Source organism: Stegastes partitus, unplaced genomic scaffold (assembly GCF_000690725.1).
Source record: "Stegastes partitus isolate 25-593 unplaced genomic scaffold, Stegastes_partitus-1.0.2 Scaffold701, whole genome shotgun sequence".
In the NCBI taxonomy this organism is placed as follows: domain Eukaryota; kingdom Metazoa; phylum Chordata; class Actinopteri; family Pomacentridae; genus Stegastes; species Stegastes partitus.
In genome coordinates, this window is record NW_007578432.1 from 57,705 (window position 1) to 201,883 (window position 144,179).

The 144,179-nt window shown below is 41.2% G+C and overlaps 2 protein-coding genes across 3 annotated transcripts; both read left to right on the forward strand.

The window, feature by feature from the left end:
- Nucleotides 1-4,602: 4,602 nt before the first annotated feature.
- Nucleotides 4,603-42,195, forward strand: galnt13 (polypeptide N-acetylgalactosaminyltransferase 13). 2 transcript variants are annotated; one of them, XM_008290883.1, is made up of 11 exons: nt 4,603-4,744; nt 15,824-15,992; nt 18,844-19,010; nt 22,187-22,394; nt 24,630-24,800; nt 25,532-25,649; nt 26,939-27,119; nt 28,894-29,033; nt 32,393-32,491; nt 33,266-33,400; nt 41,889-42,195. In XM_008290883.1, exons 1-11 carry the CDS (start codon nt 4,603-4,605, stop codon nt 42,027-42,029), a joined length of 1,671 nt encoding a protein of 556 aa, XP_008289105.1. In that variant the 3' UTR covers nt 42,030-42,195. The 2 variants fall into 2 exon arrangements, with proteins under 2 accessions (XP_008289105.1, XP_008289107.1); XM_008290885.1 differs by having other exon boundaries at nt 15,827-15,992.
- A 12,029-nt stretch (nt 42,196-54,224) lies between these two features.
- kcnj3a (potassium inwardly rectifying channel subfamily J member 3a) lies at nt 54,225-75,416 on the forward strand. The gene is made up of 3 exons (XM_008290886.1): nt 54,225-54,902; nt 55,887-56,103; nt 74,821-75,416. Exons 1-3 carry the CDS (start codon nt 54,225-54,227, stop codon nt 75,414-75,416), a joined length of 1,491 nt encoding a protein of 496 aa, XP_008289108.1.
- Nucleotides 75,417-144,179: the final 68,763 nt, after the last annotated feature.

Consider the following 144,179-nt stretch of genomic DNA (forward strand, 5'->3'; position numbering starts at 1 on the left):
TCCGTTTAATTGTAGCCCGCTAATTGCAGCCGTGCGTTCGGTCATGTCGTCCACGTTCAACACGTTGCCCGAGAGCGAGGCTGGAGCCGGTCACTGGTTCTCCACAGCCACGGCTTAGGTGAGCATTTTGTGTTGCGTGCAATGGATAGAGAGAGAGAGAGAGAGAGAGAGGGGAAAAAAATAATAATGTCACGGTGCTGTCACATCACAAAACATGAGATGGATGGTCAGTAGTTTCTGTTACGCACAATCCAAGCTGCCATGTGTTGTGTTTTGCATTAGCTGCTCTCATCCATGCAACAATTAGTAGAATAATCTATAAGAGTGTGTGTCCACATAGGCCTGATGTGCATTCACACGCATGGCAGATGCAAATTTAGATAATCCTTTCTCTATGTTGCGTTGCTCAGCCTTTAAAAGCTTTAGTGGGCTTTCTAGTATCAGATTCTAGTATGTGCCAATATGCCAAACTTGAGTATTCATCGTTTCATATTATCCACTCCTGCCAGCTTGACAGTTTTCCCACACTTGATACCACCACACACAATCTCCTCCAGCACTTAAAAAGTATTGATCTTTACTTTCTGGTCCCCCTCCCCCCAAAAAAATTTCAATTCAAATGACCGAGCACCTTTTAGAGCCAAACACTTCTGAAACCCCTGCGAGTCCCTCAGTGGTCAGCAGCAGATGGCTTTCATTGGCTGCCTCCGAGGGAAATTTATGAATGCGGAGGAGGAAAAACAAGCATGCAAACACTATCTGATCACTTTTCTGTGTTGTGCTTCTTCTCCCGTGTTGCTGTCATGCTTCCATTGTGGAGTGCTGATGTGAGGCGTGTCCAATTATACGACTGTGGGACTGGGTTTGTTCAACAGCCCTTTCATCTGCATACAGTGGAAGCGCTCCCGTCGACTGAATGAGGAATTTAACTCGCAGCACTGCACCAGACGTTTCACCACAAACAAAAGAGGGGATGCTAACAACACAATTAACTGTCACTTGAGAAAGCGGCTAATAAAATAATGCCTGGCGGTTTACACTTGTTAAACAAAAAGTGTGGAGTAAGTGGCCCGGAAAGACTGAAGAGATGTATTTCCAGAGCTGCAGACAGGAAATATTCATTTGTGCAGATGGTTGGACTAATTGAGTCAGACTTCTTCGGACAAGACTTGAGCAAGCTGCTGGTAGTGTGATTGGTGGTATCGTACCCAAACGTGTTTGCCACAGATGCACCAAAGCAGATGGTTAGCGATGCAAACAGACATCATGATGAGGCACAATCATCCTTCATGTGTCTGCAGTGTGAGCCGAGGTGATATGCTACATGCAGACTTTTGCTGACACCATTTTTGCTGATGACGCTCGTTATGTGGAAGTCTTAAGTAAGCATCCATCCGCTCGGGTTTAGAAGTCCGCGAGTGGTGTTTGGATCCGGTCTGTCTGAAATCATCCCACCGCACTGTGATCGGAGTCTTGATGCAGCTGGACAGTGGCTGCCTTGTTTTTGAATGAGATAAGAGTTAGCCCAGGGCAGCGGTGTCAGCCTCTGTGATGGACACTTAGACAGCGAGTGGAGAGGACAATATGTGTGTGTGTGTGCGTGGAGTGCACACTCATTACCATGCTGCAAGTTCAAGATAAGGAAATCTGTCAGATTCACTGCGGGAGATGCTGCAGGCGTTTTCGAGTAGTTTCTAAAAGTACCTAAATTATAGCTACATGCATTTGCAATTAAATGCACCCTCTAAGTACACGAATCAGTCTTTAGTATGTGTCCATATTTGAACATGTGCAGTTGGCTTTAATATCTGTAATGCACCGTAACAGCAGCAGCAGATGATTAATCCCTATTTTCCTACATTGTGTGATATAAAAGCAGTTTGATACGCAATGTTTATTGTCGCCTGTGTTCCTGTTTTGAATGACTGCTTTGTATTTTGTGTGTGTGTTTGATTCAGTGTATTTGATTGGCTGAAAGCATCTCTCCATCATTCCATTTCCATTGTGATTATACTTTCATAAGCTTTTTTTCGGTCAACAAAAACCTGTAATTTCAGTCAAGTAGAAATCCTGTTTGACAGAAAATGATGTTGTTTTTCATCAGAAATGTTGCGAGGCATACATTCCATGCCAATGAGATATTTAACCCCCACAAATTGCCTCTGGTATTAACGCTTCCCAGATGGTCTTAGCAGCACTGCGGATGAAGTGGGAGAAGACTGTAAAAGGGGGAAATGAGCATTCAATCATCCTTTCAGATGGAAGCATGTGAAGGGTTTGTGGTCAGTTTGTTGTGGGCGAGACCTCCGATGGACCGTCCTTCTCATTAACGTCTGATTTAAATAAATAAATAAATTGGGGAAACATGCTTTTGTGTTTGTTTTAGAGCTTAAATGACAGAATGCCAGGGCTGATATATGGGTCAGATTGTTTTATGTACTATATATGTTTATTGGGGGGCTGCAAGGTGGCTCGGTGGTTAGCATCGTTGCCTCGCAGCAAGAAGGTCGCTGGTTTGCGTCCAGATGTGAACACCCAAGATCTTTCTGCGTGGAGTTTGCATGTTCTCCCCGTGCAGCGTGGGTTCTCTCCAGGTTCTCCCGCTTCCTCCCCCATGTCCAAAAACATGTTGAGGTTAATTGGTGATTCTAAATTGTCTGTAGGTGTGAATGTGAGTGTGCTTGGTTGTCTGTCTCTAAGCGTGGCCCTGTGATAGACTGGTGACTTGTCCAGGCGACTCTAGCGAGGATTAAGCGGTGTATAGATAATGGATGGATGGATATATTTATTGGAAGAAATGTGAGTTGGTAATTAATTGCAGATACAGTTGTACGAATATGTGTTTAATGCAGTTATTTATCTCGAGATCACTGACGGTTAAATTTGTCCTGCTCACAACATGTCTTGGATACACCAATCTCATCAAAGATGAAAATGCAACTGTTTAAACTGTGGATCTGTGACATCAGGCCAGTTTAAGATTGGTAATTATCTTCTGTAATTCCACCAATACAAGATTTTTGTCACTAATTCCATTATAGATGTTTAGAAGATTGAAACACTGAATAAACGGGCTGCTACTTTATTTTTCTTAACATACAGGGTTATGGTGGTATGGGTCCCTGTCATCTCTGGTGGACAAACACTGTAGTGGTGACACTAAATGGTCTCAAACCTGGATTAAAAAAATCAGCACTCGAGTTTTTTTCTTTACTAATAATCAAGCATCATCCAGTAAAATTGATGTGGTTGCTTTTTCTGAAAAACAGACTTAATGGATCTCTGTCAGAAATGTGTTTTTGGGCATTTTAACGCCTGCAGCAGACAGGGCAGTGAGATGAGAGGAAATGCGTCAAAGATCACAGGCTGGACTCTTTCCAGCTCATGTGTTGTGGTTTATGCTTCAAAATCCTATAGAGCTTGGGACAGAGTTTTTTAAAAAAAAAAGTATTTATTTGCTTATTTCTTTTCAGTGTTTCTTTCCCAGAATGCAATATGTTGTCACAAATACATGTCAGCTGACTTCGAGATTCTATGAATTCCATGAATTTTAACACCTTTGAATATGCTCACGGGCATTATGCATAAAATCATACGAATTACACAAAGAAGATAAAACAGACACATGTGGTAACTGTTTAGTCTGGTGGTCTGCTTCAGCCATCAGCAGATTGTGTTTGCTGTAAAGTTGCAAAGCAGAATTTCAGCGCTCACCAGACTTGGAATTGGATTTAAGACGTGCAAACATTGTCATCTGTGGCAGATTCTCCATATGATATAGATTCCTCTGTTGGAGTTTCAATTTCAAATGTTCCTTTGTGTCGTACACACCAGACGCTGCCACCTTCATGTCTCACCCACAGACCATTCAGTTTGTGGATTCTTTGTTTTTTTGCTAATAATGCTGCTGATCATTGCTTTGTGTCGGTGTTTTACATACTTTGCTGCCATTTGTAGATCCAGTGGATTTTCTCTGTTATTTTCCCCCTTGGATGATGCAAAAGTCCACCATAGTGGTTGGCATGTACGACGACTCCAAACACAAACGTAGTTCTTCCATTGACATACACAAATGCAGATCCTTTACTTTGTTATGTTCAACACAATTAATCTGTTTTATCTCGTTGTCAGTACATTTTATCTTGCCTATATGTGTCTAATTTTGTGTAATATAACAAAAAAGTACAACAAAGAAATGACAAAATGATGAGTAATCCCTGATTGTGTAGAGAAGTGAAGCCTGAAAAAGTGATGACAAATCACAGCTACAAGAAACACATATTGATCCACTTTGAGTGTCAAAGACTTCCTGACATTGCCGTTGAAAAGTTCATTTGTTTTCGATGATTATATTATAAGTAGTATCTCGATTCTCAGCAGGAAGGCTGTTTTATGTTGTTATTAGATATTCCATCTTCTTATTTTCGTTTTTTTTCTCCCTCCTGAAGGATGATGCCCCCTGGTCACACCCGCCTGGTCTCACCCCTGCTTCCTCGCCCCGTTTCCACAGTTCAAACGCCTCACCCGCAGCAGCCTGAGCGCTCCTGAGCTCTCCCTGCCAACCTCCTCGTTCGGCTGCCTGGCTGACATCCCAGAGAGGTGATGCGGCGGTTCGTCTACTGCAAGGTGGTGTTGACCACGTCTTTGGTGTGGGTGCTGGTGGATGTGTTCCTGCTGCTGTACTTCAGCGAGTGTAACAAATGCGATGATAGAAAGGACCGCTCGCTGCTCCCTGCCCTCCGAGGTGAGTCCACAATAGCGCTACTGCTGCACCTTTCGTTTACAGAACAGATTTGACGAGACCTCGAGTTTCGCAGGCGATGGACGAAGCCACAGGCGGGTTTGATTGATACAAGTCTGGCTTTCACATGTGTTGTCCGTCTGTTGGTACCTGTGCCATGTTTGTCAGGTTTCAGACTTTGCTATTGAAACATTCTGTTGGCTGCTTTAGAAGGATATCAAGGGGACAACACACTGCAGCAGTGAATTTTAAGTCTTCACAGAGGGAGGTAAAATCTTCATTTAAGGGATTTAGCAGTAATTTTAGAGGCGTGATCGAGGAAAGAAAATCAAATCTTGCTGAAGAAAAGCTTTTTATAAATCTTTAATGCGTTTTTTATTTATTTTATTAAACTATAAACACATTTGAGTTTGTGCACTTAAAAGAGAAACTCTGGATTATCTAAAATCAAGCTTCGGGACGAAGTGTGAGGTTTTGTCAATGACACCACGAATGACATTTCTGTACATTCGCCACAGAAAACTACCACATCCTCGACAAGTGTTGGAGTGCTGTCTGTTTTTCTATAGTCAACACCGCTCGCTTGTCTAATTTTCCATGGTAGCAATATCCTTGTGTTTGTGTGCGGCTATAAGTGCAGAGTGATTCTGAGAGAGTTTTTTTTTTTTTCTTTCCCTGCATTGCCACAAAATGAAAAAGTCATTTTGACAGAAATAAATGGAGGCATGAAGTTCACTGTAATGGAAAAAACACACACATCATGTTTGTAGTTTCTGCAAATAGATTTTAATATAGTGTCGAAATGTACCGCGACCCAGAGCACTCAGAGGCCGGCACTCTGGAAGAAGAAAGTAGGATAGACATGTTTTAGCTTTTAGGAATCATGATTCCTTTCATATAATAATCACTGACTTGATCAAAATAAATACACAGAAAAGTCAAATCAATAATTGCTTATTGCCAAGCAGTGAGTCTGGAGTGGGTTTTGCGAACCATCTTCAGAAAAGAGCTTTGAATTTGATAATTCTGTTTTATATGCAAGGCGACAGTTAACTGAGAATTTCCGTTTTTGTTTTGGGTGATGTTGTGGGACTGACCCGTGGTTTAGCATTAGGGAAATTTCACGCTTGAGTATATAAGCTGTAGACTTAAAATAGAGATATATACTTCATTCACCCTCTTGGAGAAGGTATCCAGTAGTTAATGTCAATACAATACAACGCCCCGTCATTTCACCTCAGCATAGCACAATCAGCACAAACCACAAGTTTATACACAAAAATATGTGAAAACTAATGTAAAAAGGCAAGATTTGTATTTAAAGATCTAAAAAAAAGTCTAATTTGCTGTTGTGATACATAGAGTTTACTGGATTCTAAAATAGTGACGCGTTATCTCTGACTTTAATGTCAAACGGAGCCGACAAAGATATGATTATTTACCTTTTTAGGTTTAAAATCATGTCTGCGTGAGCGTGTGTGTGTGTGTCAGTGTGCTCCTGAGATCAATGCAAAACAGTCCGTCTTTAGCAGAGTTCATTTCCTCACATGCCCTCAAGTAAGCAGGTTTCTAAGAGGCTTACTAATCTGCTTTTAAGGTTAGAAAGAGGCAGAGCTGCCAGCTACTCTGGCTGATTACCATACAACCGTCTAATGTTACATCGGAGTTACTGTGCTCATAAGATAGGTTACATCTGAGGATTTGCTAAATATACGAACTGTGTTTTAAGATTATTTTCAGACAGGCTGGTTTCGCTGCAGCTATTTTAGGTTTTAACCTGGTTCAGTGTGTTATTATTATTCAGCCAGCCCTTAAGTGACACGGCTTCACGTGTCCGCAATCAATTTGTTCTTTAATTAGATCCCCGTTAGATTCCACAAAGTGGTCGCTTGTTGTCCCCTGGGCCCGCATAAAAGTACCAACAATGAAATCTCATTGATCAGAAAACAAAAGAAGCCAGATATAAAGATCAGAAAATGGGCAAAATAACTCGACTCATGATGAAACTTGTTATGAATTAATGCGTGAATATGATATTTGCATTACTTTAATGTTAGTAGTAGGTTAAAAGCAGTTAAATGTCACTAAAGTTTGAAATTTGATTACTTACAGGTGTGTTCGTGTTTTTTTTTTGAGAACTGGGGAACAAAAAATGGAAACAAGACGACAGATTTACGACTTAAAAAATATTCTTACCGTCCAAATTTTAAATGGCTGACCTGTTAGTAAACCATTCACCAGCCATGCCTCTGACAACGATTAGTGCCCACGCAATATTTACTCTGATTTTAGCTCTTGTTTGGTCTCCATGAATGCCTGAGAGGAAACAGAAGGTCTCAGCTTCGACCAGATGTACCACATTGTTAAACAGTAACTTTGTCAGCTTTCTCCTGGGTTCCCCTGCCTTCAGGCTGTCCCCAGTGGCTCAGATTTAGAGAGAGAGAATGAAATCAAAACAAGAAGCTAGAATAGGCTGACATGACATGAGTGCTTGTGGTGAGTTTCTCTACCCAGTTGCATCCATCGTGGATGAGGGGTCAGTGATCCTACATGGCCCAGGTGGATAATGACCCTTAAATTCCTGATTAGAGAAGGTACACTTAGTCTGACGTCAGTGCTTTCCAATTTAACCATCATGAACTTTATGGCTAGAGGCTGCTGTGTTTTTTTTTGTTTATGTAAGACTTTATGTTTGCCTGACGTGCTGAGGTAACGTTGTTTGAAGGATGCTGCAGAGGCTCATGTAGTCACAGGTAAACACCTCCATTCGTCTGCCTCTTCACATTCTAGCTGCATATTTGCTGGCCGTAAGCGGAACATATGCATTGATAATCTCCCTAGTACGAGAAAAGCCCCCCAAAGCCGACATAACTCACTCGTGTGTTTTCATTAATGAACCCTTGGCAGTTTGTATACGAGGCTTTCAGTTAAACATTTCCCAGTTCCAGCCTAAGACGACCCTGATGTCGTTACCTGGGTTATTTCCTCAGCCATTAGAAAGTTCTCCGTGGACCCACACAGAAGTTATGATGCAACAGCTTTCACAGGCCGAGTAGCGCTCCTCGTGAGCGAACTAAGCCTCGTGTAAAATCAGCGGAACGTACCTCGTAGCGCTGCCGTTTGTTTTTCTGGCTGAATGAACCATCTGTTTCACCGGACTGGGTCTTGGTGCTGATCCACCCTGATATGGCTGCAGCACAGCGTCTGATGATACGAGTCGTTCATCCAGTGTAACTGTCGGCAGTTTTTCCATTTATGAAGTGAAAAGCGTGGCTGAGCAACTTTGTTATTATGAAACTTACTTCCTCTAAGAGACGACTGGAGTTCTGTAGGTAAAATAAATCTGCCATAATAACCCAATCTGAAAGTAATATGTGATTGTTTAAGTGGAAGCTGACAACATCTAATGGTTTAGCTCATCTGTATTTAAGAATAAAATGCTCCATAAGTTTATAACTTAGTTTAATAGTTGCTGAATTCATGAAGATTCAAACATTTTCTTTATGTTCAACATGATTAAGTAAAGTACCCAGTTTGTGTTTACAGCCTGACAGATGCACCACACTGAAGAAAAAATGGATTGTTGTTTTTATGTGGTATCTGCAGTATTAGTCACACAAAGAGGCTGAGAATCACAAGGCAACGCTGTGTGCCACATGTGATGTTTTGGATATGTAGTGCTGTAAATGACTACCTGTTTCCTGTGTGCTGCGCTCCTTCTCTCTCTTTGTCTCTCATTGCAGTTTAAGTAAAATCCTGAAATTAAACAAATGTACAGAGTTTTCTTCTTCTTTTTTTTTTTTTACCCCTAATATGTTAAACTCTGGGATTTTAGCTTACTTTGCAGTTTTACTCTCCACGAGGCACTGAACCATAACCATTAAAGTACAGTCGTGACTCGATAATCCGACACAACCTTCTTTTATGTCGGATAGCAAGGTCGAGATACAAGGAGGGCTTGATGCTTGAAGGGTCATTTGTTGTTAGTTATTGTTCATAGGTGTTATAATAACTAGTAGGGCTGATCTGAATAACACTATGGTCTGGTCTCTGGATATTCAGGCCCAATTAATGATGAATATCTGAATATTCGGAGCGGTCAGGGATCACTTCCACACCGGGGGAGCACTCCGACGGGGTGGAAGTGGCCAGAACGCACAGGCAGTACTTGGCTGCTGATGCTAGTTTAGGATGGCGGTCACACTTCTGTTTCCACCATCAGTGGCGGCAGGGGAGTGACAGATACGCTCCACCGTTACCATCCATGTTTACTTCCGTAAACACTGAGCACGCTCACTGTGTGTGACGTCGTCATGTCCTCTTCTACGCATGTGGGACACTTTTGGGTCGTATGAAGTTTACGCAGCAGATCACATACAAGTCGCATTTAACTGGAAATGTGAAGGAACTCACAAAAAAAATCTGATTTCACAAAAGCATCGAGCATTAAGTCCTGCAGTCTGAACGTAGCCAATCTGTCGGATTGTTCAGTCAGATAATACGCCGTTATCCTGATTTGTGACATGAAATGTCATGTCGGAGTCGGAATCCAAGGCTGTCTGTATGTTCAGGCTACTTTTAATGGGTTCTGTTGGTTTTTCCTAAAAACCTGTTGGATATCAAGGTTTTCAGATTGTTAGGGGTCAGATTATCGAATCACGACTGTAACTGATGACCAGGAGATAATATTGATAAAAGTGAGCTCAAAATGACACTGACATTCATGACGTCTATTATTTATAGCAGGAATTACAGACAATAATCAGTCTTTAGTTCCAGCGCCTCTGTCCATTTGTAGAACAGATGGCTGCAGTTTAATAGCATTCTGATTTAAATGTGAGACCACATGGTTGAATCATTGTTGTAACGACACAAGGGATTGAGGTGAAGAGATCTCTGCTAAGACACCATCATAATTATCACTGAATTATCTCATTCGTTTTTCTCCACAAACAGAAGAAGCTCAGCACGTTGTGGGCTTTCATACATCTGCAGCATTACATTTAAACACATTTAAGCTAAATCTCGGCTACCATTTGCTTTGAATCTTTGTTCTTTGTGTGAGCAAAGGTGCTCACTTGGTTGTCACATAGGATGACCATATGGGCCAGTTAGAGTGACAGTCCCTTTTAGAGCAGCATAGTAGCACTCTGTGTGGTGGGTGTTCTTGGTCGGCTGTAGATTTGTGTCGAAGAGTAGCCTCTCAGATCTATAATGTAATGCCAGCTGTGTCAGACTTGCAGGCAGGAAGCAGAGCCGAGCGGCAGAGGGAAGAAGAGGAGCTAACGTATGGAGGAATAGATTGAGCCTCCAGCTGTGCACCACTACACAGATCTTTTTCTAAGTAAATGAGAATGGAAATAGCTCGGGGACATCGAAAGCCATGTGATGAAAAACTCAAAAATCTGCATGCAGATTAGAGTTCACCTTGACACCAAGAATCTTGAACTCGCTACGAGTCCAACCGAAGCAGTCGTGAACTGTAACATCGAAATATAGTACAGAGGATTGCACATTTATTGCTCATTTGCCAGAATTATGAGCTTATCTATGGCATAACGGACAGGTAGATAGGTGGCACTTCATTTGTGTTCAGCAATAAAACACATTTGTATGTAGAGGTCTGGTCATCAACAGGGAAATTACACGTTTTGTTGATTTTTGAAGTGGAAAAAAAGTATCCCAGAGCCTTTCCTAAATGTTAATGGCCTGTTCATTTTTTATTGAATGAATTTTTAAAAATGGAAGGAAACAGTAATTGTGGCATCTGCAAACAGTTAGGCACCTTTTGCTTGTGTATTCTCAAAACTTCATTAAATCCTCAGGCCTTCGTTTTCTCTGCAGGTCTTTAAAGGCAGGTTAAGAACTGTCGCTGGGGATCGTCAGCTGATAACAATACAGCGATTCATAAATTCTCTGACTATTCAAATGTTGTCTGCTCCTCTAAGCGGCTGAGACGAAGCTACTCGATGCCTACATAGCAGGGGAAGGCTAAAAAAAAGAAACACTTCCAGTTTGCAGTTTCCACTGTCTGAAATGTCATTAAGAAATGGCAGTTAAGGGGAACTGCAGAAATCAGGACAAGATCTGAAGGAACAAGAAACCCTTCAGATAAAACTGATAGTCTGCTGGTAGGAAAGGGGAAAGCAAAACCTTCCTTATCACGGCTAAGAAACTGCAGGAAGGCTTCACTTACGCAGAAGTGATGAGGAACCGTCCGCTCTCTAATCACAAATATGGTCCACAAGGAAGGACAACTTACCTGCAACTTCATCACAGAAATCAACATTTAAAGTATGCCAGGATACACCAGAGTCATTTTGAAATAAATTATGTTGGCAGTCAGAGTTTAAATTGAGCTCTTGGGCCTCAACCACCAAGAAGGAAAAAAGTAGCATCAGTGTGGAAACGTAATGCTCGGGGCTGTGCGGCAGCCGGTGGCGTAGAAAACAGATACAGGGACAATGAATCCCACCTAACATCAGATTCTGAATATAGCAGAAATCATAGACTGTATAAAAGATGGATGTAGCAACCGGCCCTGAAAAATGAAGCCAACCCGGAAGTGTCAAAAAACTACGTCCGCTAGTTGCTGGCTCCAAAAACCCCTGGCTCCCATCACAGATCACGAAATGCCGCATTCCTACAGCTCAGGATTTTTTGAAATCCAGAGATCAGGTGGCCAGTCGGAAAATAAATCAATACTGAATTTTTTAAAAATCGTCAACATTTTGCGGGGCAAGGGGCGTGGCTGGCTTGATTGACAGTCGGCAGCGACCATACAGATGAAGCGAGCAGAAGGCGGTAAATGTGGGCGGGCAGAGAGGGCCCGCCTCTCAATCCGTCTGACCAATCGCTACTCCTATGGCTCCGCCCCCCTCCGACGATTTTTGTGTCACTGGCTCCAAAAATCCAAGATGTCAACCAGGAAGTAGCAAAACCCTGGCTTCATTTTCTCAGTGTAGAAACCAACGGGTGATGTCACGGTAGCTACGTCCATCTTTTATACAGTCTGTGGCAGAAATGCAGGCTTGCTGCTACAACAGGACGGGGATCCAAAGCATAAGTCAAACTCCACCATGAGCTCCATTAGGAAGTGGCCCTCACAATCCTGACCGAAACATCAGAGAAACTTTTAAGTCCGTGTTAAACAAGGTCTACATACAAGAAAGCGTAAACACACCTCAGATCTTAAAGCAAGTCGACTCATTTGCTGCACAGGTTTCACTTCAAAAATAAACCGCACACGCAATTTGCTCAGGGGTATCCAAACTTTAGTATACAACTGTGTTAGCAGTCGCGTCTCAGAAGGCTCATTACCTGTGAAGGTGAGGGGAACCTTTTCACATAAGTTAGTATAAAGCTGGAGGCAGGGACGCTGAATAAGGCTGATTGACCCAAGGACAGGCAAAGCCTCTATTTCCTTCCCAGATGATCACGATCATCTTTTATAATGACTGCTCTGTGTCAGGAGGAGAATGTGGCAGGCTTGGGGAAGAAAACAGTGTTTTCCAAGGCTCCTCTGATCTGTGTGTTGCTAAGCAAAACCTTATTTCAGTGTTTATATTCTGACACCACTCTTATGTTTCATGGGTGGAAAACTCTAACTCGTAAAGACATAATGAAGCAGCGTACGTGTTCATTTCAGTACAAGCAGCACAGACATTTACTAAACGTCTTTGTTCATTTTTTGACCGCACACTTGCAATCTGTTTTTAGCTCGTTTTGTTTTGATATATTTTAAAATTTCACCGTGATTGGCACCAGCTGTGTCAGAGTGATGAGATCAGTGATGTAACTGAACGACTGTATTGATCACCACATCCTCTGATCTATATTCTACTTACCCCAGCTGCGTCTTTGCACTTTGCACTGCTGCACACACGGTGACCGAAATAGCAAGTGTGCTCAGAGATGCACACACGCAGTCGATGGGAGATTATACTTAAAGCCAAAAATATCAAACACAATCCTGGTGATAGAGGAGAAGTCACGTGATCGCTAAAGTCATTAGTCCTGAGGGGCACGGTAATGCGCAAACTCTCATATTATAATCCATCCAATAGTTGTTCAGATATTTCAGTCTGAAAATAGTTGACTGATCAACACTGCAACCTTTTAGAGTGAATAAAACATTTGAGGTGTGATGAGTTAAAAGGCAACACCAATTAGTTGAAAAATAGCTCCAGTATTGTTTCCGTTTTGACTGAAATGTACTTTGAATTTCCTCTCTGTTGTTGATTTAACTCCAAAAAACTCATCTCTGTGTGTCAACGTTACATATCTAGAAGTTTATTTTCAATAAAAATAATCCCTGTCTACCTTAAAATGGCACTGATGTGTCTTTGCACAGCTGCTTTCTCTAGAATGTAAAGATTAATGAGGTCTGACAGGATTGAAACTCAGGAAGTCTGAATCTGTGTTTTTGATGCTGTCGTTGATACTCGGCAGTTTAAAGATGGAAATGCTCAGCCATGGTATTTACTGCTTATTTCGCTAATGATGTGTCTTCAAGCATATATATATATATATATATAAACACCATATGGATACGTTAACAAGGTAGAAAAACAAAACAGCAGGTTAATTTTTTATCACGTTACAAACCTTATCATCGGAGGAATTGCTGTTGCAATCCTGGGAAACCTTCTGCTTACATTTTTATTTTACACAGCTACTTCATTGCCATTCAACCTGTCCAGGTGTCACAATGTGCAGCTCATTGAGAGCCTCGTTGCTACATTTCTTATTCATATCCATCATGTTTTCCAAAATACCCAACGTTTGATCGCGGTTTTTTTCTTTATTCAAATGAACTGATGTAACATCCAGAGGTCAGGATGGGTGACGACTCACGCGTGAACCGTTCGACCCAGGAGTAACTGAGCGGTTGCCGTCGCCATGGCAACCTTTAATTGCAGGTGGGCACACACAGCTAATTCAGATGAGCCGATCAGACTGCTTCTCTGATCTCCGCCGTGTTTACCAAACCCTCGATTACCATTTCTGTGAAACTCCTGCTACAGACTGTATCTCACAATACCTGCAAGGAGGAACGTGTTACATTTACAAACATTTTTTTAATGTAATTGATTAGTTGTTTAATCCTAGAGTGCTGATCCGGCATTTGACACCTGCCTTTTATATTCTGCGCCATCATTAACTAATGTGACACACACATTGTGCACATCCATATATACAATCACAAGCGTGTCTTTCAGCTCAATCACTGACACTGCAGTCCCTTATGTGTGACAACTAAATGCCAAACCCTAACTTTAACCTAATTCTAGGCTGAAATATGCAGGATTTAATAAAAAACAACAACAAAAAAAACCCTTAAGCTTATGGCAGGCTTCATGAGCACTGAGGACTTTAAAAATGGGAATCTCAATGGCCTTTTTGCACCAAGTTTAGTTTCTTTCAGTTCTTACAAGACTAAAAAAAAGCATGGTTACCCTTATCTGTCACTTAAATGTCACCTCAACTCCCTCTCCATACACGCAGGATTTCAGCTTACATGTATGAGTCTCATTTCAACACCTGTCATTGTTTATATCATATTTTGCCCCGTTTATCCTTTTTTTATTATTCCAACTCCTCATCTCCTCTCAGCATCTCTCCTATATAAAGTTAAGCCAGCAGTGCAGTTTAGCTCCCAGACAAATACAAAGCAATACAGTTGAGCCTCCAGCGTTTCACTGCACTTTGGCTCCCATCCATCCAGCAGTATAGCTCAGCATCGGCTTCGCTGGTGGCAATTTCACGATTTCTTCAGAAACGCAAAGCAGCATTAATGGTTTGCTCGACGTTCTTGTCGTGCGAGACGTTTTCAGGCCCTGCGTTTATCCATACGTTCAGACTGATGGATTGGAAACGCGGCTGAGGATGCGTTTTGATGGACACTTTGCTCAGTCATCCAGCTCAACTGTCGAGCTGCGCCCATCACGATGTAAGCCGTTGTCCAAATGGAGAGTGTCAGCAGCACCATTAAGAAAAGAGCAGGATCAGTTGAGGTTAAACAGCCAGTCGACACCAGCCCGTCTCCACAAAGGGTCGCTGGGAATCCTCTTAACTGGAGGCCATGCAGCTAATGTCCCCCTTTCATTGAAATCACTGCCTCTGTTCTCAGAGATTATTAGAGAGAGAGCGAGAGAGAGAGAGAGAGATATGACATAAACACACACACAGCACCTGCTTGTATCCACACACACATGAAAACAATATACTGCGCATGCTGTATATAATAAATACATATTAATCGTAATGTTCTCGTGATGTTCAAATTACTATTATTGTGTCCTTTCAATTGAATTGAGAGCGCCAGAGAGAACAAAGTCATAAATCCATGGCAGGTTATTTCCCTGGCTCTTTGCAGCAGCTGCAGCAGCAACGCCGGCATGCGGGCGTTGTGCAGGTACTTGAATGTAGCTCAGCAATCTCTAGAAGTCATTTAGCCTTTTTCTCATTTATTAATATATTCTCCTAAATCTCTGAACTCAAAACCTCCTAATAGATTAAATTAAAATTAAATATAGCCACCAGACTGTACAGCGCTTAATACCCAGTCATCCTAAGCCAGTGCGACCAGGAGAGAGCTTAGGCAGAGTGCCCACACTGTCTGCGTTAAAGGTTTTACGCTGTTTCACGCTCACTGATGTTTGAGGGAACATATATTTTTCCCAGCTTTTAATAGCGTGAGACTATCGCACCTTCTGTACGTGCAGTGGCGTTGTATTGCAGATATCCTGTTCATATGTGCTGTGAACATGTTGCTGGTACGTGAACTGCTGTTATAATAAATACAGTAGAGCCTGTGTGGTGCATGCACATTGATCTGGAAAATTGTGCTTTATGCTCGGGCTTTTCAACAGTATAAAAATGACTCTTTACAAAGCGGCGAGAAGTGGAGCACGCATGCTTTGCTGCATCCTCTTCAGCCTGAAGAGACCGCTAACAAAACCCTTTTATGTTGGTCTTTTTTTTTTTTGTATCAATAAATATTTGTATGTACAATAGGATGTCTTGTATTACGCGGTTGCTTTCTGTTCTTAACCGATGTTTCTCCGTGTTGTGTTACAGCAGTGATATCTCGGAGCCACGAGGGTCCGGGCGAGATGGGCAAGGCAGTAAACATCCCCAAGGACGACCAGGAGAAAATGAAGGAGCTCTTTAAGATTAACCAGTTCAATCTGATGGCCAGTGACATGATTGCACTCAACAGGAGTCTGCCAGACGTGAGGTTGGACGGGTGCGTAAAGCTTGGGTGTCTGCCAGATGAATGCTGTGAATCACGCTGCTGTACTGACCTCTTAGCACCTACACAATCAAATATGTACTCGGACAAAGACACGCACCAAACACACACACTCACGTCTGCTCTCCAGCGGACCACCAGAACACAATCCTCAACCTGCGCCGGTGCTACCTGCAAACTTTGAAATGTGTGATGGATGTCAAAGCTATCAGAGGGCCAGGGTCTCTTATATTTTTTTTGCTTCTTTCTTTCTTCATGTTTTTAGGTGTTTTTTTTTCTCCCACTCTTTAATTTGCGCAGACTTCACGCTGCTCTCTTTAGACACCATCCCAGTATTCAGACTAATGTGCTAAATGGCTCGGCAAGGCAGGAGTCTTTCTTTAGTCAAACTGTCTCGCTAGGGTTGCTAAGCTAAGGAAAGTTATTCTGACAATTAAAATTAAAAAGTTAAACCGTCGAGTCCATTACCGATGCTAATAGCTGCACCCAAAATGAAAAGACGTCTAATTAAGTTCACCGTTTCAATGCAGGATCCTTGAGATCCGTCAGCTTGTGTACATTAGGCCTGATGTTGGAATGGGACTGGGGTTTCTTCACTGTCATTCATGATCTCCTTGAGCGCTCTGTGTGGAGCGCGAGCGTTTAAGGGTGCTGATATGCAGAGACGTTTGCCTCGCGTGGAGACAATATCCAAGTGATTCATGTTTAAATATCCCTGTTGAGTTCTCCCCAGCACTTTCATTAAGTGGCTGCCAAAGTGTCTACCTGTCACATGAGAAATGGGCCACATGATTATCTTTTTTTTAATGCAGCTACATTCTTCACTTTTTATGTGCTGTTTTTGCCAAGACAAAGAAAATAACATTTCCACATTTTCTACAATGGAGGGGGGAAAATCTAAAAATCATTTTGACTACATCGTGCAAAAGGAAGACCTGTATCACAGAGAGAAAAAGTGAACATTCAGCTGATTTCAACTCCCAGTTTTTCTGTCCGTTATGACTCCATCATTCTCTCAGTATAAATAATACAGCAGTTTTATTACTGAACACAGCTTAGCCTTGCAAAATTTCACCAGCTGTGCGGTGAAAATTATCCAGAACCGTGCAGAATTGCCAGTCGCTGCCTCTGAAGGGCAATAACATTTTGTCTTGAAGGCAGCCTCCTGGCCTAGTTGTGTCAGTCAGCGCTGTCACATTGAATAGACGGAACTGAACTAGCAATGCTTGTGTGCTCCGGTGGCTTTTTTTTTTTTCACCTCCCGCCCTCCCCTCCGCCGTACGGGCCGCTTTCGCTGTCCACCTACTCTCCTGTAACGTAGCTAATTCTTTATTCAGCAGCGTCTCAAGTTTGCCACATTCTCACCCTTTGACTTTGACTTTGACAGACATCACATTAAACCTGGGGATGTGCTGACATAGCTGTCAACCCTGGTTTTACTTTTTCTACTTTCTACGGCGATATTTGTCAGTAAATCTCCTGTGACAATGTTTTTGCACTGACGGCAGCATTGGATAGCAGCAGGACACTCGGATTCTCTTCTCAGACACTTTTCATACAAAATAATGAGCTGCATGTGGAAACCAACACCGTAGGTTTAGACCAACAAATTTAGACTGAGTGTATGCAGTCATGCTTAGGTTTAAGCACAAGTATGTATGGTTTATATATAGTTTAGCTGCTACCAGTGACATTTCTATTGTCAGTTAATCATCTTTATAAAATGAGTTATTCATTTAGTCAATAAAATATAAAAATGTTTTATGAATAATCATCACGTGGCGTCCACTTACAACAAACATATTCAGTTCAACATTTGAGAAGCTTTAAGCAGTGATGTTTGAGCATTTATTGGGTTAAATTATTCATTTATGGCTTTCCATTCAACATAAATCAACCGTTTGTCACACAGTTGTAATGGGGATGGTCATTGCAAGAATCTGTTATAGTCTGATGTAATTTTACATTCAAGGCATAGCCAGAAGATCCCAGAAGAGTAAACAATAATAGGAATAAAAATGTTGATTTTGCAAAAAAAAGAAAAAAAAAAAAGTTTTTTTTTGCTCAAATATTTGCCACTGAGAAGGAAAAATCACTCTTCAGATAAAATGGAGCTTTGTGTTAGTTCAGACAGACACGGAGTCAGGGCGTCACGAGGCCCTTTCTGTCCAATCATTCATTGCTTAAGTCCAGCCCACCCACTTCGCGTGCTTTATAACTGAGGCAGCGTTCATTCATTCTGCCTGCTTCATGCTCACCATATCGCTGCTGCATCAGCCTCTGCAGATCCACCTCCCTTTTTAAAACAGTTCAATTTGTAAGGTCCTCACCTTCCATGTTAAGCGCTGTATGATGACATATGTTGTAAACAGCGCTATACAAATAAAATGGAATTAAATAACCCCGGTTGTTTCCCATATTGTGGGACTGTAGGATGCAGATGGTTCATTATTGTACATTAGAACTATGTAATCTGGATTTTGTGAAGTGAGGACCATTTAGTTGGTCTCCTTGTTCTTGTGTTCATTCTGTATTTGTTTGAATATTATAAATTTAAGGCTCTGCCGTAGGGGTTTGTGATCTCAGGGACTGTCTGTGTCATGCTTGCTCAGATTGTTCCAGAGTCACCGCCAAACTCAAATGCATGTGATCCCAAATAAGTGGGTAAATCTGACAAAGTGTCCTGTCTGAGCTGCTCATGTGTTCAGAAGTCGTGAATATGCATCACAAGGAGATTTGGCTTTAAATGAATGGGTTACAAGAAAGATTCAGAACCTACAGTTTTGGTGCAACAACTTTCCTCTGTTCAGTTCTGATTTCCTTTTCTTCTCTGTCGCTCTGTCAGCTGTAAGACCAAGGTGTACTCGGATGACCTGCCCAACACCAGCATTGTAATCGTGTTTCACAACGAGGCATGGAGCACCCTCCTGCGGACCGTTCACAGCGTCATCAACCGTTCTCCCAGACACTTGCTAGTGGAGGTCGTGCTGGTCGACGACGCCAGCGAGCGAGGTGAGCGGTTCACGCTGGGGCAGTTCGCAAAATGGACAACATCTGATGTCTGACAAGACTCACAGTTGTAACTCCGTAGTCAAGCATGCAGGATGCACATGAGTAGGAGGACAGGCAACGTGGGGCACTAAAGCTCTGACAGAGATCATCAGCTTGGTGGTTGTATAAAAAACACTGTGGTGCTTTTACTATAAAAACAAGAATCTGTGGAACCAGTGTTTACTATGTAGAACAGCTGATGATAACTAAACTGGGATAGAGGGCTGCAGCTAACGGTAATCATTTAGATTGTGACGCTGATAAATAATGATGATGATAATAATAATAATAATAATAATAATATAATAGAACAGCTATCACAAAACAATTTTAGGCAACGCCAAAGTTGTTTTTGTTTCTGTCTATGCAGCCAATACTTCAGATTCGCACTTCAGGATCAGAATTTCTTCCATTCTCTATTCAAAACAACATCCTCACATTTAAATTCAGAGCTCCTGGCTGAAGCCTGAAACAACAAATGCTCGATGCAGTGTCGAAGGATCAAGAGTTGTAGCATATTGTTTAGAGGTCAGACATTTTCTAATATTCCAAAAAAAGCAGGTTTTCTGATTAGAGCATTTAAAGATGTAAAAAAATATGTTCTGCCTATTTCTGCTTTCTTTTTTAATTGCAGTTGAGATTCCCTATTAATTACTAACCTGTAAAGTTGCTGCCGAATAGATAAAATGAGGTAATTCTTTACAGCAGCATCCTCTTTGCTGCTCTAATGTGTAGGTAGACGCCAGCAGAATATAGAAATAAAAATATGTATATATGTACATAAGTACTACTTCTTTGCACATTGCTCAGATTCCTCTGGATGTGGAAAAGAACAATATTGCACATATCAGTGATGTAAATATATAATAGAAAATGTGTTTCCAGAGTTTCTGTTGACTTGTGCCATCCACAAGTTCTCACCTTGCAGTATGTAATGTACCTGTCAAAAAGATTTAAACATCCGTAATACCAACTAGTATGCCTCAAATTTACTTTTAGACGACGACCCCGAGAAATCCACATCATCAAATAGCCTGCTATAAATTTGTCATGACGGCACACCGTAGCCGTTGAAAGCTCACCAGATCCTCATCGTATTTTACTCTCATTACCCTCTTTGAAGTTCAGTCACACACAAGCACACAATGTGGGAATACCCAGAGGTCAGTACCTTTTGGTATTGGGGGGCATCTACCTTAACTACTGTTGTCAGCAAATGTTCCTTTATATTCTGCTGTTAAATAATAATCCAGGTTAAACACTTTTTCTACTACTTTAGTTGAACAGGCACCATCTGTTATTTCCTGCTGTATATGCTTGAATTTGCAGTTGCACAAAAAGATCAGGCATCTACAGTTGAAACCAGAAGTTTACGTATATATTGCGTTATAAAAAGATGCATAACCTTTTTTTTCTCACTGTCTGACATTAAACAGGCTAAACTTTTCCTGCTTTAGATCAACTAGAATTACCAAAATTATTTCTATTTGCTAAACGTCAGAATAATGAGAGAATTTTTTTATTACTTTCTAAAATCTCCTTAGTGTTTGGTAGCATTGTCGTTAAACTGTATGACTTGGGTCAAACATTTTGGGTTTCCTTCCACAAGCTTCTCACAATAGTTTGATGAATTCTGGCCCATTCCTCCTGATGGAACTGGTGGAACTGAGGCCACATTTACACATAGCCGAGTATTCAAAAAAACGGATCTACGTTTTCAAAAATAACATTGTTCACACCAGATCGTTTTCAAAAAAATCTTCGTTTGCACAAACCGAGCTGCCAAACCTATAGGGGGCAGTGTAACGAGACGCACAAAGCCGTGCTAGCCAATCAGAATCCTGGAAAAAACACAACGGTGACTTGTAGCTTCGTTTACAAGTAATCCAAAAGCCCAAATGCATTGAAATAGCACCGTTTTTGCTACAGGTAAATGGGGCCTGAGTCGGGTTTTTTGGTCGCCTTGCTCCACATGCCATTATAAGCTCCGCACACAAATTTTCTCCAGGATTGAGATCAGGGCTTTGCGATGGCCACTCCACAACATTGACTTTGGTGTCCTGAAGCCTCTTTGTAACTAATCTGGCAGTATGCTGAGGGTCATTGTCCATTTGGAAGACCCAATGGCGCCCAAGCTTTAACTTCCTGGTTGATGTCTTGAGATGTTGCTTCAATTTTTCCACATACTCTCCTTATGTAGTGTTGTGTTGAGTTGTGGCCTTGAATGATGGCCAAAGGTTTTTTTCAGAACATTGTGACGTCACAATGAAGTCGACCTTTTGGATGTAGTATAGTATCATCATTTTTTTCCCTGTAGACTTTAGTGTACATTTTTGTCATCATTAGCATATGAGTTCTTGAACAATGGCCAAAAATAGTTTTTTTTTTGACATCACAGTGATCTTGACCTTTGACTGTGAAAAATGTACTCAGTTAAGTCTCGACTCCAAGAGGATGTTTGTGCCAAATGTAATAAAGTTCCCTGAAGGTGTTCCTGACAACGGGACAGGCAGAAGAATGGAACAACATGATGCCTCCGGGCTCATCTGTCACTGGTGGAAGTGCATAGAAACTGGTTTCATCACCAATTCTATTCCTAATTAACAGAGAAATGATTTATTATTATTATATATTAGAAAAAAATGCCAACTATAGTCACTATAAAAATGGAAACATCACTTTTACATTTGTCCAAACAATGGCCTAACAAAAGATATTTAGCTTAAAACAGAAAATTTCATTTCATAAAGGATTTTTTTTTTTACTTTAAAAAATAGTTGAGGTTGGGATTTTAATCCTGTACACTTTCTGTCAAGTTCAGTGAATCTCTCACAGCAGCAGTCTGGACTCATTCGTATGCAGCGTTGGTTCTGTAAATGAGAAACAAACAAAGTTGCCCGGACGGATCCACACAGCACTATTTCAGCATGTTCTGTTCTGATGTTTGCACTCATGCAGAGGACATGGGGAGGGCGGGTGGAGGATAGATGGGGCAAAAGGGGACAGTGGAATCAGGTAGGACAGTAAATCTGACACCTGCAACCTCCACTGACCAATGAATTAACCCATTAACTGTTAGCTAGGTTGAGGTAATCTGCAGGCTGACCCGTGCCGGATTGTGTTCGGTTTTGTTTTAGAGTTTCTGAAGAAGAAGCTGGAGAACTACGTCCGGACGCTGGAGGTGCCAGTGAGGATCCTGAGAATGGAGCAGCGTTCAGGTCTCATCAGAGCCAGGTTAAGGGGGGCGGCTGCCACTACAGGACAGGTCATCACCTTCCTGGACGCTCACTGCGAGTGTACCGTTGGCTGGCTGGAACCCCTGCTGGCTCGCATTAAAGAGGACAGGTAGGAGCCAAAGCGTACAACAACTGAGCGCTTTGAATTTAATGTTGATATTGATATCGAAGGCGCTGATAGGAAATAACGAGCGGTGCACTACAATGCTGCAAAGCTCCTCAATGTCAGCCAATTTCATCTTCTGCCTAGTGGGTCCTAAAACATGCTTTATTAATATTGCTGTTATCACATTTCACCTGAGTTGCATCATTGGGTCCTTGAGCCAAAGCTCTGTCTGAATTTTGATGGGACAGCAAACTGTCAGTTACGAACACGCTGCTTGAGCCCGATGCTGCTGATAGGAAACGATAATCACTTCTGCTGCATCCTCAAAGGAAAGGCTAGCTTTAGTTACTGGAGCTGTGTTGGGTAAAATCTACAACTGATGCTCGTAGACGTTTAAGTGTCAAGGGACAAACATGTGGAGGCTTGACTGAATCAGTGGATGATAGTGGATGTTCTCTCCAACTTGGTGTAGCTGCACAATTATTAAACAAGTTGTCTTAGTTTACAGTAGGTATGTTATTTACCAGGACATCAGAACAGGCTTTTGTTCGCTTGAGAGATGCACCTCCTCGTAGAAAACAAAGTGTGTCTGCTGTGTGTGAGAGAACGACACGAATGTGGTGGATGGACTGATAATGACCCTCCTGTGATCCATATCTTATCTGAGGTCAGACACATTCATTTTCCCTCAGGAAGAAACTGGTATCATATGACCCAGAATATTATATTATGGAGCCATTTCACTTTTCCTGAACGCTGCTGCACGTGTATCGATGTCTTAAAGTCCGAGCGCAGACTGATGAGATGGCGCGCGGCCGCGTGTTGATGGTCCGGGGAACTTTATTGAATCCAGTGAAGGGCTCTTTAAAATCAGGTTCGTGATACAGTATTAACTTCTTGCCCTGTGCTAATACGTACTGTGCCACGATGTGACAGAAGTGTTTTAAATCAGCCGTGTTAATGCAGTAAAAAGTCTTCACTTCACAGTCAATTTCCATTTTGTTAGTTTTTATGAACAGTGCACTCGAAGTCACTGATTTGAACGTGAGCATTTTGTTCATCATCCCAGTGTTAGCATGTGTATATATGATGCGTTTTCACTGAATGAATGCTGTCCAGTTCTAAAACAAAGGCAAGAAATGTAGCTTTCTACAGCCGTTAGAATCAGTCATGCTTTTTGACCTTTACGTAGTTTACGATAAAGGACAGATACATCAATTTACATTTAAATTTCCAGGTCTGCTGTTATTGCGTTATCATTTTGTCCATGCTGAGGACGTGCATGTATTTTTCTTGCAGACAGTAGTTGTATTATTGTGTCTTTGTTAATGATGGCCGGTGTCGTTATTAAGTTTAACAGGTGCTTTGAAGCTGTTTTGATAACATAACAGCTATTTCTGGAGATTTCTGGAGTTCACAGTAAAAGACTGCCCAGAGGATGCAACTCTGTTTGATCATTTGCGAAATTGTTTGTGGCATTTAATCAACCAAATCTGCTGAATGTAATAGGGGAAGAACACTGGAGGATGCCTTTGTCACAATCAGAAATAAAATAAATGTTGATCAATTGAAAAGTGAACTTTTAACTGATTGCAGCTAATAATGATTAATGGGGGAAAAAACATCTGCTCAACAGTCAATAATGAAATTCATAGTTAGTTGCATTTTGTTTAGACTTGGGTGCAGTTGGTTAGCACTGTTGCCTCGCAGCAAGAAGGTCGCTGGTTCGCGTCCCGGTGGGGGCACCGGGATCTTTCTGTGTGGAGTTTGCATGTTCTCCCCGTGCAGCGTGGATTCTCTCCGGGTTCTCTGTGTGGGAGCTTCCTCCCACACAGTCCAAAAACATGTTGAGGTTAATTGGTGATTCTAAATTGTCTGTAGGTGTGAATGTGAGTGTGCTTGGTTGTCTGTCTCTAAGTGTAGCCCTGTGATAGACTGGTGACCTGTCCAGGGTGTCCCCTGCCTTCACCCTGAGTCAGCTGGGATAGACTCCAGCCCCCCATGACCCTAGTGAGGATTAAGCGGTGTATAGATAATGGATGGATGGATGTTTAGACTTGGCAGTGTGTGCTCTGTGTTTTGGGTTGGTGTGTTCAAAATGCAGTGAAAATGTTAATATACCATCACACTGTTCTACATTATGTTTTTGAATTTGTTGAATCATCATCAGAGCATGAATTTACATAATGCATAACACAAGCCTTGATGAAGTTTATCTCAATCTGTTGTGTCTTCCAGGACGGCAGTGGTGTGTCCTATCATAGATGTCATCAGCGATGAGACGTTCGAGTACATGGCAGGCTCTGATATGACTTACGGCGGATTCAACTGGAAGCTGAATTTCCGATGGTACCCGGTTCCCCAGCGGGAGATGGATCGCCGCAAAGGGGACAGAACACTGCCTGTCAGGTAAAGGATGAGAATATTTCTTCTTCTTCTTCTTCTTCTTCTGAGGATAAATTTAGATTATCTTCAGGGGACTGTGTGTCTGACTTTCCACCTGTGTGATGTCTTTTCATTAAGAATAAAGAGAGACGAGGTCAGATCGCACAAAAAAGATTAAAGATGCTTTTGTAAGTTTAAGCAAATGTTGATTTTTCTGTGCTGGCAGCAGCTACAGAGAAAACAATCATAGTTATGTGTTTTGTTTTGTTTTTTTCTAACAAGAACTTCTCTTATGAAAAGTGCCATTTTTATCTGCAGCTAGAAATAGATCATTTTCCTCTGTGCATCCCACTGATGCGAGCTACTGCCTAAATAGCATCCACAGAGTTGTGATGTTTCTCTTTTTGTAGTTTAAGTATTTGTGTATTTTATAAATAGAAAAATAGAAACTCTGCTTACAGTTGCTCTTTTTTTTTTTGGCTTCACAAATCCAGGAACAATTTGTCGTGTGTATGCAAAGCACTCTCAGTAACAAACAATATCCTTAATTCAGGAGCGACTTCAACATAGAATGAATTAAAAGATGAAAGTAATTACCCCTCCAGGGCTTTGTTTTAAATCATCAAACAAATTGGCCTTTTGTAATATCCTCAATGTTCCCCTGAGTTACAATAAGATGCTAACGTATACAGCATGAAGAGATGTGATATTACAAAAGGTTTTGTGTTTTTTTTGTCGTAATTTGTCTCTCGCAGGACTCCCACCATGGCAGGGGGATTATTCTCCATAGACAAATCATATTTTGAAGAAATTGGAAGCTACGATCCAGGGATGGACATATGGGGAGGAGAGAACCTCGAAATGTCGTTTAGAGTGAGTGGCAGACAGCCGGAGAGATGTTCTAATGATGTTATCGTGTTACCGGACTCGGTTGATGTCAGTGGATACATGCCAGTTTCTTTACGTTTAGCCACACTTAGGTCTTTCTTGCTTTAGATTCAAGTTAGAAATTTAAGAAAAGGATGCCAGAAATCTTGGAAATACCTGTTTTGTGGAATGAGATGTCCCTACAGGGCCTCATCCACAGTGACGCCAACTTCTGACGGCAATGGCACGCCTGAGTCTGGCAGCTTTAATTGCACTGTGATATTCTCTTTAGGATGATATTTGTATAGATTATATAAAGTGATGCTGTTTCTGAATATCAAGGATGCTGACTTCCACCACACAGACTCTGGTCTTCTGTTACTGATGCCCTCAAATCACATTAAGAATCTGAAATATTAGTTTCTGCACGTTTCCTCTTCAAATGAAGTGTTTGATGAATATCTTGGGCACAGTGGGGCTTTGGAATAAATGCTTATATGAACATGCTCACCATGGCTATGCTAATATGCCAATGTTTAGAAAGTCCATGATCTTAATTTAGTATATTAGCATTCCAATATTTGCTCATTAGCACAAAACACAAAGCACTGCTCATGGGAATGCCATTAGTTTGAAAATTTGACCTGAGGATGATGAAAGCTGTGAGATAAGCAGAGCTGCTATAATTCATCCTCAGGGGAGCGTGAATATTTGTACAGAGCTTCATAGCAATCCAACTAATAGTTGATATTTCAGTCTAGACCAAACTGCTTTAAATACAGAGCTACATTTCCATCCCCTTAAGCCATGCTGCTAGCCTTAAAAATGTTAATGCTCGAAGGCAAAATGCACCGTTGGCAAAGTAAAATGTCCTAAGAATGGTCACGGGCTAGTTTCTTTGTGATTGCACATGAATTGCAGAATAAAGAAGACATTAAAAAGCCCATAAAAAGAAACTTCTTGATAGATGAATCAGTTTGAGCCAGTCATGAAATGTTAAATCAGAAAACACATGAATGCTGCTCTAAAGCAGGCGACTGAGCTGAAGGGTCCAATCACTGACAGCTCTACAGTAACGTGGTGGATGCTAAATGGCCTCTTTTCTTTCCTGCGCTCTACCTTGACGCCTTCCGGCTCTGAAATTTAAAAGTAAAAATTAGTGACAAATTGAATCATCTGCCAGATCCCCTGAGCCTCAAATAGAGAAACTGGCATTTACTGTCTGTATTATAAGTTTTCATCCTTTATAGTTGTCTGCTTTTTCCCCCACATGCATTGTTTCTATGTGTCCACAGATCTGGCAGTGCGGCGGCTCCTTGGAAATTGTCACGTGTTCACATGTGGGCCATGTTTTCCGGAAGGCCACCCCATACAGCTTCCCAGGTGGAACGGGCCAAGTTATCAACAAGAACAACAGGCGCCTGGCCGAAGTGTGGATGGACGATTTCAAAGACTTCTTCTACATCATATCACCAGGTATGCGATACTTCCACCGTGTCGCTGCATCTCTCTGCCGCCGATGATGAGATGGCATGAATTTTACATGTGTTAAAAGTTTAAAGGAGTACACGGTTCAGTCGGGATTTTAATGGGTGTTTTATTCCGCGTGCACCATTGTTCAAAAGCAGATATAAATAATCCTCGTTACCAGACCCCACTGTGCTACTTATGCTGTCGCTGATATTACATTTTGCAAATTGGTGTGAAAAAAAACCGGACTTGTCTGCTCTATTTTATCCTTTCATTCTCTAGCTTTTTTTTTTTTCTCCCCCTCATTCGTTTAGGAATTTACATTTCTCTTTTTTCCCTCACGTTGGAATTTAACGCTGCTTTGTCGTCCTCAAAGTGAGATTAATTCATCCCTACTTTCAGACACATTCGTAGCGCGCTCCTGACCTTGGGTTCAGAAATTTGTCAAACGTGGTCGTCTCTCCGGCGGAGCTCAAACGCATACGGACAAACTAGAACAATACGACTGCGCAGATTGAGAGATGAGTACCCCTCCATCTGCCGACTTAGTAATGTGATTACCCTTCAGCAGACAGCAGTTTCCTGGAAATCTCTGGTTAAGTGTTTTAGATGCCAGCCAACCTATAAGGGATCATCCGTAATCTGCCGATCTTACTGCACAAATTGTGACCTTCTCTTCCACTCAGTCAGGCAGGATTCTCCACGGGCAGGTGTGCAGACGGAGCCAGGGCTGTGATGGATGAGTTTTTCTGCGTATTGTGGCCCCGCAATGACTGTCTGTTCCTCCAGGACATTAGGGAGAATGATCTGGGCCGCACTGCTGCCAGACCTCACTTATTGGCACAGAGGACCACAGTATGTTGCTCAGGCTGAATTTGGGAGTGGCACCTAGTGATCCTATTAAAAGTGTATCTCCCTCCTTGTCCCTCCTCTGCGCTGGTGATTTCAAGATCAAAGAGGCTATTCATCATCTGCAACATGTGATGCTCAGGCCGAGAGAGACAGAAAAGAGAAAAGGGGGAAATAGAGCCACAGGGAGAAAAAGTGGCCTTCGGCTCATTGCTTTTATCTGCCAACTTGAAATTTCTATTTCCCAGATTAAAGCGTGAGATGTTATTGGTATTACAGAGGGTGCCGTTTGCATTGTCTCGCCCCTGTTTGATGAATCTATACAATACGGCACCATAGGTCTTCCATGTTGGCTGGTGTTTGAAAATTGTGCTCTATTTTCCCCCCCGTCGCAATCACGCTCTTTCATAATAAATTACCACCCCAGATCTATCTACACGCAAGCTATGAGTCTTCAAGAGGCACTCTAGGGAGAAACCATCTGCCTAATGTGTTTGTAAGTGTCTGTGCCCAGTCACTGTCTAATCCTTCCTCAGTCTTCAGTTTCATCAGGACTGATACATCACGCCGTTTCCATTTGGCTCAAGTAACGAACGTCACGCCGCACAATATTGCACACAATTGTTGCACTCATGCATTTCTGAAGGAGATGCCGTAGCTTCAGCCGTGTGTATCAAGTGGATTACAGAAGTCAAGTGATTTACTGTGTGTTACTTAACAGCAAATCCTGATCATTCACATGGCCCGTACTTTCAAATACCAGCCTTTTTTTAAATAAAGGATCCCCCTGGTGGTAAGTCTTGGTGGTGCAAGACAATAAACGTGCCCTTCTATAAGCAGAACAAGACATTTAAGCGATGAGGTAAATTCCAGCTGATGATGTCCGCCGATACCGTGTGGCTGAACGCCTGTCTCGACATTTCATCTGCAGGCGTGATGCGGGTGGACTACGGAGACGTCTCTTCCCGTAAAGCCCTCCGCGAGGCCTTGAAGTGCAAACCGTTCTCCTGGTATCTAGAGAACATCTACCCAGACTCCCAGATCCCGAGAAGATACTACTCACTTGGTGAAGTATGAGCGCTCTTGTACTCTGATCTTCTATAATGCAGCAGCTCCTCCCGCGTTCAGTCAGATGTGTCCTTGTAGCCTCCGGGCTGCGTTTTCAGAAAGACAATATTGCTGCGAGATAAATCGGAAAGATCTCAGGGTCCAGCAAACGCTTGGCAAAACAAGATAAAAACAAACGGCCCCCAGTTGTTTGCATTGAACATGTATGATAGCCAAACATGGACATGTCCGTGCGGTCGGTATTGATCCATTGCGCGTGTTTACACAATTAGTCTATGCATTCTGTTTGGATGAGATAAGGCTCATGTATACATCCTCCACAGTCTCACAGTCCAGTTTTGTTTTTCTACTCTGAGCAAAAGTTTAAAGACAAGAAAGTTTAAAAAAAATATATCAGAATCCCTCAGACATTGTTGTAAATCATTAGCCAGCTCCCTATGTATTTTATAGATGGAAATATTTACGACTTCTGCAGATCTTTTCAAGGATTTGTTACAGGATGAAGCAAAAGGAGATTATAGGAACTGATCATTTCCTGCCTCGACATATGAATTCACAGCCCGTTGTTTTCAAGATAATAGCGGTTCAAGCTCCTTTTATTAGTCAGTTCCAATTCACTCCGAGTAAAGGTTTTTGTAAGTGACCTGAATTTGCCTCTTGATGCACATGACTCCGTGACGACAGCAGTGCAGCACGGGCTAATGTCAGCGCTGACATGGGCTCCGGCGCCCCGACGATAGACGGAGGCCTTTTCAAAGTAATGTCAGTCGAAGAACTCAGGGCGAAATGAGCTTGTAATCCTTCAACATTCATACAGCTGAGGATGAGAGGATTTTTTTTTTCCATCTGTGCTGCTCTGCTATACTGCAGTAAAAGGAGCTGGTTCACTCTCTCTCTCTCCCCCTTTAGCCACTGCAGCACCTCTCCTCCCATCGTTCTCTAAACCAGACTACTTCTGGCTGATTCTCATCCTCGGTAACACACAGTCAGCCTTTCTTTAACAGCTGGAACCATTAGGTTTTATATCACTTAATTATGAATGCCATTCTATTCCTGCTTGATAGGCATAATAATGGCTTAGGCAACATATACAGTCAGCTCAGCTTTAGCTCTGTGAATGTGCGAGTTCATTAGATTAGCTGACTTGACTGTAAGGCAGTCGGAGCTGTGATAACAGGGTTTCTCAGAACTGTGTAGTCAGGTCAGCTCTATTTCAGCGTTAGAAGTGAAGATAATGAGGAGAAGCTGGACTAACATAACTTAGTGACATCACATCTGTTATATTCTTATGGAGTCAAATAGTGGACATGGAGATAAACATTTTTCATGTCAAAAAAATTTAATGACCAATCACAGTTGAGCCAGTAATGAGAAAACGACTTGACAAATTTGGGCTAAAATTGGCTGGTGGTGGCTGTTGTAGCCGTCAGTTTTGTCTCTCACTCGGGTTGTCTGAGAAGAAAGCATCTTCAAATCTGTGACTTGTGTGTGTGATCTGGCTTTAACATCAGCAGCATGCGCTTCCTAAACAGCAAGCTGTTGTCACTGGGTCAAAAAGGCTCTTTATAGTTTCCAACGGCCCAAGGTAAAGTGTTCAAATGACTTGTTTCATCTGACAAACTCATCAAATCCTAAATATATTCAAGAATAGCATCAAATTCTCATATTTGAGAAGTTACAGCCAAAAAAGGTTTAAATAAAAAACAGGACTTAGCTGAGTGGTTGCTGATTAAAGTTATGAAAAAAACAGACTAGTCCAGTGTTTCTGGACACTGTGTTTCTGCTCCAATCTATGTTTTAAATATTTTAAAAATACATCTGAATGTTATGCTAAAAGATCCCTGGATAAAAAAAAATGTAAACATTGAAGAAGAGGTCAGTCATAAATGTGAATGTACAAGGATCTGTAGACAAGAAGCTTCAGATTTATTAATAACTATTGAGCAGAACCTTACTGGCCTTTGTCTGGCACCGAAAATAACATATTTGCTTTCTCATTCAGTCATGCTGCTTAGTTTGTGTACAAACACCCCAACACATATAGAATTGGGGATGTTGATGCTTAATTTTTAGTCGATTCATTGCCATTAATAATTTAATCAATTTTAAATACTGTAACAGGTAAGGCAGAAATGAGGGACATACATGTCAGTAAAGGTATTGCAGATGTGTTGTAGTGCCTGATTATGCCATTAGGTGGCACCCTTGCTGTCTACTGAGATGGAGTTACAGGTGTGTTTGCTGACCGCCCACAAAGGTCGCATAAAACAAGCGCACCTCCCTGCTGTCTGGCTGTTGCAGTTGTGTTGATGAATTCTGCAATGTAAAGTTTAAAAAAAGAAAAACAGTTTGGCAGCTGTCCGGGTTAGCTGCAGGCACCTGAGGCTCAAGCTAACACGAAAGTAGGTTTTAAATGCTAACACAGGCCGGGAGCTAAGTGTCTGTCAGCGAGAGCAGCTGTAGCTGCCAACGCCGCTAACGTTCAGGAGCAGCAGGACTCTGATTACATGCTTCCAACAACATTAAAACTTAAGTGACGGAATGCATCAGCGACACTCTTCTCCGAGTATAAATACATTTCAGAGGTGGCAGTGAACGCTGACAGATTTCCCCGAGTGATAAAGTTGCTGCGACAGTATTTGTGGACATCTGTTCCCCCTGAGCAGATGTTTCCAGCAGCTGGACTAACGTTAGCAGCGAACAAGCCACTCCATCATGGAGATCAGGTGCGAGGATTGTTCTGATGTAGAAACCATCGTGACTCAAGTTCACTGTGGAAAGAGGAAGAACATCCACTGTGTTTCATTCATTTCAACAATTAAGCAACTAATGATTATTATAAGTAGAAAAATGTGGATCAGTTTCCTCAAATGTCTTGTTTAGTCCAAAGATCTTCACAGAGGAAAGAAACCAGAAAATATTCACACTGAAGAAGCTGAAGTCACAGAGTTTAGACTGATTGTAACAAAAACGACTCAAACTGATAAATCGACTGTTGGAATATTTGACAATTGTGTAATTAGTTGACAACTAATCGATAAGTTGATTCATCGTTGTCCCTCTAAGCGGCTGTATGGGTCTCAGTGCAGACTGATTAAACTCACGAGAACTGTCCAGTAACTGTGTTTCCACTGTGGAACCAACAGAGACGAGAACAACAAAGACTGAAAGGTTGCAACTATTGATTGTTATGGCGGCTGACTGTCAGTTAAGAAAACTGTGTACAATTCGGATCCCGACAACACACTGTTGTACTTGTGCATTCTATGTTGTCCACTACCAACTATGACATGAACACATCTGGAGTCAGTTGTAATTTGAAGTTTAATTTGAACTTCTCACTGTAAACTTTCTGTGTGTAGATCAGAAATGTTGAAACTAACCAGTGTGTGGACAACATGGGAAGAAAGGAGAATGAGAAGGTCGGCTTTTTCAACTGCCACGGCATGGGCGGAAACCAGGTGAGGAAATAATGGTATAAATGTAATGTTTTTCCGATGTAAGGATTCATTGTACATGTAGTATTTTTTGCTCCTTTTTGTGTTATCTACATGCACAACGTGTTGAATCTATCTACACACAATAATACATGACATGACATGATACAAACTGTTAATTTTTTCAGGCAAATTGCTGCATATAATTATTTCCAGTAATATGTAAAATACATTTTTAGAATAAAAATCTCTTAAATTTAAATTAAACCCACAGATTCATGTCTGTATCTTGGGGTTTCATTCATGCCTGACAGCTTAAACCCAGTTTGGATGCGATGTGTGTGTGAATTGCCAACTTTAATTCATCAACTATAATCCAGAGATTTTCAATACAGTTGAAGTTTTGGTTTTCGCCAAGTTTTCTCTTAATTCTAAGGTCCAGTTTTAATTAGGCTCACAGGTTTTTGGCACAGACTTATTGTATTCTGGTCTCATCATTGCATCCTTTATCTTTGCAACTATAGTTTCTTCTACAGCTCACAGGACAGACGTTCAGTGTGATCCTGTAGTTACAGGAAAACACAAACATGGGGAGTAAAATATCTGCCGAAAGCACTAAAACCACCTTCTCCAGCACATAATCAATTGCAATCAGGTTTGCATTACACTGCAAATCACAAAGATGGAGACTGGTAATCAAAATGAAACCCCTATCTGTTCCTTGAATGGAAAAAGATGAATAATGTTGGCATTGGCTGATGTTTTTTTTGAAGGGCTAAATGAGATCTCATTTTCCAGGTGTTCTCGTACACGGCGGATAAAGAAATCAGGACAGATGACCTCTGTCTGGACGTCTCCCGCCTCAACGGGCCTGTCGTCATGCTCAAGTGTCACCACATGAAGGGCAATCAGATGTTTGAGTACGATGCTGAGGTACGATCTAGGTTTCCTGTAACGAGCAGATACTCAAAACACGAGGCTGTTATTGCAGGTGGCCGTTCTTGCCTCCTAATGATTGGTTTCCTGAAGAATGACTGATGAATTGCTGATTGATTGCACCTGTCTGTGTCATGAGACAATCGCATGAGCAATGATGTACTCTGGGCGATTTGGGTGGTAGCGGGGGAAATGGAATACCTCTTTTTGGCCACCAGGTGGAGCTGTATGTTGTTGTTTTTTTTTTTCCAAGCAGCACTGAAGTTGAGTTGGTATTTTCACCCAGCAGCTGTGACTCTCCTCTCATCTTCTTTCATTTTATGTAGTATGTTGGCAAGTGGGAATATGATTTCGAGGTAAGCTGTTCAAGCCATTCCTCCTGAATATTTCCCCGTAGTTCACATCTTGTGCTCCCCATGTTTGTGAGATCCTTAAACCATGTGTGGACCATGAATTGCTGGTTGATGTTAGGGTAGGTCGTTTAAGTCTTGCTGTGAGCTGAAACCATTTTTTTCCCAGAAGAGGGAATTTGTGAACCAAATAGACTCTTTAGAAAAACATTTTCATTTAGTCATCGCTCCCTTACAAAATTCAGCAAACAACTAGTCAGTGTGGGTCAACATTAAGTTACCACATCTGCTGCAAAAATGGACAAATTATTCAAACCAATGACACGTTCAGTCTACCAAAGTAAACATCACCTACTAAGATCAGACACATTTTAGAAATCAAAGCAAAACAGCAATTAATGGTGAGGTGAAAAACTAATAATCTAGTGTTAGTGTTGCCCCTTGAAAGGTTTTATCCAGCAGCAAAGCAAAATCACCAGAATAAAAATGGCTATTCTGGCCTTTAACCAGTCGTGTTAAAAGAGATTTAGTTTACTCACACATTATATACATCAGAGAAATTGCCAGAAATAAAAAGAAAATGTTTCTGTGAAATCAGGTGCTCTTTACCTTTATTGTACACAGATGAGATCATGCTTACTCCCAAAAGCCCATCTGAGCCATGAAAACCCATGTACTGCACTTCTATGTTGTGTAGTTCATTACAGACTTCTCAGCATTTAAGAAACTGCTGGATTCATATAACATACAAATGCATCTGACACAATTTGCCCGTTTGTGTTACTGTAGCACCCAAATGATAACGAAAATGAGACGAATGACAAAGCCAGAAACTGCTCATTAAACACCAGGGTTTCATTTCACCTAATATTCCCGGTTATGCAAGCTGTAATAGTCCTCCAATTTCAATATTCAGTCCAATGAAGAAACAGATGTTGCAGGCAGAAAACAGAGACTTTTTTTTGAATCTCACAGGAGAACTAAAATATTCTCCTCAAGCCTTGTTGCCTCAGAAGTAAAAATACATTATGGATTATACAACTGAAAAAGCATTTTTATATTAACAATTTATGCATTTTTAAACCACTGGGAGATGGTTGGAAAAGACTGCAGTGAATACAATGTTATCTATGAGTGATTGAGATGTCCTATCGCTGACATGTTGATATGACAGAGGGAGGAAGCCCAGAGGCCTTTCCATCAAGCACTGAACAAACCCTAGGAGAAATCATTTCATTACACTTTGTTCTCTGGGTGCATTCTTAAAATGAAAAAAAAGTTGAATAATTCATAAAGGAAGAGATCCGGTCTCTGTTGTAAACAGCGCTGGGGTTTCACCGCTGTCAGTGGCCGACGTTATTTTTAGTCCAGGTGTGACTGACAGGGACTGAATCCTGGGTGACTACAGTACCATTAACATTTCATCTGGTCATCAGTTTCATTTTCACAGGGACGCCTTACTTTTCCATCTTCCTGCTGTATTCGTCTACATCTGTGACCGACAGCCCTCCTCCTTCTTCTTCTCCTTCTTCACCTGCTCTGCAGTTTCAGCCAGAAACAAGCTGCTTAATGTGCTTTTCCTCACCATCAAACAAACAACAATATACCAGTTACAAACATTGTAGTGATTACAATTCCTCCCCACAGAATGTTAAAGTCTGCTCAGTTCTCCGGGTCTTTCGCTGGACTGTTTGCTTTGCTGTACATGTGAAGTTTTGTTTTAGTGTCGTGGAGACTAAATACTCCAGTGAAGCAACTGGAAGCTATCAGCTTCTCTGTAAGACAGCGTTCTCTATTGTTTACTTTTTACCAGCCTTAAGCTAAATGCTAAGTGTTATCTAATTCATGCTTAGTGAACTGGAGTGCAGGAAAATACAGTTAATGAGTATATTGGATAGACAGCGTTTGAGTCATGGATTGTCAGGCATCAAATTCACAATGTGAAATGACATTTTCTTTATACTAATGCTGCTTTCATGTTGTGTTGGATAAAGAAGGGTTTAGTTATCATACCACTGACATGACATGAAGATAGCATAAAGCCAAATATAGGAACATTCTAACCAGATACCTTCACTGTATTTTGTTTTTCTTTTTTATTGTTATTAAAAAAACTGTTTCTTGCATTTAACATTTAATATTTTAAGGAAAAATCTTACATTTCTATTGTACAGACTTTGACACATTATGTTTCAGTTTATTGGTGTTTTTCAGTCAGTTTCATTGATGTGCTCATCGTCTGTTTGAAATGTGGCTCTGGTGTTTTATTTAACATAATATAATGACTAAGTAAAACATATACAGATTAAATTAACTCTGGAAGTTATTTGCAAGCATTAAGTATTTACTGGTTACGCTGCATTGACATGAAATATTATTATTTTCATTTAAAAGTCATCCAGTAAGTCCAGGTTTTGAACACCTTCAATAAATTTCACACTTTTGACGTAGCTGTCAGTAAAAAAACTGCAAAAGTTTGCTGTGAAGAACAGACGTTTCAATTTGAGAATACTTTGATGACTCTGTGACTTACCTTCACAACCATCTGTCCCTTTTCCCTCCCGGCTTGCTGCAGAAGCACACCTTCCTCCACATCATCACCCAATCATGTCTGACCATCGGCCGTCTGGAGGACGGCACCTATGGCCCCACTGTGGAGTACTGTAACAACAGTCCGATACAGTCGTGGAGCCTCCACAACTACACTCGTCTGGAGGTCGCTAGACACCTCTACTTCAGTCCCACGGATTATTTTCTCTAAACTCACCTCTCCTCTTGGGGCTGTGGGGGGCCTGAGGTGAGCAGATTAGCACAAGTTAGGCTTAGTCTAGAGGCTGGTGGTCATTTTAGCAGCTCTGTAGCAATGTAGTTTTTGTATTAGTGCAGTAGATCATTCTGACTAGTTTGGGCTTTCACTGTCATCTGTTTTTATGTTCTTGTTTACGCTGGTGAGAAAAAGGTAAATTTGGAGTTTGTTGTTGATCACCCAGGTGCTAGAATTTGCATGCAAATAGTCGTAGGAAGCATTAAGTAGCTTTTACCGGTGACCTTTTAGAGGGAACACATGAAGACCGGGGCAGAGGCATGTTAAGCAATGACAGATGTCCCATCAAGATGGTTCTGTGTATAAGATGCTATCTGCAAGACCTTTAGCCAGTTTTCATGCTAAATTAGATCTCATTTGACATTTATTTTCCAACATAAATATTTTATCTTGATGTGAAAATCCACTGGCTGTCCCCTGGACTGCCCGCGCTCGCTGAATGATGCCTGAGATGGAGGAGGACGTGTTTATTTTTAGCTGATTATCTACGTGCAGGGCTGATTGAAATGGGCTTGCCATTGTTTACAAGTTCCTTTGAAGTGATCCTTCATTGTGAACCTACCTTTCATGGCCCTGGCCTCTCTGGCCACTCTCTCACTGGCCGAGAGCAGCTGTGCACATTCTCTGCCATGTGCATGTTGTAAAACCAATGTATTCCGTTTTTCGATGCCTTTCAGCACTCAGCCTGCTTATTTACATACTTCTGTAAGGAATGTTTAGCATTTCTCTCCGTTTCAGGGTCGGTATTTTTCCTGCCATTTCCAGTCTTTGTGTCTCTCAGTCATTCTCTCGATAGCCAATTCTGCTCTGCTGAGTTATCTGGAGTTTGCACCTCAGAGTCGTGCACAATTGTATCTCTCAAAACGCTAAAGAGCAATTTCACTGTAGCATGCCACAGTTTTTGTGTCCAAGCAGGCTAAATTGGGTAAGGAGCTCCCAGGACTGCTGGTGTGTGTCAGAGTTGCAGCAGTAAAGTGACCTGCTGTTAGATGGCCTGATTTGCTGTTCACACTCAGAGGTCCTCCTGGCATAGGCAGCCCTGGAGGAGAGCATGTACACAAGAGCAGGGCACCATTAAAGCAAATGAGACTGTTGCTGACTCTGCCTTGAGATAAAAGGTATCTGCTGTTTCTGTATCTCCCACAAAAAGCGGTGCAGCCCTGTAGACCTCCTTCCATGGTTGGCACGAGATCGACTCAAACTGGAACTCTTGTGCCTTTCGGCAAGTCCAGTGTGCTGCCTGGTGACAAGGAGGATACTTTTCCTCAGCCGGGGCTTATGGTTAGAAAGCATCCTCATTTAATTAGCCGGTCTCAGCTGTGCACACACTCAGTAACTTGCTCAGGAGACACTGCTTGATTTGCTGGGAGGCTGAGATGGGAGTTTTCTCTGCCCCAAAGCAGGCATGAAATAATTATGAGCAAAGGACAGGACCTCCACATTTCTAGTAATTTCATTAAATGCAGAACATTTTTTCTACTCTCCGCTGTTATACTTCCCTTCTGTCTTCTCTGCCATGAGAGTAGGTTTGGATCTTTAAAAAAAAAAAAAAAAGTATTTTCTTTAATGGGCTTTTTCGCCCTTATTGACAGAGCAGTGAAGGACAGACAGGAAAGTGGGGAGAAGGATGGGGGAGAGACCTGCAGCAAAAGGCCATGGGCGGGAGTCGAACCCACGACCTCTGTGTTGGGGACTGAAGCTCCTGCAAATGGAGCGCCGTGTTGTCCAGTTGAGCTGCTGGGGCATCCCATCCAAAAGGTTTGGATCTTTTGAATGAAGGAAAAAATACTATTCTCAGTAATTCCTCAACCAGCCTCATGATTTATAGATTAGATGTACCTCCAGCTCAGAGAAGCTCCACGTATGAATATGCCATTAAGAAAGGATAGTCTTCATTCATGGTGCTTGTCATCTGCTACAAAAATATTTTTTCTGTTTGGTTGAAGAGAGCAGTTTAGATTTTCATTATAGTGATGATTCCCTACAGTATAAGGAGACCTCTGCGTCTAAATTGTAGCTTTGTTTAGAAAATGTGTATTTTTTTTAAAAGAAAGCACAGAAAGTACAATGTCTGTAGAGCAGAGGAGCCTTATTGTTCCCTTTTTTTTGTTTTTTTTTGTTTTTTGGCAGGTGTGTAAGGTCGTATGCCACCTGCTCTCTTTGTTCTTTCTCTGTTTGAACAAATGTGCCCTGTCGGGCAGTCTGCAATGTGTACTTCAGGAAAGATGTATGTGTGTGTGAGCGTGCACGTACGCGACTGAGCACTTCTTTGTATCCAGGCAGAGAATGTCAGGCCCTTGTGTTTTATAGCTTGAGATCAAACATGGCCTGAGCGTCTCTGTGAGCTCATTAGTCTGAATATCCTCTGTCAACAGTCAAAGCACAATCTTGTTTTAATGAAGAATTACGCCTCAGCTGCAGGATAAAAATATCATGCCAATGCACATATTTAATGCCATACACCAACTGTGGTTTATAGCGGTTCACGTGTGTTGGGTTTTTTTTATTTGCGCTGTTTGAGAACGACTCCCAGAATAGCTGTAAAGCCGAAGTTACCTCTCTTCTGTTGTTGCAAAGTTTTCTTTCATAAATCCATACATTTTGTTGGAGGCTTACCAGCACCTTCTACATTTTCCCCAATTCCTCTCATGGCAGTGTTTTCCCCAGCAGAGGGTCGTCTTCTCCCTGTAAACCGACTCTACGTCCTTCTGCATGTGATCATTAGGACGAAAAAAGCAACTCGAGAGAGGAACGAAATTGCGGAAGCGTGGTACCTCGTGGGGAATTCACATAAATAGTAAATCAAGCCCATTGAAAGCTGTGGTTGGTGAGGGGTGTTCATCTCTGGTGCCCCTGTGGAAGATAGCCACAGGTTCTGTCCTGTGGTTCTCGAGCTCAGCTAATCACAACAGGTGTGTTTTTCCGGTTCGTTCTGTCGTCTGTCTTCTCTGGTTTAACGTGACAGAGCAGCAGAGGGGGGAAGACGCCGTGGAGGGGAGCAGGAGAGGAATACAATAATTACATTAACAATGAGCGTGTTTTATTCCAGTGTGTCGGTAAGGTGTGACAGGGACGGTGAGCCTGCTCGCACAAAACCAGAACCCTGAAACGGAAGCAACTAAATGAAATCCGGGGCATGATTAGCTTCACTAAAATGAAGAAGGCTTGTTAATTAGTTATTGTTAACTGAGCTGAATGAGACAGATCCTGGAACAAAACTAAACGTAGTTATTAGATGAGGGCATATTTGGCCTATGATGCACCTCTGCTCCTGTTTTCAGAACGTTATGAAGACACAATAGCAAAGTTTTTTTCCTTTTTTTGGAACAGCAACATGTTGTTCATACATTATCTGTTTGCAGCTTGTCCGTTTGTGCTACTGTTATACATCATGATGTAAATGTGCCATTGTGTACATGCAAGCAATATAATAGAACACCTCTTCCGATCAAATGACACGTGTTTTTCTAAATATATTTGATCTGTTAATGAACTGCCCATAAATGCCAGTATTTATAATTATCAATATTTACAGAATTCACAACTGTGAGGACGTCTGTGTTGTGTAACTGTTTAGGATTTAAGTCAAAAGGGCTTTATTGTCATTTCAACCACATGCAGCTGGACAGTACACAGTGCAATGAGACAGTGTTTCCCCAGATCCAGAGCTAAGGTGCTACATGCAACAACAACAATTTACCATTTAGGACTTGGATTTTAGTTTAACTCACTGTCATATTTGTTCTTCTTCTCATGTTTCCTGGTTGCATGTAAACAGGTCAACGATATGGAATATAAATGTGTCTCATTAATCATACAGATGCATGTAAGTGCTGTTAAGTTTAAACTAGTGTAGATCAATAGTATTGATGTGGTTTTTGCTGACAAGCAACACAGCATTATGGCTGCTGCTAATTGTACCTATTACACATCACATTGGTTGCAAAGCCCATTTAAAACAGAATAAATACTTGACGCTGCTGTATTTCTTAGTTATTGATCATGTATTACATGAGCATATAAATGTTTGAAGAGGTCGCTCGTAGCAGCAAACGTAGTTATCATGCAACTGATTATTTGTAGCATCTTTCTGGTCTGCATGAAGGTAATGACATGAACGTTAGCAACTAAGGAAGCATATAGTTCTGCAAAGAGATGGTGGAGACCAAAATCGAGCTATAAGAGAGTACATTGGGGCACACAGGAGTCCAGAATCACGACTCCAAATGTATGAAAAAGCTGCTGTGTAACTGCCTGATGTGTAAATGAGCATCTGTTTATGATTTAGTTTGTTATGTGAACTTTAAAGGTGGTAACATGTCGATGTTTTGTTTATTCCTGTTTGTGTAAAAAAAATTAGTCGTTGGGATCAGGTAAAAAAATAGGCCCGAGTAGAAGTCAAATATGCCTGGGTTGTCTTTTCAACATATCAAAGATCTTCCAGTTCATGTTTGAACAAACGCTTTCCTCTTTGGACCTTTCACAGAAACTCGTCTCACTGCTGACTACCTGGTATTTTCTCCCCAGTTTAACCAAGCACCTCCTGACAAAACGTTATTTTTCATTGGGTTGACTTATTTCAACCACTTCTTCACTTTGTCCATTTGCCATTTCATGCAGGGCGGAGAGCATAGAAGCAGTTTGCAGGCCTAAACATTTGAAGTGACAGAAAGCTGAACAGAGCTGCAGACTGGAGCGGACCTCTCCAGTGGTATTGGCAGCACTGGAACCAAGTTAACATTAAAACAACTCGTTAGATTATCCAAAATGGTCTAAATGTTTAACACCAAGTGTTGCAGTCACACTGAAGCAGAGAGTTTTTTGTAGACTGCTTTTTTTTTTTTTTGCATTTTGATGCCTTTGATGCTCAACAGTCACTCACAGAGAAATCCTTGCTAATGACAAACCTCACCAAGAACAGGAGCCTCAATCCTCACAGCAGCCTCAATATGTGGTCTGTTGTTCAAGGGGCAGCACTTTCCCTTTTCCTTGCCTGGAACATCGACTCTCTTGATGTTCCCATTGTTTCTTTCTTGCTCCGGCTACAGCTAATGAGCGTAACAAGCTGCAGGCTCGGGCTCATTTACTGGGCCGACAGGTGAATTTGTGAAATGTGGGGAATCGATAGCTGAAGTGTGTCTGTGAAGGTTCGTCTGAGTCATCCACGTAAATTCAACTTTTTCCGAACAAGAGATGTGTCAAGACAGAATTGGTGCAGTGAAACAAGGAAGCAGTTCTCCTTTATTTGTGTCTTGTCAGTACATTACATCTGTGTAATTGCATGTTTTTTTTTCCATCCCTCTCTGCTCAGCGGCTCACTCTGCTGCACGTGAACAGCAACCAGTGCTTGGACATGCCGTCCGAGGAGGACAAGATGGTCCCCACCTTGAGAGACTGCAACGGCAGCCGCTCTCAGCAGTGGCTCCTGCGTAACATGACCCTGAGCGTCTGATCCCTCACCTCTCTGCTCCCCCCTCCGACTGTTCTGATCTCCTCATAACCGGTCCTGGCTCTCCGCACCCTCACCAGGTGGCTCTCACCACACACATCATACGCCTCTTTCTGTGACAGCCCGGCCGACAAACACAGAGATCCAGGCAGCGGCGGCTTATCTTCCATTATGGAGCCGTCTCCGCTTACAGCTCACCGCAGGTTGGAGAGAAGCCGCACCTGCCATTTTGACAACAACGACGACAATGACGAGCTGTAGCTTTGGGGGACGTCTCGGCGTCCAAGCCGGGAGAGCGAGGTGTGGGGTCTGCGCACGGAGAACACTGATATCAAAGCAATCACACTGTGTCGGACACCTGCTAGCTGTGCATCTGCTCTGCTGCTCAGACTGCTGCTTAGCTGCTGGACAAACAATTTAACAGAAACTCATCTGTAAGGTTGTGAGACACATTTCTACGACGGCCTCCAGTATTAATGACCTTCCTTGTGCCGTGTTCAGGCAGAGCACCGGTGTGTTTACTGTAGGTACAGCAAGCTGTCAAACATAAAAGGAAGGTTGTGTTGGTGGTAGAGCTCGGCCAGTACTGGATCTGTGACGCTGATGTTGATATTTGAGAGTTAAACTAACTAACTGATGACGATATATCAGCTGATATTTCTTTTTTTTTTTTTATCACTTTGGTCTAAGGAATTATAAACTATTACTGCAGCTATTGTGCATATACTTTTTTAATTTATCAGAACAGGATAATTTCTGGAAGCTGTGTCTCTGCTTTAAGTTATTTCTCATGGTAACGGCTGACTGGCATGTGAGGGGTCACCACTGATAGGAGACGCACTCGTGGTGCTTTATTGAACGGAGAACGCTGTAGCTCTGTATAATCTACAAACACCGATACAAGATCTTGTTTCCATTTCTGTGACGAGCCCACACGCTGTAGCATTAGCGATTTATGTCATTTGGAGGGAGACTCATTGTGCTGTTACGTTTCTATTCAGTTTGGAGAGTTAGCAAGCATGGCTAACGAGCATCCAGAGAGAAAATGGAAGCCGGCCTTCACAGATGCCGACCAATCAAACCGCAGACGATTCTAGCAAACGCTAACGTAGGAACGCTTCTCTTTTCACTGCAGATAAACTTCTTGTCGATTACAGTGTTGACCAAATATATGCACAAATCAAGACAGACGTTAATTATATATATTTAGAATTAACTTAACTGAACAGAAATAACATTCTTACAAAAAAAACTCCTTATATTTGATTATTAAAGAACCAATAGATGTTATACGATTGTGTTTCAGGTTTACGGCCGAAGAATAAACTCGTGCTCTTTTGTGCGCAAACCATTTAGCGGAGACACTTAAATTACCTCAAACATATCTTTGAAATATTAGCGCTGAACTTTCTAATAATACGGACTTAATGTTCCATATCAATGTAACAGGAATTACAGCATTGAAGTCTATTTGTGACGGAGCGCGTGTAGAGAGGAACAGAAAGTGGCGTAGGATTGGAAGTGCAAGTAATCAACGCGCTCTTCTGAATAGACGGGATTCCTTTCTGATGAATGTAAAAGTTTTCCCCGAATGACGACAACTGTAAATGGAAAAATCACACTGTGTTGTCACGGCTGTCTGAGAGGATCATCGCTTAAGACGAACATCAGCGTCCTAAAGATTTCAGATTCCTTCGACTGAGACGATCTTTACGACGGAATAGTTCTGTGTGCCTTTAGAAAGTTGTTTTGTGTTTGTTTCATTGGTTTTTGGACGATTGAATCATTTTTGTTGTTGGAAAAAAAAATTTACAGTGTTTTTCATTTCAGATAAAGAACAGAAGCATATTGATATTTATTACTCATCATATCTCCTGAACACGCGGCCGCCATGCTAACCCTCGTTCAGACATTCGGTAAGTGAATATTCAGTGTGTCGATATTCACCAATCGCTCATTTCACGACGTCGTATCGGGCTGTTGTAAATAATGCTGTTGACTTGTTTCTAGCACCATTGTTGTTGTACATACAGAACCAATTATTTTTCTAAGATGCTGTAAAACTTGAACACACTCAGTGGAAAAAGACATTGAATGATAAAAGATCACGGGGGTATCGCGGTGTTTTTGTTTTTGTTTTTAATTGAGGTAATAAAAACCAGTGCTCACCATGGGGGTTTTTGAAATTTCGGTGTGTTTTGAAAATCAGTCCCACTAAACCAATTCTCAGACTACCTACAGGACCTTAGGCTAGCGGACATGAGGGAGTGAAATCCCGTCGATGCTGCTCCGACGCTGAATCCTCGCCAGGTGCCCGCTCGGCGTTCAGATGAATAATTCAGTGACCTCTTTGATATTACGCACACATGTTTATTGTTTTTCATTATCTTAAAGTGCATGGTGTTAAAATAGGAATGTAATGTTTCAATGTGCTGGTTGCAAAGTGATGTTACCTGTTTGTACGTTTTGCCTTTTTGTAGAAAAAAAAAGAAAAAAATCTAATAAAACCTCTACTGAACATAGAGTTAATTTCACTGTCAAGCAACTGACAACATTGCGCCCAAACAAGTTGATTAATAAGCTTTTAAGACCCCCATTACCAGGCTTCGTTCAATGTGTGGACGTGGTAGATTGCAGCCTCTTCCATTATGACAGGAGACAACAGCAGGATGCCATGAGAATTACATTTGGATGTCGCCTTCCTCTTTTGTCCAGCTTGTGTAAAAGGAGCCAGCTGACAAAAGTCCTCCTGACATGGATCATTATTCTGTGTATATTTAAGCAAAAGAAGACTTGACCTTTTAGGTGGCTCTGCTTTGTTAAAATCTGAAGGCAAAATTACTCTCAGGAAAGAAAAAAAAAAGAGAGAAGGTCCATGGAGAGAGAGAACAGGATGAATGTCACACAGCTTCAATTAATCACGCTTTTAAACATTTAGTATCTGCTTTTTAATCAGTTGATTAATGAGCGATGTTCAAAATATTTGTTTCGTGACCAAACCTCTAAAAAAAAAACCACCCAAATATCCACAATTCAGAATCTGAAGACAAATGACTCGAGCTGCTAAATATCAAACTTGTTGACGAAAGCAATCGTTTGACATTTTGGGATATTTGTTTTTTTTAAAAACAAAATGAGAGGCTCAATACCACTCAGTCTGGTAAATAAGAAGCTATACATTCAGCAGATATTTAGCCTAGCTTAGCATAAAGACTGGGAGATTCTGCGGCGACAGCTCGGCCGGTGTGCCCACCAGCACCTTTTGAAGCTCGCTTATTAACACGTTGTGTCTAGCTCGGTTAATCCATACGAAATCCAGCGTATAGACGCCAATTTGTAGTTACAAGAGTTCATGTGGTGCACTATTTCTTGGCTGGGAGACCCGACAGCCTCACAGAGAGGCCTTGGCTCCCGTTCAAGAACTAGTCCGGCACATAGGCGATGTAAAATCTTGTTTTTATGTAATTAGTGAGCTAGGTGGTTTTAGTTACATATGGACAGAGCCAGGCAAGCTGTTCCGCCTCGTTTCTGGTCATCGTGTTCAACAGACCCAACCAGCTGCTTCCTATGTTTTCATAATCAGACACGACTGGTGTGAAACAATAAGCCTCTCTCCCAACTGTACAGCTACACCTTTAAAAGACTAAACATTCAAACTAGTTATTCGATTTATGGCCCATAATAAATGCAGAAAAGCAGTTTGCATTCAACACGACGCAGGGGAAAGTATTCCCTTAGTGCATATACACTGTACATTTCCATTACCTTCACTGAGCTTCTGTACAAATGTTGGGTAAACCTCTCCATGGTAGCCACTGCAGAGGTATTAAGTGTTGTTGTTGTGGAGCTGACAACACATCAGCGCCTCACCACACTCTCAGCAGGGGCCCTGTGGGGACTGACTGCGGTTTCAGTCAGTCTCACACCTGTAGGAAGCCAAACTCAGGCTGGTTAACTGGCCCTGTGAGGATAAGATAGTGGGTCTGTGGCCACGCCAGGGGGGTCCATTAAGGGGTGAGATGCTTTAAAATACTAGCCCTAATGGAGGCCTTATCGGTGGCTATCTGCAGCTCGCCGAGGCTGGTGACGGTGGAACCTGCTCACCGTGGAGGCGGCACAGTTCTTACCTACTTAAAGCATGAGCTCATTTAAGCACAAGAAATATAAAACTGTGACTATGTCTACAGACCCACAACCATATTACACCTTGTCTAATTCCCTCATTTCACACACTTAAGCCCTTAAGTCTCCTCTATTCCTCAGACTATTTGTTTAAATAATTCTCTTGCGTATTCTGTTGTTTTTTCTCTTTAAAAGTTTAGTGGTTCTTTAGAAACCAGAGGCGTTTGTTTAAGCACTCGAGTTTTCACGGTGTGCTTAAATAGCAGGCATCGTTGGTTTCCTATTTGTCCTTGTTTGTTGTTTCTTTCTTCTTTTCTTCCTCTGGTCTCCCTTCACCCCAACTGGTTGAGGCAGATGGCCCTCTGGCCACTCTGAGCCCGGCTCTGCCGGAGGTTTCCTCCCTTTTAAAGGGAGTTTTTCCTTTCCGCTGTTACCAAATGCTCGCTCAGTGGGAAATTGCTGGGCTTCTCTGACCTCGCTATGTAAAGTGCCCTGAGACGACATACAGCATGATGTCATTTGCCGCCATATAAGTAGACCTGAATTGAAATTTTGTGGCAGTAACACGATAAATCAGTGAGGCTATAGACATTTCTTTATGCTGCTTTAGGTCACAGCAGTGTCTGATTGGTGTTCTTGATTGTGTGCCGCTCTGCCCGTCACTCCCTGCTCTCTATATATTGGCTTCCATCAACTAAGTGAATCCAATAATGGGTAAAGGCAGAGTGGGGGAGAGGGAGAGGGATAATCAACCCTCTGGATGTGCCTTTTCTCCTCACTTGAGACCAAAGGAGAAATCCTGCACTTAATTGTTGAGGGGACCTGAAGTTCCAGAGCGCCTGCATTGAAAAGCAGCTTTAATTAGACATGGTTTGAGGCCAGTATCTCAGAGGGGGTCAGATCCACTGCCACAGGAGGCACACACACCTACGCACAGAGAGAATAATGTGCAGTACCTGTCCGCAAATGTGCAGAGCCAGCCTAGGGATTCAACTGAGACATTTCTGATGTATGCTCGCAATCTCTTGAGTAATTTTTATTGATTTTCAGGGAGGAAGTGCCTCTAACAAGCTTCTCCTATGTGATAATCTCCTTTTAGCGACGAAAGCAGTGATTAGGAGGAGGGGCCCCGCTGCTTTCAGCAGTAATTGTGTAGTAATCAATCATCAATCTCCAGGAGCTGTTCTACAAAGCACTCCTGTTCAGATGCTATTTTTGACCGCAGCAACAACTAATAAGGTCTTGCTTCTGCTTTGGAAAGAAAAAAAAAAAAAGGCAAAAAGCTACACTACAACAAAATTTCCATTTAGGTTTAGTGTACCTATTAAAGCCCGCATCTACAATTATCTTTAATCCCAGAATATGTGACTGTAAGAGGCGACATCCTCATTATCAGAATCTATTTTGTGGTTAAATGTTGCCGCTTCCTTCAGTCACTCATGAGCAGCTGTCAAGCCATTTGATTACCACAAGATATCCGTTTCATGTGTCCCAATAGGAGGCTCCATATTTTGACCCAATTGCTTGACTCCCATGGAATCGCTGGTTTAGAGATGCTGCTCCGCTCCTCCACCACATGGTTTTACGTTACATGCCAAGCATAGAGGAGAATCTGTTAGTGCCTCGCCATTCAGAGAGCACGCTTCGGATCATGTTAAAACCTCCTCCTCCCAGAGAGAAAATCATAGCACACGTCTTTTACCAGAAGAGGGTTGTTTGTTCAAAAATCAATATTGTAGCAGTAAAGGAAGAAAAAAAAAAGATTATAGAGATCTTTTTTTTTGTAAGGAACTTGTAAATTTGTGGGGGGCATAGAAGAGCAAATCAGTCAAAGCCAACATCAAAGCTGAAGCGGTTTTCCCTGCTCTGTCTCTGATTGTAGAGATTATAAAGCAAGATGGAAAATTGGAGAAGATTGTCTGACGTGATTGGCTGATCTTCCCCGAGAATGACCTCAAGTGCTATCCTGGCTGATTTAGAGAGGGGGACGAATGCATCCAATGTCCTACATTGGTCTGATTAGATTAATAAATCAATCCTATCCCCACCCGCCCATCAGGTTGTGTCCAGGCTATTTTTAAGAAATGGGTTACAGAAGATCATGAAAGTATTTCTGATCGCTGCCTAACACGAGCTTCATATTGGCTGTTGCGAGAGGCGGCATCGACGCGCCGGTCGTAGATGGCAACGGGAGATAGTGTTTTGCTGAAGGGAAAAAAAAAAGCAGCCATTTTCTGGTGATAATTATAAAATACCTTTGCTTTGTGCAAGCAAAATGTGCCGCTTTGTAAAATCCTCCCATTATTAGACGAGAACTAATCTGCATATATTCCAATTTAGTGCACAGTGTTACACATCAGCTGCCTTCTGGTGTGTGACAAGAACAAGCCCGGACCTTAACCTCTTTCTTGTATTTAGCTGTCAGTGACAAAGCCTATGTGCTGAACAGAAATAAGAAGCCTTTCTGTGGGGGTTTGGAAGGTTTGAATGATGGTTCAAATAAGGGTTTCTATAGACTCCCTTATGGCTGATCATTTCTAGGAACATGAATAAATAGCATATTGTGCAATTGTCTCTGTGAGTGTTCCTGAAATGAATCCCTGTAGAAATGAAAGCTTCTAAATGTGCGCCACGTGAAAATGCTTTGCTTTGAAAAGAAGAATGAACTGTACATGGCAATAATCCATTTCTCTAACCAGGTCTGTTACACACGGTTTACAGCTGTGTCCCTTAAAGGCCCTGAAAACATATTATCTCAATGAAATTCTTGCTATTAGTCCAGCGGCCAACCATTAATTCTCCGACCGTTTTGTTCTCTGCTGATTATTTATCATTGAGGGATAAATAATGAGACCTGGGAGGGTGGGGACCTGTCACCCTTGAGCATTTTTTTTTTTTTAAATTCAAGGTAGCAAGCAAGGTTGCCGCTGCCAAAGAATAAAATAACTATTATTTCAGTGTTTTCTGCTATGAAGCAATTATGTTTCAGCCAAGAGAAATGTTTTTGGGTCCAATGGATTCGAGAGAAATGGTCTGATTTATTAGTATTTGGTCTACCAGTGCTAACTGGCAATATGGCTGCCATCATTTTCAAGAAAATAATTAACAGAGAATTGTTTTTATTCCTAGATTTATAAAATGGATTGCAATGAAATCAGTAAAAAAGGAGGAATGAAGCATGTTTTCTTCACAGTCGTTCATCTTTGTTCTTCCACTGAAACGATCCCGGCAGCCCTGACGTGCACTGAACGCTGAACAAGGTTGTAGCCACATCAGTGTGAGGTGCAGGGGAGCTCACTTCCTGCAGTAACATCTGATAAGTTTCAGGAAATCGTCTGGTGCTGGGAGGAGCTGTTGGGAAAGGTGTCTCGGCACTGTCCTCTCCTGGGGTCATCCAGATGCTGTTGGAGCCATTCATGGCAGATCTGGTTGCAATGCGTTCCTCCAGACCATGACCTGAAGAAGAGTGCATTCTTCTTGAAAGTCTCCCTTGTTGGAGGTAAGAAAGCCAGCCTTGGTGCACCAGACACACTCTGGGCTACTTCTGACCTGCCTCTGTCAACGATGTAAACTTAGTCTGACTATAACAGGCCAGAGTAAGCGGGGTTGCCCTCGACTTGTGTCACCTACGTTATGCAGCTTAGAGCATGAACGCCAGCTCTCAGGACTCTGAGGGCTGCAGCCTTTCAGAGTCCAAAATATGTTGCCACTGTGACACACCCAGTGAGCCCATGTACTGCTAAGACGATTTCACAATGCTTGTCAACAGTGAAACTGCTTCAATCAATCACTGCACGACTATGAATCGGCGAAACCATCAAGACAGAAGTTGAAGCTGGTGTGTCACCTTGGCAACAGAAAGCAGAAGAACAAAGAGTGAGTGTCGCCTGCAACCACAAGCACTTGATAAGCATCAACTGCATGAAAGTCACTGACGGCACCTTCAATTCAGATTTCAACCTCATTTGCCCGGTGATAATTGAGAGAATTGCTTTTGTTTTTTTTCTTTTGTTGAGAAGATCCTCTTTGTGGGGTTTACCATCGTGCTCAGTGTGGGAACCAGTGCAGGCAACGAAGCTCGCAGTCAAACACTGACAATTACTGTCGCAATCTCTTGGCTGGTGGAGCACCCTGATTATTCTCACACTTGGCAAGGTTGGTTTTTGACGTATACGGAGACACTTCAAGTTCTCATTTTCAGCAAGCCGTGTTTCAAATTGTGCAAGGTGTTCCCATAAACTTGTGTTTATAATTATCTGTAGTCATGTCATACCGATAGTCTCACAGAGCGATGTCATCTCATCATACTCAGAATGTAAACACACAGCCCTGGTCCATGGTTTATTAGTAGAAAAAGCTATTTATCAAAACATTACAGTCCCCTTGATTGTGCCATCTTCGTGGTTACTATGGCAACACCCCATCCCATCATAATTTTAGGGTTAGAAAACATTTTACCAAGGCCAAAAATGATGCTATACTTTTTTAAAACTTAAACCAAATGGTCATTATAGATGCTTACCAGTGTCACCTGTCAAATCTATTTACTGGATACATTGTGGTCATTAGTGTATACAGAGAAAACAAAAACGATGCTGCAAAAAAAAACATTTTCTGAAATTTCTTTCCATTTTTCTAGCTTAATGGTATCCATATTTCTAGTTACCATAGCAACAGTACAGTCAATACTTCTCAAGTCCTTTCTATTAGACCCCAAAACAAGCATCTTGGCTAAAACATCATCGCTTTATGGCAGAAAACACGACGTTTTTTATTTGTAGTCCTTTGTGGCAGCCATCTTGGATCTTGGAAATTTAAAATTGCTCAAGGGTGACAGGTCCACATCCCGCTAGGTCTCATTAGATACACCCTAATGACAAGAAACCAGCTGAGGAAAAACTACATCAGACGTTTTGGGGTCAGGGGGACGTTTGGCCTTTAGCTGCCTAACTATGAGAGTGATGGAAATCCTTCATGAATACCTTATTTTCGGCCTCAGGTACATCAGTATGTCACATGTGAGATTGTTGTTATTCTGGTTTTAGGCGGTGCTAGACTTAAGCCACATACTGCCCAGAATTTAACAACATTTAAATGTGAATCTGAATCAGATCTCATTAAACTGCACACACATTCTAGTGAAGCTGTTTTTGATCGTTACTCCTCACTAAATAGTACCTAATAATGTTTTTTACTTACTTTATTGTATTCGGTCATGAATTTTTAATGGTATTAAGAAATACTGAGATTTGAATCCATTTCAGGGGATTAAAACTCAAGAATTGCAGACTGCCAGCGTGGAAGGATTGTTTCTGTACAAGAAGCAAAACAAGAACCACTGCTTCCTGGAGTTTAAAGCTCCTTCTAGAGTGCAAGCACGACAGACATGTTGACAAAAGTTGTGTAAAAACTTTTGTTTCAGCGAGTTTATGTGGGAAACACAGCAATTAAGAATTTCTAACTCAAGGTGCTGGCTGGTTGGCTGTTGGCCAGTCCACACTAATAGCCTTATTTTTGCTCTGCAAATATGTGAATAGTCTTTTCCTCCTAATGAGGGCCAGAATGCATGGATTGGATGACCCGTGTCCCCCTGCACTCATTATAAAAGCACAGAGTCCTGCAGAAGCTGTAGCTAATGTTCACCTAGCAATTATGATGGAACTGGTGACTGATGGGAAAATCTTTTCCTGTGCGTTCCCCTCAAAAGGCCTGCGTCTCAGAGCCTTGCAGACAACGCTCGGAGGCATCTCAACTTTTTCACTGTGCTGCCACGCAATCATTCATTTGGAAACAGTTATGTCAGGCCTTGGTGCTGTTTTTAGAAGCTACCGTTTGTACAGTAGGGCTTTGCTGGACTCTGACTGGACATGGAATATCATGTGGTGAACCACAGGGAGCTACAGGATGATAGGGGGGGTAGATTTAGCCTGGAACCAGACTGATTTAACAGCATATTGATCCCTGTGAGCTCAGACACTGGATCCAGAAATTGTAAAAAAAGAGAAAAAAGAAGAAGAAGCAATAAACAACTGTAGACATGACAACGTACCTGGCATATAAAAACCAACAAATGCTGCACCACACAAAAAGGGATCCACATTTGTTCAGTTACCTTGTCGGGGACTATTTAACTTTTATTTATCTACAGTTTTTTTTGTGTTTGTTTTGCCCTTTGTGGAGAGAAAACAAATTGATCCACGTTGCTGTTGCATTGATTATACAGTATGTGGACATTTCACATCTGCTTTCATGGTGGAATCTTTACTAATTGATACTAGTGCCTTCAGCAGGGGAGAAGTGATGCCAGAAAGCCAACAAACATCACAAAAACAAACGAAGGAGGGAGGGAGGGAGAGGAAGAGAGGTGGAGATGGATGCACTCTTTGTTAGAGAGGTGCTGCTATGTTGTTCATCCTGCCTCGTGTGTTTGAGAGACGGTGCGTAAGCTTGGGTAACTATGGTGTGGGTGTATTCCTCTGTGGCCATGATCTTGGTAATATGATGAGTGAATTCTGGTTGCAGCTTTTTTTTTTTTTGTCCCCCCCCCCTGGAGATTTAATATAGTTTGCTGCGAGTGTCAGCAGCTTCCCTGCAGAACGTGTTATATACCCTGTTAGGATCTCCAGTGTGTTGCATTCACGGGCTAAAACGGGTGCAGTCACCCGTGAGATGGATGCGGGGTCATCAGCGGCTGTTAGCACAGGTGACCCAGAAGAATAACCAGTAAACAAGGTGCATTTGTAAATGCTGGCTGCAGAGAGGAGGGATTTTCCTTGAACTGCAGATGTACTGAAGGGAAAATTAGGAGAACAATGAGATATATTTGTTCAGCATTATGAAACCAAGGATGCGTCATGGTAGTCCCTTTGCAACAGAGATAAAGGCGTCAAAATCTTGCTTTTACTATTTATACAGCGAGAATTTTTTACCAACATATTAACCACAAACAGCCACCGGCCTGTTTATCCATTGATGGAGTCTAAAAAAATGTTGTTTCATTATTTCAAAGTCATAATGACATCTTGACTGCAGTTTCACATGTTTGATCACTTGGAAAAAAAAAAAAAACTGTCAAATCAGGCGAACCCTCTTCCCTCCTCCTCCAAATTGTCTGTCTTTGTAGTACCACTAGGCAACAGTGAGTGCATCACTGGAAACGTGGAAGTGCGCAGGAGCTGAGCAGGGAAATCGAAGAGAAAGAAGGATCTGAGCAGCAGAAAAAAAAAGAAGAAAAAAAAAAAGGAAAAAGAGAGCATCTGGTGGATCTCTGCCGCTGAACCATGAGAATCCAGTCGATATTTCTCTAAGAGAGGGGAAAGGGTGCCCGAAAAGAGCCTGGCAATCAGCGTCGATGCGCGCAGCCGAAAATGACGACAGTGGGACAGTGATTTTCTTCCTCCAGCTCGTCATTTTTTACTGTCATGTGCTTGGATGCAATTTATCTCCTATGTATACAGATCACAAAGGGAGGACTGGAAACCGACTAATCTCCAACACAGCCGCAAGTGCGCACAGAGAGGGCTCGTCCTGGGAAGCGTTTCCAGCGAATAATTACGCAGAAATATTTGTCTTCTACCGACCGCTGAAGGATTTTGAACTTTCCCATGAAAACTTACTCTGTGAGTACAGTTTTGAACAGGTCGATAATAGCCCCAACCTTCACGGGCGATGAGTAATCCACGACGCAGCAACTGATAAAAACCTAAAAACCTGGACCTGCGACTGGCGCGTTTGGATACCTTATCCTGTGCGTCGCTTCTTCTTCTTCTTTTTTTTTTATTTTTATTTTTTATTTCATATGGCTTCTATTTCTGGGGTTTGTAAACTACTCGTACATTATTGATATTTCATGGCTGTAGAGTGTAGCAACAGTAGTGTGTGGCGAAAGAGGACAGTGCAAGACTAACTGGGGGCGAAGACATCGCACTTTTAACGCCTTATTTCCAAACAGGAGCCACATTGCGCACGGGCACTAACGACTGCAGCAACTACAAGCCAGACTTTTTTTTTTTTATTTTATAAAAAAAACACACACACAGACTCCTTTGTTATTTCTTTCGCTGCTGTCATCGTAGTATGTCTGCACTTCGAAAGAAATTTGGGGACGATTATCAGGTAGTGACCACCTCATCTAGCGGGTCTGGATTCAATCAGCCTCCCCCAGAGAAAAAGAAGAAGAGGCAGCGGTTCGTGGACAAGAACGGGCGATGTAACGTCCAGCATGGCAACCTGGGTGGTGAAACCAGCAGATACCTCTCAGACTTATTCACAACACTAGTAGATTTGAAATGGCGCTGGAATCTATTTATTTTCATCCTCACCTACACGGTCGCTTGGCTCTTCATGGCCTCCATGTGGTGGTTCATCGCGTACATCAGAGGAGACCTCAACAAAGCCCACAATGATAAGTACACTCCATGTGTGGCCAACGTCTACAACTTTCCCTCAGCCTTCCTGTTCTTCATAGAGACCGAGGCCACGATAGGATATGGTTACAGATACATTACAGACAAATGCCCCGAGGGGATCATTCTGTTTCTGTTCCAGTCGATCCTGGGATCGATCGTCGATGCGTTTCTGATCGGCTGCATGTTCATCAAGATGTCTCAGCCCAAGAAACGGGCCGAGACTTTGATGTTCAGTGAGCATGCAGCGATTTCTATGCGAGATGGAAAACTCACTCTCATGTTCAGGGTCGGCAACCTGCGTAACAGCCATATGGTCTCTGCACAGATCCGCTGCAAATTACTGAAAGTAAGTGACGCTACTTCTTGCCAGGGTGCATCTCAGATTTTTATTTTTTCTTCTTCTATCTCCCACTGTTTATCATTGCCCAGTTCATTTATTTTATTTTCTATTCTTTATAAAGGAAACAGACACAGAAAGGCCTACACACTGACATGTAAGCCTAACTGTGAGGCATTTATCAGCTTCATTCTTATTCCCAAAGATTTCTAAACTGTCATGGATGTAGACAGCAGTAGGTAATAGCACAAAGAAGACCATCACTTGTCCTAAGTCATAACACAGCAGGCTCATTTTGGCACGAATCTCTGCACAAATAGCAGAAGAACAGTAATCCACCAAGTTTGCCAAGAGGCCCTCACCACCATAGAATCACTCTGTTGAGATCTTGACGAGAACATTTTGTTCATAAGCTCGTCCCTTTAACTGTTAAATGACAAGCAGGCAGCGTTCTGCATGTGCTGCTGCTCCTTTATAGGAGATAAGCCTCGTCTGAGGGTTTCCCTGCTGTCCACCTCTTGGCCTCAGAAGTCTAATAATCATGAAAAGCAAAATTGGAGATGCACGTCCATCGGTTGTCATGGTAATCGATAGAATACAGAAGCTAAAAACATGTGGTTTCCCAGTAAGTTCAGTCTAAATGTGAACCGCATCCATCTAAGCAAATGAGTCTATTTGTTCATATAAATATCTCCTTGTGTCCAAATTCTATGTTTTGACAAACCAGGTGGGTATAAAGCAGGTAAATAAAGAAATTGATATAATTCAGTTGGTTCAAGAGTCACTGGAACATTAAATCCAAGCTAAAATGAAAGTTCTTGCATCATAAATGCATATTTGGGTTTAATCTATGAAAGCTAGAGTCATCTTTTTCTGATAAACTCCTGATTGGAAGCCACAAAACCCCTCAATAAGCTGTAGGTAAATCCATCTTACCCCGTCCTCCCCCCCCACTAAACACCTCTGTCTGTCTCTTTCTGTATGCATCTTTAGTCTCGCCAGACGCCCGAAGGCGAGTTTCTTCCGCTGGATCAGCTGGAGTTGGACGTAGGTTTCAGCACCGGGGCAGACCAGCTCTTCCTCGTCTCACCACTCACGATCTGCCATGTGATTGACACCAAAAGCCCCTTCTACGACCTCTCCCAGAGGTCCATGCAAACAGAGCAGTTTGAAATCGTGGTGATATTAGAAGGAATAGTAGAGACCACAGGTGAGTAGCAGCAGACGTGCATTTGCGATGGCCTGAGAGCCTGTTTTGCTTCGACGCTGTGGCTCCGGGCTACGTGCTCGCTAGAGGTCCATGTTGTGTTGTCTCCATGACGGTGTTGAGATGTATTTCTGGTATAAATGCTATGAATAACATCGAGCTCTTTCATAGGTGTTAATAGCCGGCCTCCAAATGGACTCAGTATTGACCTCTTGATTGCATTTCATTGATTTTTATTTCACACAAAGCACCTAATAACAGAAATGGTTAGCATTTATAAACCACTGGTGATTTATCATTTTTTGTTGCGGGTATTAAGGGGAATCATTTGATCCTCTGTGTTTTAACCTCTTGCTTTTAAGATAAGTTAGAGTTTCAAGTGACACCTCGAGCACTTAAACTCCAGCAGGTCACTGTAAGGATATACGTTTTCTTTTTTTCCTCATCTGAAACAAATTCCATTCCCTCCGCCTTTGTGCCTGAACAGCACTTACCTCGTGGCGGCTGTTCTCAGACGGCATAATAATTTGCTTTCTAAGGTCCCTTTGGAATTAGGGAATTCCATTTCCACGAGATGAGCAATGCCCCGAGTAAAAAAAAAAAATCCTCCTCTGTGGTCATTTTAAATTCAACCGTTTATTTGACACAGTTGATGTAGTAGTGTGGGGAGAGCTCCTGCAGTGCTACAGACCGAACGCAGGAGCAGTTGTAATGGGTGGTTCAGAGAAAACAGCATATGGAGATGTGACAGGGAGGCTTACAGGCTAACACTGCAGACGGTAATTAGCCAAGACGTTCAATTCCTGATAGATGATCATGATAGTAATTTATTGCGGTTTTATTAAAGTTTAATTGCGGCTGAGATTTACCTCACTTATGACCCCGTGGCTCAAGGCGCGCAGGATTTATGCTGTATCAGTTTGATGAGACTTGACACACTCAAGAAAGGTGGCGTACATTATTAAATGAAGTTAATATACTACGGTGTGCCGCGTCTGAGCTCAGTGTCGGACTTCAAAATGATACTTCACTATAAACCAGGAAAGGTGGTGTCAGAATGGCCTAACTTGTTTTGCTATTGGAGTATGTGTGTGCTGTATGTTGAGCTAATTAACCCGCCTGCTGCTGCTGCTGCTGTGTACAAGTAGACTTAAAGCATGCAAACACCCCCCGTAGCAATGAATTATCTTTGTTATATTAGCAGATATTTATAGTATTACAGTGTCGGAGAAGCATGTGTCATCATATCATCCTTGGCTTTGTGTTGTTTTTTGATTGTTATGCTCACGGTTAGAATCGTCTGCATGGTGGAGCGGTCGTGGTTATGCGAAGCCGGCGGAGAGGCTGATGTAGAAACAATCTATAGTTTAAAAATTGATGTACAGTGAAAGTCTAAATCCTTAGACGCTTTCATTTCTGGCCAATGTAACTCTGTTTCCATGGCAACCTCTCCTTGAGTATTCAGGATTGCAGCACTGCACCTAAACTTAGGTTTTTTTTTTTTTGCTTTTTTTTATTTTTTTTATTCCTATGGTATAGGAATCATAACACAATTTCAGTAATAAATCAGGCAAACATGTGATGCCAAACGTGAAATGAAACCGCCACGTCGACAGCGCCACTCGCTATTAAAGGAGAATCTCTTCTGGAATATGAAAAAGCACACGGAGGCGTTACTGTACCATAAAGCGCTTGCCAGAACAGGTGATACAGCAGCAGAGAAAGAATAAGATGAAATATTTATGAGGCTTGGTGTTTACTAGTGAAGAAGCTGCCCAACTCCCCGGATCTCTCTTTTTTTTTTTTTTTTTGTCTTCCTTTTTTTTGTTATGTGTGGAAAATAACACTGTCTGGAAAACAAGTTACAGTACTCTCTCTCCACTGCAGACTAAAGCTTCACCATCACTGGCTCGCTGGTCTTCCTACTAGATTATGACAGACACAACAGCATACCCTTTTTGACACACTAACCTTTTGTTCCCAGAGATCACACAAATTCTTATTTCTTTTTTTTTTTCTTCTTCTTCTTCTCGTTCTCTTTGCACACGCGAGAAGAAAAGCCGAGCACGAAGAAGCTCGGAATTGTTCTATTTTGCCGTGACCTCTGACAACCTCCACATTGTGTAAAGCAGAATGAGCTAATCCTCATTCCCTCTGAATAGGAGCCCCGAGGTTTTTTATTTTAGCCACTACCTCATTGTGATACACCTTCCAAAATGAGAAACGTAGGTTTACAGAACCATATTTTCTGACTTTGTGGTAGCTCCTAGTGCAGATGTTGTGCTCCGGAGGATAAATTGACTTTACATCATGGTGCAGTTAATGTACATGTAGTCTGAGGAGCAGGGCTGGCTGTGGGGGAGGGAAAAAAAAAAGAGGTGAAAACGTAGTAGTAATGAGTTTTGGATGAGTTAATGGCACTAACAGAACTCGTGTCTGACACGTGTAATCACAATATCAATCAATACCAAACGCATCGCTGCCCAACCAGACGCTCAGCGGTGGCTACAGAGCAAGCGTGCGCGTCAGGTTGTGTGCGCGCGAGAGCTTCATCCTCGTCGCTGATGTGAATCTCAGCCCAGTGATACTGAGCTGAGTTACTCCTGCATTATTTGAGCGCTGCCTGACAGGTGTTTGGATAAAGACGGAGGAATTTATTACAGCTAGAGTGAATAACAAGTAATGACTGCGGCCCAGCTGATATTGGAATGCTCGAGCGCGGCGCTAATAGAAATTTGTAATACATACAAATAAGTGTTGTTGTCGGTTTACAGTTACGATAAGAATACGTAACCAATTAGATTTTACATTCGACAATAGGCTTATTAACGCTCGGACTCTGCAGGGCAGGAAGATCTGCTCAGCTGTAATATGCTGGAGTGGGCTGGGCAAAGTGATTACGTTTAACTGTTCTGTTATCCCCAGTGTTACTTATTTGAACGATTATATTCATATTCGTGTTGGATACACCTTGGAACAGCACCGTCCCCTAGAAATGTTAATACAGTAGAGCTGCAACAACTCTTTGTTGGTGATTCATGGTCTTGATTTATGGTTTAAGATGCAAACTGATACAAAAGCCCCAGATGTTGCCTTCAGATAGTTTTCTTTTTGTCTGACCAGCAGCGCAAAGCAAAAGTTTTCAATGATTTAAGAGGCAAAAGGGCAAAAAAATGTGTCTCAAAATGGCCACAAATGTGCTTTACATGGTACAATTCATGCAGCTGAAGCAAAAACAAACCCCAAAAACATTTGTAGCACGCCGATATTCATCCAGGTTGAGACGAGGGCATTTCTAAGTTTCTTTTACGCGCTCAAATTGCTTGGTATTTACGAGCGGATTGGAACCCGCATTTCAATTTGCACACAAGTCCTGGTACACAACTGCAAATGTTATTTTTCATTTGTAGATTATGTAATACACATTTGTGACCCTTCTGAGCTTAATTTTTGTCAACACAATAGCGGCGAACCATCACAATGGCAGAGGAGGAACTTGTGAATGCTTGGCCTTGTTTCTTGTGTACAAATGACTAACAGGATTCATCAATTATCAAAATGGTGCCAGATTAATTGTCTCTCATTTTGCAAATGGGTTAATTGACTAATTGTTCCAGCTTTTTAAAAAAAAAATATAATTCCTAAACTATGAATATGATTCTTAAGAAACATAATGCTGCTTAGATTTAGTGTTCTATCACTATAATAAGGAAATATGAATGAAAGTAGCTGCAGATAGTTCGCTGGTGAAGTATTTCTTTATGCTCGCTACACAATATGTAGTCACAGTGTGATACAAATCCTTTATGACTATATTTAGACACCTACAATGCTTAATTGAGTTTCAACATCACAGTTTTGATTAAATACAGTCAATTTCTAAAGTGACTTGAAGCCCAATGCATGACATGTTTACCTCATTATCATGAACAATTAGCAATATTGTCCTAACTGTAACAGCCATGTAAAACACAGGATGCAAACACTGAGCATTGTCTGCCAAAAACTACGTTTGGACACAACTAAAGCACATTTAAAATAACATTTTGAGGGAAATCTGTTTTCTCCAAGACTACAATTGTTTGCAACGGATAACAAAAAATGTTTCAAATGAACATGTCTTTGCCATTTACTGCTTTGACAATTATGATTATCTTTTAACCCTATTCAGGACTTTCATGTTGTCATACGTAGAAGGTCTTTCGGGGTTCATTGGACCCCAAGAAAGAATATGTGCAAAATATTTGTTGGTATCAATTATAGACTTTTATACTATGTAAATGCATTTTCTGATAAGCTGACATATTTTTAATTCCAAATACATGACATATATCCCTCTTTTTATATACATATATAAAAAAATCTTCAAAAATGAAAAAAACAATACCTGTCACCTAAACCAAATGGCCTGGGGTCCAAAGACCCCAAAAGTCCTGATTAGGGTTAGCCAAAACCATGACATTTTCCACAACTTAACAAAGTAGTTCTGGTGCTAATGTAGACTTTGTAGCTCTGTCAAAGTGGAAATGCTTCCTCGTACTGGAAAACTCACTAGGGGAATATATGTGCCTTTAAAAACCTAATTAAGAATGCACTTTAGTTGTAAATCGATGTAGTCTTTAGCATGTAGGGCTGGAACACCAGTGTCAAAGTCCTGCTGTGCCCACCATCAACCCCAATCTCCTCCTGGTTGTAGTGAGTTACTGCTCCAACCCTGCAAATGGAAATGACATGTATGTACTTGTAGGTTGGTTTCCTAATTATGTTGTGGTGGCAAACACGTGTCACCAATTACTGGCTGGGACAAAACACTTTAATTGATGCAGTAGTTTTACGTAAATGTTTAATTTCATCTGAAAGCAAATGTTGCTGGTATCCACTTTCCCTACAACAAATGCATTTCTCCTGATGGGCAAAACTAATTCCATGTATGTGAAAGTCGTTTCTATCAGACAGGATCGATCCGTGATAAACCAGTAATCATTGAGCAATGCTGCTCTTGTCGCCCTCCCATAGTTCACCCAGACAGCCGTTTTTTTAGTTATGCTGCCTGATTAGACTTCTGCTGTGTGGATGTGTTCAAATTACGCCTGATTGACATCTTCTACTCTCCTGTTAGTTTGGTTGCACCTGTGAGAGTTGAACCGCTAACCTTGTTACCATTCAAGCATGGCGTCAATCACCTTTAACCATCGAAAAGGTCGAATCAGACGGAGTGACGGAAAACACCTTTTTTACGGAAGACGTGTTGACATAGCAGGAATATGGAGGGGAAGCACATTTGGCTAAGGATGCCTCCGTCCCATCAGGTGTCTCGGCATGCTGTGACTTAGAGCCAACATGGACAATAGCTTCCTGAATCCAGCTGGCCTGAATGGCATGCAGTTGTCCTGGGATGACAAATGTGGGCTGTTGTGTAGTTATGATATGTGATGGCTCTAAATATATAGCAACTTAGGGATGTGCAGTGGTTTGGGCATCATCGCTGATAACTGTAAAATAACAAATAGGCATCAGCTTGACAGCAGAGAGAAGACCTGTCAGGCTAAAGTTTGCAGCTTTGTTTTAAAAATGTTATTTCAAAATCAATTATGGCATGTTTTTTTTCCCCATTATTTTGCCCAGTAGATGTGTACATTTGAAAAGCATGGTGTTATATGTCTGCACCTGCATGTTGGCCATCATGATAGTAGTAGATATAATATTATGTTAATCTGCAGGTGAGCAGATCTGTTGTCCGCTGCAATTAGGCGGAAAAAAAAATCAGCAATCAGCCAAAAGATACTGGCAAAAATCCAACATCCCTGATAGCAGCACTTTAGGGTTATCATGCATGTGCGAACCATCGTACAAAAACAAGCTGTAATAATATATTAATAGCACTGCAGGTCACTTTCGCCGTTCAGCTGCAGAGCGGACGATGACCTGGCTTTGACTTGCCAACTGATTCTGAACCGCTACAGTCTTAAAATACATCAGAAGTTTTAGATAAGTGTCCCATTAACACCAGTAATGCTGCTCAACGCTACGAAGGCTTAAACAGCAAGCCAGAGGCATTCTGTTCATTAGTGACGCTGATTCCTGAGAGCCTAAAATAAACTGTAGCTGCCAGCAACAGACGTTTACGTTCCTCCAGCCACAGAACTAATCAGCGCTTTGCAACTAAATTCATTTTACGATTCCTCACAACACTTCCCTGTTGTTCTGAAGATCCGATGTGCACGTATGTAATTTAACAATTTTCAGATTAGAGACAGAATAACGAGCGAGGATAAACAAGCCGATGATTTTCGTTTACAGGCAACTCATTTGATGGAAAGAAGTCTGCGAGCGCATCACTGAAATGCTGTATAGTGTTTCAGGTCTAACATGGTGGCAAAACACGGTGTTAAAATCTTTACAAGCTCTGACAAGTGTTTTTAAATTCACTCATCAGCTATGAAAAGCAATGATTCATGAGCATAAAGTGTATCATCAGCATAAACCCTTTATCTTTTCAGAGAGATGTGACTTTCATGCAAATGTGTGGAGTGTGATCATTACACTCGCTGTGAAATTCAGAAATGCTGCAAAAAGGTCATATTTAGAAATGTTTTCAAGCCTTTTCTTTTCTTTTTTTTTTTAAGGGGTTTACCGACATGCAGCTTACTTCATGATAAACTCGGCCGTCTTTCGTTTGCATTTGTTTGCTCGGCGGCTTTTCAGTCAGACTTTGTGTCACTCTTCTGGTGACACAGCACATTCGTACTGCACGCAAACACACTCTGCTTACTGAACTAACTAATAATCGCCATGTTTTCAAATGATTTTCCACCGAATGCGTGCTGCACCCCAAACACTGAACCACATTTCCTCTCCTGATTTGATTATGAGGCAAATTAACGGTAAAAAACATCTAAAAAAAAAAAACCCAAAACACTCTTTCCTTCGATTAAGTCGTGCACTGATTTTGATTGTTTTCAAAGATTTCTGTCAGCCCCCTCTTTCTCATACTGCTCCCAGGCATTCTTATGAATTACCGCTGTGGAATAAAAAATAGAATATCCCAGCTATCTGCTCATTTTAAAATGAGTGTAGGTGGCAGGGGTGGTTGCATATAGACTGGATCACCTAGTAATGTTTATTCATGTGTTTTTGTGTGCAGTGTGTTCGTGGAAAGAACATCTCTGAATATTGAATTGCCTGCATGTTTGCTCAATATCTGAAACTCGCGCTGTGTGTCTTTTAATCGAAGTCTGCGGTGGGGCTCGTATTAAAGTTCTGAAAGATGAATGTTATGACTTCAATTTATACAGATCTCCAAGATTTATGCTGAGATGTATGAATCTGTAATGAAAAGGGAATTAAAGAGGCTTTCCACTCAGTTTAGGTAAATAAAAAAGTAATCAGCTCGCTTGTGTGGTGGGAAAAAAAAAAAGATTTTGTTATACAATGCTATCATCATAGCTTCAATTAAATTGTTGTGCAACAAATACACATAAAGCGCATACTTAGAAAATGAAATTAAGGGTAATAATTGCTTTGATTTAAACTGTCTCGTAGTAAAGCCAGCCGGCATAATTAATTGGAAACATTTATTGCCACTGATTAGCAGAGCAGCCAATGTCATGGCTTGATCTGTGTTTTATCATCAGCAGCAGTAATTGAAAAGAAAATGGAGAGCTTTCTGTTGTGCCACAGGCCCGATAGTTTCACTCATGTGAGCAGGAGGCCGAGGACCCGGAGGTCTGGGTCGTGTGACGTCAGGAGCCTCAGAGTTTCGGTAAACACTGGCAGTGAAAGACCGGAGAAACTGACCATAATTCATTCCGAGTCATTACACTGAGAGCGCGTCCTCTCGTCTCCGCGCCTCGGCCCCGCCGGGTCAAAGGGTTAAAGGGGGTTCAGCGGGGAAGTTAAAGCTGCAGCTCAGGTGAGAGCCGGGGTTTCCAATTAAATCTAATGTGCTCAGGGTGAGAACTCAGGAGAGGAGTGCGCGTCCCCGCTGAGCTCCACCTGCGCTGCTGAGGCGATAAGCCACGTGTCGGATCCCTCACGGCTCGCTCGTGAAAATGTATTTCATGCTATTGCTTCATTTGACTTGATTAACGACGCATTTCCCCAACTGGCCGTCTTTCGGCACAACAAACACGGATAATGCTTGGCGTGTCATGAAAAGGTGTAGTTGTTGTGAGAGAGACATACAGAAAGGCTGGATCAAAGTGCAGTAATGTAATGATGAACTTCAATGTGATGCATTATTACTATTTATTATGTGAAGTTTGTCAGTGCTGGAGGATAAAATAGCACATTTATTCAAGTAATGTTTACATGTGAGGTGGCTGTGCTTGTATGTTTCTAGTCTCCACTGCTTTTTGTCTTGAAATAAAAGTCAGAGGTGGCATCTGACAGAAAGAAAAACAATCCACTGTTTACACTTGATTACCTAAAAGCATAAAAACTAGTTAAATTAGCTTCAACTTCAGCTTTACATTGACTTTCAAGTATTTAAATCTGTTGTACTTTCATGTTTCTGACACTTTAAACGCAGAACTTTTACTCGTGATGAAGTTTTCACACGTCAGGATTGTATTTCTTTCTTTAAAAAATCTTTAAAATGAATGAATTTGCAAACAACAGACACAAAACAGTGACATAACCACACTGCAGCCTGTCAAGTTAGTCTTACGATAAACACTAACTTTGTGCAGCGTACTGTCAGAGAGGTGCTGGTTCATGCAAGTCTAGATTGTGTTGTTGTTCCACCGTGTTGTGTAACGCGGGTTTTATGTGCAATATAATTCAACAACAACAAAACAATCCAGCAACAAAATCTCCACAGAGATGAGTCAGCACCTCTCACAGTCTAAACTGAGCTTTATAAGCTTCATAAAGATTTGTTGCAAGGCTGATTTGATTATGTTCTATCAGTAAGGTGTGTATGCTGTTTCATATGACTCCTGTATATTTGGAACTACTAATTATGCCCAAAGCACAACAGCAGCCAGCTTCAGCCTGCGTGTTGTCTCAAGTAACACTGAAATTAGTCATTTTTTGATAAGCAAACAAAAGCATTCTCGCTACGCATCTTGGAGATTTACCTCCTATGTCTACTGTACATACAATAATTGCACCGGGGCTGAACTCCACATAATGGGCATTGCAGCGAACCAACTATGACATCCTGGATTCATTATCCCTTTTAGATGAACTGTGCTGGCTTCCCAAGGGGGAGCACGGTAATTGTGTCTTTAGGGATTTGTCAAGTCCCTGTTGGATGGCAATAAATCACTGGAGGAGGAGGTGTGGCGGTGGACCTGGGATGAACTTGTTGTGTGACGAAAGCAGCGATTCCTCAGTTTTCGAGTTAGAAATAATTGACTTGGTGTCACTCGTGTGGAGCGTGCCACGCCGTCGTGAGGAGGTCACTTCTTTCATGATTAATAACACAAACCCGAGACCTCAACATTGACACGACTCGGGTCGTAATGGAAGATGGATACTTGGGGCGAGCGCTACATGAGCATAGCTGTGATTATATTGCGCCCTGCTTACTTAAAGGGGTTATCACCCTGAAGAAGGTTGTGATGTACTTGCAGCGTTGGTCAGCATTGATTGGTGGAGCTGTGACCGTCCCTGAAGTGCAGGTGAATCAATGCTGAGGGCTAAACACGGGAGCCACACGTTGTTTAGGCTCGTCTTCTTGCGAGACGCTCTTCTGGGAGGTCTCTTTCTATTTTTGTCAGTCAGACATGCTGGAGTTTACTGGAATAATCTGCTCTCTGTAGTTCAAGTGACAAACTTTAAAAAAGAAAAAACAATAGGAAGGCTTCAGTGAGTTCTTCCTCTTTATTATCATCCAAGTCTGAGATTTCTTAAGGCTCAAAAACCCCCCTTTTGTCTCCCCCCTTTCAGCTGTAACTCGACTTAAGAAGATTTAATAGCCGCGATCAATATGAGATTATAGCTTTCACTCATTCAGTCTGTTTTATGGAAGGAAAATGGTTTTCTGATCATTTTTGCACTCAATATATAATGAGGAGAAAATCTCTCACAGTCCCAGTCGGCGTGGACACATACACAGTGTGATTTTTCCCTATATGACCGATAAGGACTATTTGGCCTAAAGGAAATCCATTGATTGGCATTTTGCTCAATTGATTCCCTTTATGGCAGCGTTCAGCGTTGCCCTCACTTGGTAATATGTGCTCTCCTGGCTGCGCTAATGGCCCACAGCCATATGTTCCTCTAGCCTGCCCGACACCCCACCTTGTGTGGAGATCGTTGGCAGCCCTGCTCCTATTCCCTTTCCTTCCTTCCCTTTCCAACAGCCTCCACACTCAAGCAATTGCCTCAGCATCCAGGCTCTCCCCTCCCCCACAGCAGTGCACTTCCCCTGCCTTTTTCCTCCATCAGCTTCTTTCTTGTTTTCATTGCTCAGCCCGTGCTGTACGAGCCGAATCAAATCTCAGCGCCGCTAAACAACTGGAAGCCACCTTCACGAAGGGATCGCGCACTAAAACAATGTTCAACAGAGACCGGGGGAGGGAGGGGGAAGGGGACTTATTTCCATCTTTGAAAAGTCAAACTGTGAAAAACAGGTCACTGAATGCTTCTGGATTTTTCTACACTTTACCACTTGATGGTGGTCACCATAGAAACAGATGATCAGGACTTGTGGCCACAATAGCAGTATCTGTATCAAATGAGGGTTTTTATTGTATTGTAGGTACAGTTTGTTCTGTCCTTTGTAGAATTTTATTGAAAAGAACTCAGCTGAAGTCAGTTGTGACACGACAAACTACTCAGAACTGTATTATTCAGATGGGTGAAGTTAGCTTCCTTCCCTTCAGGGGGCTTTAGATGCGCCATCATCCGCAGCTTTAGATTTCCAAACCTTGCCACAAAGAAGACGATATCGCTCACTACAATTAAAAAAAAAGAAATGAAGAACACTTGTCTTGAATTAATTGCACCTCAAAATCCAGTGGTGCAGCGAAGACGCGTTGTGGATCACCTGAGCTGTACACCTGACGATGGGCGCTCAGATAAAAGGGGGCGAATGTCGGACGGCGCTCGGCTGTATGTAACGTCCAAATTCTCGTGCTTGTTTTTGCTAGCGTTTTTCTCATACATAACACTTGAGCTGTTTCCACAGCCGTGATAGACTGTCAGGGGACTTTGCTGACAGCGCCGTGCTGGTGAGTGAGTTCGAGAGTGTGTGTGTGTGTGTGTGTGTGTGTGACCGTTTGAGTGACTTGAGTGAAAGGGAGAGCCAGCGAGAGAGAGAGCGAGCAAAAGGGATAAGGAGGCTATTTGTGATTTTGTCACTAAATATGAGGTTGCTGAGAACTCTTTGACACCCACCTTCCTCTTTCAGTGACTCGCGCTGTGAGAGTTCATCTGGAGAAGTCATTTGAATAAACCTTCATTTTCACATAGCCGTCAATTTTGAGTGTCATTTGCTCGGCGCCTGTGGGTTGTTTAATCATACAATAGCGCCGACTTATTTATTTGAGAATCTAGATTGAGACTCTGCCTGCGATTTGACGGAGCTGAAATAAATCGCTCTCTGCTCTCGGGCCTGGCCCTGGACTGTACTTCTGTCCTCGGCGTGTCAAGTGCAGAGCGGCGGCTGACGATGTGACAGAGCCGGGCAGCGAACGGATATGATCCTACAGCTTCTATAACCTGGATAAGCTTCTTTTAGACGCTCGAGTCTGTGAACAGCACTTGTTTTTTTTTTCCCCCCCTCAGCTACTATCAAGAAACACTGGCAGCCTGCCTCAGAGTTTACAGTGCTTTTCTATTCCAGCCACCAAAGAACCCATTTTATCTTTGCTGTCACTCCGCTTCACTTTGTTAGAGCAGAGAAGCAGCGAGCTCTGTCTTATCAAGAAAAGTGCATTTATTTAGAGTCTCAAGCTGCGATGGCTTTTGGGCATCTAAATCTCTAAAGTTTATTCTTGACACAACTTCCTACCTCTATAAGCTGCTTTTTTTTTTTCCAGTCCATAATGGAATCGGTGGGTAAAGTCTGTAAAATATTGCATATGCTGTACAGTGCAGATAGAGCACCTGTAATCTCTGCATCTCACTGGTGTGTGTGTGTCGTCGTTTTCCCAGAGTCGACTTATTTCCATTCGGTCATACTTGGAGAATTCATTTTAAAACACGGCTGTTGCTGAGATGCATGCGTGTAACACGTCTGCACACATCTCGTGTTCTCTCCCCTCTGAAGTTTACTTCTAATGAGACACACATTTTTATATCTGTCTTGAATTTGTGGATTCAGCAGAGGATTATTCTAATGCCATTCATGCTGTCACATGAATATTGCATACCGTGTGGGTCCTGCTCTCGCTGAGGAAGTGGGGGGTACTTCTGATGGGATTTCTTACTTTCGCAGGATTAAGATATACTTTGGTCAGTAAACTGATGAAAAGCTGGATGGAGATGTCATGAAGTAGCTCTTACAAGTTGACATCTCACATTATTTGCTTGTGTTTTGTGGTTTAATCTATGGAATTTAGTACATTTAGTGTATTTTTTATTTTCCTGCTCTATTAAAATACCTTAAAACTGTTGATTTTCAAATGAATAAAATCAAGAATTATATGTAATTATTATTTTCACCTTTAGATTTTTTCATTTCTATAAAATAATAATAATAATAATAATAATAATAATAATAATAATAATAATAATAAAATGAGACATGTCACTCCTTCTGTTAGTGTTAAACAATTATAATTCCACCAACTGGAGAAACAAGGTTTTGCCAGAAAAGCAACAGTAAAAGCTAAATTGTAATCGTAAAATGAAAAAGCAAGAATTACAGCGAGCGACATCTGGACCACCGCGACAATAAGCGTCACCGCGCCACATCAATAAATAGTTAAACAGTCTTTGTCCGTCACTTAAGGCGGTATTAACTGATGCTTTTGACATTTAGGGGCCACGCTGAACGAGCTACAAATCCGATATTGACATATTTTCACCTCATAAAGTCATTACGGCGAACGTGTGAGCCAACAGTTGGGTTATTATATCTCCAGCAGAGCAACATTAGCATTCACAGCCTTGTTTGTGGCCACCTGGCAAATCTCACTCCACTATTCTTCTGTCTCTCTCTCTCTCTCTTTTAGCGCTGTTTACGTCTCGTTCCACAAAGCTAAATGTTCCACTATGTTCACCAGCTAATCGCTGACGTTCTCCGTCTGCTGCTTTGTTCTGGGCAGGTTTTGTGCTGCTTGTGGATCTAAAAAGAAATAAAAAAATGATGAGCTGAGAGCAAATTTGGGAGCGATAAACTGAAACAAGGAGCTTAAAGATGCTAAAATGTTCTTTAAAGCTGAAGGAAACAATCCTCAAGCATGAGTTTTTTTAGTTTTACAAAAATAACCCTTTATCCATTGTTAATATAAAAGCCCTCATTTCTGCAGGGCATTTTCCTGTATTGCTGTATTTTTCCATTTTCAAATAGCTGCTCTTACCGGAGCTTAAGGACTCGGGTACGTCTTGCTCCACTTAGGTCATCTGAAGGACTCATAGCAGATAAAAATTTGATCCGAGTCTACCCTCTGCCAGCGTAAGTGAAAGTCTCGTATTTGAGTCATTTGCAAAGGTGTTATCTGCACAAAAGATTATTTTTTGCTCGACCTCTGGATAGAAAACGCCGCGTGTGTCGATACATAACACACAACGGTGCGTTTTGCCCCCACAAAACAAACGCAGCGTTGGTAAGACGAACCGAAAACACTCCCGATCCTTTAAAAGGAGCGTTACCGAGTCTCTTATTGTGCTGCACTTTATTGAGAGGGGCCAATCCATGGAGGGTTTGAAATGCAGTGGTGCTGCCTTGCACTGAGTCACAGAGGGGAACAGATAACCATTTACTGAAATTAGAAGTGTAATGGATTCACAGAGTTACAAATTTCTCTCCTAATGGGCTGAATGAGGAATTGCCTCTTTACCAATTCCAATGATGTTTTTTTTTTTTTTTTTTATCCCTCTTGGTTTCTTTTGCCTCAACCCCCCACCTTTCCCGTAATAGAGCTAGTAGTGTGGATTTAAATGTATTATTTATTTATTTGTATGACCTGAAGAGTGAATGAATCTACTCATGTGTTGATTTAATTTCACTGTGTTGATTCTGGTGAGGCGGCTGCAAAATAGTGTTTTTGTTGTTGGTTAATCTGACAGTCATTTTGTCTCCTAAAGCAGCTCACGTTCTGGTTTGTAAGATGGCAGAAGGCAGTTAAAAAGGCCAATATATCAGCATCAAAGTGACATACTTAAAAAGAGTAAATCTTAGTATTTAAGAAGTTGAAAAAGGGTTATTTTTCTTTCTTTGACCCCCGAAAAGTTCTCTTGGTTGAACAGGCTCAGCTCTGATGCAGCTACATCTCTTTTTTTAATATGAAAATGTACTTTATTACTTATAATATTGGTTTTGAACTCTAGAATAGACCAAAATCTTTAAATTTGTACTTTCCCGCCCCCCTAGTTTTCAGATATATTAAAGGATTAAATTCCTGCAGATGTTTTGAACATGTTCTCCACTGCTGAAGGCCAATACTTTTTTATTTTAGATAACTTTATTGTCATTCAATGCATTAAAAAACAGTGCACTAGAATGAAATCTTGTTGCATAATGCTCTCAGCGACAGAAAAAATACAATCGTCAGCCATAAAAGTGCTTTCAAGTGCATACAATAAATATATTTAGCAGTACAGGCAGTGGTTTACAGGTGCTATATGTAAGTATTTTATTTTACAAATTCATTCACTGCTAACCAGTTCTGGCCCATCATGTTTCACTGACCAGGTCGCTGTTGTGGTGCCATTAAGATGTGAGACAAGATGGGCCTGAGCTAGCTGCTTAGCAATGCACAAGCTTTCAAAATAAAAGTACAACAAATGACACCTTTAAACTCAGAAATACTCTGACACAAAGCACCGTCCTGCGTAAACCGCCAGATACACTGGATTAGGTATGATATAGTTGGGTTTGGGGGTGGCTACAGTTCAACAATGTCCCAGGACGAAGTGGGTATGCAGAACATGCAATCCACTATAAAGTACAAAAAACTGTGCATGGACAATAAAGTCGTGTGCAAGCTTTTGGTTTCAGTTTTTGACATGTTAGCTGATGTTATCAACACCTCTAAGTTGCTGTGACAACACCGCTCACTACACATCAGAGGTGTTTTCTTCACCCTGCTGTCGTACCCAGTGGAGCACACAGCACACACATGGGACAGGGCTGCTGTTGTTTTTTTATGATTTTGTTGTTGTTGTTTATGTTGTTTTTCTGCTTATGAAACGAGTCCCATATGATACACGAATATGGGTGCCGTGAAGCTGACACAAAAACGGGTCAATACGTTGGGGATGACGGCGGAAGAGAAAATTGCTCGGTACTTTATTAAAGATGACATTTGTAATATGAGTTCTGGGCTTCGTGTGAGGAGACGTCACCAAAATATATGATTTGGCCACTTCACCAGAAGAAAGTCTCGATGAGCGGTGCTGTAAAAGGTCAGCTTTCAGCGGCAGTAAAACCATTTGGGTCTGGCTCTGGAGACATATGGATGATGTGACCCTAGTCTCAATGGAAAATCCATTTTGAGCAGTTCGTTTTTTTTTTTTTTCTTCTGTCGTGATCTTAGAGAGAGACTTTTGTGTTGTGTCACTGTTACTTTTGACCAAACTCAGCAGAGAAAAAGGTTTATGGCTGTCGCATGCACACATTCCTACAGTTTTGTTTCCATAGAAACACTGAGTCCTGGGCAGGCGTGTGTTTTAGAGTTACATAAGGCTTAACCAGTAATACGACATACAATCTGATATGGGTATTCTCATCTGACTGGATTCCTATTTTTAGGAATAATACATAGTAACTGTAGAAAATGTTAAAATGAGGCGTTATTTTTTTTCACGCTGCTGCTATTTTTGGGCTGTTTAACTGTACGCTGCCATGTGATCCACAGTCTTCTGTCTATAAGGCGCACAGTGTATGAATCTATCTAACATAATGCTGAAATTTGCATCAGAAGCCTGAACTGTCTGGTGGCCTCACTGAGAGTCGAGGTGCACAGTTCATTATCATTGCTGTGTCTGTTATGCTGCGTGCCATATGAATGTGGGCGTTGCAGAACAGCAGGTCTTTAGCAACACAATTGTATATGTGATGCAACCGTGTCTATAATTATGCAATAGCTCAGGCATCAGCTCCTGAATAATTCATGGAAATTAAATGTATATTAATGACCGTGATTAAGTCGAGTGCCATTGTTAGTTTTTGAAGAATGGTACAGCTGATTAGACCATCCACATCTGAGAGATTTCTTTGTTTTGCGAGCTCGAGAGGAAGAGGAGGAGGAAGAGGAGGAGGAGGGGGAACAGGTTGAACGAGGATTCAAGCCCCAGGCCTGCAGGGTTCAGGGGTTTCCAGAGAAAGAGGTCTTACAGCACCTCCTACACCATCTGCAGGACCAATAGAGCATTATTAATAGATAAGATGAAGCTATTTGGGTCTTGTATATCACTGTTGCAACCCTTCGCCTCAGGCACAATTTTATCCGCTTGTTCCAGCCTTTCATTCTTATGCACCAGTAAAGTTGGTATTGATGTTTCAGCCCCTGTATGTATATGGTATGAATGTCCAGTTAGCGCTGCAGCATCGAGCGCACTGTTCGATAGAGCAGGTGCACATGACTTGTAGTAGTGATTAAGTAGCTGCTCCTAAACAGAACGCATTTCACAGCACGCTTTTCTCAGAATCACTATCGGCACGCCTGTTGATGGTGACTGTGTTTTGGCCGGGGGGCGGGTTTTTGCAGGCTCACTATGCAATAAGATTTCCGTTCACGCTTAACTCTCAGTCGCTTTGGCCCTAAAGTTCTCATTAGCTTTGCCCGCTTTATTCGCCGCACACTTCCATATGCCCGACGGCTCTGGGACTTTGAAGCAATAGTGCAGAAGTAATACTTTGAATACCCTAAACGCACTTGATGTTCAGTCTCTCGCACATCTGTGATTGTGTACCGAGCGGTTATCAGTGAATTATTTTATGACCTTGGGAATTGGGCGGAATCACAGATGCCTCTAGTTTGGATGATGACATCCTGGCAATCAGCAGCAGTGTCTCGCTGTGAATGAGCGCTTCCCTTGTTTTGGACCCAAATGTCGCTGCTAGGACAATATTAAGCTGGTAATTAAAACAAGTGATAATAACCGACTGCAGTCACTGATTTCCTAATGGATTTCAACAAGTTCTAACACGAGTGTCGCAGCGAAAACCCTCCACGTTCAAACGGAGGGGTTTCCGTACCGCTGTAACCAATTTAGTGCTTTGTTGCAGGAGTAAACCTAATTATAGATTTTTTTTTTTTTTATGCTCACTTTCAGTAAGAAATGAAAATTGTTTTTTCAGCAGAACTTCAACTACGCTGGGACGGGTCGGGCTTTCGCTGCGAGCAGCCGAGTGTGATATAACGCACAGACAGCCACGATAGCAGCTGCTGAATAATAGTGATGAGTAATCACTAATAAGCATCCAATAACTTTGCATGAAAAAGAATGTTTAATGTTGTTTAATTCAAACCTCATGATTCCGCTAATTGCATTAATTTGCGTCTGAGGATGCGAAGGGAGTTTTAAAGCAGGGATTTAACTCCCCATTGAGGGCACATTTATTCCAAATGTATCACAGTCTGCCGTCATTTGCTGAATTTGCAAAGCGTGATTGTGAGCACACACACACACACAAAACCTGAAAACCTGGCACGTGCATAACAGGCTGCTTTCATTTTTAATCTCCAGTTGATCACTTCTACCCAAATTGTCACACTGGTTTTGCCTTAACAATGCTAGGAAACAGATGCTTCATGTACATTATTTTGGGGGTGTTTAATTGGATTCCCTCAATTGCATCAGAGAACGAGACGTTTCAGTGTAAGCTCCCGAAGCCTTTTCCCCTGCAGCCACTGTTGCTGTGAGTTTGCCTCTCCAGCTATGTTGATTATCTTAATCCTCTATCTTTTGTAGCTACGAGCTAAGCTTAAGGTGTGGACCCAACTGTTAAGTAGCGTAAGAGGTGACGTGAGGCGGGTCTGTTTTTGGACTGGAAGCAAGTATTCTTCCCGGTGATGATTTAATTTCCCTCCATTGACTTTTATGAGCTGCTATCTTTGTAGCGTATAGGTCAACCTTAATCATTTTTATACTCCAATAAACGCGACAGGAAAAACGAAACACTGTGAAAATGATTCTGATATCAAATTTACTGAATGAATATAGAACAATATTCTGAGTTTCTTATGAATTGACAATGAATTGTGGCCTTTATGATCAAAATGTTTCATCATTAACTCAGCTATACTTTTAATTATTCGTCAAGTTAGGCTGCAGATGGCTCACAAACATCACGTTTTTAGAAAGCAAAAATCAATTGGACTTTTTATTTAGGCAGCTGGCTCTGTAACACAGTAGATGCTCATCCACTGAGGCAGTGTTGTTTGCAATATTGTTTACTTTGTCGTCTAAAAATGGCAAGAATCCTTGTGAATAGCATATTATTGATTCTCACGGAAGAGCGCCAGGCTCATAATTAAATCATGGCGCTGTTGGTTAATAGTTGGTTAACCTTTAAACACTAGTCTGTACTCCGAAGCCAGTGACGTTATTTTGTCATCGTCTGTGAAGCTCAAACTCACTTGTGCCTCTCCTCGACAGGGATGACCTGCCAAGCGAGGACGTCATACACCGAGGACGAGGTTCTGTGGGGACACCGCTTCTTCCCGGTCATCTCCTTGGAGGAGGGTTTCTTTAAGGTGGACTACTCTCAGTTTCATGCCACGTTCGAGGTGCCCACTCCTCCGTACAGCGTGAAGGAGCAGGAGGAGGCCCTGCTCCTCTCCTCGCCCCTCATGGCGCCGTCTCTCTGCAACAGCGGGGAGAAGAACAGCTCTCTGGACTGCCTGGAGACCCTGGAGGACAATGACAGCACCACCAAGCTGCCGACCAAGCTCCAGAAGATCACGGGGCGGGACGGACTGCCCAAGAAGCTGCTGAGGATGAGCTCCACCACCTCAGAGATGACTTACAGCTTTGGAGACCTGCCCATGAAGTTGCAGCGAATCAGCTCCGTCCCTGGTGTCTCTGATGATAAGCAGGCTGGTAAGGCGGCCAAGATCAGCACAGAGCCCATCAGTAAGTCGGTGGCGGACTTGCCTCCCAAGCTGCAGCGGCTGGCTGGGGGAGGAGGGGGCAGGATGGACGGACACCTGCCGCCTAAACTTAGAAAGATGAATTCAGATCGCTTTACATAAAGCAGGCAACATATTTTAACTTATGCCATCTACTTTTATTTCCCTACCTGAAGTCCTTGTACAATTCCTAATTTATTAATGGACAATATTCTTATATTAAAAGAAATGTAGAATATGTGCACAAATACCTTATATAAAGTAGGGTGATGGAATTAAGCACATTTGTCCCTGGATGTAAGTGTACATGCTATGATGAAAGACCTCTGACTCTTTTATTTTATTTTTTAATTTCTACTTTTCCTTTTTTTTTTTTTTTTAGGATGATGTACAATTAGCACAATCTGGCATGTAAGAAACAGCGCATGTAGAACAGAATCTCAATAATTTCTGGCATGACATTTATTGATATATTATTTTACAAAAAAAAGAATTTCATTAGTGAATTTACAGACAGTGGAAAAATTGCACAAAGCCATATGATTTACAACATGGAAAACCGACATTACATGGTTCTAATTTGTGGTGACGACGGGCACATAACATTTGTTTTGAGTTGATTGCTTTTGTTGTTTAATGTAAAATCGTGGCAATGTTCTGTTGATTGCATGCTCCTCTTATTGACTTAGCTATACAAAGGTAATAGACAAAGATGTTTAGCCTTAACTATATTACCTTGTTTCCATTTCCATGTTTGTTCACAACTGTATTTTTGGTATTTCATATATAGACTATTTTACCATGTGCAATTTTATGACTTTATTAGGTGATCAAATACAGAATATGTTGCTAGATGATGCATTTAAAACAAACAAAAAAAATGCATCGTTAGCATCATATGACCTATCTGAACCGGGCACAATGCTATGCGACTTTCACTTGCTTATTAAAGTAACACTTAAGTTGAAAGATTCAACACTTGTACCTTGATAAGCACAAAACAATCATTATATAATACCCTGTGATATTAGGAAGCATTTATGGGCATTTTTTGTCTTAAATGAACTGCTTAGAGCAGTAGTTTAGTACTGTGCAATCATTTTGTTTCATTATATAACAAAATCCGCAGTAGGCCTTCGTGGTCGTAGAAGACACTCCATTAGAACTTCAACTTAGGTGTTACTGGTTAGATTTGGTGGGCCTGTAAGAAAATCATAACCTTTGTTTTAAGGGCCCATAATATCCCCCCTCCTCTGTGATGAAAGCAATAATATTATAATGACTATAATCTTTATATAGCCACAGGGTCTACCACAGCCCCATACTCGTTCTGTTTACTGAATCCATGCCATGAAATCTGGTTTTCTCTAAATGCATCTAAGACATTGTATGATACCCAATTTCTTCAGGAATAAAGATCTAACGTAACTGTTTAGCATCTTCCTACTTTGACTAGATGGAACGCATGCTTTAGCCGTTCAGTGAATAAATTACTGCCAGTGTGCGTATTACAGAGGGCGGTCGAAAGGATGAAAGGCAAACGACGCTCTCTCCTCGCTGTAAAGAGGCGACCTGTGCGGCCGTAGCGTCTAAACCTCATCCTTAAATTTTTTGAATCTCGCCGGTGTTTAGAGTTTTGACATTTTGGGACATTTACTGCTTTTCTTGCAGAGCGTGAGATGAGAAGATTCCACTCTCACACCTTGTTCTGTCCAAAAGATATAAAAAAATCAACCAGAGCATCTAGTTAATATTATGTCTTGATTGTTTAGGCTGTCTGTTTACTCGTTTGTTTTCATTTTTAAAACGTAAGAACATAAAAACGTTCATATAAAAGGCAAATTGCTGTTTTTACTTCCCTTGGACGGAACCAGGCCAGCGTTTTCCAATTTCCCCAGTATCTCCACTAAGCTAACCAGCTGTTGGCTGTAGCTTTATGTTTGCTGTGCAGATACAGTCTTATCAGTCTTCTCCCAAAGCTAAAATCTATACAATGCCTTTTTTTTTTTTTTTTTTTTGGAAAGCAACACTGCCTCTATGAACTGGACAATTCACACAACAACAAATGAATGTATGTTTTCGACCAGCAGAAGTCGACTGTTAAAAATAGCCATCATCCTAAATGTCTGTGCTGATCTGATGCTGAACATGTGCCATAGCTGATAAATGAACCACAACCCCTGTCACGTGTCTCCAGGGAGGAGAGGCAGATTATTTCTGAGATTTTTTTTCAGTGGAACATTCTGCAGACCTTATTTTTATTTATTTAAAAAGAAAACATGAACGATAAAACATTCACCACAGTATTTTTTTTTGTACATTTCACTTGTCTTAGTGACATAACATGCAGGCCTGCAAACTCATATAATCTGTGTCTAAATCTGGACTTAAACTGAGTCAGATAAAGGATCCCAGAGCGACACGGAGCCAGTGTCACTGTGAGAAGTCTTTTTCCTCTGGCGCTCTCATTGTTTTGATCGTACTCTGTGTAATCACTGCTGCTGCTCATATTCCACCGTGCACCCTTTGTTGCTGTTAAGCACGCTGTGTGTAATAACTGTATTTCAAGCGATACCTTAAAGGACTTGAGAAGATGAAGTCGTCGCCATTATCGTAGGTATCACAGGCAGTTGAGTTAATTCTGTCCTTATCCCGAGATAACCCTGTCTTGTGAATCTCTTCGGCAAACCCATGGGATGAATCAGAATATCAAACTGCTGATGGCATTATCCTCTGACTCCTCGGAGACGGGGTGCAAAATCCCTTAAGGCGAACTCAAATCAGCACTTGTTCTGCCAGAAAACAATCACCCTTTATCACCGAGGAGATCTTTGCTCTGGATGTCACTTTGGTTTTTTGGATTTTTTTTGTTTTTTTTCCAGTGATGGGGTTGTCCTTCGTCATTGCTTCTCCACATAAATAGCATGTAAACGCTAAAATAATTGACACGAGCAGATTTGGAAGATGTGGGAGGACTGTAGTAGGAAGCAGCAAAAGGGTTATTCAGAGTTGAAAATCTTGTTAGCATTCCAGAAAAAAAAAAGGAGCAATATTCTGATAATCTCCATCATGGTTTCTTGACAAATAATGCTTGACACAAAGTCAACCTGTGGTAAAGAAAACAGCTGGCGCTACCTGACAATTACCGCCAACAAATGAAACACAAATGTGCGCTGAACCGTGAGCATTTTCTGTTTCCCTCCACAGTTTCTACCGAATCCAAATGCTTCCCCTAATTAGTCGAATCTATTTTCTTCTTGAGCAACTGTTTCCCCAAGTTATAAATTTGCAAATATAACTGCTATGTTGTTAAAAAAAACAAACAAAAACATGACGAGTGAAACTTGATTGAACATTCAAAGTTAAATATGGCTCGCTGACTGGCTGGTCGGACGCTTCTCTCGGCTCTTGCGCCACGTCATCGTGTGCCAGCGTCAAGATGGGATGATATATGACACATCACATATGAAGAATGGTGCAACATAAGACTGAACCGTTGGTGGCTTTGCACTGCGTGACACACTGCAGAACCAGACAGATGTCCTCACAGCCTTATGGCGGTTTCCTGTGCGTCCCTTTAGCATAACGTGCTTGGTCTATATCAGTGTAACGTACTTCATCATTTGATTCTACAGATGAAAAACCATGCCTTCCTCCATGTGTAGATTGCGGCATTAAAAAAAAACAGACTTATTTCAGGTACACATGATGAAAACAAAAAAACCCTAAATATGAGCCAGTACAGTTGTGAGTCAGGTGAGTGTGCTGCCTGGTTTGGCTGAAATGTTGTTTCATGTTTTTGTTATTTTTAATCATTCAACTCATCCAGTCATAGCCTAAGAATTCTCCACATGTGGAAGCTGCAGATGGAGGTGTAGTCAAAGTAATAATCTGTATATAAAGAATGATGGGGCTCAGTGGTTAGCAACGTTGCCTCACAGCTAGAAAGTCGCCGGTTTGTGTCCCGGTGAGGACACCCGGGATCTTTCTGCGTGGAGTCTCCATGTTCTGGGTTCTCTCCGGGTTCTCCGGCTTCCTCACCCAGTCCAAAAACATGTTGAGGTTAATTGGTGATTCTAAATTGTCCGTAGGTGTGAATGTGAGTGTGCTTGGTTGTCTCTCTCTAAGTGTAGCCCTGTGATAGACTGGTGACCTGTCCAGGGTGTCAGCTGGGATAGACTCCAACCCCCCGCGACCCTAGTGAGGATTAAGCGGTGTATAGATAATGGATGGATGGATGGATAAAGAATGAGGAGTGTGTTTTAACATCTTCACAATCTAGTGGCTCTGCTTTATTGATTTATGGGAAGGTTTTATATTTACCAAACATGTTGGTTAGTTGTCATCGTAAAACCTCCCTTTAAAAAAAAAAAATCCCTAAAAGTCAACAATAAAGCATAGCTCTCTGTAGTTCTTATTAAGTTTGCATCCAAAGCAGCCAAGGTGATATAAAAATCAAACCATCTGATGTCATATATTTCTATATCATATTAGACAGTGTAACATGTTGGTAGTTCTCACTATCCTACAATGTAAATACAGTATAACACTGTGTATTTTCTATTTCTCTCTTATGTTATTGGTTGCTTCAGCTGCAGACTTTCTGCTTTTTGCATGCAGCAAAAACGACTTCTTATGATGCACTGGTTGCCAGACTTGTTACACTTCGGCGTATATGCATGAAGTGACAGAGGTGGTTGTGTAAAGAAAGAAAAAAAGACAACTAAAGAGAGAATACATTCAAGCCCTTCTTGCTTTCTCTGCTCTATGCACCGGGCCATTTCATGAAGCGGTCTTGCATGTCACACTGTCACTTTCAACAAATTTACAGCAATTTCTGGACCTACCCGCCTCAGTTGCAACGCTGGAAAGGTGTGGAGAGGAGCTTAAGTAGCCCCTCTGTTATCATAGCCTTTAGTTTTGCTTGATGTCGTGTACTATTAGATGCATGGCCTCTTTACGTTGTGTTAGAAGGTTCTGGTTTTAAAACAGATCTGCTGGAAATGTTCTCAGGTCAGACAGACAGATGCCTTTCCAAGCTACACATCATCAAATCCGCAGGTAGCAGTTGTCATTTTAACCGACAAAATCAACAGATGTCAGATAAAACCGACAGCCTCCATCTCTCTGAAAACCAGGGAGCCACCGCCTCAAAAACGCCTAAGAAAAGATCCTTTTTATTTGCTGCAGACATTCCAGCTTTCTATTTCAGTGAACTCAGTCCAGCATCCTGGTGTTGTGCACGCTGGCTCGCTGTCGCGGCTTAATGGGACGCTGGATAACTGAGCCATCGTTAGCCAAATTAGTTTCACCGCTGCTATTCCTGCTACGACGAGTCAAAATGTCTGCTGTGGAAAAGGTCTGCTTCAAGCGGTAATCATCGCGCGTATGCGACTGCACATTTGAAAGCTTGATGGAAATAACAGCGCTAACGAAACGGCTGAGGCTTAGTGAAAGGTCAATGTAAAGCATATTGCTTTATTGAATTATTTCTGTTTACATCATGCTGCACCTTAGATGGCGGTGTGTTGTTCCCTTTGCAAATTTCTCTTTCCCTCTTTGTGAGTGGGTGCTGGGGACTTCTGGTATCTCCTCGTGTTTAAATACATATTAAAAATCCAGCAGCTCTGTATGACGGAGTCGTCGCTCAGTGGGTTTGAGCCCACCTGTAGTGTGTACATGCAAACCTGTTGGATTGACAGTCAGATTGTGCACCGTCACATGCTTTGGGAGTGTCAAGCATTTCTACACAGTGATCTCCTTCAAGTTGTCAGATTAGTTTAAAACCCATCTGGCCACAGAGTAAATCAACTTTTCAAGGCCTCCGTAGTGATTTCCAATTCGTCTTTATTGCCGTGGCTCCTGACTCATGAGCTCTGGGTGTGATTTACCGAGGAGCAGGCTGGGTCAGGAGGCTTAGCGCTCACTCGGGCTCAAGGTGCATCATGATATCTGCTTCATGAAACAAATACGAGGGCGGTTTTACTGATGCCTTTCAAACGCTGAACATAACTTGAAGCCGCTACACCGATGTATTCTGTAAATCAAGTGTTTATTAATAATATGTAAATCTTATCCTCTTTAAATTGAACTGACGGATACATTTTAGTCCAATAAATTACGAGGTCATTATTTATTTTGAGTTTCCGACGTAAAATTTCTGTGAGTTTGCGACGTTTTCCTTCCAAACTTTGCAGTCCATTACAGATCCCCAAAGATCAGCGCCTTCCTACGGCAGAGCAAAGTGAACAAAAGACAAAACTGACAGCGAGATGAGAGAAGTGCATTACAGACAGCAGAGGAGACCCAAATTGGTGTGTGGGATGAATAATACATTTGTCTCAATCCTTCCAATCCTGTAAGTTTGCAAAATGACAGTGATCAAAGTTGAGTCTGGAAGGGATGGTATTAAGGGGGAGATTAAAATGGTTGAGAGAGTGTAAAAGAGAACACCAGAGGGGGATAGAGGATATTTCTGTCTCTTGTCAGATTCTGTCATGACTTGTTTTACATTTACACGTTCCCCGCTTTATCCCTCCGCTCCTATCCTGGCAATACAAATAGGTTTGATAATTCGATGTGGAAACAGCTGCCGCGGCCTAATGCGACCGATCGCACGGTGCCGCACGTTTACGCAGCGATCGCCCCCGACGCTTCTGTTTACTTCAGTGCATTGTTAGGAGAAGTTTGCAGTAAGTACGGTTTAGAGTGAACGAGTGATGCAAAATAAAATCTATCATCTGTCGGCCATCGTTTCACATCCTCATAGTCACAGACGCACAAACACATCCCCCCATGGCTTCCCCCCCTCCTGAAAAAACAACAACCAAAAAAAAAAAAAAACCACGCACACACACACACACAAAGCCACAACAGATGCCTTGTCTCTGGTGTATTGTATTTGTAAGATAACGGGCTGGTGTGGGCGTCTGCAAAACAGCTCAGTTTGCACCTGAGTCAAAATCCATCTCTGCTTTAGTCGCCAACAGCGCAGGGAAAAAGGAGCTGAGTAGGACACATCACACCGAGCCCACTCTCTCAGTAGAATACCGAGCCTGTTTCCCTGATGCTTGCTTTATCTGCCCCCTTCCATTTCATATTTGCTTTAAGATCAGTAAGCAACTGTCGCCCTCCTTTGCTAAAAAAATCTTTTTGCTTTAAGGGCACGAAAAGTGGTTGTTGTTCTTGTTGTCCAGCTATAGGAAGGCACTCCTCCAGCTGAAAATACGAATCTCAGCATTTGAAATTCATTAGTGCAGTAGTTTGGCACAGAGAAGGATAAACTGACTCATTGAATCTGTTGTGTTGCTTGTGTAAATAATCTTAATGTATGAACATTTGTAAAATATTCAAAATTCCAGTCCAGTCAGACACCATCACTCCCTCGTTAAAGTGATACCACAGGATAAGCAAGGTACAGCCTCATTCTAACTACTGGCCAAGAGGAATGTTTCTGCAGCAAACAGCTCCTGCCACCTTTTGTCCGTCTGTGTGGTAGATGTACGCTTGAGGAAAATGACTCTGCATACTCGAAGGGCACCAAATAATTGTGGTGCTTCAGGCACAGCCAGTAGGACTGAAATAAAACAAGTGCTCTCTCACAATCCATGCCTGCTAAAAATAAGCCTGTTCAGACGAGGGTGGCGGATTCTCGGCTGCATCCTCTGCTCTGTGGCTGTGGAGGCAACTGTTTGATAAATGTGGAGCTATGAGAAAGAGATTGTACGTAACGGTGCGCCTGTGTTCCTCTGCAAGCGTGACAAAACGTACACGAAGGCTTTTGATCTCGTACAAAATACAGTACCCCACCCAAGTCAATAAAAAAACACATTCATAGAGGTAATTTGTGAGCAACGCTTAAAAAAAAAGGATGCAATGAAGTCAAGTTACATGCACACGGGCAGTTGCTGTGCACTACACTAGTATTTAAGATAAGTGTTCAAATACTTCTATCTGCAAATTAGCAATTAATGACGCATTTTAAATACTTCATAATGAGGGTTTCCCCATGAAACACTTGTTACCTAGCAACTGCAACCAGAATGCATTGCATCTCCACGTTGCCAGGACCTAACATGCTTTAATTTAAATATAGTCATTTTGCATATTGTATGTTTTCTGTAGAAAAGGAGGCTCTGGCGAGCCATTTCTTCTCTCTATACTTTGAGCAGCAGGAGTAAAAACCCACAGTCGACTGAAGGGTTGTTTCACTTGGCTGAACAAAGTCTCTGCCCTGCTGTTGGTCATTCACTTCATCATTGTCTTTTCACTGCCTTTGCAGCGTCTGCTGTGGCAGCGGGATGAATATTTCAGGAGTCTACACAGTGTTCCATTTGTTACTTTGGTTGTAAACAGTGTTGGACTCTTCCCCAGGTAGTCAGGTGTTTACATGCTGCCAAAAAAACTGTACACAAACACTTGGCCGTTTGCTAATATGCAATTACAACTGAATTTTGGCATTGGGACGTGTTTCTTTTGTCTACTTTCGACTTAGTGCAATGTTGAATGTATCAGAAGTCCTGTGCCGATAATATTCACCTTTTGTTCAGATAAAAAAAAAGGTAAGAACCCCAAACAACAATCACTGCTAAAGAATCTCAGCTGCTACTGTGTAAATCATTACCAAGAAACCAGCCATGTATATATTTGTCTCTTTGGTGTACATTTCTCCAAAGCAGACGCAGCAGAGCAATAATAACCCACCCTGGATGTTCCATAATGACGACGGCAGTTAAGCTGTTATACTGAGATGTTGAACAGCCAGGTGTTTAAGGGCTATATGAATTCGTTAGATGTGGCTCTGCATGTAATTCATAATGCACTTCACTCGCATGCATTTTTGATGTTATAGAAAAATAGAGCAGGCTTACAGCCTCCACTTTCCTTCTCCACGGGAGCCAAAGCTCCCATTGGCGTTCAGCCTCAGGGAGCTGATTGGACTAAATGTTGCAGAATGAAGCACTGTTTCCTCTCCCTCTCTGTCTTCCTTTGCGTCAGGGTCATGCAGCCACAGAAAGAGCTTAATTTTCTTTCCCTTGCTGTTATTTTGAAGGACTGATTCGATCGATAGAGGTGACAGGAGCCGGGGACAATAAAGATACAGATGAGCCGAGGAAGGTAAGGTCACTTTTGGCACGAGTGACGTATGGCGGCTCTCGAAAGGAAACAGATGTGTTTCAGTTTAACTCCGGTTAAACGGGCTAATGAGCGGCTGAGTCAGAGTGGGAATAGAAGATCCCCGCACATACAGAAGAGAAAAAGAACACTTCGTCTGTTTACGTGTTGCTTGTCTATTAAAAAAGAGAAAAAACTTTTGAGAGAAGCTGTATTCAAACACAACTTAATAGATTTGCTCAAACTTACATTTGACCCTTCTTTGCTTCCCGCAGATTTCATTATTAGAGTTACACTGAAAGTAATAGCGCGCAGAAGCGATCTTAATTGGGGTAAAACGGGGAGTACAGTTCCTGGAGGCATCGGAGTCGAACGTGGGTGAGTGTGATAGCTTTCACAGCGCTGCATTTGAAAGCTACATTCAATTATGGGCTACTTGTCAGACGGAATAAATCATTCAGCAACTGTAATGCATAATGCAGTCAAACAAAACTTTACTGTGAAAAATACTCCCATGCAGCAGAACTAATGACCACGGTGGTTTCGTGGATTCGCCTTACCATCGAATGTCAGAGCTCATCACGACTGAGAAAGTAAGCTGCCGGGATGAAAAAAGATTTTAACAATGAGCTATTAGATGAAGTTAGCGTTGATGTTTGCCAGTGACGTGAAATAAAGTGTATTTACGGACAGAGAGGAGCTTTTAAAAGCAAACTGTTGATAGCGCAATGTCACACCACGATTTGTTATTACCCAGTGGAGTGACAAAAACCAGAGACCTTTTCCCCCCGAACATGTGAGCTGATGTGGAAAGAAATCAGACTCCACACATAATGAGCTGTACATGCTTGACCAGGCCGAGTGTGTGAGCAAGTCATTCGTCAAAGCGTCGGTTTGAAATGTGTAAGGTTTGGGATTTGGAGACACAGACCTCCCTCTGCAAGGAAATTCTGTGGAAGTATATCGTAATGGATTGTACCCTGAGTGCGTCCAGGAAATGCGCTGCAAAAATTCCCTGCCACCTCTTATTTAAACTGACAGGTGGGTCTGAGGGCAACTGTCCCCTCAAGGACAAACATCCAGCATCTGAACCTGCAAAGCTAAGCCGCTGTAAAAGGAGAATGTCACACGCGGCAACAGCTTGTTTATAAAGGTAAACCAAAGATCATCACGGCGAGCGCAGTGCAAACTAAAGGGATTCAATCTGAAGATGAGCTCGGGGAGGGTGTTGTGATTTCATTTCGTTGCGGTTTTCTTTTTTGAAATATCCGCTCTTTGGCTTGTTTTCGGCATTTATATCTGTCAAAAAACATCTCTCAGAATGTGCCATTCCAAGGTTTGTGACATCCAGACAAATAAAAGCCCTGAAATATACTCACCAAAACTTTTTCTCACAACAAGTTGGAAGTTTTCAAAGCTGTTGCTGGCATTGCTGTGTCATCAGTTGGGGGAATTATTCATTCTAGCTCAGCTCAAAATATGCTTACCATCTGTTCCATTTTATTCCAGTGCCCGACTCATGGCTCATGTTTAATGTATCTGTGCTAATGGCATCATCTATGTACAGTACAATGGCTGGCTCTACATCAGGAAATCAGCGAAAGCAGTGAAGGAGGGAGACCTTGGCTGTATGAATGCCTTCAAAACAACCTTTCATCTGAATCATTTGCTCTGTCGCCTCTGAAACTGACAGAGCCCAGAAATAATTGCCCTTCTGAAATATATTGCATAAATTAAAGGCTATTACAATTTAACCAATGCCACTCAAATGGCACATTATCAAACATACGTGTGACATATTAGTAACATATCGGCGACGTGAACACATGGCAGCAATATTTACGATCTATTTCAGTCCCTTGCATTTGAGGTCAAGTGTGACTCACTCTAATGTGATTATCCCCCTGAGTGATGTATGAAGGATGTATGGAAGTGGAATATGTAATGGGCTTTCAAGCACATTTTTCTCATACGTACACTATATAAAACATGCACATCAACACGTACCTCCCACACACATACTGTCCTTAATGCACAAAGTACATGTTCACGTACACATTTTCTATCGCGCCGAACAGAATGTCAGACGCAAGGGAGAAACTGCTTGTGTAGGGTCCTGAAAAGACGCTGACCTTCCTCTGATAGGGTACAAATTATCACAATAAAGGGAAAAGACTTTCAACACGAGGATTAAAAAACTTAAGTCCTTAAGGCCTGTCACCCCAGGAGCTGTGCGTATGAAAGATAAACCAAGCACGAGGGGAAAAGCCAAACAAAGGGCTTAAAAAAAAAAGAAAGATTAGTGGGGTCAGATTGATTTTAGCTTTATCTTCCATTAGCAGTTATGTACAGGGCTGCAACTATCAGTTATTTTCGTCATCAATAAATCCATAAATTTTTTCCTCAGTGAATAAATCCTTTAGTTTCCAAAATCTTACAGATCAGTGAAATATGCCCAGGACAAGTTACTACAGCCTTCATCTAAACAAGTGGTGAGACTCATTACGACCTCCATGGTGGGGAGGCCTGATAACATCTGTAGGTCATCAATATCAGCCAATAAAGGCTTTAAAATGAACGATGGGCATCTGTTCAAGATGAACAATGACGAGTAGATAATGACAGTCAGGCTTAAAGTTTACATCTTTGTAAGAAAATGTAAGTTTTACATGCAAGTTGAAGTAGTTCACTTATTTTTGCCCATTGAATGTCCATCCATCCATCATCTATACACCGCTTAATCCTCACTAGGGGTCGCGGGGGGCTGGAGTCTATCCCAGCTGACACCCTAGACAGGTCACCAGTCTATCACAGGGCTACACTTAGAGACAGACAACCAAGCACACTCACATTCACACCTACGGACAATTTAGAATCACCAATTAACCTCAACATGTTTTTGGACCTTGTGGGAGGAAGCCGGAGAACCCGGAGAGAACCCACACTGCACGGGGAGAACATGCAAACTCCACGCAGAAAGATCCTGGGTGTCCTCATCACCCACCTTGCAGCCCCCATTGAATGTGTACATTTACAAAACATTGCATTTTGTCTACACCTGCCAGCATGGTGAGAGTATTCATAATCATATGTTAATTCAACTACAGGAGAGATTTGAGTGTCTTTGCAATTAGGTAGAAAAAAAAAAGTGTTTATTTTGGTATTGGCTTAAATAAGCAGGGAAATATTGGCATATTGGAACTTGGCAAAAATCCATTCTCATTGCATGGCCTTTTGTTGCACCTTCTCTTATCTAGTCTTAAATTAATGAACCAGAGACCTCCGTTTGCTCGGATTTTACTCTCATTAGTTGCATATAGCTAGCAAAGACCCAACATATGGCAGCCAGGCTGTGAGTTGTGATACCATGAAATGCCAACACTTTACAGGTTACCTACACTATATATGCTATAATATATATATTTATGAATACAAAAGGTTTTCAGCAATTTGACACAGCTTTTATCTCTAAAAGAGAGAAAAAAATTATGCAAATAATGATATGTTTTCTGCCTCTTTATTGTGACAATCTATTCTAAATGCACACTATTTTACAAATGTCTCATACCTCACTGTCAAAAGAGCTGCTGTACTTTGTATATTTGCAAATATTTGGCTCTGGACACATAAGATCTCTTGTCGCCAAATCCTCAGCAGGAGGAATCTCAAATGCACTCTGTGATGTGCCAAGCCAATCTTTCAATTTATCGTCTAATGATAGCCACTCATCAAAACATATTTGAATATGTGTATCTTCATTTGTGATCTGCGGCCGAGAAATGTTGGCTCTGGACGGAGCAGTCTGTAGGGGCCGCGGTGAAACGGCTTTGGCTTTGAGGAAGATGAGAAAAGTAGCATCGTCTTAATCTTTTGCTCCCAGAAAGGGCCTTCACTACTACCTTTAATCACCTCGCTGCGAGTTCTCACTGCTGGCTCATGCTTCCTCATTCCATTTTATCCTCGCCCAAAGATAACCACATGGTCTTGAAAGTAACCACAGTGGACAGCTGAGGTGGCTCATTAACACCGGACGTGTCCAGGTCTTGAAAATGTGCTGCCTAATGGCTTAATTAAGACACAGTGCAGGGCAGCATTTTCAGGTATTATGCTGCATGTGTGCTGCAACATTTGGACCTGAAATTGTTTTAAATGCACCTTCGAATCTAAAGACGGTTGTTGCATTCGGAACATATATTAAAGCGAAAATGTGTTTTGAGAATATTTAAGGAGGAAAAAATGACTAATGCTGGAAGCCTAATGCTCACATATTACTCACAAGATTTACGAAATCCTTGTAAAACTGTTGCTGGGGGATCTTATCTCAGTGGGGTAATATCAGTGTCAGATTTCTTCCCTGTAGTCACTGAAGCTAAAGAGCGATTAAGCATGCAAGATGACTGACGATCCAAAAGGAAGACGGGGAAAAAAAACTGCACTGTACACTCAGTTAACATCTTTTATTATCCCAGACACTTAATGGAATGGCCTATTCACATACAGGCAGAAAGTAATGTGCCGTGTGTTACTTAACACTAAAGCCACAAAGGATCTTTTCTGTAATACAACACTGTCGAATCCTTCCAGGTTTGACTAGGTGTCTGGCAGTGGTTACATTAAAAGATATTTGCCTGGATTAATTCAGTAGGGCTTTTGGCAGTGGGTACTGTGCAGCAGGGAGGTACACGAGAACTGCAAGAGACTGTCAGTCTGCTGTGAAGTCAGCCAGATGGGAGACAACATCTTCTTCACCGCAGGGAAAAGCAGTGGACAGAAACAGGTGAAAAGAGAGAGAAAGAATAGGCGGAGGGAGGAAAAAAAAAAAAAAAAAAAGAGAAAAGGAACTGAAGCAGAATTAGAGGAGCTCAGTGTGTGTGACACTAAGATGTTGGATGTGGCAGTCGAGCAGTCACGGGGCTGGGTTAGCTCACGACGAGGAGAGGAAGTTCAATAAGAGACATGAATAAAACAAAGCAAACGGGAGGAGGTGGACAAGCAGCAAGGTGAACACGATGTGGGAAAACACGTTGCACTCGTGTGAAACTGCAGACCCCCCCCTCCCCACCACCGACATGTCCAGGTAATTATAGACAAAAAACAGCTGATAGAACCGCGAAGAATCCGCTTGTGCATGAGGGATGCGTCATAATGGTCGTAGAATATAAATACATCACCCAGGAAAAGTGATGGAGGTGAGGGGGTTGGAAAATAAAAATATGAAAAACATAAAGGCATGCACACTTTACTTCCATGCCAAGACCGACGCTTTGAAGTCTACATAGCAGCCCACATGCAGACAGACTCCCTGTATGGTGATTTAGAGAGATCTCAGCCGCGGTTTCACAAGGCAGCAAGAGTCATGATTCCCTGTCCGGGGGAATATATACTGTCTGTCAGCCGCGTGATGAGGAGCCCTTATATGGCCCATAAATTTCACAGCCGGACTCAGGCAACAACAATACATGTAACGCCAAGATTCATCACCTGTAAACAGATAACCTTTCTCAAATTGCTGCTGCCCCTCGGCTCAGAGCTTTCTGACGCGCTACTTTCACAGACAGCGCTGCCGAGACACTGAGGAGTATCACATTTAGTGATTAGTTAAATCGTGCAGCACTTCTGCACCAGCGTACACCCGACTGAGGCCGCAGCTACGTTGTGTAACACCGTGATGTTTGCATTCAGAGAGCTTCGCCATGACGGCGAGGTCCTCCGGTGAAATTATCCTCACTTATTAAAACTGTCTATCAGGCATGTGGTACAGTTAATGAAATTGCTCCGGTCAAAGCCATTCTTCAGCACAACACTGCTATCATTCTGGGGCAATTCACTGTAAGCATTGAACGTTAATCAGCATTCCCTCCCTCCTCACTGTACGGGCCGGGGTCCTTACATTCCTGCAGCATGTTAATTCTCTTGTCACAGACAGGCGATGCATGGAAAAGCCCTGCTGTAAAAAAAAAAAAAAACACATTCTGTCCCATGAATCTGCAATGTTTTCTGCAAAACACCCAGAAAAAAAAAAACGGCGGCAAGGAAAGCACAGTTTCAAATGCACCATAAATCTTTTAACAAAGCTTACATGGAAATAGCAAAGCAGATTATTAAAGGCGCCCATGAGATGGGGAAGTACTGTACAGTACATTCAAGAGGCGTTGCTAGGAAACGCTACTGCTGGGTGAGTCAATGAGCAATCCACAGGCTCTAAGAGGAGCTACAATAGAACAGACAGCCTAGCAGCCACACAATAATCTCAGTCCACATGGTCATTGCAATTATGCTAATTAATATCATCCTCACAGCCACTCCAATGAAAAAACGTCTTTTGTTTTTTTTGTTTGCTTGCTTGCTTTTTTTTTTTTTTTGCTTTTTTTTTGCCCACGCCACCTATTTAAATGAGAAAAATAGTGGATTGAGAGCAGCTCTCCACACCAAGGCAGAGTCACGGCAAGATGTGATGAGATTACAGGTAAATTACACACCTGCGAACACACAGAGAAGAAAGAGAGAGAGAGAAGTGAGAGAAAACGCGAGCATGTGTGCGAGTTACGACAGTGGACAGGCAGTAAAGGTCAGAGAATTGTCACATTCAGTAAAACGCTGACTCCCGTTCTCACTGCTGTCTTTTATACATGTAGAAAACTTGCCACCTCTTTGATGTGTAACAGTGTGTTGGTATCAAACATGATGCCTTTGTAATTGCCCTGCGCGCTCAAAGGGAAAATGTCATATCATGCAGTTGTGCACGCACAGGCTAAAATTCACGGGCAAAACACACACACACACACACACACACACAAGTAGAGCAGATAATGAGTCACCTATAATGACACACCGCTCTCCTGTCAGACGAGCTCTGTCAGGTGTAGAAGATTTTCCATTTTGATGTGGAGCGCGGGCCACCTTGCTCTGTTGGGGCTGTGAGAAAGTGTTCCTCTCGTTCCTGCAGTAATACCCCATGCCGTTTGTACTGTACACCTGGAACTGATCTCAGATTCACGGAGAAACAACTCTGATTACATCGCCCCGAGAGCACATCAGTTTTTTTCCAGTGTTGCATTTTCACAGCCTGAACTTTTTGGCTTTTTTTTACTAGAGGGTTAACATTAGCAACAAAAAAAAGCACATCATCAACACATGTTTCTGTCATTTTCAATATGTTGTATTCATGTAATAGAGGTTTAATAGGATTTAGGGGCGAAAACCTACATTGCATGCAAGTCATAAATTCACATGAGATAAGTTCAAAGGCAACTAAACAGTTTCTCAGTAATGAAATCAATGTTTGCATGCATGCTTGATAATTTTGCTCTATACTTCTCATGCTTTCTGAATTATTTATATTGAGGCAGTCTTGACACTTTCATTTACCTTCACAGATATTCCCGAGCAAATGGGATTACCGCGATCTGTCTATTCAAAGCCAGTTCCTCTGTGAATACCAAATAATACATGAGCACAATCACGACATGCTGCGTGTTTACAGTTGCTCCTCTTCATAAAAGTGGGAACCTATAGCATATACAATGAGGGGAGAGAAAAAAAGCGCAGGGTAATCCTTCAGTGCACCAAGAACACATGAAGGCAAAGTGGCTGCGTGATGTAAGCCTTTTAGTGTCATGCATCTTCATTTAAAATGACAACATGGGGCTAGTGCCATATTAACCCCAGGTACATGAGGCAAACAAACCCGCCTGTGCAGAGTCAGGAAGCATCACGAGAAAAGAGACTGTTTACGACGTGTCAAATGAGTTCCACCGCCAGAAATTATGCAGGCACCTCAGGAGTGGATTGGCGCATGAATACATATATTGATATTCATTTCAATGTCAAAGGAGGTTTTGTAATAATCATATGCTCATTTGTTGCAGTATCTTGTATTTGTGAGGAGTTTTTTTCCCCCCCAGTGGTTGACAGTATTTGCTCAGGAGTCAAGTCATTACATAAGCATGTAATCCATCCCTGTTCTAACTTTGTATTAATGATTCCAAACCCGTCGCCGCGTTACACAACAAAATGCATGTCATGAAACGCATTTTAAGCGAAAGCAGAACCCATCCTCAACTTGGTGTTATGCTTAGTCTGTGCATCAATACTGACTTTAGAACATTTGTTTTTGACTACAGGTTTACTCGTCACATTATAAGGACAATAGCGCCATCTAACGCTCATCTGGAGAATTGTCAGCATCATTTCAAAGTTCAAACTGAAGCACTGTGCTGGTTTATTATCCTGTTGTTTTTTTTCCCTCTCCCTTCTTCTTGGAAGAAAATAATGATGATACAGCCCCTTCGTTAGTCATCTCTCGTCTTTCTCATCTCCCTCTGGGCTCGAGGTATTTCAGTCAGAGACGCTCAAGCAGGTCGACCTCAGCATCAAGTTCCCCGAAGCCCGACAGAGTCTCTCCTCAAATCTCCCTCTCTCCCCAGCCACTTTTGGTTCCCAGCCAAAAGCGGGCTTGTGAAGTCTACTGAATGCAGCGTGTGCTGGCTTCAAACCATGTGTCACTGTTCATTATTTGCCTCTCCATCAGTCCAGACAGGTACTACAGTAGTGTTACTGACAGCACTCTCCATAGGCACGGAGATGACAAGGTTGCCAAGTCCTTTCCCCATTCAGTAGTTGTCATGTTGGTTTTATTTATTTATTTTCTTGGCAGAATTACAATAAAGGCATTGTGTGGTTGGAGCAAGCAGGCTTTCCCTTCCTTAAGACAGGAAAAAAAAAAAAAAACTGCTTCAATTGTTTTTTATATCAGAAAATTGTGATCTGTGCGTTTTTCAGAGGGTATCACACTTAAAAATAAATAGAATGGTTGTGCAAAATTTTAAAAAACACCTTAGCACAAACAAAAGAGACAGGCAACAGGAATAGGATTTAGAAACTCTGATTTTGTTTGCATTTGTGGACATCAAAGTAATTAATACTCTTGACACAGCACATGTCAACCTGTAGGTTTTCCTTCATTGACCAGTTCTGGTCGGGAACCATCTGAGACACCAACCTCATTTTCTAAAAATGTCTTTGTACTAATGTTTTCTGCTTCCAGCTCATTTGTTTGCAAAGTACCTGTGCTTTTTGGGGGATTAGCTCCACACTGGCTGAATAATTTGTCCCTTTGCTTCAGTCTCTTCTTCAGCAGTGTTTGACACAATACTTCACAGCTAGGTGAGATATAATAGGGTTGTCGCTGTCATTCCTTCAAACTGCCTCAATTGTTGTCAGATTTCACTTGGTGAGGTACACATCTTTGAATACCCGACCTTGAGCATTGAATGAGCCACCTGTATTTTTTTCCGACAGTGTACTGAGGTTTGCCAAATTCAATATAACTGAATTTCTTTCATTTGATTTGAAGTTTTCTGATTACAGAGAGGTACTCGTAAGACGTGACTTTGATATTCATGCAAATCAATTACCACAGTCCAGTTCACTAAAGGGCTTCTTACAATTCGTGCAATTCAATAAGTTCCTGAATCCACCCACCAGTGGAGCCGTAGCCTTGATCTGGTAATCTCTTAGTGGTATTGAGTGTTTCAGGATTTGTGACTCCTGGAAGTGATTTTTATTTTATTTTATTACATAACCTCAGTGGCAACAAGTGTTGATTCAAACAGAACTTTCAAGAGGGATTATTTTTCGTCAGTGTGCTCTACCAGTAACTTTCAGAGCTTAATGTGTTCTCCTATAGCTACCTTTAACGACAAATTGATTGGACACGACAGCCAGGAGATCCTTTCGTACTCAAATCTTGTAAACTGTCACAAACATTAATCCTAATCTTAAAAATTCATAAACAAACTCGCCTCCTCAAGCTATTTCCAGTGACTTCTTCTCAAAAAATACATTTAATGGTGGTGCAAAATCCTTCAATGACAAGACTATAACTATCAGCAACAATATTTTCCAAACCCAGCACACTTTTAATTTTAACTGCAGAACATCATCATTCCTCCGTGGTGCGCCCCAGCGAGTTTGTTGATGCTATGAGCTAAATCAAATCATCCACCTCTCCCCCTAATCTGCTTCCTGCAACCTTTTCTTGAAACCACTTTTGGCACCCCAGCAGCTGATGCTTAACATCGTTTCTGGGGACTGGATTTTTTTGCAAGACGTCAGATATCAGACCTCTAATATTCAGCCTGCCTTTAAAGAAAGTCTGAACCATTTACATCATTAGAAAAATAACCGAAAAGGTTGTTAATTTCCATGAATACCTGACAACTATCAAAATTTATTACGAATTGCACTCTTGTTTACTTCACAGGACTAAAACATCCATCATCGTGATTGTTAAAGAGTCCAGCTTTGCCACTGCAAAAAAAATAATCTGTGCTCGTTATGCTCAGCCTAAGCTCAGCTTTTAATACTGTCGGCCATTAGGTTTTAATTAAAGGGCTTGGGAGCCGAGATGCCTGTCACACATTGTTTTATGTTTTGAACTCTTTACTGTTCAGTCTCACAAGTGTCCATTTATAAGCCCTTCCTGTTTAATCTGTACACAACTCCAATTCTATCATTTGTTGTTTCGACTCCTTGATGGATATTAATCATCAAATTTCCTGCAGCTGAAACTGAAGTCTTCTTTACCATCACTGGCTGATTCAAAAATCTGGGAGTTGTTATTGATGTAGACCCGAATTAGGAACTCTTGTCCATTTCTTTATCACTGATAGTCTAAATATACTCCTCTTTTTCTGTTTTAATGTTGTTTTTTCAGGCTTTTTGCCTAAATGAGAGGGATGGCTGAGGAGGGTCAGAGGAGAGAGGGGGGATTACATGAAGCAAAGAGACTAGAACTGACCTGGTGAGGACTCTGCCTCAGTAAACAGTGCTGCTCTCTTCCAGACGGGCTTCCAGAGTGCAACTAAAACCATTTAATATTATATCTTACTCTCTGACTTTCACCTGTGCTTCAAACTCACTTGACTTATGCAGTATTTGAGTTGTTATGAGTTTGTTAAGACCAAACCTCAGCAGCATGCCATATAATTTATGATAGATAGCTTGTGTTTTAAGAGGATTAATTCAAATATCCTGGCGCTGCAGTGCCACCATGTGGTCACAATCTCCACAGCACCTCAGTGTGTGCTAATGTGAAAGAAAAAGACGTAGTTTCTACTAAACAACTCAAATCCAAATGCTCAGGTTGCCAAATCTGCACAATTTTAAAATAACATTTTTAAGCAGAATGGACCGACGTTGGCTGTAGGTGACACATCAACCCCTCTTGTAGCATCGCCCATAAGCTGGAATTTGCAATTAAATATGCATGTACAGTGCACAGAGTTTATGGCGATGCAATCCACTTGTTTATGTGTTCTAGCACCACCACATACAAGGTAGGATAGCAGTCAAGGTGCAGCAAAACATAAGGGGATGAAAGCAGGTGAAATAACAGCTGCTATACAAGTGAAAGCAGAGGATTCTGTTGAACTGAAAGTACTGGAGAAAACTGAAATGTGTACCGTGTGAGGAGCCAAAAAAGCAGGTAAGGTCAGTGTAGGTGTTAGAGTTGAAAGTAGTTGAACCCTATTGTTGTGAAGTGTCATTTAGCATATGTGTGTATGTGTGTGTGTGTGTGTGCAGCTGAACCCTCGGTGTAAAAGCTTCACTTGAAGTAAAAGTGATTAAACGTGTTGCCTGCTGACATGGAAGCACTGACAGCGGTTGAAGCATAAGCGTTTGTTGAAACGTAGCTGAAATGTAAGATGTGAAAGTAGTCAAAGACATTTCAGCTGAAGTGTCAGTTAAATAACTCTCCTGTTGCTATGACGGCCAAAAAAAAGCTGCTCTATGTGTGATATTTTGTAAAACTGAAAGGGGGTGGGTGGCGGTGAAGAAAGCTGAATATTAACATATCAAAAAATCTACCCTATAAAATCCAAATTTACTGGTAGAACCGATTCATGTAGCAGCGTCCTGTGGCAATGCATTACGCCGTTACAAATCATATCCTTTATTTGATTGTGGTTTAACGTGACCATTTGTTTCCACCTTCATTGGCGTGTTTGAGTCGGGAAATACTGAAAAAAATGAAATCTCAATGCGAGTATTGACAACACACACCTCATGAGTCACATCCATTGGCCTGCTGTCAGACTCTAAAATGCAACACAGCAGATACTCATTTGTATTTATATTACGGCCATTTGATAAATCATTCAACATTTCCTACAACTAAAACATGAAATGATCAATGAGCAGCACATTTATCTTCAAATTTAATTTTGTCCCAGATTCCCCTCGCTATTTTAACCATCTGTATTTCAACACAGCTCTCCCACCAGTAAGCTACGCACAAACAAACAAAACTAAACGATGGAATGACAATAACTTGCGATAAATAATGACAAGACAAATCAAGCAGCTAATTTACTTTTCAATTCTGATGATGCATTTTACAAGAACCGCAAAGATCTGTGCTGATCATCTTCGAATGGTGGGGGATCAAAATCAATCTAACAGTATCTTAGCTAATCCTTTAATTGTTAAAACCTGCTTGTGTTAAATAGTTTCAGGTGTATTTCTTGTGGTTGGCCTTTTCTATATCAACTCAAAGGTTCATTGTGTGAAATACATCGTTTGTCTCCTTTATGTCAGTTGTTGAGCATCGTCTGCTGTGATCTGTCCGACTTGTGCTGCTTTTGTTATTAGTCTCTGAGCGCTGGCCACCGAAACTACCAGTGTCCCCTCTGGGATTAAGGACGTTATCTAATCCCACCAACAGCAAGGCCATATTTCAAATTGGATTATCTCTGGTAAGGGTTTTATCTCCCAAGCTGTGGTGGCTAATACTTTAATAGATCATTCCTATGTTTTCTTTGGAATCGTATCATGACACCAATTGTGCTTATTGGATCAGATCTAATTAAAAAAAGAAAAAGTACATCAGTTAAAGCACTCGTATGTAGAGATTTTACCCAAATTCCTCCCTTTATTTCAATCTAGACAATTTCAACTAATTTACCCAATGGTTAAAATAATTTGTCATACCATATCATATCGAAATCCGACACTATAACATTTGTAACCACTTGTGTTTATGACGGACTGCAAATGGAGACTGAAGTCTTATTCTTGGCCTACAAAACAGCAGCTCAGCAATCTCACCACAGGAGCCAGTAAACGTTACGAGGTTGCTCTATCACAGTGGCTTAAACGTGGAGATGGAATGTTTGTTCTTGACGCCGGAAACAGCAGTTGACAAAATAGTCTCTCTACGAGATGCATTTAGGAGTTCTGGATATCCACAGACTGTATATAAGAGCAGAATGCTGTCACCCATTAGTTTACTGACTCCTGTGCTGAAACCTCAACTTTGGCATTTGGTCATCGCCATCTTGGTCTTTTGGAAACAGATTTAAAAAGTCATCTGACAGAGCTTGACGACACTTCATACCCCCATGTAGTAGTGACCTGTCAATCACAAGGTCGCTGCACCCTGAAGCATAACCCTGATTTATCATTTTCCTGTGTGACGGGAAGTGTTGGCTGGACTCACCACTGACAAGGATGAAGAGGAGCAGGAAGTGAGGGTAAAGTTTCTGCACCCAAGTGGACCAGCTGCATCATTCCAGTGCCAATAGCGTGGGATCTGTCACCAACCCAGCTCCAGCTACTGTAAGGAGGGAAAGGCCATGTGACATTAAGATAAACAGAAACAGCGTTTAAGAATTTCCTTTCTACAAATAAGTGAAATAGAGGTGCCATGATTAGCACTATGTTCTCACAGCTAGAAGGTCCTGGGTTCTGGTGAGACCTTTCTGTTTCCAGTTTGCATGTTCTCCCAGTGCCTGTGTTCACTGGGTGCCATGGCTTCCTTCCACAGTACAAAGACAAGCTAGGTTTATTGGTGATTTTGAACTGGTTGGGAGTGTAAGCATGCAGGGTTTTCTGTCTCTCTGTTGGCCTTGTGGTGGACTAAAAACTGTCCAGTATGCATCCTTGCTTATGCCCAAAGTCAGCTGTGATAGGCCTCAACCCCTCCTGCAACCCTACAGAGGATAAAAGATAGAAAGTGGATAGAATAAGTGAAATGTAAATCCACTGAGGAATGATGACTCATTTTCTTTTTATGCTTTCAGTGCAGCATTCATATCATGTTTCACTTGTCTTGTTATAGCGCTTGTCATGGTGGGTTTCAATAAACATGTATTGTGTTGTTTCTGTTCAGCGTTCATTTCAATCACACCAGTATGGATAAGAACATCTGACAAGGACAAAAATAGATTTTAAAAAAAGCCTTGTATGCTGCTACAGTTTAACATGAGGACAATAGGGAAACAACTTGTGACTGTGCCAGTATAATAACCTGCATTTACCCTCCTATCACCTTCAAATGTACATCTTTTATCCTTGGGTTCAATTTGACTCCAGCAATTTAAACCTCCACAAAATTATCATAATTTAAATCATTACCCAAGCTTATGTTTAAGTAGGCCTTAAATTTTTTTTTAAAATGATGTCATTTAATAAGAGGGTTAAACTCCTATGCACACTAGTTTTTGTGTTTCTATGAATGAGACCAAAACACCATTTCAGCATGTCAAAATAAAAAATAAAGAAAGGGGGGGATGTTTGCTTGCTACACTTGCCACACATTAAATTCTGATGTTAGAGGCCTCAGGTTTTTGAAATGTTGACCAAATACTGTATTTACTGTATATATGGCTATATAAGTATACATATGATACATCCGTATATACACAGGAACTTTCTGAGGCTGCAATACCAACTTTTGTTTAAAAGTTTTGCACATCTGCCATGTTTAAAGGGGCATTAGTTGAAAGTGTAGGAGTCATATTTATTGAAACCTTAAAATGGCTTCATAGGTGAGACTTTAAGGGTAAAAATACAAAAATTCCAACATCTTACAACACAAAGCTCTGAAATTCTGCCACAAATATTTTAAAGGACTTCAGTTTGGGTCCCAGAAAACAAAGCAAACTCTGAGAGTGCAGCAACACCGTCATACCCCACTGGATCTGTCCAGTTATTAACTTCACAATGCATTCAACAATACGAAACAACTTATAATAGATCCACTCTAGGAAGGGCTCTCTTTACAGCCGGTGAGTACTGTAATAAAATACACCTTTTAGGAAGAAAAGCAATAATTGACGCACATTATTTGCCTTTTTTCAAAAAGCAGTTCACCCTCAATTGTTTCATAATGGATCATATTAACCTCATCTTCCAGAAATGACATTCCCATACAACTAAATTGCTTCCCCCCCAATTACACTGTGGTAGTGCAATTGTTATTTGGATGCTGAGGAAACATTTAGCTTTGTTCAAATGAAGCACCACATTTAAGAACTGCATCAGCGTTGGCAGGAGGCGGCTGGTTGGAGTGGTGGGTGGTTGTAGAAAGCGCATAACTCTCACACAAGAGACCAGAGTTTCCATCCAGACTCCCATCTGTGGTTAGATTTAGGGAACAAAAGCATTTGTTAGATTAGGAAAAAGATTGTTGGATAAATTAAGAGTGGATATTTTATTTATTTTTTGGCATTAAGGCCGATCACTCGTTCTCCCAAATGTGGTCGCTGACTCCACATAACAAAACCAGTTCATCAGTGCTTTAGTCACTACTGAGGAGCTCTTGTACAGGAAGAGTAGATATTTTGGCAGAAATTAAATATGATGTCAGTGATCATATTACTCAGCATCATGTGTCAACACGTGTTCATCCATCTATCCATCAGCTGGAGTGGGGGGCTGGAGTCTATTTCAGCTGATTCCCAGTCTGACTGGACGTCTACAGTCCAACAAAGACAACTGATTTGAAATGTATTAAAAAACATTCATTCATCCATCCATCATCTATACACCGCTTTATCCTCATTAGGGTCATGGGGGGCTGGAGTCTATCCCAGCTGACTCAGGGTGAAGGCAGGGGACACCCTGGACAGGTCACCAGTCTATCACAGGGCTACACTTAGAGACAGACAACCAAGCACACTCACATTCACACCTACGGACAATTTAGAATCACCAATTAACCTCAACATGTTTTTAGACTGTGTGGGAGGAAGCCGGAGAACCCGGAGAGAACCCACGCTGCACGGGGAGAACATGCAAACTCCACGCAGAAAGATCCCGGGTGTCCTCAGCGGGACCTTCTAGCTGTGAGGCAACGATGCTAACCACTGAACCACCTTGCAGCCTCCATTAATTATTAAAAAACAAAAAACAGCAATAAAAACAAACACCTCAGCATTTGGAGATCTTAGCTGTTTGAAGTAGAATATTTTCCAAATTTTCACCTCTTCCATGACACTAAGCTGGATATCTTTGGGTTACAGACATTTGAGGACGTTGCTCAAACTTTGGGAAACACAAATTACCATTTCTCACCATTTTCTCACAGAGAAGGAAAGTCATGGTTGAATGAGAAGTAAAGAAATGTCACAAACACAAGTACTGGGGCTCTGACCCAGAAAAAGTGGTCAAATAAACAGAAAGAAAATTAACAAAATGACTTGGTAAAGCAACTGTATTCACCCAACACAACTTTGACCTGAACCACCAAACAGCAGCCACATTGGGGGACATGTATGCTGGCTGATCAAACTATATGAACACAATAGGTGGAAAATATAAAACACTAACACCTGAATGAAGTACAAAAAACTACACAGCAATACTACACAATCACTCAGATCCAAGAAATATCTAAAGATCCAACTTAAGTAAAGTGAATGTCATCATATTTTGGTCAAAAACTCCCTGCCCCCCCTACATACAGGGACACTTGGTTTAGCCGGATTGGCAGCTGCTGCATTTAAACCTGGCACTTCCTTGTTTACAGATCCTTCCAGAGGTCAACCAGATGAGGCCTTCACTAGGAGACCGGATACCTCTGAACTGGTAAAACAAAAAGATTTAGTTCAACTTTAGTAGTTTAATGTTGAGTATTCTAAAGTTGACTAAATGTGTACACTGCAAGTAGGGCAACACATGCTAAATAAACCACGAGTGTGTTGTTTGAAATGTTGCATCATTTGTTTGTGCAGCATGGGTGTCAAAAGTGTTTAAAACTCAACTAAAGTGGTGTGTGAGGTTGTCCAAACAAATCAGTGACCATCATTAGGTGCAGTCCATGCTAACAGGCTAGTATGATGCTCACGCTCACATCTGCCACCATTTTGGAAACATCAATGATCCTACCATGCATGTCTTAGACTGCAGGAGGAACACAACATGAGAACCCACAGGGAGAACAAATGGAGAACATGGAAACGCAGAAAGGCTGGAGCTGACCAACAGGTTCAAACCCAGAACTGTCTGTTGCTGCCCAACATGTGCTGATGCCAATTTAAATTGTCATCCATCTGAACTGAGATTCTGTTGGTCCAGTTCAGTTGCATTTGACTTTGAGGAGACTTTGATTGATGCTGATGAAATCTACCAAAGTTCTCCTTCATCAGATCAAATGGCCCACTGTTCCCCATGTAATGCAGAAAATAATCAGTATCCTTCATGTCCTGCTCTGATACTGAAATTTGAGGGTTTTGGCTCCTTTCTCAAGGTTGTGAAACTACATCTACTAAGTTTGTAACCTGAAGGCTCAGTAATTGACAATTACTGGGTGATACTGAACAACTAAATCAACCTCCATGTGGCTATTTCTTGGCCTTAATTAATTTCCAGCCTTGAATTTGGCAGCTAAAGTCAGAGTCTGCTCTTTAAACAACTTAAATATAAATTCTAGTAATGTTTCAGTCCTGATGCTGCAGCTTTGTTAACACTGACAGAGGATTGGTGGACAGATTTAAAAAACACACTTTCAGAAAATTAGTTTGTCGTCTATGTTGGCTAGAGTAGTAGAGAGAATAAAAAAAGGCATATGTAGAGTATAAATATAATCCTAGTGAAGTAAATGTTTAGTGTGATTTACTGTGTTGAGTCATGTTCTGTTTGATTAGTCTGAGGTGGTTTTGACTGGTTTTAGGATAGTTTGAGCGTTATGGCTGTGAGGAGAACAACCCATACGTACTATAAAAGTATGTCTTGTATCAAGGATGATACAGAAAAGTTAAGGATTGTTTATTGTCATACCAGGTTTCTACATGACATGGCACAAAATTAGTACACAGGCTCCTGGTTGTAAGCCAATAGAAATAGAGAGAAGTAAGGGGGGAAAAAATAAAATTAAGCCTCACTTTCTTGATGTAGACGTGACAAAGTTGTGGAGAGAAAGACTGATTTGGCAGCATCATATACCATGGTATAATGGGTGCATGTTATGGTTTAAAATCACTGTTAAATATGAAAAAACTGAATTAGACGGTAAACTGATGCGTTCCCATGAGCCAAAATTTTGCCCCTTTTGAAAAAAAATTATATATATTTTTTAAAGTTTAAATATTGTGCTGCTATGTAAAATTTAAATGGCAACTTCTTCCAATTCCTGGAACCACAGAACCTAAAACAGCACCCATGTTGACACTGGGTTTAGGCAAACACATACATGAGTGATGCTTTTGTTTATTCAGTCATCAGCTCCCTCATCCTGACAAATAATTTTTTACATGTATGCCAAACATTATACCATTAGTATGACTAAAAGTATGTCTGAGACACATTGGAAAGCGGAGCATATTTTTCTGACGATTGCAAGTTTGGAGGAAGATTCGTAAATCCATAATCTGCAATAAGTGCAGTATCTGCCGACAGTCTGTCCAAGTATTTGAACCAGACGTGCTGTAATTGGGGAAACGTAGGTGGCATTTAAAGCATTTCACAAACAATGCAGCTGCTTTGTACTATTCCAGGAAAAAAAGAAGTCTCAATTTTGTCCACTAGATGTCAGGAAGCTCACAGATTTCAGGAAGAACTCATCAGCATCCTGCTCTGTGAAATCAGAACTTTAACCAAAAAGGATCCAACTCAAGAAAATTCAGACGACCCCTGTGATATAGGGGGGAAAAAAATAAAGCATTGATGTATCTCTGATTTTAGGTCATAAATAAATATTTTGTTTTATTTAAATTCCTGTTATGACTTCATATTGAAAGGTGATTTTAACTTGTTTTCTATGAACTGCTGCCACCAAAAGAGGGAGACATTACATTAGAAATAAGAACTAACATTAGCTTCATATATGAAACCTCCACATATGTGGCTCCTGAAGTGTTTCCTAAAGTGTCTCAGTTCACATCTCCTTAAAGTCAACATGGCATCAAGTTTATGAATCAAATCAGTCTTATTAGAAATGTTTATATGATATTATCTTTTTTTTTTTTTTTTTTTACACATTACGCTCGACTTTGGCCTTTTGTGCAATTCTGACATTTGCCTTTTTACTGTTTTGTTTTCTTGTCAGTCCAAATGCAGTCCTTGCTTCAAAAAAAAAAAAAAAAGTCATGTGTGAATCTAGTCAGAAGATGGCAATGGTGTCAGGTTATTGCCTGGCTGTCAGTGTTGGTGGGCTGGACGGGCAGCGGCTCGGCGCACAGCACAGCTCCTTTCTGCCTGCTGGAGATCTTGTACTGGCTGCTTGAGTCAGCCCTAAGCCGCTCTCCCCACGCAGGGCTCCCTTCACCAGCGTTCACCTAAATCTGTCACACAGATTTGACACTGTCACTTGGAGTGCACTCTGAAATGACATGTATATAATGTGGAATATTGTGCACATTTACAGCCTGGACTTCCCTTAGAGCATTAACGGTTTTCATGTTTTTGTCTTTTTTTTTTTTTTGGCTTGTCAGAAAACACACAAGTTAATTTTTTTTTTTTTTTTTAATAATAAAATAATTAATACAATTTATTTGTTGATGCCCAACATAAGAGTCTTTAAAGTATGGCAGCTGTTAAAACATATATATTTTTTGCATCAGATGCTGAGTTTAATTTTTTTTTTAATAATTAGATCATAAAGAAGCTATTTCTAATAGAAGGAGGGATGAATTCAGAGGTTAATTGTTTGTTTAATCAGACTCATTGACTGCTTTACTGTTTTACCATATGGAGACTTTTACCAGTGGTGTTGTCTCTACATTTCTGTGCCCAGTCAAAATTATACTGTCAAACATTTGGCATGTTTAGGCCATAAACCTAACGACACAAATCAGTTCAAATTAGGCTCATAGCTATTTATGCATACGAAATTACCCTAAATGCTGTCTCGTATCTTTTTTCCCCTGTGAGAAAACAATTTACCCTCATCCAGGTTTTAGAATAAATTAATTTCAGCTTCTTTTTTTTTCAGATTAGTTTAATTTTTTTAAAAGTAGTAGTATTAAACTGAAATGTTAAGCATGGAAATTAATAACAGCAACACATTCAAACTGATTATTTGTGTATAACCTTGTTAATGTTTAATGCACATTTCCAGCAGAACATTTTACTGCGTCTGCTCTTTATCTATTTGATTATAGTTTTTTGTTTAGTTACACATTTTCACAGGTAACATACAGATTCATTATTAATTGTATATTTGATTTTATTATCTGCCATCAGTTTCCAGCTAGCAGTTTTGTATTTACACACCGTTCACACTTGACATTTAAGTATTTTAAAGATATTTGCAGCCGTTGGTTTCTTAATATATTTCCTATAAATATAAATCTCCGTGCTTATCCTGGCTTATATATCCAACTCGATAAGAAAGCTCCTGCCCAGAGAAAGTTCTGCGTTGGGAACAAAGACAAGACAGTAGACTGAGTGCCCATCACCCTGGGTTCATTTCCTCTCCTCACATGGCTTTCGCTCTGTCGCTTTCTTCTGCAGTATTTACTGGATAAAGTGGTAGCAACTGGCCTTGGTGGCCAGTAAGACGGATTTTCTCTCCCCAGCTGCAGTGGCTTTGCCAGTTTGTGCTGCACAAAGTGGCTGGAAACTGGGTTGTGGTTGAGGGATCTTGAGGCATAAAGTTTCAGGTTTCAAGTAATGCAGTGTTTCATCAAGTCCTAAATAATATGTCTGTCCAAATATAAATAAGATCACAGAATGCATTTCTTTTTTTTTGTTTGAAATTTTTAAAACTCTGACATTTGTGTCTCCACAAACAGGTCGAGGAGGATGATTATGATTCAGATGTAAATAAGGAGTCGTGGACGTTTCCTCCTTTGGTGATCTCCAAAAAAAAAAAAAAGATCATCCTACAGGTTAAAAATCTGCTAAACAAGTTTGCACCAACAAGGATCCTCCTCCTCCACAGGTAATGAGTTTGATTAATTTTTGACCTTTTTGGAATATTTTTGCTCCACCCTTTTTTTAAATTTCCCCCCACCCTGGTCTAATAAGGTCTCCTCTGCTGGGTCTTACATCCAGAACCTGATGGTATCAAATGCGTCTTTAACTGCTGTGCTTTAAAAGGTTTAGAATACTTTCTTAACTCAAAGGGAGACTTAAAAAAAGTTTTTGGCCTATAAATAATAATGCAGGGGATGCTTATTTTCTCACACAGGTGTTTAGAGATCCTCTCTCTGATAAATCATGATTTGTAAACTTTCCCATAGACAGCAGTGACAGGTTTCCTTTGATAATGTAGAAAAATGGGGAAAGAGAAGGCTGGGCTTAAGTAGAGCTGTGATTTAGAGCAGAGAGATGCAGCATCTCTCCTTTCCAGTGGAGGCCCTCCTGGGTTTGATTTAATTCTCTCCTTGCACTATTAAAAAGGCCTTCCACTCTCTTCACTGCATGCACCTTGCTGTCATAACTGGCACAAAATCATTAATCAATGCCTCTTGTAGGCAGTGCGACTAAGGCCTTTCGCAGTGTATATTTTTCCATTATTGATTGTGTGTGTAATGCATGAAGAAGTACAAAGATGGGTGTCCTCCTGTGTTGGAATGACCATATTAGGCCAAAATATGAGGGAACTTTTTCCTGCCTCTCCTCCGTATTCATATAACAACCATCACTCCTGCTGGGAGGCAAACTTTGCTCTTAAAAACGCTTCTTCATTTCACTGTTGTCTTATTGGCCACTGAACTCAACAATGATCCCGAGCCGGACGCACGACAAGCACTTATTTTGGTGCAATAAACTGAAAGGCAGTGAATGTCAGTGTCCCCCTTTGTTGTTTAATTTATTTTCTTTTCAAAGTGAAGGGAGGTGTCCTTGCTGTGAGAGTTAGTCATTGATGTGGCTATAGTTAGTCCGTCCCCCGCTGCGACTGTCTGTTGGAGATGCTACTTCCTCTTTCCCGCTCGTTCGTGGCTTCCTTTGCCCGGGATGATCGCCTCGCTTGCTCTGTTTTGTGAGAGGCCGGCTACACTTGATCAGGAACAAAAAAAAGATATGAGTGTGAAGTACGGCAGAGCCACGGTTCCAGGAGTGGCTCTGCTCTGGGACCAAACAAAGTCCCGTAACCTTCTCAACAGAGTCTGGAGACTCGCAGACTGTTGGGAGGAGGGCACTGTGATCTGTGTGTCTTTTTAAATGTATGGACTGATGTTGTGCACCATAAAATACTAAGCAAGAACTTTTTGGTACAGAGTTATTCGAGGCTTTTTGCCATTTTTATAATAATATAGTGGGTTTAACAATATAATATACTGGTGATGTGATGTACGATAGACTACTTTCTTTCAGTCGGTCACGGTTTAAGTCAACTTGGTGTCTGATTATTTCTTACATGACAAACTTGCAGACCCACCTGGATTACAAGATGGATTCTCTGTATGACCATATGCCATAAATGCTTAAATCTGTCTCATTGTAGGCAACAGGATCTACGTTTAAGTTTGTCAAATGGCAGAGCAAGAAGAGAATGCTCTGTAAAGAAAGGCAGCGCGATTGTTGGATGTTGATCTTATGCTAACAACGTCCATTTGTTATATTTAGAGTTATAATGATACTAAATTGTTTTATCAACAACTAACTAATGGGCTTATCAGCAATTGACAAACCCTCTGCTCGATAAGCTTAAGGTAAATGGAAAGAATCTATTACAGGCTGAGAGCCCCTTTATCTCAGCTGTCTTAAATATTGACGCTTACAGTAATTTGTCCCTATTTTCTATTGATTTCTTGTTTTGCTTTCGGGTTATGCTGTAAACAGGGTAAATAATGACAGATTTGAGCAGCGCTTGCTCCACAGATGATCCAGAACTAGAGCCGGCTGTGCCAGGTCAGCCGTCAGCGGAAGTTTCCGTGGGGCGGCCATCGCAGCCACTTTGGCTTTCGGTGAAGGTTAGGGGGCAGCGGCGGCGTCTCTCGGAAACACATCGGGCATGTTGTCGATGCTAACGGAAGTCCTGAAGATGCTCAGCAGAGCTGGCAGGGGATGTGTTGGCGTGCTAATTGTAATTCATAAGTCAGATGAGAAGAGGTGTGGCTTTAGTTTGAGCTCAGAGAGGAAAAAAAAAAAAAAAGCATGAGCAAGAAGCCATGAGTCAGACGTACAGAGAAATGTTTGCAGAATTTCACAAAGCTAGTAAGCAGGCTTGCAATTATGTTGATTACCTCCAGAGCAACATTTTCAGAGACGTTATGTGAGGTGAGGACAAACTTTCTTCTTCCTCTCATGTATCCTCCGATTGCTGCACATTCACAGCGTTTTATAAGCGTGCATACTCTTAGATCATAAGAGAATTATCCCTCTACAGTAAAATTGGAAAGGTTTCTACTTCCCTATTTATTTTGAAGATCTGTGTCCAAAACTGTGATGTCTTCTCTGGGTTTTATCACTTCTATATCGCAGTCTGGAATGCATTGCTAAGCCAGGCCTCCAAGGGCTAGTATATAGCTCTCTCTGCAGGCTTTGTACAGGATGAAGAAGTCATAATCCTCAAACAGACTTAAATTCCTCCAGAAAGGCTCTTGATCCTGAATCCACTCATTTTCTTCAAACAACTCAGCCCAAAAGAGAAGGGATATTTGGGCATGGCTGAAATCCTTGATTGAAATCTGCTACAAGTGGGCACAGACACACGTGCACGCCCACACATGTGCCTCCACGCACGTGCACGCACACACAAATAACCCGAACACACACAAATACGTACGCACATACGCCTCCCCAACCGTCGCCTGCTGTCGGCGAGAGCCTAGACCAGGTTGTTGAGAGGGCCTCTCTGAGCTCTTATTAAAAGGTAAACTTCTCTAAGGCCAGGGAATCATGTCAATCACAGGTTGTGTTTTCGCACCGAGCCCAAAGCCTGCTCTCTCCACCCTGTCAGACGCTGTTATCACCCTCAAAGCCATATCAGAATGCTGTTTGTTCTGCGCTTTAGTTTCACCCACACAGCGGATTCAAAAAGGTACAGGTCTATTTGATAGTGTATATTTCATTGCCGGAGAGAGACTGTGTTTGTCTTGCTGTGTTTGTCAGCTCATATTTGAGCTGAGGGTTCCTATTAAAACTAAACACCATATCAGAGGAATATTGCCACCGCCAGGTTCTTTTAAATCGCATATTGAGCCCATGGAGTGTGGAAGCAATTTAGTTGTAGCATAGTTTATAAGTGTGTCTGTGCTTGTGATGTTTCTATTTACTCTTGATTCTCATTTATTTACACACGGCAGCCTTCCTCTGCATATTTCATATACTGTAATAATTACTTTAGTTATATTGTCATTTCCAATTTCCCTAAAAAATATTACCTTGTTTGCTGTTTCACTTATTTAATAAATCCCTTAGAAAGTATGGCAATTTTCACTGAGCAGAGCTGATCAAGCCCTCAAGTCAACTAAGACTTAAAAACTATACTTCACTGTACTGTATATTCTAGATGACTGAGTCGTGCCAGTCTGACAAGATGCATGTACAGTAAGATGGAAGCACCAGCAAAGGTGTCAGATGGTGTGTGACAGGATGGATAATTCTTTTTGTTCAAGCATCTGCCATCTGCTTATGATGTGTATCACTATCTGCAATTTATATATAGAATTTTTACCATTCATCCCAGCCCTGTTTATGTGGATGTTACGTATTCAGACCAGATTTGAAATGATAGTACGCTGAATTTGGGGATGTTTTCTAATAAAATACTTTATAAGGGAGATATTCTTTACATTTTTCAAATAGCATCTTACTATCAGGACATAAAAACAGATGCATGTTGTTATTTATTGATTTGTTTTTAAAGGACCGCTCTTATAATCGTCATCGCCTTCAAGTCTCTTTATTCTGAAATATTGATTTCCTTATCTAAATCCCTTTCACCGAGATATCAGGCTACAGATCATGCATGCATTCTCATATCGCTGTCAATTAATTTGTGAATTACCTGCCAGATCCTACCTATTCACCCGCCTATGGACGAGGAAAACGGTAGTAAAGCAGCGAGGCTATTCCAGTCATTAGTAAGTTTGCTGGACAAACTGCAGGATCTAACACTGTGGGTGGCTGGGGAAATAAAAAGGTACTTACGCTAGTATTGACCTTGTTGCTGGACCTACTGCTGTTTGCTCTGTGGCCAACCCTCCACAACAGACGCGTGCACACACACACACACACACATGCATCATATGATTTTGCATGCATGTCAGAGAGAAAAACAGTGAGTGATGAAGGATGAAAACACTATTGGTTTTGCAATATTGTCAGGGAGCTTTAGCAGTCTTACGCAGATTGTGCAACAATGAGAAGTGGGCAGCTTTAAACAAAGTAATTATAACCGCATGAACAAACTCAGTTAATTTTTTTTTTTTTTCCCACTGAGGACACATTTTACTCCATAAATGCATTTTTAGTTATTCCTATGATGCTGGAAAAACAAACTAAATTACAAAAAAAAAGAAAAGTTAAATCGGTTCATTAGTATTGCAAACGGTGGCGCTCTCCTGTCTGTTCAAGAAACCGCATCTATAAAACAGCCCAAGAAGGCTTGTGATGGAGCGCCATGTAAACAAGCCATTACTGCAACTTCAACTGATTAACATATGATTGTAATTCATCATATCATGTGCAGCTGGTGACATCTTGCAGTAGCATTTATTCCGTGTTGATACATGCCTTTGGTTCCTTTTTGACAACTCAAAACAAACAGATTGCAAGCTGTCGCTACATTTGCTGAAGATGAATGGAGAAAATGAATCGGGAAATCAGGTGTGTCAGGTGATTAGCACGATCATGCCGGAGATCCTCGTGGAATCATTGGAACTCAGTGTGTTTGGATAAACGCTGACAGCGACGCAGACTGTGGTGATGGCTGGAACCAGCAGCACATCTCACAACCATTACACCGTACAGTCTCCTGTGCATAACCAAGCATTGCCCCGACGCTATTAACATTACGCAGCGGTATTAAATTTACTGTCTGTGACCAAATATAAATAAAACGGTCACCTGCTTACCCTGCCAGTGAAATTAAAAGCAGCCTGTTTTCTCTGCCCTGTTTCATGCACACAGTGGAAGTCGTAGAGGTCTTCTGTTGCTGCTGGTAAGGGTTCTTCTCCATCAGTAATATTTTAATATTGATAGATATTTGTCAACATAACCATCATGGCTGCCAAACCATGTGATCTGTTATGGACAAACTCTGTCATAAGGCACTATTTTACCACAAGCATATCCTTTGTGTTTTGCAGTAGCCTGGACTTGATATAACCACGATACGTTGATATTAGCTATACATTTAAATAACAGACATGTCAAGTGTGATGACTTAAGGAATACTATAATATATATTTTTTTAATCTACGAAACTCTGAGTGTGCTTGTAACTGACTGTAGTAAAAACATATATAAATCTCACTAATTTCAGTCAGCTAAACATTGTTGAATCATTCCTGAAATGATAATTTACCAACAGGGTGACGTTTGTGTTTTGTATCCAGTAATTTGCATAATTTTCTTTCATTAATTTTTTTAATTTAAGGTTTTTTCTCAACCAGTGAGTCTCTTTTCTGAGTCCATCCGCTGGTCTTTGGAATAACAACAATTATTATTATCACACAGAGCTAGAAAGTCTCTTTAACAGGTTGAATTACATGAGAATATTTTCTATTAAAGTGAAGAAATGGAATTAAAACGACCAAATTATCCCGCACACTTCTGGACTTGGCAATGCGGGGAACGGAGTGATATCGCCGGGGACATTCCGCTCTGTTGTGCAGCTGTCTTTCGCTAGTAATGGGACGCAGTCACCAAGGAACCCCCTGAGTATGTCTACTGAGGGGAAACTGACAGGGGCAAGAAGAGAGAGGGGAGAGATTCAAACGAGTGAGCAATAGCCAAGGAAATAGAAGGGGCATTTGTATGGTCTTCCCTGCCACTGAAGCTGTAAAATGGAAACATATTTCTCCCTTGTCAGCTACAGTAGATCTAACCCTCTTAGTTGAACTGCTTATGATGTTGTGCGGCGTAGAGGTGGACCGCAGGGGTGTCCCAGAGGCTTGTTGTTTCTTGTCAGAGATTAGATTGAACCAAGCGGCTCTGGTTCATACTCATGCCTGAGAGAAGCCAGGACTTCCCGTCACTGACCACAACCTCTGAGCTTTGCTCTGTGGCACTGCATCTAGATTTATTTCTTATTGTAGAATAAACTTTATGTTATTTTCAAATAAGCTCTACCTCCTCTGGGGGGGGTTTCATGCTGCTGAATATTGCGCTCACTGCAGCACACTGGTGCCTTACCGACCATTGGGAATGAAGACATGAAGGGTTTTATTTACATGTCACATTTTTTTTTTATATGTAAATATCCAATTGCCTGTTAATTTTACACATAGATTCCAACAGCTGCTAAAAAAAAAAAATCGATGCATGTTGTTGGCAAGGGACAACGAAGAAATGCTATTTATCGGTCGGCCAAACATTTTTGATAAAAAGTGACTTAGAATGTGAGTTATTGTTGATTTGTTTTGCTTTACTTATGTGTGAATGTGCAAAGAACATGTCTGTAAAGATGAAATGTCTCCATGCAATTACATCTTCTAATCCATATGGACAAAAGCAGTACAGAAGAAGCCTTGTTGTTCATGTCAGTTCTCTATGTGACAGGAACACGGTGATTTGAACGTAATTGATTTTCCTTCATCAGTATTAGAAAGAAGGTTCCGGAGTCAGTGTTTCAAAGCTCCCAGCTTTGTGGTGATCAAATTCATAATTATCCTCTCCTATAATCCTCATAATAGATTCAATATTTATCTTTTTTGTTTCTCCGTGTAGTACTCGTATGGGATTTGGGGAATTGTATTTCATGATTGCCTTTAGACTATACTTAAGCAAATTGCACCGTAATTGTCTGGTAATAGAGATTTTTTTTTTTTTTAGAAATCACCCCCTTTACTGTAATAATCAATTTGATGCATGCTTGTCTGCTCCGTGAAGGAAGAGGTTAGCTGTCCCCGTTAGTTTTAGACAGCAGCTTTAAGGAGGAATCCACTGAAGGCATCTGTCAGTGAGGTAAAGAGCACTGACAGCCATACATCATCTCTGCCTGGTGCAGGCCCCTGTATTTAAAAGAGTACTGCAGTCAAAAGCCCATAAAAGTGAGTGACTCCTCGGGAGCATCTGCCACTGCATGCAGGGAGGAGATTCAATGTGAAAAAGGGGAGATAATGTGCTCACTCACTAATGGGCACCCGACTAGACACAGGCTCATTTTTCACATCATGTCATCTGTAAGGTTTGAATAAAAGTAATGGCCACAATGAGCCTGGATCTCTCCCAGTCATTATGGCTTTTGCTTCCTCACTTTTATTTGTGTTGACTTGTACAGTCGGAGGAGATGACAGTCTCTGGGCCTGTGGATCAGTCAGAGTGATGATCTGCACTGCTCTCCTCTGCTGCTGACAGGTCCCTTCTCTCTGGCAGGCATGGGAGGCCAGAATGCCGAACTACGTCATATCAAATGCTGTAATCTGACAGAATAAAAGGATTTGCACACTGGGGACATCACAAACTCTGTCTTTTGTAATTTTCTGACAGAGACAGAAGGGGGAAATGAAGGGGTTTCTACAGTTTCATGTAGTAAGAATTAGTGTCAGTCAAAGTTAAGTGGCTATTTTAAGATAAATAGGAGAGGATTTCCGTGGCATGTTTTAGGGCGCCGGGCTTTAAAAGGCTATGCTAATGTGAGTAGATACTGATTGGTCGTTGGATGTTTTCATTTCCTGAACATTCAGAGTCGCAGGACACAGCATGTCTAAATATCCATTCTGAAAAGGTTAGTGCGTAATTAACGCTCAAATTCACTGCCACTGTCAGCCATGTTCAGTTCAGAATAACAATAGATGCACAGATGTTAATCTTTTCATCTTTAGGATACAAACTACCCTATATTTTTTGCTAGTCTCTTAAGTAATCATTTGATGTATTTAGAAAAGATGAAGAAAAGCCTGAGTATTATGTAACATGTATTTTATGGTTCATCAAGTACTTTTTTTGAAATAAAGGACTGTTTTGTGTCGGCCCCTATAAAAGCGAGAAGACGGATGAGAAAACAAGTGATTTCCTTATTAGGTTCAGGAGTCAAAGGCCTTCTTCCAGAGATGTGGGCTTCAAGAGCCCACAAGATTAAGACATATATTGGATTCATGATGGAGGCCACGCAGTTCATTTTCAAAATAAAACAGAATATTATTCACAGTCCTTTTAAAATTCAGATTGCCGGCTGACCTGTGACTTGGAAGTAGTGCATTACATTTTCAATGAGCGGCCGCTATGTCACTAGAAGGAAAAATCCCATTTCTCGCCCCTTTGCCAAGGGAATTATGGGATTAGATCAACCATAGTTTAAGGAAATATGAGAGGAACAAAGACACTGTAAAATTAAATTCTGGCATTTGAAGTCGTGCTTAGCGTGCTTCTCACATTCTTTATACTGCAAGGTGTTAATTTTTTTTTGAAGTAAATGGAGCTGAGACAGATATTTTTATTGTGAGTCGCATTCAGACAACACTGTAGTGGGAGGAAGCGAAAACAGTCCTGCTTTGTAAGGCAGTGAAAATCTCCCACTGGTGATATTATAAGAGACACATGCACACAGTTCTGCCTGATTTTCATATATATTAAAATCACTACCTACTGTGGCATATGAAATTGTACAAACCGCTAAGGCCTAAGCACACCGTTGGAACGTCTGCTTCCCTTTGATTCGGATTTTCCTCTCAATTCTCTGACCCCGAAAAAAGGTGACCAATAATCTCATTCACACACTGTTTCCATCGCAGACCACCGCGTACCCCCACATAAGACCACAGAAGTAATATTGACATTGTTCAGCTGCATAAAAAGTTGCATGTCATACACAAATATTATGAAAAGTTAACACTTTCTTCACGCTACGCTCCCTCCAAGCTGATAGTATAATAGAAATCTCCATTTAATCCCTCCTCCAGCACAATGGAAATCTATGTTTATATACAGCACTCACAGGGAAATATCAATATAATGTCTGTCCAAATTCTAATTTTACAGTTACAATGCTGAGAGCTTTGAGATATTGAGGAGGCACGCTGAGCATAATCAGTCAGCGGACCTGGCGGAGGGCTGCACCACACATGGCAATAAAGCCACAACTTAAGCATGGTGGTGAGCTCATTCCCACAGTACCCCCATCCAACCCCCATCTCCTTGCACCAATGCCTGCCTCATCACTCCACACAAAATATCCCACCCTTAATTGGTCTGTGCTCCTCCAACATGTTTGTAATGAAAAAAGCAGCACATAATTCTTAGTTTGTTGGCTGGCAGAGCCCAATTTACAAAAGTGGAGGTTGGTGATAAGCAGAGACAGTACGGCTGTGGAGTGCTCAGAACAATGAATCACCCCGCTGCCAGGGTTGAGCAGAATATAATTGAGTCCAACATCTCTGAGCACTTTCACCATAATTAATGATAATCTGTAACAGAGGAATCTGAGATTCCAGTTCACAGAACTGTTTAATTAGGCCCAGTAATGAAAGCACAGGCACTACAAGAATATGGCCGGCCTCATGATTAATGATTTGTGCTACTGAACACAAAAGTGCTGCACCGTTAACTCCAACGGATGCTGCTGTGTCTCCCTGGCATTTACAGAACACCAAAATACATATGGAGCTGTTTGTATCCCTTATACAAGACACTATATAAATACTATGTTTGTTTCTATACGCATGTGCTCCTGTTTTTATTATTTTTCAACTCTTGTGTAATTTGCACTAAATTTCAAAATGCATGGTAAATATAATTTTCACATGATACTGTAGATGGTTATAATTGTCTGTCCACATGCATTAATGCATTGCACTGATTAAAGGATTTGGTTTAATATAAATGACCCACTGTGCCCTGTTAGCTAAGATATAAATGGTACAATTCTATAATATGAAGTATATCTATGTTTTTATGTAGCTTATAAGCGTTTAATAGTAGATGTTTTTGCTGATTATAACAAAATCAAATATTAAATGTGTTAAAATATTCAGGAAAATCAAACAATTGCCTTCAAATATATCAAATGGTGTTTTGTGAATAACATGTTTTTAACCTGAAAATAGTGACTTTGTATTTTCGTGGCTACACTGCCTGTAAAATCACTACTTGTTTATACAGTTGTGGCAAAGCGCTGTGCGAAAAAAGATTGGCATGTGACAGGAAACACACAAAAAAAAATGTGTGGTACCATTCAGTCAAGTAATAAAAAAAGCACATAAGAATGGAGGTCTTTTACCTAAAAGTATGGATTACATTATTGAATGAAATGCTCCAGCTCCTGTTTGTGCCTTGCAGGCATCTTTGTGGTTATTTCCTGGTAGTGTAGCCAGAGTTCTGCGACTCATAACACAGCAGCAAGCAGGGCTTTGCAGTAGCTGTGTGCTAGACTGGCTCCACCTTTTTAAATGAATCTCGTGAAATGCACAGTAATACAGTTATACCATTACAGAAACAAAATAAGATTTTTGTTTGGCATGAATTGGATTTATACCCAGAGAAAAAAGCTATTAGTCACTCCCTGTCAGTTTGTTGACTGGCCTGAGTTTGATGTTTTTTTTCTGTGTTTGACCCTTGAAGTTAAATTTCACACTTACTTGCATATTTTAAACTTACTGCTTCCTTTAGTGAGAAAAAAAATACGGTTTGGCAAATCAAGAGTCAAGCTGAGAGGCTTAATAGAAAGATCAGACCATTGTGAAATAATAGGAACAATATGCTGTGCAGGAGCCTACTATTCATTTTATTCATCATACCTTTCAGTAAAATGTTGAAGTCTCCATCAAGCAGACACATGCCTTAGGAAATGACAGTGTGAAAGGCAATAAGTGCAGAAAACCAGGCGCAGAAGCTCAACCCTCATAAATCTATGACAAAAGTTTCCAAAAATGAGAAAGAGGACATAAGAAAGGAGAGAAAAAATAGATGTATTCCTGCGAAAGAAACGACTGTAACCGCCCACCCCCTTGCCCTCCCATTCCCCATGTCTAAATCTTGTTTAGTTCTTTAATTCTACAGTTTCTGACCTGGATCTGGCCATCGCTGCACATGAAAGAAATTACAAAAGCCTCTCAGTCACAGCAGCCCAGCTTCCTCCTGCACCACAGCATTTGTCATTGCCAAAACAGCAGAGTTTAATTAAGTGTTGTGAGCAGCCTAGTGAGAAACACACTTTAAATTAAACCTCTGAACATGCTGCTATTGGTTCTTTACCTTCTCAACAATCAGCAGGGTATACGGCATAAATTTCTATCTCTCAAGGGGGAAGGCAGCTGCTGCACCTCTAGCGATTCATAAACGGCTTGCCTCCCCAAGAGCAATCTCTATTACAGCACATTTCATTATAGCTCAGTTTGGAACAGCAAGCAGATGAATGTGATAATTAATGTCCCTTCCCAACTAAACATTTTATTTACTCTTGATGAATTAATGGTTGTTATCATGGTTAAAAAATAAAAAAAAAGAAAAGAAAGAGGCATGTGCTGTAAGCCGGCGCATCTTTTGTAGGTGAAAAGAATTACATGGCAAATTATCTCTTGGGGCATCAAGCAATTCTTGGTGCAAGAGAAGGAATTAATTTAATCCCCCTCTATAATAATGGCTTGTTTCAAGTTGGTAAGCGTTTAGATTCAGAAATGCATTTTTATAAGTATGTCTTTTATGTTATCAAGAGATGCATCAAATGGAAGAAGACACAGTGGCTGTTACATCTCTAGCTCTGTTAGTATGTGGCATTTGAATTAGCTCTGGAGATTATTTGGTGTAAGAACTATGACAAAAAAGAATATACAGACAGTGCCTGATTTTTTTTGGATTTTATTAATTGGCAAAAGGAACCTATAAGGCATGCAAATGATCGGCTGTTGCTGTATTGATCTTGTGTCATCGTGCGGCGGGGTGCCTCAGTGTTGAACACCCTATAGGTGACAAGTACATGATATTATGCCACAGAAGATGTGTACTAACCACAGACTAGCCATGGAATTATTTAAAGGACTGGTCTGGTGATCAATAGTAGGAGTAGAATGGATTTCTGGATTGGATGCAGATCTTATGAAATAAACAAAACCACAAATGCATAGATGTTGGTTTAAAGTAGTGGCCACTTAGCCAAATGTGGATACGTTTTGATAGAACAGATTATGTTCTTCTTATGTTTCAACTTATTTTCTGCCAGAAAGTGAGGATTATGATGTTGTAGATGTTTGAAATTACCACAAAGTTCACGTTAGAAGGTGGAATCAGGAACCTCACCCAGCAGAATGGGTTCTGTGTGGTGCCGTTATTCTTAAATAAAAGTTTTATTTCACTGGTTGGTGAGGTTTAGACACCAAAGCTAGTTGGTTAGCCTCAGGGAGATATCATGGTTTGGGTTAAAATACAGCTCCATCACAACATTTTCAGTTCAAATAAGCAGTTAAATAAATGACAAAGAAATGCTGATTAGAAATGTATCGGTGATATGCTACAAAGGTAATCGAGGAAAAACTTACATTTCCCTCAAAATGAATATTAGAAAGTAGTTTATTTGTATAATAATGTAATTTTTTAGGAAACTGCACAAACAAGAAACTATTGGAAATGAAGTATTTTTTCTTTTAATGACGTTTGTTGGCGTTAATAAAAATCTAAAGTGTCAGTTTATTATTATATCAGTGTTTTTTTGTATAACAGCAGTGGACTTTATGTTCTTGTACTCTACCACTTTCAGGTCACTGTGAGTAGTTCTGTGGAACTCCATGTACTTTTCCTCTCGTTTAGATGAAGTGCAGTCTCTTAAGTAGCGTAGCTCCATTTGTACACTCTGTATTGGACAGCCAAGGCCCCCCAACAGGCCAATTGGGTTTAAAAAAAAAATTAAAATTAAAACTCAAGTCTGGTGCCCATGTAACATCCTACAAGTCAAGCACTGGCACAAACACAGGAACCAATCAATCAAACTCAGCCCACATGAACCTTAAACAAAGGTGGAGGTACATTTTCTATCCATGTTGGATGACATTTCCGTGTCCTCGTGTTGCTGCTGCTCCTACGTTTGAGTGATCAGACAGCCATTACAAGGTCCAGGTTTATTAGCGAGCCCATATAGGCCCGAAGCTGGCTGCGGTAGAGGTGTAATTCTCTACAAAGTGTGTCACGTTAAGTCTGTTGACTGATCCACACAACAGCTGGTTGAGAGGACCTCTCACACCTCTGTGCAGCAGCCCTGTACGGCGGCAGCAGCAGCAGCAGCAATGTCTGTAGCTCTCCGCAGTGCAACCAGAAAGGAGTCTTGACATGCTTTTCATAGCTGGCTTGTTCATACTGGAGCCGGCAGTCACTTATACAAGGCCGTTTCCAGGTGCTAAATTGGATGAAGCATCTTGTCTAAAGTGTCTTCACTTCACTTACAGCATACTGAACATATCATGGAAAAAAACAAGTTCAGCTTTGGGAATAATGTGGTCTATATAGGGGGGAAAAAGGGATTATCTGTAGTTTCTTTTTTTTAGGAATCGGGCTTTTGTTCGTCTTTACAATTCAGATACAGTAATTATTTGAATTACATCCTCCTGTACTTTGCCGCCATAGTTTAAATCACTTCTTTGTTCTTGCAGCTCTTTGTTAGGAGCACTAATCTGTCCTGTGTAATAAATCTGAGACTAAAGGAAGCATGGCTTACATCAACTTCTGGATAACTTAGCCCCCCAGTTCACACTACTAACGTGCAAATGTATTGGGCCTTATTAAGGTCAGAGTTGGATCTCTTTAATCGTTGATCATTTAAGGATGCTCCTCTGCTCTTCCTCTTTAGAATGCCAAATGATATATGATGGCTTCTCCAGCGCTAGTTAATGTACACTATTAGCTCTGTATTTAAACATGATAATGTAATTGATTCACAAATTGATTTATTGATGTTAATTCAAGTGTTTCATGTATTAATCACAGTAAAGAAATTAATTTAGTATATTTTATGAGCTGTTGTGCGATCAACTAATGATATGAATTAATCAACTTTAATAAGAATTCAAACACTATTGTTTGCCTAATTTGTCACTTTGTTAGAGGGAGAATGAACAACGGCCCTTTGATTTACAACACATAACTCTAGGGGGCTATTTTCGTGAATTACCCAGCTGATTTTAGAGGGGGGGCTTTGGAATATATACACTGGTTTGTAAGTTTATCAGATCCACCAGGAGAGTTCAGCTCTACTGTTTATAGTGTTTGGACTAAATACCTTTCACCGGTTCAGATCACAATGTAATAAAAAAAAAAAAAATCTACCAAAATGATTTTGAATGAAGTTATCGAGGCTGTGACTCTGGAGGCTTTTATTTGGTTTATTTTTTTTCTTACATGTTGAATTTCAAGGGAACTGACCCCAGCTCTGGCCTTCGCCTCTCGGGTTCTTTTTGTTGTTTACGTTGTCGCCACTAAGTTTAAAACGCGCCGCAATAAAACTGTTTTCACTCTTTGCTTTTGAGTAAATTGTTTTGCACTCCAGAGAGCCATTTAAGTAGTTCATTAGTGGCTATGTCATGTCTTTAAAGTATTGATCTCTGCAGTCAATGGAAAAATAACAACCCCGGTTATAAGCTACTTGTCCATAGCGATGGGCAACATAAATTATTTAAAAAGGGCAGATTCGCTGCGGCCATGGAGCCATCAATCACAAGATATGGCCATGACAAAAAAGCTGTGCTTCATACATCCCTCCTATCTCCCCCCAGAACAATTCTATCAGCCAGGTGACTGTGAGGAGGCAGGATGACCTGATGTCACTCACATTGTTGCCTCTGCCTTTGAAGGGCCCGGCTCTCCTCTCTGCCCTGGAATGGGATGGCTAAATAGATTCTCTGTGTTTACCGCTGGCCTGCCTCCCAGTGCACACTTCAATTTGTCTAACAATAAAAGGTGGACAGAAGAGTTGGAGTTTCCCCAAACAATGGATGAATTTTTTATCAAGTGCCTTGAATTGAGTTGCAAGTGGCACAATATTTATTCATTGGTGTTTATTGGGTCGTGTTCCGGTGAGAAAGTGACGATACAACTGTAGAGGTTTATGTACGCTGGATTTTTATTTTATTTTTTATTGTCCTGTGCTAGCTAAGAAAACAGGACTAATAAGGGTTAATTTTCATAGTTTGTACAATATATGTTGTAAGAAACTCTCCACATGTAAAAGATGGAAATACATAAACTATTTTCTGGTATCATCTTTGTAAGGACACAATATTAAGGCCAAAATGTTGTTGTTGCTGCGTGGCTACTCTTTTTCTTATCATCTGGTTTTATCTTCTTTCATTTTTTTTTAAACTATACTCGCTTGGATATCTGTGAACTATATTATCTTTGACGTCTGTGTTTTTCTCACACCGGAAGTGAGCCAGAAGAATAACACTTCTAAATACATAAAACATTTTTCTTCTTCTGTATACATGCACCTCTTCTGCTTTCTAAGTAGCCGACATGTGATTGCAGTTGCTGTAAAGTGGAGCTGAACTGTTGTGAAAAGCATTAAGTATAAAAGGTAAAACAGAAACTGTAGTGATAGTTCTTTTATTTTATTTTTTTGTGAGGTAAATATATCTGATATCTGCTTTTTAGAATAGAATTGAAATACTTTATTAATCTCAAAGTGGAAATTTGGTTGTTGCAGCACAAAGATAAAGTTACCACCAACATAAATACAGATAAACAAGCAAAAATAAACAATAAGAAATATAAAATGCAAAATGTACAAGTAGATATCCTACGTGGTATACACTAAATATGGTCTAATTAATCAACAGAACAACCTTTCATTCTAAGCTTTATATAGCTGGATTGGCTTGACTTATTCATTTAAACTCGTGGTCATAACGCCGCATAATCTTTTGTCCAAGATAAATCACCCTTAAAAGTGAGCTCACCTGCGCCTTCATAGCGGCTCATCAGAAACATAAGAGCATCATAAATAGCGCCATGAAAAGGCAGCCAAGCAAATAAAAAACACGGGGAGTTACTTAAGTGTGCCAGACATGTCTTTGAGTTTCAGTTTCAAAACGCAACTTTGATTAATAATTGATTACACGAACCCATGCCACATGAAAGGCAGGAAGAGGTGCCATTCTTGTGAACGGCCAGCCAGTCAAACGGCACTTTGTTGTTTCAAATGCTCCCCTGCATATCACCTCTATGGTCACTCCTCTAACCAAACCCAGCGCTGTGCAACAAAGACAGTCTGACAAAGTGCCGGCGCTGCCCTGATGAAACCAGACATGCGGGGATATGAATGACTACATCTAAGGGGTAATTGCTGCTGAGCAGGAGCCTCCTACCTCGTTTCATTTAGTCTATTAGCAATTTATGGCTGGTCTCACTCAGCTCCACACAGGAGGGGTTTGATCTAAATTCTCATGAGCTTTTAGGTGAGGCTGGGACCCAGTAGAGAGCCTTGGGGGGAAGAAAAGGGTTTCACTTACCACTGTTTTAATTCTCTTTGGCTTATCATTAATTTGTTGTCACACAAGAAAGGTGAGCATCACATAAATCTAATTAAAGTTAATGGGATTATGATGCCGTTCTCCGAGTCTCTCAAGTCCTGTTTTCTAGTTGTTTAGGCAACTAAAGGATTGGTCCTCTTATTGTCTCATCACACTGTTGTGCTTCTGTGCTTGAATATACAACATATGACTATTGGTGTGTATATATAGTGATTAGATCATCCAATTCACTTTGACATTACAGTAGAGAATAAAGCAGATGCAATATAGTACAGTATCAGCGAATTGCAAACATTTTTACTAAAAGTATGAAAACACTGAAATAGCAATCATACCAAGAAAGATATTTTAGCTTTAGTCTTAATATTTTAGACACTCCAGTGCTCCTCTGGCTGGTGGTGGGGCTTCGTGGTGGGGGTTCAAGCCAAAGGCGAAGGTGTTGGTACTATCAGAGGCCCCGCTGGCTAATGCCTGGTGTCAGCCCCCCGCCGACAAGGATGCAGATCTGGAAGCATTGGGGCGGGGGGTGGTTCTGACTGGTCCAACAACAACAGGCGGGAAGAGTAAGCATTCTAACTCTGTGTGATGGCTTCATGCCGCTCCGCGCTGGTGGCCCGCGCACCAAGACGTTGTGTTCATGTTAGGCGAGACTCTGATATGTTTTGGAGTCGGCGGCGTTTGGAATTAAAGGGTTGTTTGGGTTTAACGGCACAGAAGATTAAAGGTATGGCTGTGATCGTGACGAAAGAGTTTTTAACGTGATAGAACATTTGTCTCATTTGCTTTCCACATAACTAAATAATCTGCATGACAAATTTGCTTAAACGTCAGTATCTAGATGCTCTTTTTTATCAACCGTACAGTTAAAGTAACGGCTTTGATTGTGCAAACATTTCTTGGAGTTGTTAAATTAGCTGAAACACAATGATTTGTACTCTGGAATTCAACATTAAGTCAGGATCTGGTTACATATTGATGCAACAACATGAAAACAGGGAATAAAAAATAGCCCAAGCTATACAGTACTCTCCATTCTTGCCGCCTCCCCCCCAGCTGTGCCGGTCTATGCGGCTCCAGTGAGTGACAGGTCTGGTGTTTGCTGCGAAACTCTCTGTGGCACCTCCCTCCACGGGGGACTCTGAACTACCAGCCCACAGGAGCGACTCCCACTGGGACGGCCAGGGCCTTGCACTTCCTCCCCTGGATGACCTCTGACACACCCAGTTTGTGCTTGGTGGCCTTGAAGAGGCAGTCGTAGGGATTTCTCCCCGGCCAAGCAGCAGGTTGTAATTGATGTGGCAGAGACGTCAGCACTAATCTTTTGCTCTCTGACGGCCTCTCTGTAAGCCCCTCATCCACTCGACTCCGAGACCCGCCGCCGCAACCTTGGCAAACTGCTACCTAGTCAATTAGATCTACCCTGTCTGCTCCCTGTTTTGTGTGAATATATCTCCGGTAGACACCCAACATGTTCAGTTATCTACCCCGGCACATTCGGGGTGATTTCTTAATGCCGCCGCATGCCACTATCAGGAAATGGAAAGCTCGGCCGATATCTGCTTTCTGCAGTGATTATATATGGAATAGGGGGGGACACTGTTGATTTTCATATTTGTATGGAGGATTCCTATCTTCCTCTACATACCTTGGGTCCCACAGTGCATATGGATATTCTAATCACACAGTTGTATATTCTGCAATGCACCTTGGGGATACCATTACTAATTTGTGTAAAGTAGTGTGAATACAGTGGAGTGTGACGCATATCACAAGCGCTGCTCTGTCGTGTGTTCGCTCGTCCCTCAACAATGTCAGCAACTTCGCTTTAGAGGACAAAACATGTCATGGGAAGAGGTGCTGCTTGTCACTGTCAGGGAGGCACAGAGGACAACATGGCTCTCTTTTTAAACGGAGGCACGAGAGCGACGGCTGAACGCTATCAAACGGTGGATGGCTTTTAAGTTGGGTGTCGAAACATGTTCGCTGCATGTGTAGTTTTTATGCCTTTTAGGAGAGAAAAGAAATTGTTGAATTCACATTAAAGGTCCATAGAAATATTTTACATTTTGAGAAACACACACTACTTCCTCGATGAAAGGTGTAAACGAATCGATAGCAGCTGACTCGACTTAACACAAGAGTTTAAAATAAGGGAATTAATTACTCGCTCAACTTAATTAATAACTCACAGCATGACAGGACTTTGTCACTGCTAGACTTCCAGAGCATTGTGAAAGGTTGAGGGCTTTTAACTTAAAAGTAAATTCAATTTTGTCAAATTCGGTCCTCTTGCTGTCCGTTCTGTGTCCACACTGATAAAGAGTCCTGCACAACAATCAAGAATCTTTCTCTGGAGTCGCAGTTTTAGGCAAATTGCATCTGTATTTTCTATATTTAATCTATTTTTAATGACAAACACTGTTAAAAATATCTCGTTCTCTATTAACTTTAGGTGAATCATACGGAAATCTAAATTGTAATACAACTACTGACTGCTGCATTTGTTTTACTATCTGTGAAGCCATGGCCGGATTTGTCTGTAGAGTCTTTGTCTGTAGTGTCCAGCATGACCAGCATATACCGACATATAATTACATTCAGTTAATTTTATAAATCTACTTTACTTTACCTCTAAACTGCTTCATGGTGACTGAAGTTGTGGCATTTTAACACGACACCTTTGCAGCAACACTCACGTTCCATGGAAGCTGAAAATAATCCGATTCTCTTATTCGGTGCGACCTAATATGAACTTCTATTCGTACCATACAGGATGCTGCTAGACAGGTGGCACACTTGCTCTCTGCACATGTTTCAAAGACAATAATCCAACCTCAAGGGATTCCTTATTTATATAATTGCTATGACTAAATGTCCCAACATAAGAGTTGTGATTATTTTTTGCCAGAGGAAGGTCAAGCCGGTGAGAAAAAAAGATGGAAAAGCTATAATTCGCCAAATGGAGTTCTGATCAGGATGCATGTAAATGTATGAAAGAGGGGCCCATAGGAAGCACACACAAGGTTAATGTGCTATGACTGTTGAAATTTCCATGATATGCCAGTTGAATAAAGAATTACAATGGAATGAACCATGCTGTTTACTTAAACTCCTTTTTTTCTCCTCGCTCTCTCACAATAACAGCATGGATTAGAAGACCTTTTGTCAATGAACAAATGCATGAAGGCAAGCAGGACTTCAAGGTTTATTCTTGCAATAATGCATTATGGAGGGAGTATATAAAATGAATATATCAGAAAATTGAGATCCAGTTATATAGCAGTGCTAGATCACAGGTAAAAGACTCAAAACTAATTACAATTTGGAAGATTAGGTTCATATTTCTGAAGCTTCACAAACACAGCAAGTTGAGTTTTTTTGTGTGTGAAATATTAAGAAATTTAAAACCTTTGAGTGACAAGCGAGTTGCTTTTTCACTGAGAATTAGAATCAGCAGCATATACAGAGGTGAGATGTTCATCACAGCCTCATCCATGAGCAAACCCGCTGGCAAACACTGACGACATCTCCCCATGGCCTCGCTCATATTAGGCAAACTCTGTCGGAAAAGGAGTCTGCTTCATGTAAATCCTGTTGATTAAACTGAGTCATATAACGTGCACTGGTCTTATGCATAAACACAGATATGAATGATAAACAGAGGATATGAATCTTTTCAGTCATAAAGGTTCAATCCATAGGCGCAAATTCACATCTGGTGTTTACTGCATATTCCTCCGCTTGATGTAATAAACAAAGCGAATACAAATAATTTCACTTGAACATTTTATATATAAAGATAGAATGCATAGTATTTCTCATAGCTTCCATTCATTTTATTATTTTGACAATTTTTATCCATAAAAAAGTTAAAAAAAAATAAATAAAAAAATCCTTTGACGCACCCAAAGCTTGTTTGGTCTTTAAAAAGTTCAACTCAAGCTAATAAACAATGTCTCCTAAGAAAAGTCTCCTGAATTAAACAGTTAATTATTATAATTATTATGTGATTAGCCTGTGATTTGTTTGTTAATGACATTTCTCGCAGGTTCCTACTAAACGCAGGACTGGTTTAATGCAAGCCTCCAGCAGCGAGTAAACAAGTCTCGAGCAGACATGCACTCGGTTACCTTGTCTCCGTCTTGTCCATGTCAGTGTTTATCAAAATGTCCAAGTGTAAGTCAGGAACATCATCAAATGTCTGAAAATATAATAGGTGCAAAATGTCAGGGGAAATAGCTCGGTGTTGCAGGAAGCGATGCCATTTCCATAAATGTTTAATTGATTGTAATCCTTTGTTGAGGAGACATTTGCACAATACATGGAGTTCACACAATGCAGGATATTGAAATATTGAAGTAAAATAATTATTTTGATCCATCTGCAGCTTAATTGTCAGAAAATGCTCAGATAATAGCCTTTTATTTCGCATAATTATCTACCCTAAATTTAAAGTGGCAGGGAAGAAAATGAAAGTTGTAATTGGAAGTTGTCAATGACCGGAGTCAACTGCTGCATATGTAATCATACTTGCTCATATATGATTAAGCAGCTGAGAAAAAGCTCGAATTGTTAACAACAGAATACCTGCCACGGCCACTCTGATAGCCCTAATTGTTTTCATATGGCCACTCATTAGCGCTCGTGTCGTTGATTAAGTCATATGTCAGCAGTGAGCAGCCATGTGAATTGTTTCCTGAGCTGTCAGGCCAGAGGGAGGCTGTGAGATGTTAGTGATGGTAGTCATTCTCCTCCCCGGCCGGCCAGCCAGCCACCTCCACACGGAGCCACAAACCACCTCGCAGTCTGGTTTGGGGGCAACCATCTTTGCTCGATCCGCTCCGCTCGCTGCAGCCATGACAAGATTCACAATTCTCTCCCTTTATTTACACACCATCGCCCCAGCTCCACGTCACGTCAAGAGTGGTGTGGTCGCGCGGTCGCGGCTGACCCCAGGGTAGGGGCTGTCTCCACTGATCCAAGCTTATCCTGCTGGGGGACCAGACCCTGGTCATGTAATACAACAGTGGAACAGCAGCAGCATTTCATGCCACCGTACCAATGTCCTCCAAGAAATTAAGAAATCTGAAGCAGTTCAAGGCTTTGTGCTCTAAAACAGTGATGTCTTTTGTGTCAGACACTCCATGAATATTTGAGCTTTTATTGTCTTATCCCTTTAATACAACGCCGTCGGGATTCTAAGCAGACGGAGATACGCTACATCTTTATATAGCGATTGCCTGGATGTTTTTGTCACAGCAGACAGTCACATAAGATGCTCTACCCACAAGCAAAGGTATTACCAAACCAAAAAGCTGCTGGAGGTGTCATGTAAATACCTAACCACAGTTAAAGTAATAGGCTATAAAGTGATCTTTAAGTGGAGTTTTAAGCACCCCCATAATGGCTTTGGCTGCCTTTTAGCAGACCATGTGACTCCCCCAGAGTAGTGATTATGAGTCACGGATGAAGAGGTCTTGTGTGTAGGTCAGCCTGTAAGCCTCACTTTCACCTGCCAATCTTTACTTTCCTTCGATACTCTAAGAGCCTTGTTCTTTATACTGTTAACTGTCTTACAGCAGGTGGTATCTGGTAAATTATGTCTACAAAACACCTCGACAAAACTTGGGTATAGCCTCATGGAATTCCCACTGTGGAGAAAAGCCTCCAAAATTCAGAGACGGAAGGAAAAAAAATTAAACAGCCATCTCATTTGGTATATTGTGGCATCGTAAGAGGGAGCAGCGTATGTATATATATATATATATAACATGGATAGTCTTAAGGATATTCCAAAAGTGTTTGGGGAATAAAATTCCAGGCTCTGCTATGACCTGTTTTTTTTCTTTTTCTTCCCTCCTTTTACATTACACAAGGACACTGATGCATGATGCTTTTTGAATCTTGCATTATGTTGGAGGTCGGGGGGCTAGTGTCAGGAAGTGGTCTTAATTTCACAGGGTTAAGGAACAGCAGATTCACAGGGAATACAGATCACTTAGCACAAGCCTGCAACCGCCCTGAAGTTGGCCAGCTTTCTCCCCATTTGTTAACCACATCCTTGGGGCCGCTGAACCGTTGAGACTGCCAAGGTGAACGTGCGGTCCCACAAGGAGGCTCTGCTGTCATAGATCAGCGAAACAGTGATTCAGCTTCAGCCGTGTGTTGTGTGTGTGTGTTTTTTTTTTTTTGTGAGTTCGCTTGTGCATGTTCTGTTAGTGTATTAACCCTCATCGTGTGAACGTGTGCATGTCCATGTGTGAAATGTGTTATGCCTGTGTGAAAAGCCTCTCCAGCTGTGAGGTCCATGAGTCTTCAGGCCTCAAGATCAAAGAAATGTAAAAAAAAAAAATATGTGGAGAAAAAAGGGGGGAGGTGTTTATGCATTAACATCATCTGCTGGGATCAGACCTGTGTGTGTGTACGAGGAAGTTAGCTAGGTTTGTTTCTAGGAAATGTAATGATAATGTAATGTAATGATGGTGATTTTGCTCCCTTACAGGAAAAGTCATTCTTCTTTTCTCCCCCCCCTCAAACCAGTTTAAGCCACTGTATAGATTATAGCAGAATCCACCCATTATTTGCCCAAACTAAAAGGAATTGTACATGTATCAATGATAATCCGATAATCACGGCGCTCCTAAGCTTTTAATTTGATTAAGTGTGTGAAAATTGAGGGCAGAGAGTCTCTTGGAGGATAACATCACAGACAGCGTCTCCTAATTGGTGCTGTAAATTTACATATGGATTCCTGTTTAATGTTTAACCAGTCTTTAATCCACCCAGCTCTGTGATGTCTGCGGTCGGAAATATCCGCATCTGTCAGATGATGTGCGATTATTCCAAATGCGCTCGGGCTGTTTTTGATGAAATGGTAACAATTACTGGAGCTTTAAAACGGATAGATTTGGGAAGCGTTTTAGTCATGCCGAACAAAAAACATTCTCACTTTCCCTTCAGGAATTGAACAGAGCTCTGCTGCTTTCACTGGCTATAGATGAGCAGCAGACAATTACTATCTCCATTATTGTCTTTTTACAGCACACAGGTCTTCCCCATTGAGATCGATTATCTCCCTTGTGCTTTCTCTGAAAAATGACAGATTAAAGTGATCAGGTAGCTCATTTTCAAATAAAAACAATTAAGACACTGCACGTCTTTTTGATCAAAAAAGGCCATAGATCAATGGCCGTAGTGATACAGTATTTATTGGAAAACAACCGCTCACAATTCATACTTCATTGTGCGGACTTTCTGAGAGCTTACACATCAGTCAATCAATAGTTTTGGATTAAGTGTTACTGGTGAGTTATATGAGGTAATATAGCGGAGAGAGATTTTTCATTATGTTGTCTATAAAGTTTTTTTTCCCTTCGCTTTTCTTTTTATTTCCTCTAATCCTCGACTCCCTCATTGTTTGTTTTTCCAAAGCCTTATTTTCTTTCCATTTTTAATAAGCTGAACCAAACCATTTTCACTTTTTACAGGCGGTTTCACTCTTTCGGCTCTGAATAAATGGTGACTTTATTTCCATGAAATTCTCAAATGACATAGATTTTACTTTTGCATAAAAGCATGAAGAATGTGCCTAATATTGGCTGCATTCATCTGCTAAGTGGACATTTGCATGGGTGCAAGGGGAAGGGGAGAGGGAGAGAACCGCTAGCCTCCTGGGGTGACAGCAGTGCAGGGGGATGACATGTGACAGCTGTGACAGTACTGAAGGGGGGTGGGCAGGCGACTTGCTGCGCCCCCTGATCCAATTACGCCACACGGCCCCCTGTCAGACCCAGCAGCTTGACTCCAGCCACTCGGAGGACAGTATTGATCTCTTGTCAGGAGGACCAGTTGCCCTCCCTTACAATCCAGCACCGCTGAACTTTCCAACCACCCCACCATCGCACCCCCACTTACACCCACCATCCAAGCCGCTATCCGCTCTCCTGCCAACCACCCTCTTAAATGACTGGTAAAATCGGGTTATGGCATTCAGGTAAGGAGACAGAGAGGAGGTCAGTGGGGCTGTGTGCTAAATACCCTCGGCTAGTGATGGGAGAGCGCACAGCATCCTGGGAGCGGCGGTGATGCGCCTGTCCAGCCCCGAGCTCGGTGCTCTGCCTACAGTACTTCAGTAAAGGTCTGAGAGGATGCTGCCTCTTCTGGCTTGTATGAAAGCGTTTGATTTGAGATGATGAAAAGGCCATTGCAATTAGCAGGCCGTGCTTCATTTTGCCACATCCAGAATGGAGTGGTTGAGACAGTGGCAGCTGCCAATAACTTCAGCTTACAAAGAACAGACAATTAGGCCGGGGCCTGTTACCACTGCTAGTCCCACATCTCCAGACCTTTGCACCGGCCCTACCCCTGAGCATCTGCAGGTCAATAGGCAATGATATTGCGTGGAGCAACAGCTTGGAGCAGAGGTTAATCAAACCACAACCGCACACTTCAGTTGCGTTCGGCTTATTACTCTCACCACAAAGGCCAAGAGCAGGAGAGGAGGGAAGGGAAGGAACTCCTTTTTTCTGCATCAGTGAGGGAGATGATCTCACTTACAAGATTCTCAGGTTTGCATTAAATATGTACATCGCCAGCCTCAGACTGCTTTAAAACACAGAAGATATATATGTGATACATTACAGCCGTCCTTCTTTAACTCTGCTATTATGTTGTGAGTCAGTTTTGAAAATACTCTTTTCTTCTTTGAAATTCTTTGCAGTTTCCTTATTTACAGTCATGGCCTTTGTGAGAAACATGAGCACAGTGTGTTGTGAAGACACTGAATTTCTAAGTGTTTTGATATCACAGATTTTATTGCGTTCACTGGTTCTTATCATCCTGTAAAGAAAAAAATACGTTCTGCAGGAGATGATGTGAAAGACGTATGATACCAAATGAGCTTCAAAGACTGAAGGCTGAAAGATGATTCATCTGAACATTTAGGAAGGGTCACTGAGGTCATTTTCTGTTTTTTATACGTGTATGCTGTTTAACACACTACCTGGTAAATGCAGGCCTGTGTTTTCCCGTGTTGTGCAGTACCTCAGCACCAGCCTGATGCAGACACTTATGCCTCAACAGAAAGTGCTTCAGCAAAGTATTGGAAAGAAATGTGGTCGAGGAATTCATGTTCCCCTCAAAGTGAATTATAATCACTTTGATGACCCGCTGAGTCGTCCTCTAGCAGCACCATCATGTCAAAACATTAATGTATGTCATAAGAAATACCTTCAAAACAAAGACATTACCTCAGCTATACTTTATGTTTAGTGCTACTCATGTTAACATAGCAAATTAAGTTAGAGGACATGTTTAATCTTACAATACACCTGCTTAGCATTGGCATGTTTCCTTCAGTTTAGAGTTGCATAGATATTTATGTGTATCTCCACAGAAGAATTTCCAGCATGTGCCCCTCCCAACAAGACTCAAAAAACAAATGTTTGCAGGAAACAAAAACTTCCTGTGACTTATCTTTAGAAAATCCAATATAGGACGACAAACCGAGAATAAAAATATCTTCTTTCTGAATTCTCCAATAAGCCATAATTACATTTTCGGTTTGAGCTTATTATTAATTTGTGGGTGTATATAAACAGTATAATTCAGTTTGTCCCACAACATCCATCCATCCATTATCTATACACCGCTTAATCCTCACTAGGGTCGCAGGGGAGCTGGAACTTATCCCATTGGACTTAGAGCGAAGGCAGGAGACACCCTGGACAGGTCCCCAGTCTGTCTCATACAATAATGCATGTATTTCTTTTAAATAAATAAAATAACAAGATGATGAAATATATTGGTGCGATAATCAGTCAATCAAACTTTATCTGTGTAGCACACTTGCAGATTAAGACAATTCAAAGTGCTTTACTGATGACTAACAAACTGATAACAGTTTGAACGTAAACAGTAAAACTATTTGATTGTAATGAGAAATACAAATAGTGAAACTCAATAAAGGTGAAGATAAATCATAAAAGAATAAAACAATTATTGACAATGAACGATTGCAATCAAAAGCCAGGCTAGTGTTGCTGTTCATAGAGTCTCAGGCTGACTTTCCAGCCACTCAGAAACTAAAAGCTGCCCAACCAAAAACCACGTCTTGCTCTCTGGAGCAAAAAAAAAGTTGTACGATAAGTCTTACCTACAGAACTCACTGTATAAAAAAAATGCTCCATTATATTGTTGGTGTTGCTATCCGTGCTAAGGCATGCTGTAGACATACACAAAAAAAATAGATATATGGCAAATCAGTGTGATGAACTGATGCCGTGTGTGTACAGCACCATGAAATTGGGCACAATCTGGAAAGAAGCTCATAGTCACTTTCATGGTACATGCAGTGTGTATCCAATCCAGAGTGTGAACATTACCCTGGTCACTCATGCATTCAGTTGTGACACCAAAGCGGTTTGATCAGAGGTTATGCAGAGGTGGACTATTCATGTTTCTTGCTGGTTAAAAAATAAAAAAAAACACAAGACTTTGCAGTGGAGACCTGGATTCCTTATGTGTCATGTCCTCCTCTACAGCATCTGTCAATATTTACAGTCTATACAGTAGATTTCTGCCAGATGTGTGGTAATATATGCCCAACAGAGTAACCACAGACTGATTGTTTAATGCCTGTTTGATCTGATTATTATAAAGTTAAACTGCAAATTGATGACCTCATCTCAATGCTGTTGTGAAAATTGAATAATCCAAATCATAAAGAGAAATGTGTATTGTTCTGAGTTTCAACAAACTAACCACTCCATTTAATAATTGATATATTAGTTTTTTGGAGGGTTTTTTTTTTTTTTTGGACTGTTGAAAGAGAACAACAGTAATGGCTCATTCTTCTGCACAGCGAGCTCTTCAAAGACGACTTTTCAATTTCAGCATCCAATTTCCACGTTTCCCTCTAATGCAATACTTTTGTAGTGAGTAAAAATAGGCTGTATCTGCACCAGTGAGCTGAGATAGGCTGTTGTGTTACTGCCAGACTTATGTTCAGTAAGAGTGTTGCTTTTTTTTTTTTTTGAGCAAAGTAATCATTCATGTAATTAATCTAGAGGAAACTTGGGAGGAAAATAACCCAGATCTATCGTCGAAACACCGACTCACTCCTTCTGTGTTGTTTGACTTAATGATTTCTGGGACATAGGAAGGGGATATAGTGCACTGCTGCTTCTGCTGTGAAATAAATCAAGCGTTGTGTTTCAAGGAAATATAATGTATAAAAGAGTTGTCAGGAAATTGCAGCTTTGGCTCTATCATATAGTTTTGTATCACTGTTTGAGTTGCAGCGCTCAGAGAATTCAAGTACGAGCAAAGGTGCAGTTCTTACTGTCAGACTAAGAGGGCGCTACTGCAATTTAATGAGTAACAAAACAGATTAAAGTCAACCTGAAATTAAAAATGTCCTCAATTTTTATGTGAGAAAACATCATCTGTAACGACACCGGTGTGTGTAATTTGCGATATATCAAGAAACTGGACGTATTTGTCTAGACTAGACTTCAGGTTGCTGGTTCATTGCTTGGCAGCAGTTGATTGGCATTTGAGGGGCTGCTGTTTCTAGGAAATATGTCATTTAATCGACCTGTGTTAGTCTGACTCATCGGAAGTAGACTGTGGGTATAAGCCAGCCATGTTCACTGTACATTTTATATTCTTCTTCTTTTCCTCTGAACAGTAACCTGCATTTGACATGTCGCTAATTTTCCTGAAGATTTGGATCATGCCATTGCCCAAGAAGATTGTGACTTATTTAAAGTAATATTTTCTCACGCTCACTTTAGAGTCAGAGCATTTTGCACTATGCAAGCTAGTGGTGAAAGTGCTCAGCTATGTCCATCCCCATTATAGACGGTCTTTCTTTGATTGATTTAGATGTGGTGATGGAAGATGACCAGCCTATTAAAAGCCACACACAGCGGTGGTCCTCTACCCTCACCACTCTATAAGTTATTTAGGGATTTGCATTAAGTTACTTTGCAAATATTACTGCCAGGGACTGAATGTGGATTTGCAATATTTGTGTCCAGACTTTTGTATGCATATTGCTTGTTGGCAGACTGATACGTGATGTAAGCAGTGGTAATCTGACTGACTGGATGTAGACTTTGGATTTAAGCATACCATTTCCTCCCCTTCCACTATCTTTGTGTATCTGTTTCCTTTTTTCTCCTTTGCTACGAGGAACGGCAACCTGTTAGCTGGAAATTGCAAGTTTTGGAATGGTGCAGTACGACACTCCTGCTGTGTACTTCTGGTGAATTAGTCATTTTTAATGAAGTGCTGGTCTCCCCGTGTGCAAATGTTCCACCACATCAATGACTTTGTCACTATTTTGCAGGGGCACTGTTGCTGCATCCTTGGCTTTGTTCCACCCAAGACCGTTATGATTGGTTTAAAGAAAAACAAGCAAGCAAAAGCATTTTTCCCTTATCAGCAAAATGAACTTGAGATGCCGCTTAACCATTCTTATGCACTGACACGGTGCTGTGGAGGTAGGTTTGGCTATGCACGAATAAGACAATGGCGACACTTAGCGTGGAGGTGTGTCTGTAGATGTCAAAAAAGCAACCCCATGTGCCGTTTGTGTAAGTAGTTTGTTAAAAGTAGTACTTAAGGTACCTCTTGCGATCGAATGACGAAGTGTCATTTTCAGCACAAGGCTTAAATATTTACGGTGATGAAGCCCTTTACTGGATGTCAGACGTTGGAGCCACAGAATCTGCATAGGGAGGAGGTCGGGGTGGATGGATGGACAAAACATTAAACTCTAATCTGGATGTTTGTTTCCGCTTTTAAACAAGCAATGAATAGCGTTTATAAAAGTCATGTAACCTTTACACGGTACTTATTTTAACCTAAACCTTATCCAAGTTGGTTTGTCTGCTATAACCTAACCAAACCTCTGCCATAGCTCTGTCACATCATAAAAGGGTTGGTTATCTATTTTTCAGTAGGCATTATGAACAGTTTATTTGTAACATATCTCCTGCTGATGTTCACTCCTATAGGTGATATCAGAGGGGAGGGACCAATGACCTTTACGATGGCTTCGGTTGGAGTACTTGTGTATTTGGTTGGTAGTGAGAGAATCTTCTTGTATAAGCTCAAAAAATGTTTAAACTAAAACACTAAAAATGCACGTTCTTGATAAATGCCAATGTTAGGGGCACTACTTGGGGAAAAAAAAGCAACTTTAATGTCTTCATTTTGGAAGTGTCCTTGTGTAAACTAAACACATGTCAGAACAGACACCAGGGATTACTACCTTAGCTGAAGTACAGCAGCTAAATGAAACACTTCATTGTTCACATTCAGCTCTTTGTGTCGTTATATTATTGCCACACTCCTTTCTAATTCCTTCAATCAAAGACAAATGTGCTCTTCTGGTGCGATGCCTCCCATATAACAACTATAACGATATCCGACACAGAGGAGCCTGCTCTCAGGGACACATCACCGCAGCGTGGACCGAACTGGGACGCTCGCTTCCTTTTTGGAAAGTGCAATTATGAGTGTTTTTAGACATCTAGTGACATGTCATCTGTAAACCAACATACCACTAGCACTTCCAGACCAGAGATATTTGTCACACCTTCTGTAATGCACCATCGAGCCGCTGAAGCAGCACTGGCTCTTCCGGAGGGGCCCAAGAGGGGAATCAAGGAATCTGTCGGATTAATACACGCGGTGAAGATTCCTCCTGTCATCTCGGCTCTCTTTTACCACTGGCTTTTAAAAGCCATTTAAAGGCAGCAGTAAACTGAACGGGACAGACAAGCTTGACAGCGACTCCTGAAAGAGCATCTGTCTCCTTTAACACTTAAAAAAACTATGATACTGTCTTTTACACATGAGCTCCATTTTTAATTAATGAATTGATTTATGTTGTCAGTGACAAAGCCAAATTGTTTAAAATATGCCAGAAGCAATCTATATATTCCCTCCTATAAGGAGTAGTCCTGACTTTGCATCAGTCCACATAATCTTTCTCTTAATTAGACACGTGTTTGAAATTACAAACCATCTTTCCAGCTTTTTATTCACAGTGCAATCATGATTATTTTTCACACTATTGAGATCAAGTGGACAAACGGGATATCCTGAAACATTATGTTCACCCCGGGAGGCTTCGTTCCTTGAAGCAGAGATGGAGATTTAAAAGAAGTTTGATACGTCATGCTACGCGCAGGGTGAAAGGACAAAAGTTTCATGTTTTTAAGAGCCTGTTCCTGAGTGCCGCTGCAGATAAGAAACTGTGATGTTCACTCACAGCAGGGTTTATTCAGATTAACAAGCTGATGGCGGCTTCTTCTTATCTACTTCAAACTTAATTTTTTTTTTTTTACCTCCCGCCAAACCTCCAATTTAAATGAGCCATCTCATGTATATCGGCTGTTAAATTAGAACCCCTTGCTGCATCTCATATAACAATACACCCTGGAAAAGATGTGCTTAAAAAGAATAAAATAATTTAGCTCAGATAAGGAAAAGAGATCCACATTTATTCCATATTCCGCGCCTGCCGTAAACTACCTGACAATTGTTCATTAATGATTCCCAGTAAATTCCTTAAAATGGTAATTTGTCATCCTGTCACTTCATTTGTGACCTAAAATTCCTCACTAGAGGCATCATCAAATAAATTAATCACTACCCAGGATCCATTTCTCCCTTGTGCGTGCTATTATACCCGGCTCTCTTGTGTTTCTCTTCATTTACATATATTTAATGGCCCAGTTGTGGTTGGTTGTACCATGCGACTTGCACAGCTCGTGTCAGGTGAAATATTCCAACTGCCACAGTCTTTAACAGCGCCAACCATGTCTTGTTCATTTTCCTTGAATACCTGAAACACAGGAGAATAAAGAGAATTAAAGACATTTTATGGAACTGTAAAATCAAAAGTGCACATTTTGCAGGTTTCTGGTTGGGGAATTACACTAATAAGATGGCACACTTTTGCAGAAAGCATTTTAGGAGCTGGCTTTTTTCTGACATAAGCAGCTGATTTTTTTTCTTTTTCTTAATTTGCTTTACAGTTACAAGAGAAAAAGATGAGAAAATTAAATACATAGGTTGTCTACACAATTTGGTTTTATTTAATTGTGTCTCATTACAGCACATGTGTACAGTACATTACCCAGCAGACAGATTGCTTTGTTGTGTTCCTCGGGGGAATTGTGACGCTGAGTGTGAAGCTATATGATCGTGTGCAGGATTGAACTCCAAAAATTAAAAAATTCTGAGCCCGAATAGTCAAAGTGAGATGAGCGTGAGATTCGATTTATCACCACTTTAACCGGTGCAGACGGAGAAAATGTAGCTGGTCTTTGTTTCATAGGAAACTTTGGAGCTCTGTGTTGGTTTGCAGTGCAGGAGAAAAGTGGATCAAACAGATAAATTTCACAAGCAGTTGAGGGTTTTATCTGCCTGCTCAGCTATCTTGTCCTTTATTGTAATTAGCCAGCAATTAAGACATTACAACACCTATTAATTCAGAAGACAAAAGTGATATTTTCAAAACTGAGCGTCCTTGTTGCGCAACTATTTAGCGTGAAAAAGCACTTTGGTACATTTCGGTAGAGACGCATGCAAATGAATTACATTGTTTTCCCGTTTTTTTGACAGATAAAAAAACAGCCCAATTATTTTTATGAGCGGAGAGCATGTCATGTTTTGAACTTCCATCCTCATTAAGGGTGCCTAACACCAGAGGACATGTGAATGTGCTAGGAGCAGCTACCAGAGAAAAAAAACAAAAAAACAACAGCCCCGTGTTGCTAAAGGATCCTCTCTCACCCAGCCACCCTGTTAGAACCTCGCAGCCCCGTTTCAAATGAAATTAGCATAATTAAGAATTAACATGCATTAATTGTTGCGCTTAATGCAAACTGAAGCCAAATGTGTCACTTAGTGTAGAGGAGCCGCTAAATGCTTTGTCACCTCCTCAGTGGTGCTTTAGGTGGAAGAAGAATCTGCTTTTGACAGACGCAAGACCAGAATATTCCACAGAGTTATAATTTGTGCTTTTTCATTATTTTCTGCACAGTTCAATGGAGGTGATAATCTGGCTGATTACATACAGATGGGTGGCAAATTAAAGGAAAAACCTGAACCCTTCTACCTCACAGTGGCTTGGTGAAGCTGTGCAGGGCATTTTGCTGGCGTGGTTGTGCCAATCAGTACAATAAAAGAGGGACCACCTTTATCCAACGATGAAACAGTTCTATCCTGATGGAAGTGGACTCTTCCTGGATGAGAATACCTCCATCCAGATTGATAAGGATGAACATAATGTGAATGCTATCAGTCACCAGATCTCAACCCTACTCAACAGCTATGGGAGATTCCCGACAGCCGTGTTAGATAGCGCCATCCAACACCATCATGGAAGGGGATAATTTGGGGAAGGTGGTGCTCCGTTCCTCCACTGGAGCTCCAGAGACTCTGAGAAGCTCTGAAGCTTATCTGGTGGTAAAATGCTAAGATGCTTTATATATATGTATATTTTTCCCTTTAATTTGTCACCTGTCTAACCTTTTTGCCTCAACTTGCTGCGATGTATGCACTGTCAATTTGGCTAGCTGTTTGCTTTGCCAAGCAAGCACAATTTTTCCATATTTTCTCCATGACTTATGTTTGGTAATCCACTCAGTCTGGTCTTGATCAAGTACCTTCTCCTTTACATAACACACACTGGAGGGGGAACAGGGGGCTTGTCCAGCAGGTTGACTAGTGGGTAGCTCATTTATACTGAGAGAACCATTAAATCTGTGATTATTTACACCAGTGGTTTGTTTTATATTTAGATCTAATCCTACTCCCATTTATTTATTTATTTTTACACCACGTTATCCAAGATTATAGTCATTTCTACGATTTCTTAAATTTTCCAAATGACTACCATTAAAACCACTTTATTTCAGTTCTAAACCAATGGGTCTGTGCCCCACTTACCTCTAATGACCCCATCGCCTCTACACATCCTGCTCAGGGGAGTGGGAAGAACTGCGCTCAGAGAAAAAAAGCTGCTTGTACCTCGAACATGAAGCACCATCTGCGACAGACAATAAACATCCCTTTAGCTGTAAAGCTTCGGCTGAGGAGCTCTTGTGTTAAAGGAAAAATCAACTCGTGTATTGATCAAGGAAGTTTGTGATGTTGCAAAGGAAGTGTAGACAGGGGACATATGAAGGGAGGATTGGTGTAACCAGGGCTCAACCTGGCAATAAAGTCTGGCATTTGGAGAGTGCAGAGCACATCGAGGGTTATGCTGTGCCGTGCCACTTTGGCTGGTGGAGGAGCTGTCCTTTTTTGCTCTTACTTTGTGGTCTGTCAGATGGAAGGATGATGGCGGGGTGATCAAAGGAGATCAAACAGATGTTGCTAAAAAACCTCGGGAGATTGTACAAAACCCATAACGCTGCAGGACCTTTGGGCATGTCTGCTTCTAAATATCTTGCATTCAAGTCAGAGTTTGAGGGGGAAAAAAATAAATCTATACCGATGATTGTATGTTTGTATTATGGTAGATGTTTATGTGCAGCTCTGGACAGACTGTTGAAATGAACACGTAGGATGTAGTCTTGTTCAGTGGTTCATGAATCCTTTTTTAATTGAATGGTGAGATGTGAAATCAACCAGGACTGTAACTTCTAATTATATTCATTGCTGATTAAGCTGTGGTTACTTTTTTTTTTCCCCCCAATTAATTCATCATTTGTTTAGGGTGTAATTAATGATGAAGATGAAAAGCTCAAGGTAACGTCGTCGAGTTGTAAAACCAGCTGAGAAGAAACAGAAATGTTCACTTTGGGCATTTTAAACTGAACAGGTAAATATGAAGCTGTAAATATTTCATCCTTTAAGTCACGGTCGATGCTAAAACAACATCTCAGAAGCTATTAGATTGGCCTAACTGTTGTACAGACATGCATGGTCCCCAGAGGATGAATCCTAATGACTATAGTAATGCTGGCTTTTCTTTAGCGCCACTCACTTGACGTTTAAAGTTTTCTATGACATGTTTCAGTCATTGGATGGAATATTATAAAATTTCCAGCATATTCATCGTCTAAAGGTTTCGTCTAGCGCCATCATCAGGTCGATATTTAATTTTGTTCATGACAAAATACCTGCTAAGCATTCCCATCAGCTCCAGCTGTATTTTCAATTTTGTGTTAATTGGCAAACTTGACCTCGCTGAAATTAAACTAAGATGCTAAACGTGATAAGAGTATAACATGCTAACATGGTAACCTTGTGAGCATGTAATGTTGCTAACTATAGCATTTAGCTTAAAGCATCACTAGGCCCATACAGAGTCTAACAGAGCTAATAGCACGGTTGTAAACTGCTAATATTTTTTTAAATGTGTTAAAAAATATTTCAGGAACAATATTGCGTAAAATTTGCTGATTATTTTAAATAAGTAATAAATCAAATAGTAGTCACAATAGTGTTAGATGGTATAGTTTTTAAATTCGTGCATGGCCATTTCTTTTCTAAAATAATGTTAAATTATAATAAATGATAAGATTGTGACTTCCCACTTTAATTTAAAAATGTTGTGCCTTTAAGGTGTTTGTTTCTTCTCCTTTTTTAACCTCAAGTGGACGGCTTTTGCTGTTTTCTCTCACAAAGGAGCCGAGCCATACGTTCACAAAGGAGCTGGGAGATTTTCCACATTAATCTAGATTTAATATTCATTTCAAAATACATTTTCCCTATTAATTAAAAGTAAACCATGTATTGTATGGTACATTATCCCTCTAACGGCCCCATGTGGAGATTATGAAGTGGAAAACTAATGGTGTAGACTTTAGCATTTGGGTTTTTTTTTTTTTTTTTGCTTGAGTCATTTACATATCTGTACGGGGATGTCGATGTATGTGCAAATAAGCAGAACTTTATGTGTCCCGTGCTTTCCTCTCCCACCACCTCTGTCCTCTCCCCTCCCCTCCCCTTGGTTTTACAGAGGAAGTCAAAGAAGAAGTGTTGCCTCTCTCCCCTCAGCTAGAGAAGGTAATGAGATTCTGTGCACCCTCCATTACGAGGAGGATGAGAAATCTGATTATTAAGGAGAGGCATGTGGCAGTAAGAAAAATCTGTTTGTTTTTTTTTCTTATTGTATCACCCCAAGAAACAAAGGTGACCCCCATGTTCCGTTCATTAAATCTCGCCTCCTCTAATTTATCAAGGTAAACTATCACAGTTTCTGCTGAGCTAATCAGAAACGGGGAAACTTGTTAGGTGTGCCTCAAAAGGACACATCACAGGATTTGGATATCACTTCACATACTGAGTAGGACCTAATTCATGCTTCCCACTGCACAATGAATGTTTTATGGACATTAGCATGAGTGTGTTGATGTGTTTTTTTTGTTGCATACAGGAAACTTCAGGACAATGAGGATGAATTATGACCTCCATATCCGTACAAGTGTAATTATTTCAAGGACACAGAGTTGCTGCAGGTGTATCTACTGATGCAAATATCACGGAAAACATAATTTTTGCTGTATATTGTGAGCCCACAGTGGTTTTTTTTTTTAATGCTAAAATTGCAATGGGCAAGCATATTGTGTTATATTTAGGGAGATAAAGCGTTGAGCCATTCTGAAACGCAGGAAGAATGATTTTGTTGGTCAACATGCTACACTTAATAGCAGTGAATTACACTTCAACATGATGCCGTTTGGATTATTTCTGGTTTTGAGATTCGTCAGGAGTTCCCGCAAGTCTCAGCACGTTTTATATCCATCGTAATATCTCCACATGTACCAAAACAATGCACCAAACTTCAAATCCTACTTCCAAACTGCCCCTTGGAGTAAATAGGAAGCAAACCTTTATTTTTTTCGTTGTGGTCTGGGAGTTGTTAAGAGCTATTTAGAGCTGTTTGGTGTGAGGCGGTTCGCCTTGAGAGATGTGAGAAGCGTTCCACACATCAGCGAGCTGAGTCACTGCTGTATGCCTAACCAGCCACAACTTGTGCCCATCCCTCCTCTCAAATGTCACATGAGCTCATGTCAACCAACTCTTGTGGCGAAGGCGCCGCACATGAAGCAAATTAAACGCACTGCTTTCCACGGCGGAGCGATGCGTTTGGTTCAAGAACAGGTTGGAGCTGCAGAAGATGGTGCAACATGAAGTAGCTATGGTTTTATCAACTGTGTTTTAAATTATTTTCTTTACTCTGGTTAGAAATAATTCCTTCGATGGGTTTGTAGTAAGCGGTCAGAAATAATTGGCTGTTCTAACTTTCTAATCTGTAATAAACGCAGTCTAATAGGCATATTTTAATCCTATTGTGAGGCACTTAGACGCGTGAATTCTGCAGGAGCTGGTGAGAAATTGGTATTTATTACTGAACCGGTAATCACACTAGCAACCTATCTCCGCAGCCCTTTTGCCGTCCGACTAAGGCCGTGATGTGCACAGCGGGCTCACAAAGCTGCGCTCCCAGTTCAAATGACCCAGCTTAGCGAGCATGGCTGCTGTGACCCTCGCATGACAAAAGCCCCTGTGTAATTAATATGCACAGTGAAATGCTCCCCGCGCGGCAACTAAAGCGATTGGAATCATGCACAGGAAACATGTAATCGTGGATTCTGCACGGTGAACATTTCAGTCAAGTGGCATCTGATTACGAGCCAGTTCCTTACGACGTCTTTTAAGATCGAGATTAAGACTTTTCTCCTCAAAGATGCAAATTAATCTTTAAAACTGGACATTTCCCAACATGGGGAAGCTCAGTGGGGTGACACCACAGCCCACTGAGTTCATTTTAATCCCTATGGGCAATTATACTTTCAAATGATATCCTGAAGTTAAATCATGTTCACACTTTATTAATTTAAACACTACATTTTAGGCATGAAAGTCTCCTTGTCGTCCTCATGACAAAAAACTGCCTGATAGTTGTGCTGTTTATTAATTATGTGCTCTTTCTGTTTTGTGGCTTATGTTCGTGTGTGTGTGTGTGTGTGTGTGTGTGTGTGTGTGTGTCTGTGTGGGTGGTAGATAAGACAGATAATCAGACGGTAATGCACTCTGATGACATTTCTTTGTCTTTTCCTATTTAACTGATGCAATCTGATGCGTGAGGTTTTAAAAATAGTAAATTCAAAGGGGGTCAGCAAACCCGAGTGTGACAGCAGCTCTTGTCTAAAATCTAAATTTGTACGTTTTCCTTTAAAAAAAAACAGAAACTGACAATGGATTGATTCTGCATGTAGTTTAAATGTTTGCCGGCGTGGGCTCGGCAGTATTTGCAGAAATGCTGCAGCTGTATATTTGTCTTTTTTTTTTCTAAATGCTGAGTTAATTAATGATATGTGTGGACTATTGTTTCTCATTTTTATAATGAATGCATTACTGTACTGTCACTGAGTCCATTGTGACAAATAGGTGGGTGGATGGATATAAAAAACATACATTGGTGGCTGCCAAGGGGTTAGATTTTGAATTAATTGAGGGAAATGAATTCAGCAGTAATAGGCCCTGACAGCAGACTGTGGCAATTCTGATGGCAATGATTGATGGTTGATGCACCGCAGGCTTATGACAAATAATGCTTGTTTTGCTCCTGGTGTGTTTTAAAACCTACTTGTGTGTTCGTTAAAAATAAACACCTCAAGTGTGAGATAAATAATTATATTTAATCGGATATTAAATTAACAGAATTACAAAAAGGTGTGTTTTTTGTTGCTAGATTCTGAGTCTTTTTCGTGCAGGCCGACGAGGTGGTGTGTCGTCAGTGCTTTCGGGGAGGTGGACCGGCCACCTCCATCTTTGACCCATATGAGAGAGAGGGAGCCCTATCACAGCTCTCATCACGCTCCTGTAGTCAGAGCCTCCTGACAGTGGCGTAATGCTGATCAGATAGCTGTGTGGAGTCATTGCTTACATGTGTCACAACCGCCGTCCATGATCATGTCAGAGTCATGCTGGGCGCCATAGCCAG

What these genes read in the sequence shown, in the direction of transcription:
- galnt13 (XM_008290883.1), top strand. Translation starts at nt 4,603, where the DNA reads ATGCGGCGGTTCGTCTACTGCAAGGTGGTGTTGACCACGTCTTTGGTG. An exon ending in CGACGACGCCAGCGAGCGAG is followed by an intron (nt 19,011 to 22,186) that starts GTGAGCGGTTCA and finishes GTTTTGTTTTAG; the next exon opens with AGTTTCTGAAGAAGAAGCTG. An exon ending in GCTCGCATTAAAGAGGACAG is followed by an intron (nt 22,395 to 24,629) that starts GTAGGAGCCAAA and finishes TGTGTCTTCCAG; the next exon opens with GACGGCAGTGGTGTGTCCTA.
- kcnj3a (XM_008290886.1), top strand. Translation starts at nt 54,225, where the DNA reads ATGTCTGCACTTCGAAAGAAATTTGGGGACGATTATCAGGTAGTGACC. An exon ending in TCCGCTGCAAATTACTGAAA is followed by an intron (nt 54,903 to 55,886) that starts GTAAGTGACGCT and finishes ATGCATCTTTAG; the next exon opens with TCTCGCCAGACGCCCGAAGG. An exon ending in AGGAATAGTAGAGACCACAG is followed by an intron (nt 56,104 to 74,820) that starts GTGAGTAGCAGC and finishes TCTCCTCGACAG; the next exon opens with GGATGACCTGCCAAGCGAGG.